This window comes from Onychostoma macrolepis, chromosome 10 (genome assembly GCF_012432095.1).
Source record: "Onychostoma macrolepis isolate SWU-2019 chromosome 10, ASM1243209v1, whole genome shotgun sequence".
Taxonomy (NCBI): Eukaryota; Metazoa; Chordata; class Actinopteri; order Cypriniformes; family Cyprinidae; genus Onychostoma; species Onychostoma macrolepis.
In genome coordinates this window covers 13,879,213-13,992,232 of record NC_081164.1, presented here as the reverse complement: position 1 = coordinate 13,992,232, position 113,020 = coordinate 13,879,213, and the positions used below count along the sequence as shown (strand labels likewise).

The 113,020-nt window shown below is 37.3% G+C and overlaps 3 protein-coding genes and 2 long non-coding RNA genes across 8 annotated transcripts; 2 read left to right on the top strand and 3 right to left on the bottom strand.

The window, feature by feature from the left end:
* Positions 1-505: 505 nt before the first annotated feature.
* Positions 506-3,300, bottom strand: ponzr2 (plac8 onzin related protein 2). The gene is made up of 4 exons (XM_058789562.1): positions 3,259-3,300; positions 2,059-2,172; positions 1,587-1,741; positions 506-1,198 (listed from the first exon to the last, which is right to left on the bottom strand). Exons 2-4 carry the CDS (start codon positions 2,162-2,164, stop codon positions 1,076-1,078), a joined length of 384 nt encoding a protein of 127 aa, XP_058645545.1. The 5' UTR covers positions 2,165-2,172; positions 3,259-3,300; the 3' UTR covers positions 506-1,075.
* Positions 3,301-9,516: 6,216 nt separating this feature from the next.
* cldn7b (claudin 7b) lies at positions 9,517-14,300 on the bottom strand. Its single transcript, XM_058790178.1, has 4 exons — positions 13,855-14,300; positions 11,542-11,706; positions 11,178-11,262; positions 9,517-11,036 (listed from the first exon to the last, which is right to left on the bottom strand). Exons 1-4 carry the CDS (start codon positions 14,075-14,077, stop codon positions 10,880-10,882), a joined length of 630 nt encoding a protein of 209 aa, XP_058646161.1. The 5' UTR covers positions 14,078-14,300; the 3' UTR covers positions 9,517-10,879.
* Positions 14,301-25,401: 11,101 nt separating this feature from the next.
* On the bottom strand, positions 25,402-79,540 carry fgf11b (fibroblast growth factor 11b). 4 transcript variants are annotated; one of them, XR_009273200.1, is made up of 6 exons: positions 79,048-79,540; positions 51,315-51,425; positions 47,857-47,960; positions 32,021-32,219; positions 25,575-30,436; positions 25,402-25,478 (listed from the first exon to the last, which is right to left on the bottom strand). XR_009273200.1 is itself a non-coding variant. In XM_058790048.1 (5 exons), the coding sequence occupies exons 1-5, from the start codon at positions 79,238-79,240 to the stop codon at positions 30,303-30,305; spliced, it is 741 nt and encodes a 246-aa protein (XP_058646031.1). In that variant the 5' UTR covers positions 79,241-79,540; the 3' UTR covers positions 25,567-30,302. The 4 variants fall into 4 exon arrangements, 2 of the variants coding, with proteins under 2 accessions (XP_058646031.1, XP_058646032.1); XM_058790048.1 differs by lacking the exon at positions 25,402-25,478 and having other exon boundaries at positions 25,567-30,436; XM_058790049.1 differs by lacking the exons at positions 25,402-25,478; positions 79,048-79,540 and adding an exon at positions 62,966-63,059 and having other exon boundaries at positions 25,567-30,436.
* LOC131548609 (uncharacterized) lies at positions 52,050-54,403 on the top strand. The gene is made up of 5 exons (XR_009273202.1): positions 52,050-52,269; positions 52,363-52,462; positions 53,713-53,800; positions 53,896-54,015; positions 54,142-54,403. It is a non-coding gene; the product is annotated as an uncharacterized LOC131548609 (long non-coding RNA).
* Positions 62,898-112,600, top strand: LOC131548610 (uncharacterized). Its single transcript, XR_009273203.1, has 7 exons — positions 62,898-63,086; positions 64,419-64,503; positions 64,652-64,849; positions 90,754-90,828; positions 91,350-91,455; positions 111,674-111,733; positions 111,836-112,600. It is a non-coding gene; the product is annotated as an uncharacterized LOC131548610 (long non-coding RNA).
* Positions 112,601-113,020: the final 420 nt, after the last annotated feature.

Genomic DNA, 113,020 nt, shown 5'->3' with positions numbered 1-113,020 from the left:
AAGAATTTTCTCTGGATTGTGACCTCGATGTTTTTTTGTAGGTATGTGGTTTTGCAAGTATGCTGTCAACTTGACACTGGTTTCCCCGCTCCCCCTTTTTGCATTTGTAGAAAATGTCCAGCAGGGGGACACAAAACCCACAAAACATATTATAGTTGCTAAATGTGACAAAGTTAACACTAACATAAACCTCAGAAGACAATTAAAAAAAAAAAAAAAAAAAAACTCATGAATAACGAAATGCAAAATTAAAACAAAAACATGCTAATAACTTCTAAAATGCTAATATCCTGCATTATTTGTCACAAACATCTATAATAATAAAAAAATGATATCCACTAGACTAGGCCAATTAATAACAATGTAATGAGAATCATTACAATTTACTGCATTCACAAAATCACAAGAAAATAAATAGACTACAAGAATTCTACTATGGGCCTACATGTCTATGCAAATATGCAAAGTGCAAGCACACCCTTCCAGAGACAGCAACAGGAAAGTGTCAAAGGAAATGATCAATAATTTATTACGCAGCACAAGTAAAATATATGAACGATTTTCAGTCTTAAAATAGAGGCAATCATGAAAAAGCAAACATGCTGGTAAGCAATAGACATTTCTTGCTTCTTAAAGTAGAAAAAAAAAAAGTTTTCTGTTTTGTAAGAGTACTCATTTCAGTGTTGTTTTAAGCGTCATAGGACAAAAACAGAAAGTGGTATGTTTTTACCATTTATGTTGAATACATTCACAAAAAAAAAAAACAAAACAACAACTACTAACATCTAGATACTGCATGTCAAACACTAATTTCACTGATCACTTGTCTCTAATCGGCATCAATATGACATTAAAAGATACACAATACAGACGTTATAGAAAAAGAACTTAAATGTCTTTGCGTTTCATCACAAATTACACCATGGATTTACAGAAAATCATAAGCATCTAATATAAAAAGGATTCAGTTCAATGAGATATATTCAGTTAATGAGATAATAAATATGTATCTGCCTTTCAGCGTGTTAGGATTTTCCTTCTCATTTACACACCACCGTAGCTGCTTCAAAACACTTTACAAATTCCTGGCACCAACAAGAGTGATTTGTAGATCTCGTGCTCTCATTTCCCGTGACATCTGACACCAAACACAAGCTCTGCAGAATGTGGCCACCAAGCAGTCATTACACATGTCACCCTGCAAAATCAACACAAAAATATATTGGCTGTACGATTTACATCGGCCTGGTCATTTTGTAGTCACATTTAAGACATGCATGACATTGCTACGATTAAAACAACGTGAATTTAAACTGTTCCACATTACCCAAAAGCCATGGAAAAACATGACGATACTCATATCTTAGTTTGAAATTTGTCTACAAAGTTTACAAGTCTAAATAAAGACAAGTTAGAATAGGTTTATCAAAATCACTGCTTGAGGGAATAGGGCTAAACATTTTTTGTGTGACTTCACTTTTGGCTTAAATCTAGTTACGCTACTGAAATACAGTACATGTGAACAAAACTAGCTCCGGTCACTCCTAAAAGTGAAGTAAATTCTATTTTTGATTGAGGATTCTTACCTTAATGCCATAACGCTGACGCATCGAGACCCTTATGGACATGGTTATTGGTGGGACGATACCACATAAATCCAGCAGGGGGAGACATAAACACTCACCATATGTCTTTGCTTTTACGCACGTGAAACACCAGAAACACCAGTAAGCAAAGCAGCCTGTTCACAGAGAGGGACATAATATGCTTTACAGGGCTTTATGACAATATACACAGTTAAATGCTACAGTAGGCCTAGTCTGGATGTTTAAGACCTAAAAGGTAAGTCAAAGCATAGGCTGCAAGTTCAAACCCAGGATGCTTCAGGGGAACTGTCTCTAGTTCTGATCAATGACTGCACGGAGTAGAAAATACCACTATATATAAAATATATTTTGTGTTCCACAGAAGTAAGTCATACAGGTTTAGAATGACATGAGAGTGAGTAAAGGATGACATTTTTCTTTTACCTCACTTGTACATCCAAACTTTACTTACATTCAGGAACGTCATCGCAACAGTCACAGATACCTGACCCCCACTGATCAGAATCTCTGGAGACCATAACAGGCTGTGGCTGCGTGACTACCATTGATTTCGACATGTTGACACCTACGTGCAACAGATAATATGATTTTCAGCATCACACTGCAACGGTTTCTTATATTTATACACTACCATATTGTGAAGAGTGGGGCGGGGCGGGGCCGGGCCGGTGGAGTTTAATGATAATGAGCGACACCTGCGAGGATGTCGACGGGTCTCGAGTCCCACGGAGGACGAGAGAGGACCAGGCTTGGACTTTATTTTGTGTTTTGTGTGCGGCAGTCGTCTGTGAGGGTCTGACGCTTTACTTTTGTGTTTGTTTATTTTATTATTAAAGTCTTTAAATGTTCGCCGGTTCCCGCCTCCTTCTTCCCGTATCTACGAATTATTTACTACTGCTTAATATTTTTGTTGAAACTGTTCCTTTTTTCCGAAGGTTTAAAATAGACATATTTGGTGACATTATAAATGCCTTTACTATCAGTTACTATCAAAAAAAAAAAGTTCTTACACCAATGCTTGGAAGGTAGTGTAACACAATTTCCACAAAAATATTAATGAGCTTTGTTTTGTTTTGTTTTTTGTTTTTTTTTTCAACATTGAAAATAATAAGAACTGAAGGCTGGAGTAGAGTTCTGGGTGCTGAAAATTAAGCTATGCATCACAGGGAAAAAAAATATGTTTAAAATCCTATATTAAAATGGAAAATGCATTATTCTGATGTTATTCTAAATTGTAATAATATTTCACAATATTGCCGTTTTTACTGTATTTTTAATCAAATAAATGCAGCCTTGTTGAGCATAAGAGACTTCTTTCAAAAACATAAAAAAAATCTAAATTATTCCAAAGTTTTGCAGCATATAAAAGAAATGTAAATAAAAAATAATAATATATATAAAATATTATATTATTAATTTAGTACTTATGTATTTGATTATTTAAGTTTTTTTAAAGGTGTTTTCTTCATATAAAAGATTACATGCAGCTTAAAGTGATTGAAGCATTATATGGCACTCAGAACTCACAAGTGTCACTGTAGAACCTATTAAGTCCTAATACAAAAGATTAAATAATAATCTTAAACGTACAGATAATCATAATAAAAATATATTCTGATCCTGCATATCTGTGTAGGAAATCTTCACTCACCTCTGTGTTGACTGGTCCAATGTAATGAAAAGTATCTGCTGTTTCTAAATCTGTGATCACAATCTTACCTTTATACTGAGTGCAAGAGCATGTCAATTGAAAAAAAAGATCATCACATTGGCTCTAAAGGAAACCTCCTTAACCAGTTAGACCCGTTCACGGCAGCATCTTTTAAGCATTACACTTAAAAAAGCACACAAAACAGGGCGGAGAACAAGACTGCATTTCGCCATGCATATAAAGAATCCAGAAATGTATGAAAATATAGGTATTCATGAAACTGTTGACATGAATGCCTATACTCTCAGAAAAAAAGATACAAAAGCTGTCACTGGGGCGGTACCTTTTCAAAAGTATATTAGTACCTCATTGTTAGTACCTTATTATTAGTACCTAAAAGATACATATTCGTTCCTAAAGCGTACATATTAGTAAAGAAACACTATCCCCACTGACAGCTTTTTTTAACCAGAGCAATCATTTGAATCCGCATAATAAAAACAACCTCAGAGAACAAGTCAGAAATATATTCAGAATGTTTAAAAATATTTTGAAATGGTTATGATGTTAAATTCAAAAGCTGCAATTGGGAGAAAATAGCCAAGCTACATCTTTAACAGAAAAAAATAAAATAAAATCAGAAGACTTCCTCACTGAGATTCATATTCAGAGTTTTTGTCAGATGAAAGCTGTGTTAGATTTTTTTTTTAGAAGGGCTTCTGAACGTTCTCTGCTGAGGTAAAGGAATCCTGATAGCAGTGGCATCCATTAAACACTTCCCATAAGTGCCTCTCACTCATGAAAAATGCAATATATTGAGAACGGACCTGGTAACATGCTGAAACTCATATCTTGACATCATGCAGAAATATTAAAATAACAATGAGAGTCATGGCATAACTTTGACAGAGGCTTTTGTTTTCAGTGTTTTAAAAGTTGACAGAGTTATGCGGAAATATCTGAAGCACTTTGCAGGTTGTGTAAGTTCACATACATTTGCCAAGGTAATCAACTAATCTTCCATTCCAACTTTCTTCCTTATCAGTTTGGTTTCTATCCTCTTCTCTTTCTGTTGTCTTTTTCATTCTGATTCATATGACGCAGCATCTTTAGTTGTTTTACTTTGTGCACTGAAAGCATGACTTAAAGATGCACAGGATGAGCTGTGTCCCCTTCAGTAATCTCAGAGACAGATTGTGATTGAAGATGAGCAGAGTTACAACTTTCTCTACGGATTTATTAGTTTGGTTCCAGGATTAAAGTCGGTAAATTGTAAGCTGGAGTACATCTGGGCAGTATACAAGAGTCATGTAGGATTGGGATACCCTGAGTCACGAAATCCTCTTCCTGTCTCTGTTGAAAGGTTTGAAATAGACAACATCCCTAGTCTGAAAGTCCTATTTGAATTCATATTCAAATTTGCAAGCAGTCATGAAGTATCCTAATGTGTTTTTCCTCACACAATTAACACAAAACAACAAGTAGGTCTTTCAAACTATATAGTTCCAAATAGAATCAGATGTCCCCATAGTAGCCTACTTGGGGACATGTTGTATTGTAAATATAGTGTGTGTGTGTGTGTGTGTGTGTAGTATATGTATAATACAGTACGTACTGTGTGTGTACTTATTAGCATAATTACAGAAAATTATGCATAATACAAGCAACTAACCAAACCATGGAGTAAGTACTTGTTGTCAATTAATATTACTCACTGTTTGCTATTTGTGTAATTAAACAGTGACAAGGACATCTTAAAATTTAACCATACATAAATATACATAGGCTACTATATTCCTACATTCACATGATAGACAAATAGAAAGAAAGAAAGATGGATGGATAGATAGATAGATAGATAGATAGATAGATAGATAGATAGATAGATAGATAGATAGATAGATATAGAATATATAGAGATAATATACATAGATGAGACCCAACATGATCTTTATAACATTTATTTATTTATGCATTTATTTTGCTGTTTCATTTTAATACAAGTATCTACAGTAGAGTTAAAGATAGGCTACCTAATTTAAAATCTGACATTTGATTCTTAAAAGGATTCTTATCCATTCCAGACTAGTGGCATTATTCAATAAAAATCCCGCAGACATTTCTTTTGGAATCTTGATTAGGGATTACATGGATTTAGCAGGGCAGTAAATATTCTCTCGTGGTCGTGTTTAGTCGCAAAAACATCAAAAAGTCATTGAAGGAGCGTGAGTGAATGACTAATGTGATACACAGCAAGAGGAGCTTTACGCCATCCGGTCCACCGCATCCTTTGACTGGAAGACACACAGAACACGAAGACGGTCATTACCGACGGATCAAGAGCAGTTAAATTCTGCAGTTTTCTGGCTGAAAAACGAAGTGGAATGAAGCACGAGCCCACTGCAGAGACAACGACAAACTGCTAACACTGAGCAAACTGATCCACCGGCCAACATATACACCGAAAATAACTGTTATATCCTCGCTACGTCCGTTTCGTCGTCCGCTACACTTCTGGATGCTGTACTGCTGCGGTGGAAGGGAGAGGAGGGAGAAGGGGGAGCAGGAGCACACGGGCGCGGAGGAGGCGTTGATGAGCTGCGGGGAAGCGGACACCGTTACCGCTGGAAACCGGGAAGAAACTCCAGCCGCAGAGATGTTTGACACAACGGATATGCCCGCGCTCCTTCCGCCCTCGGGGCAACTTCAACCGAGTCCTCGTGACTCGGTGTGTCAGATGCAGCATTTGAGGGATGAGTTCAACAGAGACTGCTTGAGCCCCGAATCCCCTCAACAGAGGTTAGGCCAGAGGGCCCCCAAACTCGGGCAAATTGGACGGTCAAAGAGAGGTCAGTAATATCTTTCTCATTTTGTATGGTAAATAACTGATTTAAAACCCTTATGTTTGTAGAAATATCAGCCGTTTTGACCTGTTTTAACTGTGTCCAAGACAACATTTAAGGGCCCCAATGGACTAATTTTGCTCTGGGATTTCTGACAAAGCGTTTATTAACACAGACTGCAAGTATCTGCTAAACATAAACATGGACAAAACATACTCAGTAATGTTTTTCTGTTTCACTGTTTCATTTATTTGGATAATTTAATAATTTTTCATCACCTTTTTTTTTTTCTTTCTTTCTTTTTTTTTTTTGCTAAGTAAATTTATAAATGTACATATAAATTAATAAATATTAAGTAAATTTATATATATAATTTTAAACTTTGTATAAGGTAAAGAAACTCTCTATGCCTTAAATCAAACTGGGATATAGAAGCATTTAAAAGGTAACTGGGTTCATAACAGGATTGACAGTTTTATTGCTCATTTAATTGCCTTGTGCTCAAGGTTATGATATTACAAGGTGATTATCGGAAAGACAATTTAATGCTGGTATATCTACAAACATATCGATTTAATAATCAGCTCATACACAATCATACAGGGTTGACAGTTTCATATTTCACTTGTGCCATAAAGGCCATGTAACCAAGATGTTTATTAAGCAGATCATTCTTGATATTTCTACAAATACCCAGTTTTCAAAAATAATTTCTACACATTGTAGATGATTCAAGAATATCCCCTTAATGTTGAAAATGTAAGATGAAAAGGAGACACTTATAGTTTGTAACATTTTATGTTACACTTATGCAATTATAATTTATGGAATTACATATTTAATAGAATATTTACATATTAAGTAAATTTACACCTTGTTCATTAATTTAGTTCTATACTGAGTTAATTAAACTGTGCGCAGTGTAACTGAACACTAAAGCATGACCCAAATTTCTGTCTCTATTTAAAGTAAGATATGTGAACTTTATTTTATAGTGGTCATAGAGGATGAAGATCTGGACGACGTTATGAACAATAACAACGGACCTCTACCTGTCCCTCTCAGCAATGAGCCGTCCTGAGCCTCTGCAGGTTCTTAATATTCTGGACCAGCTATTCGTGAAATGCGCCCTTCGGCCACGGGACAGTCGGGACACTTTCAGCAGGAGTATAGTCAGACACCTCTCCCAGTATCAGATTCACACGAGATCCGCATGCGTTTCAGCTGTAGTTTACTAGTCGCATGGCAGCAGCTGTCAGCCTACAACAGACCTCACAGGTGATTTGCTGTGTAGTAGCTTCTTAGACCAGAGCTCTGTGTGTGACACTCGTGCCTCCCAGAGGGAGAAATGTGCATATGTAGGCTGATTAACATATTTCTGACCAAAGGCAAAGACCAGCCACTGTAGATCACTCTGTCCAGGCTTGTGCTGTTATAAATATGCTGTCTTTCAATTTATTTAAACATGTGGTAAGAACAATAGCACAATGTTTTACTTTGTTGTCTCTCAAAACTCTGGAAATGTATGCTGCTTCTTAGAGCCATTGTTGTAACCTATTGTCCAAGACAATATTCAATATTCAAATGTCAACTAAAAAGATATTTCCTCTGGTATTTCTGACTTCTTTTATTAACAGAAAGTAGAAGTATCTATAGGTTAAAGCAATGATCAATTTCTTGATTGCAGTGGTTTCAGAACTAAACTTCTTTGATCACTTTTATTTCATAATTTAATTACTTTTTGTAAATCTTAAGTCATTTTGCGCTCCGAAGCTGTGTATTACTTTTCTAAAGGCTTTGCATCTCTTGCTGGTTTACATGATTGTATGCCTTATGAAACATTGCACGTTGCATTAGTCATCACTGTGAAAAGCTATGCACTTGCTTGATCATTGCTATGATACATTACTTTTGATGAAGTATGTACCAAGCTTATATTCAGTTGGCTGAATGATTCTCTGGCACGTATGAAGAATTTATATTGTTTTATGTGTTGCTTGCATTTTGTAGCTATATAAGCACTGGAAAAAAAGGGCCATGCAAAAAAGAATAAATTTGTAAATAAGTTTGACATAATAAATGACAAATGTAAAGCTAAGCTGTGTTGCTCTGGTGTGGGTCAAACTGTCAAACTGTTCCATCTTTGTCCACTAGATGGCTACAAAACCTAAGAAATTAATAGTTCTTCTATATGGCTCTAGCAATTGTTACTAATTTATTGCATTTGCAACCATTTATTGGCATTAGTCTACAGTAGACAGCCTCAAAATCTACAAGTTTAATGTCTTGAAAAAGCCTGGATTAGAAGGTGGGTTGTTTAAGGAATTTCCATAAAACTTGTTCTATAGGTTCACCTCGCCCAATCCAAATTGTACTTGGCGCGACAATTATCAAAACATCTGCTATCTAACATACTTTTTGGTATATTGTGATGTATAGATCTTGACACGTTTATGTTTTGTAAATGTTTCATTCGCTAATGATTCTACTCAAATGCTCAAGCAGTATATTGCTACTATGGTAATTTCCTCAGGTGAACGCGATTTGTGTTGGCAAGGGTTTACCAGCCCTGCTAAAAAAAAAAAAAAAAAACAATAGAAGTCCAATAGAAACCATCACAGAAATTCCAATGGTTTCCATTAAAATACCATTATGAACCATTAGCTTTTTCCAGTAAAACCATTACAAAATTCCTTTTTGTAGTGCGTTTTGGGCATTTTTCCAATAGGATTTAACATCCCACCAATAGAATCCATCACATACCAGTAGACACCATTATAGTTTACAACAATTCCCATTATAACCATTAAATCCATTACATTTTCTATTGTGTTTTGGGCAGGGAGGCGTCTCTGTAATTAATATACTATACTAAATTCATTTTGGGACTTATATACGGTATATGCCTATTTACATGTATAAAGAAGAAGACTACCAGCCTTTTATAACGACTTTAGTCTGAAATGAATTAGCAGCACCCACCACTGAGTTTCACCGACAAGATACACATTAGCAGGAAATAATCTCTGAGTGGCAGTAGAGAGCAACAGCTACCACAGGTTGAACATTGTGGAAAAGTACCTTACATTCTGTCTCAAATATTATGTTATTTATTATAACCAATGATAGCATATTTGCGAAATACAAATGGCTGTAATTGTTACCCATGCATATGCTATTACTCTAATTCACCGAGTGTACTTGGCGACCTATTTTCCTTTCACTCATATTCTCCCATTACAGGATTATTTACATTAAGACACGTTTGCAGTGTTAGCCAGAATACGCAAATTAGGCTGAAACAGAAGTCAGAGGACCATGTGACTCACAAGGCCAAGGTATTTGCAAATCACTAATATGGGTATCCTGCCACAGATTTCATTTGGCACATATAAAGAACATGACAATGGCCAAGTCTTGTTTTAAAAAATTTATTTACATAAAATGTTTTATATTGCAAACTGAACAGTCAAACATGTTTCAAAAAGTTAAATATTTGCATAAGCTGGTTACAAATATATAATACAAATATCCTAAATAGACTTGAGGGCAACCCACCTCAAGTGGTCCAAGCACAAAGACCAAAGAAAAACAAAAACAAAAAAACAATAGCCGTAGAGGACCAGTTTTTGCATGTCACATGCTCATGTTGTTGTGGATAGAAAGAGACAATTCACACAAGTCTTGGATTGTAACCAGCTGTGATAAAACTGAGCAAATATCTACAGCTTTTCTCCTGACCAATCAATGGTGTGTATAAAACAAGAAAGGCGATTTTGTAACATTAGCTTAATATCAGGAAGGACACTGAGGAGCTGAAGCACAAAAGCAACTGAAAAGTTTCACTTTTCATAAATAAGAGCGGTTTCTTTGATTTTAAAATTAAAAAAATAAAATTAAAAAAAAATTGACTTGACTGAGAAGTTTAGTACTTTAGTTTCTTTATCTTTAGCCTCACCCAAACCAAGTCAAGCTTTCGTTTATCCACCTAGTTTCTGTCTAGCTCTAGAAGCATGCCAGCAATTTCAGTCTAATTCCATCAACATACCACTTGATTCCATTATAGTTCTCTTTTGAGTAGCTCGATACTTTACTACTTCCTTTCAAAAACTGTCTTTCAATAGCAAACTTCCCTCAGATGATTTGTATAAGGTGAAGTATTGTTTGAAAAGAGAAGGTCTGGTATGTCAGTCACTGGCCTGAAATTATACAGTAAAGTGAACCAAAAATTTGCATGCTGGCCTTTGCTCTTAAAAAAAAAAAAAAAACAAGATAAAGTTTAAGATGATCTTTTCATGCACCTCAGTGTCTGGCACAATTCACAAAGCAAGCAAGGCAGATGAGGTCAGGACATGGCTTTACAATAGAGATGCAATAAAGATGATGCCTTAATGAGTGACGATTTTACCCTGAGCATGCCTCTCTCTTTCATGTCCACTAAACATGGCAGTCTTATGAAACGAGGAACACACTGGGGAAGAACCCCCTCTTTCCAAACTCACATCAGTAACCAGGCTTAAAATAGGAAAAAATAAACTTGGTGCTTATCAATAGAAAGAAAACAGAAGTGACCCCTTTTTCTGAGGTGGGCTGCTGTATCAGAGCATGAGTAAAATTTTCCCAAGGACACTGATCTTAACAGTTTGTTCCACTCTAAGTCAAACACAAAACAAGAAATTAAAATCTAAACAGATCTGAGATCAGCTGACTACGGAAACTTCTACAAATGCTCTGTGATTCATTATGATCTTCTCCAGCTTGTGAACTGCCGCCATGGCTCAAACGTACTCCTTGCTGCTGCTGGGGGGTCTGGAGGACTTGGGGTACTTGGGAGATGATTTTCCCTTTGGGCAGGAGGCAGCCAACATGCCTCCACCCATTATGTCCAGGAATGCACCTGCCCAGGCGATGAAAATGGCTGCACCAAACTCATACCTATAGAAATAGAATATTATGATATGAGCTCTGCCTTCCCTTCTTGGTAACAAGAGGATGAGAAACTATAAAATAAGACAAAGCACATGGATAAATGCCTAAACATAATTTGCTTGTGGTTTGTAACCACATTGAACTTACTTCGTGTTGACTGGTGTGAAAGGGTTGTAGAAGTCCCGGACGATTTGATTCGTAAACCAGCCACAGGCAACAATGCTACAGAGGGCTGAGGAATGGAAGAGAAGAGATAAATGAGTTACTTATTGTCAAAAACATGTTTGGGATTTTTGTTTTTTTTCCTTCCATTTCTGTCCACAAAGAGGGAGTGAACATTTTAGTCAACTGACAGATTCTGGAGCAATAACCAGTTAATAATAATTCCTTTAACCTTGGCATTTAAAACCTTGTCTAATTTTTTTTGTGCTACAAGCACAATTTTTTGTGTGCTGAAAAAGTACTGCATTACAAAACTAGCATTAATATGACGCTATTAAAGTGAACATACCTCCAACAACGAGGACTATGCCGCCTGTCATGGCAATGCGGGACTTTTTGACCTTGTCATCACCACCACAGTTAGTGCACTTCATGCCCATGCTGGCCACACCCAGTCCTGCTACTGTGAGAAGGATCCCGACGATCATCAGGGCACGAGTTGCCTGGAGAGAACCTGAAAGAGGGGGAGGGTAGAGAATGAGTGAGATACAAAGAGAAAAGGTAAATAATTTGGTCTCAATGCAGTACATTTGTGACAGTGACATTCAGAATGCCCATGCAAATTAAAATTATTAATAATAAAAATATTCTATATAAATACTTTAAATATGTTCTTTACTAGGCTACAGGTAAGCTCATTCCCTTCATTGTTTATCATGGTTAAACTCAGTTCAGCACATGAAACGAGTAAGTGCTTTAATAGTGAATCAGAAAGAATATAGGCAGACTAAAGGGTTTTGAAATGGCCTCATTCTCTACAGGCTTTTGTTTTTTTCATCTGACTCACAAAAAAGCCCTTCCCCCAGCTACACCTGCAGTCAGGTGCAACAGAGACCGGTTCCAACCGGAAGCCTCCTTTGAGAGCACGGTAAGATTGTACACATATGCGGGTAGCGATTTGCCCTTTAGCTTTAGAGAAGGAACAGGTTTAACCAGTCATTTGGGAACTTGGGTGTCACTGCAATGATCTACTTTCTTTTGCTTTGTGGGCATAGTTTGGCTTTCCAAAGTATTACAGCACTTCGCTTTTAGTATCAAGATTAATGAAAAAATTCTTATTAAAAAGAAATCACTTTATTAGGTGTGCATCACCTGAAATGAGCATTAAAATCTTACTGGACATACAAAATGGCTGCCTAGAGACATTACATCACCTTGGTTGTGTTTTTTTTTTTTCCCTCACTTTGCTTGTTTCCCATTAGATCTCATGGTTTATCCCTAACAGCAATACTACAGCAAGATATTAAAAATATCAAACTTTTGTGTACATCATAAAAACTCACTGATAAGAGTCTGTTTTACACAAGCTAAATCAAATTACTGATATGGTAATTGACTTTAGTGTGTATAAACATACAGCCATAAACACTGAAGTGAGCCTTTTCCGTCGATCTCAGGTGTTAAGAGTAAAGATGGGATGAAATAAGGTGAATAAACATCACATAAAGAGCAAAGGCCTCTACTATTATTCTAAAAAGGGCACTATTTGAGTTTAAAAAGCTTCATTGTCTGTATTTAGGTGCTTTCACAAAGGAGTCCTGTTTTTGTTGTGTTTTAATAAGCTGTTGGGAAAATACACAAGTCATTCAAAGACAATGCCCGACTTCCCCACCCGATACAGGAGCACAGTTTCCGCGAGGGGAGGAAAGGTGGGAGTCACGCCCGTATAATCATTACTTTGAGTAAAAGCGTAACCCAACTGTATCACCCAACACTAAACTAGCATTGTCGCAGTCGGAAAGTTCACTCAAATGTTAAAACGGTTTACATTTTGTGCTTATTATCATGAATAATCTCCTATTTTGGAAACTCTGGCTTGAAAAATGTCCACAAACTTTGTTTACACGTTCATAAAGGACGGCTGCCCTTTTTACCACCTTTAAGCTTCCTTGACCCAAAACAAAAATCATTATCTAACATCCAGCTCTGCAGGAATGTGAGAGATAGGCTACTATTCACACAAATGTTATGTAATCACAGCCAGTTAGCGTGCATTTATTATTTATTATTTATTTATTTATTTTACACCAAACAATACAAAAATAATTTTGAGGGAACTCGTGGAACAACCGGCGCATGTCCTTATTATTGTAACACTAGAGGAGTTGCCGCGAAATGGCTCTAGGGCGTGGTAACGTCCTCGCTTTCATGTAGCCAAGGATAAGACAAGCATCACAACAGTCTGAAATATGATTTGCACCTTATATTTTACAATTAAAAATTAAAATTAATTGTTTTAAGATGATTTTCATGTTATCAACAAACGGTTTAAAAGTTTATTTCATAATTCATAACTAACATAGCTATGACAGGACACAAATAAATTATATCAGTAGCTTGGCACCATTCGAAGCCAAAATACTCGTATAATTATCATCAGAGTGTGAAGAAGTGATCATATGCCAGTACGTACACTAGTGCGCGCATGCGCGCTTACAGGTGCAACAGCTTTCGTGAGTTTAAAACCACAACTAATACAAACAAACAGTCTACAGCAAATTAAAGTAGGCTACCTTTTAAGAACATCTAGCAGTGTTGTTATTAATATAGGCTAAAGTTACCCGTTGTTAAAAAAAAAAAAGGCGGTTTGTAGGCTACTTACTATCGAGTTGTAGGATGGAGTCGTACACCTTGCACTGCATTTGTCCGGTGCTCTGGAAAGCGCACGACATCCAAAGGCCTTGATACATCGCTATCGCTGTGATGATATTATCTCCAACGTAGGCAGACATCTTCCATTGGGGTAAGATTGTGCCAACAATGAGCCCAATCAACCCCAGAAGCGATAGAGTAAATCCCAGGAGCTGAAGTCCTTTATTTGCCATCTTCTCACAATGAACTTAAAAGATAAACTATATCTGAAAGTAGTAGTTCAGCAAATAGTTATAGGCTTAATGCTTCTCCAAATGAGCTTGGTTTTCGTAATCCTCCGACGTTAAATTAACAAAAAAAATGTATTTTTAAAAGAAAACGGTAGGAAAAATCCGCTAAGAGCCGTCGCCCTGACTCAGACACCTGTTGAGTGAAGCTGCACCTTGAATATAAAATGAGCTGCTGATTTGAGCTTTTAGAGTGTCGTCCTCTTTATGGGCGGAGACTTCCTGAGTTTCGTCTTCAGTTTGTTGTTGTGAGGTCTTGGGGTTTCGTGATGACATCTTATCATAGTATGAGTAACGTCACTGGTAATCAAAAATCACAGCTTTGTCATACTTTCATTTACAATCTGTATCGCATCTATAGATATCTTATGTCTCGGAACTTAATGTCAAGGTGTCTCGGTCTTTAGAAATGGATACTATACTGCCTAAACACTTCTCCAAATAATATATAGGTTACATTTTGCAGTCACATGTGGGCCTTTTCATGAAAAGCCTGCTTTATTCATCATGTAGCCTACGTGTAAACAAGCTATAACAAGAAAAAAAAAAAGTGTGTTAAAATACCACAATGTGTTACTAGTGGTATTTTATAGCCTACACAACCAGTATTTATTTATTTATGTATTTATTTATTTATTTATTTATTTATGTGGGCGTGTGGGGTCATTAATAATAATAATAATAATAATAATAGGCTATGTGTGTGTATGTGTCTTGACAAAGTTCTTATTTGATATATACTGAATGATGATGCAGCATTATTTCACCTATATTTTGACATTTTATTTTCACAAAAGTTATTTGAAAAACATAACACTTGTGTTTAATATGCTTTCCAAGTATATAAAATCACTTTTGTTAACTTAATTTGGGAGTTGGCGGATATCTACATATTGCGATTTATATTTATATATGTGACCCTGGACCACAAAACCAGTCATAAGACCAGTCATAAGTAGCACAGGTAGTTGTAGCAATAGCCAACAATACATTGTATGGGTCAAAATTATCGATTTTTCTTTTATGCCAAAAATCATTAGGATATTAGTCTAATTAAGCAACGCTCATGTTCCAGGAAGATATTTCGTAAATTTCCTACCATAAATATATCAAAACTTAATTTTTAAATAGTAATATACATTGCCAAGAACTAGGGGTGTGCGATTTTGAAAAAAAAAAAAGAAGATATCTCAATAATTTTTGGGATTTTTTCGATAACGATAATCAAACGATATTTTGCCGAGTGTGTTATTGTGCTGATATCTGACTACACTGATAAAAATGATTTTGTGCTGAAGTAAATACTACAGAAAAACAAATGTAGTTTCTACATTTAATAATTTAGTTCAGGCAAGAATTTAAATAAAAGAGTAAATTCAATATTACTCAATTTAAGCTTGTAGAATTTAAAGTTTGAACTTATAAGTATATTTTACTTGGAATTGTTTGTTATTTTTACAAATATTGTTTAATTAAATATCAAGGTCATGATCGTTGTTCCCATCATGCACTTGGGCATGAATAATTAAAGGTAATTTTTTTTATATGTGTTTTCGAGATGTATTTAGGCTGTTTTGTGGTTGCTTTTCTTGTTAGGTTAAGTAACTTGCTGTTTTGTGGCATCTGGAGTTCATTTTTTACTCAAAATGACCCATTCATACTCAAACATTATTCACTGATTGTCACCGTCATTGTGTATGATGCACCAAGTATTCAGGTGTTCATTCAGTTAATTACTGTACTGAGTCAACATATTACCTTAAAATGAATAACGAGCAGACTACTTGCTTACATATGTGCTTGGAACTTAACCACATGATTTATAGGCATTTTTTTTCAGTGCTGTGTTATTTGAGTAAAGTTTACAAACTGTGACTGAGTGAAATGTATTTGGTTATTGTAGGGTAAACTTAAAATAATTAAGTAGTTATTTACTTTTTTACTCATCAAACTCTACCTGGCCACGTTAAATTTACTTATTTCCTTTACTAATTTTAGATAACTTAGTTAAGTAGATTTTACTTAATTCTGTATTTAAATTTTACTTAAAAAATATTCATGCAAAAACTTGTAAAATAAAAATTAAGTAAATTTAACTTCTTATTTTTTTCAGTGTACTGTGGACAGCTCCATTTTTTGATATCCTTCATATTCTTTGTGGTCAGTTCACATCAGTGATAAAAAAATAATCTTTTCATGTAAGTTTAAATTGATTTTTTACCTTTTATGGGCAATTTTACCTTTAATAAAGCCATTTTTTTCTAAATGTGTGCATCTTTTGAGTCAAATTGTTACAATTAATCAGTCAATTAGAATAATAAGACATTTAGGCTATTACCAAACAAATGAAACCATGTATCAACAAAATTAATCTTTGCAGAAGTTGTATCTGAAGTAGCATTTAGATGTATTTGCACACTGTTTAATGCAGCTCAGAGGGACATGGAGTGCTTTAACCTGCAGTTACAATTGTATAATGTTTTGATATTTTAAAGACAAAACATTGAATACTGATATTTGAAATTATTTTAAAATGAAAAGATACTTTGAATGTGAAATTAAAATCGCCAGTAGGTGGCACTGGCAGCAAGTCATGTTAATAAGTGAGTCATCGCAACTGAACCGAATCATTTATTTTAAACGGTTGATTCATTCAGGAACGAAACAACATCTGATCGTCATGTTGCTCAGAGACGCAAAACAGTGCTGTAGCTGTTTAGAATTATTATTATTATTTTGTTGTTGGCGAAATGGAGCAAAAACAGGCAATATGGTGTCTAAAACGTAAGTCTCTTAATATTAACTTATTGTTTATTGAACTGTTGTATGAAATCAATATCACATTTGTAATCATGCTTATTTTGAAGAAAAATCAGCACTATTCGTGTGATTTTAACTATAAGAATAAATATATATATATACACATAGCTTGAATTTTGTGATCATTCATCATGCAGTGAGAGAACACACTCTGAATGCGCACGCGCTCTTGTCTAGACTTCATCACTAATGTAAGCATGCGCTCAGGTGTTTTGTTTGGTTTTTGCAAAATACCCGATAATGTCAAATTACATATCGTTAAAACAACAATTACGATATTATCGCAGATATCGCACACCCCTGCCAAAAACTTCATTTGGACAACTTTAAAGGCGATTTTCTCAATATTTAGATTTTTTTGCACCATCACATTCCAGATTTTCAAGTGGTTATACTACCCAAATTCCGGAAATGTTGGGACGTTTTTTAAATTTGAATAAAATGGAAACTAAAAGAATTTCAAATCACCTGAGCCAATACTTTATTCACAATAGAACATAGATAACATAACAAATGATTAAACTCAGAAATTTTACAATTTTATGCACAAAATGGGCTCATTCCAAATTTGATGCCTGCTACAGTTCTCAAAATAGTTGGGACGGGGGTATGTTTACCATGGTGTAGCATCTCCTCTTCTTTTCAAAACAGTTTGAAGATGTCTGGGCATCAAGGTTATGAGTTTCTGGAGTTTTGGTGTTGGAATTTGATCCCATTCTTGCCTGATATAAGTTTCCAGCTGCTGAAGAGTTTGTGGTTGTCTTTGATGTATTTTTCGTTTAATAATGTGCCAAATTCTATTCTATTCTACTACGAAACTATGCTCTTGTAATAGCTGCAGTATGTGGTTTTGCATTGTCCTGCTGAAATACAAAAGGCCTTCCCTGAAATAGATGTCGTCTGGGGGGAGCATATGTTGCTCTAATAACTTTATACACCTTTCAGCATTCATAGTGCCTTCCAAAACATGCAAGCTGCCCATACCGTATGCACTTATGCACCCCCATACCATCAGAGATGCTGTTTTCTGAACTGAATGCTGATGACACGCTGGAAGATCTCCCTCCTCTTTAGCCCGGAGGACATAGTGTCCGTGATTTCCAACAAGAATGTCAAAATTTGGACTTGTCTGACCATAGAACACTTTTCCACTTTGAAACAGTCCATTTTAAATGAGCCTTGGCCCACAGGACACGACGGCGCTTCTGGACCATGTTCACATATGGCTTCCTTTTTGCATGATAGAGCTTTAGTTGGCATCTGCAGATGGCACGGTGGATTGTGTTTACCAACAGAGGTTTCTGGAAGTATTCCTGGGCCCATTTAGTAATGTCAATGACAGAATCATGCCGATGAGTGATGCAGTGTCGTCTGAGGGCCCGAAGACCACGCGCATCCAACAAAGATCTTAGGCCTTGTCCCTTAAGCACAGAGATTTCTCCAGTTTCTCTGAATCTTTTGATGATGTTATGCATTGTAGATGATGAGATTGGCAAAGCCTTTGCAATCTGACGTTGAGGAACGTTGTTTTTAAAGTATTCCACAATCTTTTTACGCACTCTTTCACAGATTGGAGAGCCTCTGCCCATCTTTACTTCTGTTACAGACCTGATGTCAATTAACTTAATTAGCTGCTAGATGTTTAAACATTTATGTTCTCTATGTTCTATTGTGAATAAACTATTGACTCATGTGATTTGAAAGTCTTTTAGTTTTCATTTTATTCAAATTTAAAAAACGTCCCAACATTTCCGGACTTCTGGTTGTATCTCGGCCAAATATTGTCCTGTCCTAACAAACCATACATCAATGGAAAGCTTATTTATTTGGCTTTCACATGATGTATAAATCTGAATTGACTCTTATGACTGGTTTTGTGGTCCAGGGTCACATATTCAGAATTATAACTACATGTTCACAATATGCAATTATATATTCAGGCTTATAACTATATATTCTGGTTCACTTCTATATATTCAGACTTATAACTATATTCTGATTTACATTTATATATTCAGATTTATAAAATATATTCTGATTTACTTCTGACAAAGACCTTGTTATGTATTAAACATAATTTTTCATGACAAAGATTTGGCAGGTCTGAACGAATAGACTCACTCACTTAGCCCACATGTAACCAAAGCTATTGATAGTAGTGTTAAATTGTGTTTAAGAAGTGTTAAAAGTGCTGACACAACTTAACATTGCCACCCTTTCTCAAATAAAACAACATGGTGAATTATATCCCTATACATACTGTATTAGTAATGTGTAAACGAAAGTGCACAGAAAAATCTATACACATCTCACAAGAAAAAAAAAAAAAAGAATAATATTTTGCTGACATATTTTTGTATTTGGGTTTCAGTGTATTGAGTCACAAAAGCAACTGAGTCATACTTATGAAGGATGACATAGTTACAACCCCCATCTTAAGAGAAGTGCCTGACAGTAAAAAACTCATGACAATCTTTGGCCAGCTATTAGATTGAGGAACTATTTTTAGACTTCAATTGAGATGAGCGACTGATTACTATTAACCACAGAAAGTAAGTCAGGAAACTCACAGGCCACATGTCAGACCTTTTACAGGAAATGCACCTCACGTTCATGGTGTGTTAATATTTCATTTGAGTGAATTTTTGGCGGCCACCCTGAAAGTTCCTGTATACCAGTTTAAAAACATGCAGCCAACCCAACACAACACACTTTTCAGCTTTTTCAACTGTTTCATATTCAAAGTATTTCTGTGTTGTTCTGACATGCCTTCGCTGTTTTTGAAACTAATAGTAAATATAAATGCATCTGTATTTCTTAGCAACAGCTCTGTAGTTCCATTGCACTACATAGTTTCCAGGGAAGTGATTCCACTCAAGGACAATTTTTTCATTGCTGTTTGTCAAGCCACATTATCACATACATCCAGAGAAAGAGAAAAGGAGTGTCTTTAGGAATCCTACAAGTTATGACGTCACAGGTTTCAGTCAGAAAAATTTCCTGATATGATTCATACACAAATGAAACAAGTATGTACACGTTTGTACAAATTGATCTACACTTCCTAGTATATGAGTATGTGAAACTGTTCACTAAAGCATTATTTGCCACCGTTCTCACAGGGGGGAGGGTTGTAACGTACCAGTACTGGTCAGACAGGTTCTACCGTAAACCACAGAACACCAGCCCTGAGCATTTCCTGGAATCTAATCTAAACACATTCATACATACAAAGAAATCTCTACTTTATATTTCCCTCCACATGCATAATCCCATATACACATCCACGTATCGCATCTCCTCTCATACTATCTTATGCTCCAGTGAGACATTTCACACACTCCACCGGTCACTGTCTCAGAGAGCATGAGAAACTCGGATGTTTATTTCTGATGTCGTGTGCAAATGCAAACTTCCTATAAATATCTTCGCCATGGCAGTACAAGAATCATCTTTTGTTTCTCGCTGTGCTTTTTCCTGAGCAGAGACTTGAATGTCACCTCTGTGTTTGGGTGGTGGGGGAGAGGGTTCAGGGAGGAGGTCTTATTAGACCCACCCCTATAATTGTTCAGAGTCCCAAGTCAAGTAATTCAAACTGTCAACTGATAGTGACTCATAGCTGGGAGGAAATGGGACGAGTATCAGTTGAGAGTCTAGTAATTCTAACAACTACTGTTTTGTTTACATGGTAATGTTATCATGTATTGCTATATATAGCTGAATTTGCTCTGGGGTGTTTACATACATATATATCTTGTAGCATGTAGCATTATTATCACTTAACCACAGTTCCTATGGAGATGGGTTTCGTGGAAACTCGCTCTCTCTCGCTCTCTGTCTGCTCATAGTTTCTACTTACTACCGCCCCCTATCGGAAAAATCCCACTAGTGTTCAGTTCGGCCACTAGGGGGAGTCTTGGCCTTTCAGTGTAGCTCAGTCCAGAGAGCTCTGACATTTGTTTTGTTCCTTCCTTTATCGGTGTAATAAATGCTGAACATCACCAACATGTCTCAGCAGACTCTCTCTGTTTCTCTCTTTGTTCTTCCTTCTTGGGGTCTGATAAAAAATAATGTCTATTTACATCCTAATGAGAATAACAAGAAGGTGAGATGGGGAGAATGAGGGAATAAAGGAGCGAAGAGAATGTGTGGGAATGAGATAAAAGTCAAATCAATGGTGATGTTACTAGGGCCTCACAGGGAAGGATAATGGAGGACATTAGGATAAATACTGAGTGTGTGTTTTTGTAAGAGGCAACAGTCCATAAGTCTGAGACCACTAATGAAAATGCTACTATTTACATAATTTAATAGATTTTTTTTTCATTACAAATTAAATTTTGACCATAACAGTATAAATTTAATTTGGTTTGTCTCTCTTTTGCGTTATTTGACAGCAAAGCTATTACATTTAGAATGATCATACACTGTAAAAAAAAAAAAAAGTTTTTCTGAAGTTCTAAGAGTTTTATGTTTTTTTTTTGTTTGTTTGTTTGTTTGTTTTTTTGAAGATTATTGGAGTATACACTCTAAAAATGCTGGGTTAAATACAACTCAGCGCTGGATAAAATATTGAAAAACCCAACTACTGGGATGTTTTGTTCTGTTACCCAGAAGATTTTTTCATTTTTTAGAGTACATGAAAATAAGTCTTTCTACTTAAAAATTTAATGTTTAATTCAGCATGTTACTTGCCATTTATTTGTAATTATTTGTGAGAAAATTAGTTTTTACACTGTAAAAAATTAAATAAATTACTGGTAATTTTCTATCAGAACATTATTCATTCATTTTACAGTCATTTCCATTAACCTTACAACACAACCCAGTGCAGTGCAAAATTCAAAATGCAGAACACCTGTAAAAAATCAATACGGAAAATTCCTTCATACTTTGTGCCATATTTTTATGATTTTTCCCCCCCAAGTGTACATCAATTTGGTGTAGTAGGCTATTTACACCAATTCAGTGTATTTCCCTTTCTGTTTATTAAGTTACCTAATCATAGCCCAGTAGATTTATATTTATATTTTTAAATCTCCATTTTACCATAAATTACTTACTATGCTTTTTTTTTTTCACAGAAAGATGCTTGTTACTCAGTATAATAATTTTACACCAATCAGAAAATCTTAGTATATTAAGTTTTATTTAGTGTATTTATGCTTTTTAACTGAATTTCATATATTTTTATGGAGTTGAAGTTGAAATTTCTGTGATCATGTCTCATAAGATAACAAAATTAAGTATCAACCTAATGTTGTGTGTTATATTAAAAGAAATATATAAAAGTAACACACCACACTCTTTATAAAATAAAGTTTCAAAAAGGCAATAGAATGGGTACCCCAAAAATCATTCGGTGAACATTTGTGTGTGTGTGTGTGTGTAGAACCTTTTTCCACATGTATAAAATGTGCTATAGAAAGGTTCTATGTCACAGGTTCTTTATGGAACCACCAATGCTAATAAAGAACCTTTATTTGTGTAGGTATTTAAGGTAATCAGTACACGTAGTATCATAAGCAAGGCTGCTGACTCAGGTTTCATTTGTGTTGCGGATGGCAGCGTCTCCTAAATCCACTAGAGAGCAGTATAAAACAGGTCTTGAACTGTTGCAATCTTATACGCCAAAGACCTTGACGATCAGTTTAAGTGGTACAATCTGGGGAGAGTCTGGAGATGTGTTCAGGAGGCCTTGGGCAGAGCTGAAGGCCTTAGGGAAGAGTTCAAATAGTGTGAATGATGTCAGGTTTGAATGCTCACATCATACAGAGCAAGAAGCTTTAAGTTGCCATGTTGGATCAAAATCATCATCTGAGAGATCAGAGAGGCTTGTTAGGGAACACAGTTGTGTCTGTGAGCGTGTATTTGCTTGCCAGTGTGCATGTGTGCAAGTAGAGACTTGTTTCTGTATCCATTATACCAGCAGTCTGTGTGTGTGTGTGTGTAGGGTTAGATCAGGAAGGGAAGCCCCGGTCTAAACGCTGAGCCCAGATGGCAAATGTAATGAGGAGCAGCATGCAGAGGTGCGTTCTCTGACCCTGCCACCCTCGCCTTCCTCTTCCCTTCCTCCCCAGGGATACGTCCATGAATAATGCATGGATCAATTATTACTTCTAAATTCTTGCTGTATTTCCTCCAGAGCACTGTGAACACAGGCAAGATTGCAGCAGGGTGCCCAGCAATCTGCTTTTATGTGGTCACTTGGAAGACTTAACATTAGAATTTAACCATGGGAAAAAAAAAAAAAATTCTACTGAGCATTTATCACCCTTGACAGATTTGTGCACTACTGTTGTGGTTTACCTTTATCGAGAGTTGCAGAGGTTTGCCGCAGGTGAGGGTCTGATACAACCATGACTCATAGCTTCTCTGATGCTTTCAAATTCAGCCTGGGGACTCAAAACCAAGCTCTGGTGCACTTTTGTCAGTTGGTGTGTAAAATTCAGTCAAATCAAACGTGTTTGTGACGTAAAATAGTGTAGGCTACTGCTGCCAGAAGGCTATAAGAAGCATATGAATCATTATTTTGATTTGGACTTCTTTTGCTGTGATTATGATTGAAATTTTCGGTCCCACTTTATATTAGGTGGCCTTAACTACTGTGTTGTATTTAAATTAATCATTTGATACAATGCACTTATTGTGTACATACATGTTTTTACATTGTACTTATATTTTTAAAAATACCTGTATGTAGTTACATCTGTAATTAATTTCTGTAATTACATTTATAATTACTCTGTTGACCCATCCCTTACACCTTAACCCACCCTTAAACCTACCCATACCACCAAACCTGTCCCTAACCTTACCCATATCCCACCTCAATAGCAGCAAGTGTTTTGCAATACAATATGACCACATTAAGTACATTGTACTTATTTTTTGATGTAAGTACATAGTAGTTAATGTAACCTAATATAAAGTGTGACCAAATTTTCTTGTCAAAAAGGTTTCACTAAATTTTCTTGTTCGTTTTTCTTTGTTGTGATGCAGCAAACGCCATTTCTAAGCATGTTATGTATATTTCTGCATTATGAATAAGCGAATTTGCTCGTTTTTCATTGTTCAGGGACTCGTTACAACCGTAACAACTCTATGTATGTTAGTGGTAGACTAACAAACTTCTAAATCAGTGAGCGTCATTCACTAAATATTTTGAACAATTTGTGTATTTATGAGCTCAAAAACAGGCACATTTAGCCTACTGGAAGATTCAAAACAGGTCCTTACGCAAATAGTTTTGTACTTAACTTTACCCTGTTTCTTGTAGTATCGCTGAGCGCGTGCTCATAGATAGTAATTTGCATAATACGCGCCCAAACTATGCCCATAAAAGGGCTTTCTGAGCTACCTCACCTGTCCCTCCCGCTTGCTCACACTCTCTTTCGCGCGAGTTTCGAAGAGTACACATTCTCAAAACTGGTTTCCTGTTGGCCTAGGCTAGCTTACATCGTTTTGTCACGTCATTTTTATTGTTATTCATTTAGAGAAACATTTAATAATGTTGTTATATATTTAGCCTATAATGTTAGAATTAAAAATGTTAGAACTTGATGAATGTTTAAAACATGCCAATTAAATGGTTTAGAAAAGCTGACATCATGACAAAAACTTTCATGTACAAATTGTGAAAATTACCCTGTGACCACGAGAACACAAAAAAAGTAAAAACTTCTAAAGTGTAGGCCTATTCTAAAACTTCCAACAGTATTTTAGTCTCTTCCTTCATCCTGCAGAGAAATGATCACAGCGCAACCATCTTTTTTGATTTATCCCATACTTTTGATGTGTTCACTCTTTCCCTGTTTAACCCACATGCTGTCATTATCTCCAATAAGCAATCTGCCTTCGAAATATTTCCGAATAGTCTCGCAGCAGGAGTCCTGATCTAGAATTAGTTTCTAGGATTACTTTTAGTTAAACAGCAGAGGGATCTGAATTATGTTTTGCCCTCCCACGCTGAAATTCAGACCCTGTTCTGCATGTAATTTTCTCATATTAATCCATCAACTGCCAGCTAATCCTCAAATATACAGAAGAAGCTTGTTTTAAGAGTTTGTTGGGTCTGTAAAGGCATTCAAGACAATTATCTCGGCTTGCTTGAAGGGTCTGGAAGATGATCTATGATTTTATAACGAGTCTGCATGCGAGAGTGAGAGTGGGCTGTGGTTTATATTCCACCCTGCGGTATTAATTCTGTTCCTCATCTGATTAGCAAGACTTCCTGTAATGCAGTGACATAATGCAGATGTTCGTAGGTGGCCAGTGAGAGGATTAGTCAAGGTCTGGTGACATAAAAGGGTGAAGTTTAATAAATACTGCGCAGAGTGAATGTTTCGTGTGTGTCAATGTGTTGTCCGTGTGCAGTGTGCCAATGCTAAGTGAAGGGAGCAGAGGTTGTCTGTCACCTGTCACCTGATTGCTCACCTGTCAGTACCTGCAGCTGCAGCGCCATCTGTTTCCTACATGCTTCTGATATTATGCATGGTAATTTTCTAAAACCAGGAGCAGCGAACGCCTAAAAACACACATTATACACAACACAGTCCATCACGCATCTTACAATAATACAAATATAACTGTTTATTCAATAATATGTAGTAATAAGACACACCCCCTTCCTCCTCCTAACCCAGAGATGTATAATTGCTCTAGAAACGTACACAGGATGGCAAGTTGGAGGCCAGGAGAGGGTGCTAAGGATATCCTGTGCTCTGTAACGGGGAGTCCTTTCCTAGTATTTCCGAAGTGGGATGCATGCAGTAGAGTCCTAGTACTCTCCCAGGTGTGTCGGCTTTCAGAGCAGCACGTCCGCCATGCTGGTTAGGGGCGCAGGGGATGGCCAAATGACCCAGGCTGTTAGTCTATGGTCAGCCTTTGCCAAGTCTCCACGCAGGCCTCCATGCTGATTCGTAGGGCAGGTGTGTGTAGCTCCGCCTCCAGTGGCTGTCAGCCAATCAGTCTGTTCCTGTATTCACTGTAAGATCAGGGGCGGGGCTTAGGCAGGAAGCCGTGTTCCGTTTGGCAGTTACTGCCACACTCAGGCAAGCCCTGGCTAGTGGAAGACTTTGCTTTTTCGGAAGACGAGAGGACAGGGAAGATAAGGACTGGCTTGTTTACTTTTTCATTTCATTTGGAAGACCTGATCAGAAAAAGGTGTGTTGGCTTTTAGGTTTCAGTTTGAGTATTTTTTTTTTTTTTTTGCTTAAAACTCGCAAATCATATATTTAAGTATGGGCGAGGAGGTCTCAAAAGTCCAATTAGTCCATTAACAGCACAGCTTTATGAAAGAAAAATTTACAAAAACATATAAAAAAACAAGTTCGCGCAAGGGAAAATATAGCAGTAAAAGAAAACAATCAAACAAATACAAGGTTTCAGGTTCATACATATTTTCCAGTAAATATAAAAGCAAATTTCAAGGAAGTACCCATCAGTTCTTCAAAATTACTTTTTTTTTTTTTTTTTACTGTGGGTAAAATGGCCTTCGGTTGCAATTAATATCACAATTTAATAAAAACAAATACAAAAAGGAACTCAAATCTGTACATGTCCACAGTCCTTATGGCTCACAGCAGTTTTGGCAAGACCAAGCAGTCCATCTCCCCAAAAGCACCCATTTACAGTACTGTCATCGTTTTTTGATTGCATTTAATATTACTTTTTTAATCATTCTTTGATTTATATACACATATTGTTCACTTTTACTCCTCTGAGATAGATAGTATGAAATCTATTTTTCATCACAAAAATACAGCATGAAAATTTCATAAGTGTTCCCTTGATCGTCTCACTCTTTTTGCATGCTTGAATTGAGGGCAAATGAAACAGAGGGTGGACTCAATGTGTCCTTGAGAACTTGCCCTGATTTAAAAGAGAGAGCGAGAGTCAAGAGAGATCTGATAGCCTACCATAATACTAGCAACTTCACAGCAAAACCAGATCTGGACAGAAGCAAGAGAGCGGGAGCGAGCGAGCAAGGCCCATTTGACAATACCAAAATTGGGTTTGCGATCTGAACGTCACTTTATCTCCATGTTGTCTCCTCCTCCACCGCTTTCTCACCGACCGGATAAAGTCCCACAAAAAAAACAAAAAAAACTCTCAGTTCATCGTCTGCTAATGTCCTCGGGTTCCTCGGTTGAACAGGGAAATTATTGCTCACAGTGCTGGGCTATTGCTCTCCAGTTTGGCTTTTATTGAGTCAATCGATCGTTACTTCACTCTATCTCTCTCTCTCTCTCACTCGCACACATACACACACACAGAGCTGGAGGGAAGGTTAATAGCCACTGGACACACAGGAGAGGGTTTGGGGAGATTGCTCAGGAAATGGAGCGTGACTTTGGAGCACACATGAGGGGGCGTATGTGCGCCTCATTCGTCCTTGTGTTCTTAACGTCTCCGTCGGGCCAGGTATACACCGCACGTATGCATTCCCCTCCCCCCATCCTCAGAGGGAATCTGTTCCTCGCCTTCCGCTCAATCAGCAATTCACATGTCTAATTCACAGAACAGGATCTCGCTCTCATCATTAGCACCAAAGCACACGTCCTTCCTCCAAGAATCCAACTTAATGATCTTCTGGTTTTGCTCCTCATAATCTAATGCCTCTAAAGCCATCTTCCTCTCCACCAGCTAACTTCAATCACCGAGCTGCCCTCAGGATTTTCACAGACTCTCGCAGCCAGTGAATCGTCTTCATTTCAAATCTCGTCTCGCATAACCAAACTTTCTCCAGACTTTCTCATGCTACACATTAGAGGAATGTTCCAGGCTCAATACAAGTTAAGTGCAATGAACAGCACTTGTGGCATTATGTTCATTAACACAAAAATTAATTTTCTCTTGTCCCCCCTTTTCTCTAGAGAAAAAAAAATGAGAAGAAGCAAAAATCTGGGTTACAGTGAGGCACTTACAATGAAAGCGAAGAGGGCAAATTCATAAATCCCAAAATATTCTTTCTTTAATAAAACAGCCACAAGATATAAAAATTTGCATGTTAACATGATTTTAGTGTAAAAAAAAATATGCTTACTAACCTTCGGTATAAAAGTGTATTCAATTTTACTTTGGCAACTTGTCATGACAACGAAACAGTTAAAACCATAAAAATGATTAAAAAAGGTCATTTAAACAGCTTTACTGCTATATTAATTCACAAGTTTAAACAGAACAATAAATGTAAATGTTTTATCAAATTAAAAGCTTCAAATATCTGCTTGAAAATCGAACAGTTTTCCCTATTCATATCCATTTCAAGTGAATCACCATAACCAAGATTTTTTGCCTTTTTCCTAAAGAAAATGAGTAAAAGTTCAAATGCATTTTTGGTGTAATCAGCATTATGCCACATCTTCAGTTCAACTGAACTGGAATATTCCTTTAATATTCAACTTGCTAATAACTTTCATTGAGACACATACACGTACCATGCTTCAACATGCTAAAAACTTTCTGCAACATGCGCAAACCCTCACTAACTTCCACTATACATTCTTCCGTCTTCCTGTTGCATTTTCCGAAATATTTTAAGTCCTTTGATTTAATATTGTTAGTCAAAGATTGATTCATTTTATGTATTTATTTTAATTTTTTTGCTGTTCAGGTGTTTAGGGCACAGCTCAAGGACATGAAGACCATGCGAATACAAATAAGAGTCAACAAATGACCTTTCTCAGACAGACAGAATAACAGCAAAACCAAAGTTGTGAAATCACACCTACAGCCACTCAGGCCGTACCTTCTACAGCCCCAGAAGCTGCTATTGGCCCACAAATGCATGATGTCAGCATCAAAAAGGACGTTGCTTCCCTTCTTTAGGACAAAAGGGCACCGTTTGGAAGCTGGTTGACCAATGCTTTACTCAGACACACGCATTGCAAACAACTTTCGGAGTGTGGTGTGTGTAGACTGATAAGATGCCTGTGGAATTACAAAGAGATTCTGGATGTCACAGCACATCCTCTTGGTTATGTGTCAATTATGAAATCTGGAGAGGGTCATCAGTCAACATCTCCAGGCAGATTAAAATGCCCAGACTCGACCGAACCATTAAAATGATCAACTGTGGTGTGCGAGCCAATGCGTTTACACGTGTGCCCAGACTGCCACACACACACACACAAATAAATAATGGAAGCAGATGTTCATTTCACATCGTTCTGTCTCTTTCACACTCTAATACTCACGTCTAAATGCACACAAACACTGCGTCATTGATCAGCTCGCCACAATTTAAATTTGCATATTAAAATCTCTCATCCGAGCTGCTTGAACGAGCCGAACGTTCCCAGGAAAAGGAGTAAATAATTCAAGCAATCATGGCTGGACTCCATGTAATCCCCTGTAAGAATTCCATCAAAGAGCTATCAAACAACTGCCCTGAATAATCTTCACTCGTTTGCCAATGATACGGATGGCGCTTCATGCTCCCTGGCCATTAAACATAAATAGAGTCGTCACAAGAGAATTTAGTTGTATTTTTTTTTTTTTTTTTTTGGATCTTACAGCCTGCAGGTGTAGCCATAGTTAAACCAAAAACGGATGTGTTTGAGTTGTGGATTCAATCTAAAGTCATCATCATCATCATCATCATCGGGTTGTTTTTGAGAATATCAGACAGTGGAAAGAAGTGGAACTACAGAGTTATGTTTAATTTCAAAAGCTGCCCAATCACATATTCTGCACGACGCCATTGGCTTCCCTGGCAGCGGCCCAGCAGAAATCAATCTACACCTGCTGACCAATAGAACTGGATCCTCCTTGAATGGTCCAATAAAAACTAATTTTACTGTACACCTATAGTTCTGACTGGCACAGAGCAGCCTTTGGCAAAGTGGTGGCAGGAAAAAAAATGAACCAGCCAGGGTCTCATCTGCTGGAATCATTATGATGATATTGGATAATAACCTCTCTCTCTCGCTCTCGTTCTCACACCAAAACTCTTTGTTCAAACAAAAAGAAACCGTAGGGAAAGAAAAGTCAATTGAATTCTTCAGTTAGGATGGATATTGTTTGCATTTTCGTCTGACACTGTGAGAGAACTCAAGTAGGGCATTTGGGGGCACAGAAACATGTTCTTGCAGAGGATTATGGGATCATACGGGGGGGTCAGGTGTCATGCCGGGTCAGTGGAAGTATATGTGAGCTGGTTCGACGGAGAGAGGCAGGGATTCTCTGCTCATTGCAGAGAGCCAGGGGCTGCTGTCTGATCTCGCCGCGTTCAAAAACCCATAGCTAACAGCCGCTCACACAGCTCTTCTTGCCCTCGTTGCATGAAGGAAAATGGAGTTCTCAGTGTCAATGTAGTTCCTCACCCTCCCTGCGTGTGCCCCCTGTGCTATGAAGCATCAGCTCTGGGGGCCTCTTTCCTGCCGTTCTGGTGAGACGGGGAGTCTGAAGTCTTTACGGTTTTGCGTGGAGGACTCTGCTCCGCTACAAGCTCATGCAGTGAAGGTTCCTTGTACATGGCCACTGAGGGAACAAGAAGAACAATGACACACTGATGTTATTTAAAGCAACAACAGAGGAACTGAAGTTATAGTCTCTTGAATAGTGCAATGTAAATCTGCTATTGAAAAAACACTAATTTGAATATTGGGAGGGCCATTAGCTGGTACAAACTAGTTATTATCTAGTTTAGGCTGGTCAAAGCTGGATATTAGCTCATCTATGACATCTGGTACAAGCTGGATATTGACTGGTTTAAGCTGGTGCAAGTAGGTTGTTAGCTGATCTAAAATGGTCATCAGCTGGTACAAGTTGGTTATTAGGTGGTCGAAGCTGGTCACTATCTGGTCTGAGGTAGCGCAAGCTGGTTATTGTCTGGTTTTTAACCAGTGCAAGCTGGCTATTACCTGGTGCAAAATGGTTATTAGGTGGTCTAGGCTGGTTATTATCTGGTCTGAGGTAGCACAAGCTGGTTATTATCTGGTTTAATTTAGTGCAAGCTGGCTTTAGCTGGTGAAAACTGGTTGTTAGTTGATCTAAGATGGTCATTAGCTAGTCCAAGCAGGTTATCATCTGGCTTGAGATAGTCAAAGCTGGATATTGGCTGGTCTATGCTAGAGCAAGCTGGTTATTTGCTGGTTTAAATTGGCATATGCTAGTTGTTAGCTGATTTAAGATGGTTATTAGCTGGGGCAGGCTGGTTATTAGGTGGTCTAAACTTGTTATTAACTTGCCTAATCTAGAGCAGACTGGTTATTATGTGGTCTAAGCTAGTGCAAGCAAGTTATTCTCTGGTCCAAGCAGGTTATTAACTGCTCTAAACTGGTTATTGGCTGCTTAAATTTGGTGCAAGCAGGTTATTAGCTGATCTAAAATGGTCATCAGCTGGTACAAGCTGGTTAATAGGTGGTCGAAGCATGTCATTATCTGGTCTGAGTTAGTGCAAGCTGGTTATTATCTGGTTTAAACTAGTGCAAGCTGGCTATTAATTGGTGCAGAATGGTTATTAGGTGGTCTAGGCTGGTTATTATCTGGTCTAAGTCTAAGATAGGGCAAGCTGGCTACTAGCTGATCTAAACTAGGGCAGCTGGTTATTAGCTGGTCATTAGCTTGTCTAGGCTGGTTATTATCTGGTCTAAGATTGGTTGGTTACTAGCAGGTCTATGCTGGTGCAAGTTGGTTATAAGTTGGTCAAAACAGGTTATTAACTGCTCTAACCAAGATAGTGCTCTGTCCAAGACAGTGCAAGATGGCTAGTTTAAGTTTGTCATTATTATCTAAGCTAGATATTAGCTAGTCTATGCTAGTGCAAGCTGAATATTATTTATTAGTTAGTACAAGCTGATTATTAGCTAGTCTTTGTTGGTTATTAGCTGGTTGGCCAGCCACCATGATCCAAAAACCATCTTGACCACCTGGTTTGCTAATAGACCATCCAAACTGGTCTACTAGCTTATCACCTGTTTGGACCAGCTACTGACAAGCTTTAACCAGCTAGAAACTGAAACATAGTTACCCCTGTAAGGTAGATTTTCCATCTGGGAATGTCAGTCTCTGCTCATCTATATTCTGCATCTGACTATGTCTCAAGTTTAAACCTGATCTGACCTTCAATGACTTTAGGTAGGAAGTGTGCGGCCGCTTTGGTCTTCTTCACACGGTTGCCCTTCATCACTTGGCCATCCCGGTTGATGCCGATGTACCACGAGCGTCCAGACTGGCTTTGGCGGTACAGCATGGAGGAATACGTCACATAGTAGTTCTCAAACACGCTCTCTTTGAATTTGCACTCTGGGTTGAAATTCTCCTGCCAAAGAATGAAAACCACAAATATGCTAATAAGCACAGACATCTGTAATGCATGCACATACATGTATGTGAAAACGAAAGATGACAAAGTTAGCATGTTTCAAACAACATCACTCCGTACTTTTGATTGGTTGGTCTGTATCTGAAGAGACTAAGCGGAAATCCCATCATGGTGCTTCTTTGAAAGCAATGTTCTCCGGAGAGCAGGAGGTAGATTATTCTACTCATAAACTGCTTTCATTTGCATGACTGATGAACTTAACACTGTCCCCAAAGGTACTCTGAGAGTAGAGAAGCAGCGAGCTCCACTCAACATACATACCGGCATGCAAATGAAAACACGCACACTTGAAAGCAGAAGCCACAAATCGATAGATACTCAAAATGTCAAGGCCTAAGATGAGGAAAAACACATTCTTTCAACCTAAAACTTTAATTTAGCCCGTTCTAAACATAACCTCGCCGTTCCCATTCATCTCCCTTTCGCTTAGAGTCCTTCCCACCAATCCAAGCCACTAAAGCCAGGTGACTGTAACCAGGAGCGACATGTATACATCTCTCTTAGTCTTCGTCAGGGTCCTTGCCCTGTCAGAGAGCAGACCCAATCAGCAGGACTGATTTACTGAGGGTAGCCAAGCAGAAACAGCTGACTGAAGCCTTTCGGCAAGCCACCGGAGATTGAGAGATTCGGACTGAGTGAGGGAAGGAGAAACGGAGAAGATGCTGGGGTCTGGAGGGGGATGAAAGGGTTACGGGAGTTTTTCTTCCCCGATATTAAGCAGCTCAGCTCGACTTGAGTAAAAACCAGCGAATATGTCCAAATTTCTGCCTGTCTGCTTTTAGTCTATGCAACGCTCAGGATTTTTTCTTAGATTTGTCTTCATCAGCTCTCTCGTTCTTTTTCTTTCACTTATTTTATCCAACCCACCTTCCCTTCCTCTTGGCCTATGCATCAAACTAAGCAGCTTTTGCCTCACGTATTTGATGTCCTCAAAATCTCACAGACGGAGGAGATCAATAGATGATCAGCCTCATGGAATACTAATAACAATCTAATCACGTGAATCCAGTTACCACGGCCACCAGGAAGGACAATGTCACCTCCAAACTCACATTTTCAAGATCAGTCTGCCAATATATAACCCCAAAGTTGACTTTTGACCTATTTTACAGCATACACATTATAGCTTGTGGTGGTACCGTCTTAAAACATTAAGAACTTGACCTCTATCCTCTGACTCCAGGAGTTGACATGAGGACAACCTAAATTAGGATTTTTAACCATTTTGATGCCAAGGACCACTAAATATGTTAGGAAAAAATATTAAGTGTGATATTACAAAGACTACAAAATAATTGTTTCCAAAACTGAAATATTTACATTTACATTTAGTCATTTAGCAGACGCTTTTATCCAAAGCGACTTACAAATGAGGACATTAGAAGCAATTAAAACCAACAAAAGAGCAACAACATGCAAGTGCTATTGCAAGTCTTGGTTAGCCAAGCACAGTACACATAAAAAAGTTTTGTTCTTTTTTTTTTTTTTTTTTTTAAGAAAACGAGTAGATAGAATATAGAAAAAAGAAACCTAGTGTTTTTTTTTTGTTTTTTTTTTTAATGAAACAAGTAGATAGAATAGAAAAAAGAAAGCTAGTGTTAGCTTTAAAAGAAAAGCTAGCAGTTACAGAAAAAATATGCAATTGATGGAGGGTCAAATGTGAATTTTTTTTAAATAAAAAGAAGACAGATAGATAAAATAAAATTAGAATAGAGAGCGCTAGAGTTAGAGGGTCAAATAAAGATGGAAGAGATGAGTTTTTAGCCGTTTCTTGAAGATGGGTAAGGATTCAGCTGCTCGGATTGAGTTGGACAGGTCATTCCACCAGATGGGAACAGTTAATGAAAAAGTCAGTGAAAGTGATTTTGTATTAAAATATATTTTAATTACAATTTAATAATTTATTAAATAATTTATTTAAATAATTAAATAATTTATTATTTCATTTATATTTTTATTGATATTTATTTTTCAAGTAAATTGACATTATTAATATTGTCTAAAATATCTACTATTTATTAAGCGTCTGTGAGTGTAACACTTTAAAATATTATTATTATTATTATTATATATAAATAATAAATAGAAATGTATACAAATAATGTAGAATTAATTTAAATGAAGTTTTAGATTGCCTCTAAATGTGAACAATATTAAATTAAAATGTATGAGAAAAATATTAAGGGTGATATTATAAAGACTACAAAATAATTGTTTCCAAAAGTTGAAATATATTTAGATTATATTTACATTATTATTTATATTTATTTCTTTTTCAAGTAACTTGTCATTATTAATAATATTCTCTAAAATAGCTACTTTTTATTAATCATATCTGAGATTAATACTTTAAAGTATTTTATAAATAATAAATATAAATGTATACAAATAATGTAGAAATAATTTAAACAAAGTAAATTTCAACAATTTCTATGTTTTCAATAAGAAAAAAAAGAGCAATATTGTAATATTATCATATTTGGTGAAAGTAAAAAAAGCAACAACAACAACAAAACAACAACAAAAATCAGTAATTTCCTTAAAGGGTTACTCGTAAACAGCGTATGCTGTTCTGTGTCAGCCGCACCACACAGATACGTGTTTTCATTCAAATCAAAGCGTAAATAAGCGTTGAAAACGTATCCATGTGGTGCGGCTGAAACAGAGCAGCATACGCTGTTTACGTTCAGTGGATACTCTCCAAAATGGCAATACGGTGGAGACGAATTGTTGAATAAAGTCGTTATTTTTGTTTTCTTTGCGTACAAAAAGTATTCTCGTAGCTTCGTAAAACTACAGTTGAACCCCTGATGTCACATGGATTCGTGTTAATTCCGTTGCTGTCAATGGGAGGGTCAGACAGCTCTCAGAATGCATCAAAAATATCATAATTTATGTTCCGAAGATGAACAGAGGTCTTACAGGTTTGGAACGACATGAGGGTGAGTAATTAATGACAGAATTTTCATTTTGGGGTGTGGTCCTGGACCCCAGTTTGAAAACCCCTGACCTAGATGGCCAGCTCCTATCTGTGCTTGGGAGAGTTAGCATTGAGTAGCCGTGATTACAGGCTTAAATAAAAAGCTAATCCTTTCGCTCTGACTCGTGAAGGAGTTAGACAGCCTCCTTCAGCTCGCGTGTCTTGGTGGAATGGGTTGGAATGACATGTGAGGAAAGAGGTAATATCCGGCCTGCGTGCAGAGAATCCCGATGACGACGCCAACATCTTTATCATGCAGAGCAGCACTCTGACCTTCCCCTCACCACCACCCCCTCTCCTCCTCCTCGCTGCCTCCCTCCATTTCTCTCCTTTCACATGCAAGTGTCTGATTGCATCTATTCACCTGGTCATAAAGTAACGCCCATTTATAAGCCTCTGTCTAAAAAAGGATAACTAGCCCTGCTAACTCTTTAAATGTCCTCCATTTCAAAATCACTTCGTTCAATGCATAAACACAGACAACTGACCTTTAGAGGCTGCATGAAATCAAACCTGACCCTATTTAGTTTTATTTTATTTTATTTTTTTACAACTAATCTTAGATGGTAAAGAGGTGTATTAAAATCAAGCCCCACCCTCAATTTATTTATTTATTTTTTTAAATGTAGTATTCTGCTTCACTTGGAAACACATTACAATTTAAGACTATGACTTCCAGTTCATGCAGACTTTAATTTTGTCAGGATTTTAACTTTTTCTAAATGTAAACAGTCATATGGTGTGACAATTTATTCTAAAATGTTATTATAAAATATTCTAAAAATATGAAATGGCCATCATCATCCTGAAGACTTTCTAAACTATTTTTTTAATTAGTATGTATGCATTTTATTTATTTTATTTTTTTTTATTTTTTTACATTTCAACACTATCAATATTTATTAGAATCTGCCATTTGCAACTTCTGACAAACCAAACTTTAAAAATCAAAATTCTTCTGATAGTAACAGATTTGTCAGACATATTTAATGTAGATATTTTTGCCCTAAATATATTTAAATAGTTAAAAAACATTAATATGAAATGTATTTAATATTATAAATTATTATGAATGTCACACTAAATGCTTTAGCACCACACCATAAAATAATAATAGAACCAAAAGCATCCAATATTTGTTAAATGCCATATTATTTTACCTAGGAAAACATTTTGTAAATGTTATCCTGAATATACACATACACAAACACATGATATATATGTGTGTGTGCATGCATATTACCAAAAAAAAAAAAAAAACATGGTTTGTAAATTAATTTTATAATTATAGTTCATTAAAATTTCACCTTAAAAGTAAAAAAAAAAAATATATATATATATATATATATATATATATATAAATTCTGAATGTATAAATATTGTTTTCTGAATTAAACCTGCATGCTATATGCTATAGTATACATACCTATACTATGGTGTGACTATTTAATCATATAGAGTGAAATGCAAACTATTCTGTTTAATTTAACGTCACACCATTCAGTTTCATGTAATTAGGTCTGTCTAAGGCAATGGCAACAATATGTTTGAATGGATATATACACACACACACACACACATAATTACTGTACAATACGTTATCACTTCTTAAAACAATATATATTTAGCTACACCATAACTGGCTTCCGTACAACAGAGACTTGGAAATGTACTGTATGATGTTGCTTGAATTTTTTTAAAGCTTAGAATCATTTTATTATGATTTCTTTCCTCATTTTTATCCAAGTGTGAACTACACATACTAGCTAATGTGAAGACTCAACAAAACATATACCCACACACTCAGCAGCCACCACAGGATCTGAGCTATGACGTCCCCATCCAAGATGTTCTGCAAGCTTCTTCTCACAGACTTTGGTTCAGAGAGCATGAAATTGACAGACGGAGGGTGTTGGATCCGACTGCTGTGCTGTTTCTATCTCTCATCGAAGTGGAGTTAATGACCTTGTTACTGCCACATGGCAAACGCAAAAACACTTGACGTGAGGGCAGATTACAGTGCCCGCTCAAGTGCTGCAAAAAGCAGTATTAAGGCTGTCACACCTATAATGCCCACCACAATAACTTCAACAGATGAAAAATTTAACAGTCTCGTTAAACTGCCAACGACAAGAAAAGCATCCATCCTGTCAGTAAGAGAGTATATAACACGAGGCTTCAGTCTTGCAACACAGCTGTTTTGAAATTTTCTTGAAATTTTGAGACCAACGTGACCTCTATGTCCATTACGTTCTCAGCAGGAAGTTCTGGAAACGAAACACAATGCTGGAGACACGGTTGAATAATTGATATCAATTATGCTATTTCAAAGACACATGTATTATTCAGTGAAACTGTATTAGTCCCAAATCCATGACTACAGCTATAGGCGTTATACTGAGACAGGAAGAAGACAAGAAATATGCCCTTCATCACAAGAACATGGGAAACACACAAAACAAGCATATTAGCCACAAAGGAACACTGGAATAGAAAAGTTACGACTCAAGCTGTAAACGAGTGCTGTACTTCCTGTGGAGGAGGCCTATGGCACTGGCAGAGAACGGAAAATGAAAGAGAGGAACTGGATAGCTAGCAGCTGAGGAATTAAATGCATGCTGGGAAAAATGTTATATTTGCAAAATATTTACTTATAGAGTCTTATTTACTCAAAATACATTTTTAATGGCTGTCAATAGAGAGCTGCAGTGATTATGTATTTTTGAAGGCCAACTCACCCTGGTTCCTTTAACAAAAATCCAATAGTATCTTTCCATTGGTTTTTGGCTGCCCGATGGAAAAATCCTATTGGGTTTTTGTTGAGAGAGCTATTGGGGAAGTATTGAACTATTTGTTTTTTGTCGAGGGAACCATGGTGATGCTAACTGTAACCCAAAAAAGTTTATGAATTTTACAAATTTTGTTTATCATGATAATCTTCACAAATTAACACAACTTTTATGAATTCTGAAGCTTAGGATATAAACAAACTACTATATCACAACTTTAAGGTCACCATCACTAAGCTTCTAACAACTCTTTCTCTCTTAATTTAAAAAGTCTTTCTTTTCCTTGAAAGTTTGACTTCAATTAGTTGATTATAAACACAGTGAGGCTGTGATATTAGTGAGTAGATGAGTTTTCCTGCTATGGTATGATGTTTAATGTTACCAACAACCTCCGTAGTCCCAGTTAGCCACTTGTTAGCCACCGTCTTTTTCACAAGTAGCTTTAAAAAAAAAGACAAGAAAATCACATGGAGGTATGTTGCAGAATAAAATGTGAAAATATTAGTGCTGTCAAACGATTAATCACATCCAAAATGAAAGTTTTTGTTTACATAATATATGTGTGTGTGCTGTGTATATTTATTATGCATATATAAATACACACACATACAGTATATATTTTGAAAATATTTACATGTCTATAATTATATAATTTATATTATATACAACCTGAATTCTGGAAATGTAGGGACGTTTTTTAAATTTGAATAAAATGAAAACTAACTAACTAAAATTTGTTTAAATATATTTAATATATAAACATAACATATTTTTCTGAAATATATACATGCATGTGTGTGTATTTATATATACATAATAAATATATACAGTACACACATATATTAAGTAAACAAAAACTTATTTTGGATGTGATTAATCGCGATTAATCATTTGACAGCACTAGAAAATATTTTGAGCTTGTATTAATAACAGATCGTATTTTAGGCATTGAACCAAAAACCCATTTGACAAAAACCCTTTGACTTCGGGATGATGGTACCAGAAGTGCTAAAATGCTAACTTTTTTCCTTGCTTTGGCCTACAAAAATATGTCATCCCTGCAATACTCCATAGATAAAGATAGTGTAGTAATGGTATCCACCAGCAGGGACTAACTGAACCATGCTAACAAGGCTAAACCCTTACTCTTTGGTTTCCACTGATGCTGTCTGACCGAAAGTGGCCCCGATGGTGCCATAATCTCTGTCTGTATATGTCATTTTGGGCCAGCCTCGCCCATGATCATATCTAAACATAAAGCTCCTTAATGGGGCTTAAGTTTCATGAGTGAAATCTCGTGTGTGTGTGTGTGTGTGTGTGTTTGTTTGCGGCCCAGTATGTTTATGCCTCAGTTAATCCTTGTGCTTGAGTGCATACGTTTAATGTGTACACGTGTATACGTACATCTGTGGGAAGACGCATTCAATGTAAGTTTGTATGTTCAGCAGATATTCAGTGGCATACAACATTACATAAGTCTATAAAGCATGCAGGGCTGCATTAGGAAACATCAATGGATGGATGAACAAATGCAGGCGAGGTCATAATCCATTTACGCTCTGCCTATGGTGACGTTTACAGATGGTCGTGCAGCTGGTGAGAGTGGGCGGGGCTATTCCAGATCGCTGATGGCATTTATCTTTGTTTTGAGTGACGAATGGAGGGTCCCTGTCAATAAGATTCATGTTATGGGATGTTAGATGGCATCTCCTGTTTTAATGAATGATCTGGAACAGGGCTGACAGCAGGGAAGTATTACTAATAAGCATGTGGCAGAGTAATGGGATCTCATTTTTATTTGTTGTAAAGTATGAATCTAACACATGTACATTTACAATATCAAGGTGCTGACAGCATCTAAACTGTCAACTTTAGAAATGTACAAATGTTTGCCAATCTTTTGAAGTTCAAAGATTGATCAAGTTGGTTGTTTGAATTGTATTTACAATAAATGAGATTAATTATTTAACACCATCATATTGATTTGTTAACCAATTTACCTAATTTGACTTGATGTTTTTCAATCTGCTGTGTGTGTGAAGATTGATTAGAACTGTTGTGAAACCACTGACACATATGAATCTGTAACGAGTGAAACACATATAGAATAGCATATTATTCTTACATTTTCTTGAAGTTTTTAGAGAAACTCAGTCCCTTTTTGAGCACTGCACTCATTATCTTCTGTCTTCCGTTTGTATTTCTACAGCATGACGGTAAGGTTGTATGCATTTATGAATGAACTGCTCGTTTTTCAAATCTTTCCGGTCTGCTGATATTTGCTGTGACATCCATTCGCTACGAACTTAACAATGCACGATAACTTTCATTAACGCTACAATAAGTAAATCCACTTCATCAGCTACTCTTCCAACGGCGGTGCTGTAGTGCTACCGCAAAAACGGAAGTTCAAAGACGGCTGTGTGCTTGTTTCTCTGAAGCATAAGGTCTATATGTGCATTTTCTGCATGCGTAGATTGCTGGGATGAACTAGATTTTCCAAAATGTGCGGTATAAAATCAGAGAACACAGCATGAGAAGTTGTATCCCAATGTGCAGTGCACTCAACTTGACCTTCCATTTCCAGTGTGAGGAATATACTGTTGGTTAAATCAACTGTTAGTAATTCATTATTTGATCAGACTGGCAAGAAGTACACTATACATTTTTTATAATTTTTACAGAAAAAACTATTAACAATACAAAAATATCCATTTTAATACAGACATGCAATGTAGTGTAGCCTACTACAGTTTGAAATAACTGTCAGAATAATGCCTATTATTTAATTTTTAAGGATGCATTAAATTGATCGAAGGTGACAGTAAAGACACTAATGTTGCAAAATGTTTGATAATAATTGATAATAATAAGAAATGTCTCTTGAGCACCAAATCAGCTTATCAGAATGATTTCTGAAGGATCATGTGGCACTGAAGACTAGAGTATTGAGGATGAAAATTCAAAATTCAGCTAAACTTCATTCATTTTATGTATTTACATGTATATATTTATATTCATATAATTTATATCATATATAAATATATTTAATATATAAACATAGCATATTTTTCTTAAATATATACATGCATGTGTATTTATATATTTATAATAAATATACACAGTACATACACATATATTATGTAAACAAAAACTTTTATTTTGGATGCGATTAATCGCGATTAATCGCTTGCAGCACTAATATATATATAAGTTATCTAAGTTTTTGTTTACATAATATGTATGTACTGTGTATATTTATTATAAATATATAAATACACACATGCATATATTTAAGAAAAATATGCTATGTTTATATATTAAATATACATGTGAATATTTTCAAAATATATACTGTATGTATGTGTATTTATATATAAATTATAAATAAACACAGTACACATACATATATTATGTAAACAAAAAAATGTTTATTTTGGATGTGATTAATAGCGATTAATAGTTTGACAGCACTAATATATATATATATATATATATATATATATATATATATATATATATAATTTGTCTTTCTACTGAGCAATTTGCACTTTTTGGCCTCCAAATAAAGTATTTTTGTAAGAAATCTTCTAGCCTTATGTGTGTGAGCTCCTCTCCTTGTTGAACTTCACTAAATTTAAACTACATGATATTTTACATATTAGCGTCTATCAACATGTTTAAAAATATGTAGGAATGCTAATAAGATTACTTTGGGCAAAGACAGAGAGGCCACAGAGTAACAAGATTCTCTATTGAAGAGTACTAGGGTTCATAAGGGGGCTTATGGGAAATGGAGGCAGCTTAAAATGCCGCAGAGGGTTTATGGGGATGAACAGCTACAATCTGCAGTTCATTACCTGCAAGGGGAAAAGAGAAGATTACTGAATCACTTACACTTCTGTTTCTCTCGCACTCTCTCTCCCCGTCCCTCGTCGGCTTGTGAGGGAATGCTGGGAATGAGGTGTGTTTGGAAGCAATTGCATGTTCTAGTTTGGATTCATATCAGTAAGTCTCTGGCTTTTCATTTGCCTTTAGAAACTACATGTGTCTCTTTGAGTCTGCAGTGCGATGGGTATGATTGCATCTCGGTGATGGGAGCATTTTGAATCTCAATACCATCTGTGGAGGAGAGAGACTATAGAAACCATTTATCAAACCTGAGATAAAGGCACCACAACACACATTATACACATCTTGTCTGAGGTCACACAATCACACACACCCACACATGCACCTATTGTGCTCAGAAAATGCCATTATACCGCAAGTTATCTGGTGGAAAGTTTGTTTGGTGCGAGGAGTTTTAAATCGAAGCCTGTGTCGCCTGAATAATGGCTGATCATGGCAACAGGCCCACAACTATTTCTGTCAAGAACCTTACAACTGTGTCAGCGCCTCCCACTCCCCATATCTTTCTCGTGCTCTCTTTCTCACCCTCTCTTGTTCAGCCCAGGAGGGTTTTTCCAGAGCATACTGTCTATAAAATGGGTCAGGACGGGACCGGGTTCTATTTTTAGCTAGAAACCATTTTCTTAACTTCACAACAGGTATCTCACAGATCTCGATGCCCACACAACTCCCTCTACTGTAGACCAATAGCGTGGAGGTTCCCTCAGCAGTCCGTTCCCCATCTCTCTCCAAGGCTACCACACCAATGCATGCGCACACACACACACACACACACACACACACACACACACAGCTAGTGCCTGGATAATTAAACACGCAGAACAATGAAGGCTCCAGAAAAGCTTTTAGTTTAGTGCTGATCTCTGTATGGTTGAAACTTGGAAATGGAATAGTTTAGCCAGAAATGTAAATTCTGTCATCATTCGCTCATCCTCATGTTGTTCCAAACCATGAGACTTTCTTTTTTTTTTGTGGAAAACAAAAGGATATGTTTCCGAACTGCTCTTTTCCACGCAATGAAAATGGGTGGTTTTATACTGTAAAAAAAAAAAGCTCGACAGTTACCATTTATATAAGTCGAGAAAAGAGAAGCTCAAACATTAAATATCTCCTTTTGTGTCTAGTAGAAGAAAGAAAATCTAATATGTGAAATGATGATGACAGAATTGACCCTTCACATTTTCATAAATCTTTCAGGCTATTTTGTGAACCATTTGACCAATTAACAGAAAATAATCAAAGAACGATTTGTTTGCAAGCAGGTTTTGCTCAACACAAGAGAAACATTTAGCTCCTGAAATATTTTGGATTATGAATTTTAAGACTCCATTAAATTACTTTTCCAGACATTTTTAATTTTTCTTTTCTCCTGAGTTATAATGTTTCTGTTTCATTAAACAGAGCGAATTACACAAATAAATTAAAGTTCGATCTATCAAATTATGTGACTTACATTTAGTGGATGCAAATAACAATCATAGACAATTTTCATCAGATTTTGAAGATAAGGGCTTCCAAATGTAATTTTTTTTCTGAAAAGAGAATTAATAAATGATAAATAAGGTTAACATTACATTACCTTTAAACATATGTTCCTCACAGGCGACATCCAGCATTAAATACTAAATACAAAAAAGGAGAGTACTTTAAGATAGCTATGAAAAGTCTAACTCTTAACATTTTGTTTTATAGATGTGCCATATTCAAAAAGCATATTGTCATAATTGCAAATTTTGTGGATTTTTGGTTTAACCTTTTAAATCATGCATCTGAATTGCCCCTTTCAGATCCTTAATGGTCATTATAGGCTTTGCACCAAACGCTGCATGAGGACATGAGGAATGTCTGCCCAAGGGGATGTATGAAATCTATTATATGGCAGAAGAGCACAATCCCTGAGGCAGCTCATCTAATTTACGTGGGCTTATTACAATGAGATACTTACAGAGCTTGACAATATAGTGGCATATTATGAATGACCTTCTCTTTAACTGCAGTGAGGAGAGGAGGGGAGGGGACAGGAGCATGCGGAGGAGAAAAATGCCCCAGGGAGTGAGGTGTTTCCCCATTGGCTGTGTCCTCCGAGTCTCACATATTTGTCTGTTCAGTTACACACGCTTTCTCTAAGCCGATGGTTATCATACACACACTTGCACTTGCATATATAAACCCTATGCTTAAACAATCTTATGCACTGACTGATGATATAACAAAATAATATCCCTGATTTCCTGCATCCAGATGCCAGTTAAGCAGCATTGTAAACATAGATATCATTTCCAAATTAATCTGCTTATGTAACCCCTCTGACATTGATTAAAATAAACCATCCCGTTGCACACAGTTTACCCAGAATTCAATGTAATGTTCTTTGATATGACTGGAAGCAAAAAATAATGTTTGTTTGAGTGCCAAAGACTGGAATAGGGCACAGAGAGGGCAAATTCAGATGGTTACGGTAGCAAGAAAAGGACAAAGCTGTTAAGGACGAGTCCGAATGAAAGGGAATGGTGAAAATGACAGGAACAGGACAGGACAGGACAGGACAGGACAGGACGGACAGACCAGACCTAAGACAGGCAAGGAGGGACAGTTTTAGGATAGCAGACACAGGACAGGATGTCCCAAAGCTTGCAGCGCATCGGTAAGCGACGCAGGCTCTGAATTAAAGTCAGTTGCCTTTGAACCAAATGCTGCTCTTCACTTCTTAGAAGAAAATCCCCTCATTTCTCAGTTCACAGAGAGGCAGGAGACAAAAGCTCTCTCATCCCCCATTCTAATCGGCAGCTCTGGGATGCACGCTCACACACACATATACACAGCTTAACAAACACACACTCAATATCTCTCTCTGCGAGCTGTCTCATCACGCTCTCTTTTCTCTTTATCCTGCTCTAGCCGTGACACAGTCTAAATATCTGCTCCACCTTGCCTGCTAATGCTGCTGCTTTCCACTCTACTCCACATCAAGCACAATTTGTGTAATTGGTCACACTGTATGGGCTAATCCTTTGTTATTGTTTTTATTTGGCAAAGCTTGACCTTTGGGAACATTAACGGCACATATCCAATATGGCTATAGGGTCTCTAGTACATTTACCAAGGATATGAAATGTCTCCACAACCACAAGAGTTATTAAAAATAATAATAATAATGTGTAACTTTTTTGGATTTTCTAATTAGGTAAAAACTATTTGTAATATTTTGTGGCAAAATACACTACTATTCAAAAGTTCTGTGTCATATATAAATATATATAATAATTTTTTGTTTGTTTGTTTTTCAGTGAGGATGCATTAAATTGATCAGAAGTGACATTATCATTATATAATTTTACAAAAGACTTCTACTTTAAAATAAATTCTCTTCTTTTGGATTTTCTATTAACCAATGAATCCCGAAAAAAGTATAACAGTTTTCACAATATCAGAATTGATAATAGGAAATGTTTCTTGAGCATCAAATCACATATTACAATGATTTTTGAAGGTAAATGTGATCCTAAATACTGAAATAATGGATGTTGAAAATTAAGCTTTGCATCACAGGAATACATTACATTTTATGATTTATTAAAATAGAAAACATTATTTTAAATTGTAATAATACTTCATATTATTACTGTTTTTACTGTATTTTGATCAAATACATGCAGCCTTGGTGAGCATGAGACTTCTTTCAAACATATTTATTAAAATCTCAAACTTTTCAACAGTTGTGTACAGAACTGCATACTGAACCATTTTATTTTGGCATTGTGACATTAGAGCTCTTAAATCTAGAAAAAAGCAACAAGATCACAAAATTTTATGCGAATGGAAAGAACCTAAACAATTCTGTCGCCTTCCATAGCAGAGTTTAGCTGGTTTACCTTGATTACCTGGTTTTTGTGTGTTTAATTAAACCCTGCAGGAAGGTGGCCCTCCGTAAACAGGATTGGATACTTCGATATACAGTGGAGCAAAAAAGTATTTAGTCAGCCACCAATTGTGCAAGTTCTCCCACTTAAAAATATGAGAGAGGCCTGTAATTTTCATCATAGGTATACCTCAACTATGAGAGACAAAATCTGAAAAAAAAAAAAATCCAGAAAATCACATTGTAGGATTTTTAAAGAATTAATTGGTAAATTCCTCGGTAAAATAAGTATTTGGTCACCTACAAACAAGCAAGATTTCTAGCTCTCACAGACCTGTAACTTCTTCTTTAAGAGGCTCCTCTGTCCTCCACTCGTTACCTGTATTAATGGCATCGGTTTGAACTCGTTATCAGTATAAAAGACACCTGTCCACAACCTCAAACAGTCCAACTCCAAACTCCACCATGGCCAAGACCAAAGAGCTGTCAAAGGACACCAGAAACAAAATTGTAGACCTGCACCAGGCTGGGAAGACTGAATCTGCAATAGGTAAGCAGCTTGGTGTGAAGAAATCAACTGTGGGAGCAATTATTAGAAAATGGAAGACATACAAGACCACTGATAATCTCCCTCGATCTGGGGCTCCACGCAAGATCTCACCCCGTGGGGTCAAAATGATCACAAGAACTGTGAGCAAAAATCCCAGAACCACACGGGGGGACCTAGTGAATGACCTGCAGAGAGCTGGGACCAAATTAACAAAGGCTACCATCAGTAACACACTGTGCCACCAGGGACTCAAATCTTGCAGTGCCAGACGTGTCCCCCTGCTTAAGCCAGTACATGTTCGGGCCCGTCTGAAGTTTGCTAGAGAGCATTGGGAGAATGTCATATGGTCAGATGAAACCAAAATAGAACTTTTTGGTAAAAACTCAACTTGTCGTGCTTGGAGGAGAAAGAATGCTGAGTTGCATCCAAAGAACACCATACCTACTGTGAAGCATGGGGGTGGAAACATCATGCTTTGGGGCTGTTTTTCGGCAAAGGGACCAGGACGACTGATCTGTGTAAACGAAAGAATGAATGGGGCCATGTATCGTGAGATTTTGAGTGTAAACCTCCTTCCATCTGCAAGGGCATTGAAGATGAAACGTGGCTGGGTCTTTCAGCATGACAATGATCCCAAACACACCGCCCGAACGAAGGAGTGGCTTCGTGAAGCATTTCAAGGTCCTGGAGTGGCCTAGCCAGTCTCCAGATCTCAACCCCATCGAAAATCTTGAAAGTCTGTGTTGCCCAGCGACAGCCCCAAAACATTACTGCTCTAGAGGAGATCTGCATGGAGGAATGGGCCAAAATACCAGCAACAGTGTGTGAAAACCTTGTGAAGACTTACAGAAAACGTTTGACCTCAGTCATTGCCAACAAAGGGTATATAACAAAGTATTGAGATGAAATTTTGTTATTGACCAAATACTTATTTTCCACCATAATTTGCAAATAAATTCTTTAAGAATCCTACAATGTGATTTTCTGGATTTTTTTTCCTCATTTTGTCTCTCATAGTTGAGGTATACCTATGATGAAAATTACAGGCCTCTCTCATCTTTTTAAGTGGGAGAACTTGCACAATTGGTGGCTGACTAAATACTTTTTTGCCCCACTGTAGCTAGAGAAGTTCAGCACCATGGAGAGCAACATGGCAATTCAGCACCATGGACAGCATCCAAGAGCTTCAACGCTAGGTCCAAAATGGGCAATTTTGTGCTGTAAACAAAGCCTGCGGTTTTCAGAACCTATGACAGAGTCTGCATCATCCTAATTACACCATCCTCTTTCACGCCAGTCTGTTTGACCAAACTCTTTTTTATAAGGAGAGTAATTAAACACTCATGCATAATTATTTATCCCTCAAAAAGCAGCACGTCGTCAATTATCTGTGAATCATTATTGTGGAGACACATGGAGGACACCGGCATAATGATTCTAATTATGATAATCATCAATCCTTAAAAGAGCATTCAGTCACTTACGGAGGTGTAGAGGTACCCCTCGCTGTTCATGCCCAGGTAGAAGCCAGTCTTCGCTCCCTGAATTGCCACTATCCGCAGACCCACAGGAATCAAGTTGAACTGTGCTGTGGGATGAAATCAGAGAAATTCATGCTCAGAGAAATAGATGATTAAACACTCAACGTGTGTCAGGTGTCAGGGAGAATGGAATATGCAGGTAGAAACAGTGTTTGATTGCTCTAGATGTCAATCAAACTGTCTTTTCCTTTCTAAGTGGGCGGTTCTTGGGTAGAATAAGCTGCAATGACAACCAGACTTTTTGCCTTGAGTCACAAGTCTGGCTTTGCGAGACTAGGGACAACGTGACATAGGATGAAACAGGATAACAGAGATGAAGATGCGAGTGACACAGAAGAGCGGATGTAAAACTGACAGGGATGGAAAAGATAATGGCATGAGGTGGGGGAAGGTATACAGGAGGGACTATCTGTCCTACGTCTGTTGTCCTTGATAGAAAGATGGATTGTGTTTGATATGGATCATTCAAGGAACATCACACAGTTAATGCTTCTGAGAGATAGCAGAAGATAAACCATGCAAAATAAAAGGCAATGAGAGGGAGAGAGATATCTCCGCACAGGCTGGGTACACTGGGTAAATATTTCTGCAATTAGTCTTCAGTGAGATTTCCCTCTGGAGTTTGACAGTTATATGGCAGTATCTAATTGGTGTCGGACAGTATCGTAACAATTTAGCACCATCAAATTCACCTCATTGGGTGTGAAGTGTTTAGGATTCACATCAGACTGCCCTGTCACAACGTTCATGGGACGCCGCAGTCGTATGGTTATTTAATATGTGCAACAGTCATTTCAGTAGACAAGCATGACATGTAAGCTAGTCCCTGACAACCCAGGCAGGAATGTGCTACACTTGTGCACCCTGACAACTGCCATCCCAATAAAATACTTCTCAATCTGTTTCTCGTACACTCAAAAAAACTCACACAGAGCTACAAAAAGCACAAGAACTCATGACGCATCACGTGTCTGCTCTCGTTGGCATGTTTTTCTCTCTCCTTCACTGTCTCTTCCCCTTCATGAACAGCATGTTATGGTGACTCAACATAAAATCCAACATAGTACCATTGAGGCCTCAGGCTGAACCTGTACAGAATTGACTTCCAGAAATGCAATCTTTGGTTGACTCCAGAATACTCTACACTGTTAAAAATATATATTTTAATGTTTTTATTTATTTATTTTTTGTTTGCTTAAGGTACATTCACTCTGAACTTGAGTTTGTGAAGTTGTGATGCTGTCAGTTGCTAACAGGTGTTCTACACTGAACTACAGGAAAAATGACCTGACTTCCACTGTCCCATTGGTGGCCACTGTGGCGCGTAATTCCTCATTTACATACAGTAAAACTCTGCTCAACTTTGATGCATCACCAGTGGTTGCTCGTAAGCCACAAAATGGCAACTCTAATTAAAAATGAATGAATTCTGAGCAACCATTTAATCATCTTTCCAAACCTGTAACACCGCTGTTCATCTTCGAAACACAAATTGAGATATTTCTGATAAAATCTGAGAGCTTTCTGACCCTCCATAGACTGTAACGCAACTACTAACTGCTATGCCCAGAAATGCACACGTCATTGTACTCTCGAAAACCGGCATTGCAGAGAAGAAATTGTTGAATAGTTATTTTTGTTCTCTTTGTGCACAAAAATTATTCTCATAACTTCATAAAATTCAGGTTGAACCACTGATGTCAGATGGAGTATTTTTAAAAACATCCTTACTACCTTATGGGACCTTTAACATTGTAGTTGTGTTGCTGTCTATGCAGGGTCAGAAAGCCTTCGGATTTCATCAAAAATATCTTAATTTGTGTTCCGAAGATGAACAAAGGTTTGGAACGAAATGAGGGTGACAGAATGACAGAATCTTCATTTTTGGGGAACTAACCCCATAAATGCATTTACACTGCAATTACAGAAAGCATAAGCATATCAGTTGCATAAATAATACTACAATTGTATTTTAATTTTTTTTTAATATTCAATATTATAAAAATAAATGATTTAATATTGAAATATGAAATAATAAAAAAATTAAATAATGTTTTTAAAGATAAAGCTGCAAGTAGGTGATGGCAAGTCCACTTCCAGAATAAACATTTCCTGATAATTTATCCAAGATGTTCATGTCTTTCTTTCTTCAGTTGTAAAGAATTATTATTATTATTTTTTTATTTTTTTATTTTTTTGAAGAAAACATTCTATTTATCTCCATCTAGTGAACTTCATCTCATTTTCTCCTCCAACTTTAAAATCATCCGACATCATTGTTTTACCTTTTTTTGTAAAGGGCATTTCGCTTTTTTTGCATATTCGCTTTGTAAACACTGTTGCCTACGTCACGCGTGACCTTTCCAATATCGCCTTATAAAGACGCACATCGCAAAGCTAATGCTAGCCAAGCATTTGTGGTTAAAAATTGTGTGTATATATATATATATATATATATATATTCGTTAGAGAAGACCCTTATTCCTCAGCAGGGATTGTGTAGAGCCCTTTGAAGCTGCACTGAAACTGAATTTTGGACCTTGAAATCGTTGGCCACCATTGAAGTTCACTAGATGGAGATAAATCCTAAAATGTTTTCCTAAAAAAAAAAACCTTTGCGACTAAAGAAAGAAAGACATGACCATCTTGGATGACATGGGGGTGAGTAAATTATCAGGAAATTGTTATTCTGAAATTGGACTTATCCTTTAAGTAATGGGACATTGTTACTGAATCATTCACTTAAACGATTTATACAAAAATGCAGATTCATTCAGTAACGAAACTCACAGACATCTTGTTTTTGCGATGTGAATAACATACTTTATAATGTCAGCTCAGACAGTGTTAAAACAACAATTACGAAATTATCGTAGATGATACATCGCACACCCTTATTAACAATGTACAACAACCTGCAAGAGTGAATAAGTGAATTACTTCTAGACATCTAAATAAAAAAAAAACAACATTGCCAAGAAAATGTGAACATCCTCTTCTAATTATCTGCTTTGGCTAGGCCCCTTAATTCTAGTCCAGACAAATATTAATGCTATGGCATGTGATCTTCAATCATATTGTTAAGTGTGAATCCCCATAGTGGCACCAGTGACCATGGGCTAAGTGTTATACACCTGGCCTTAGGCCTGACATACCGGACATATGCCAACACTGGGCTCTCAAATTAATTACAACAGACAGACAGACAGAACATGTACGTGAGGAGACTCTAAGACTTAAGAAATGAACGACATGAACAACAGAACTTCATTTTGTCTGTCTAGCGGTCACAGGGATGGACACAAGCAGACACACCTCAATAGTTTCTACAACTGACCCAACCAGAGGTCACACTGTGCCTGTCAGCCGTGAATAACGGGTGAGAAAGGACACACGCTTACAGAAGCAGCTGTTCTCGTCCCTTGTGCCGTCCATGGTGCCATCCGGCAGCATCTGCAGGTAGTAGCCGTGCTGGCTGTACAGACGGGTGACGATGCCTTTTAGCTGTGGCTCTACAGAGAGAAAACACAATCACAGGCACACAGTGTTAGTCCAGGGAGAAAACATCACAACTTGACCTATACAGGCACAACTTCATTAAAGCTTACGCAGAGTCTATTCATTATCAGCAGCTACTTATGTTGCCCAGGTCATGCTGCCATGTTTTGGACATTTTTAGTATTAGGGAATTCAGTTCAAACTTCCTTATGTAAACATATATTAAAACACAGAACAAAACTATTTATTTCCATCAAATACACTAATGAGTCAGTAAGATGAAAATGAAAATGAATGCTTTTGTTTAGCAAAAGACACATTACATTTTAGAACTTTTTAGAACTTTCTATTCTAATTAAACGCCCCTTTCTGCTGATTGGTCAGCCAAAGATCAACAGTGCCGTCATCAATAGACAGTAAAATCAGCAGTGTAAAATTTGCAGTGTTAAAAGTTATTAATTCCCAAAGAGTTGAATTAACAATCTACAGTGTTAAACAGTGGTGTTCAGTGTTGTCACACGGTGTAATATTTATGTAATTTCACTTTTACACTGAAAGTGTAAAAAACAAAAACCGCCGAATTGATCTGACTCCGCCCCTCAAGCGCCGACGCCATTTTATCTTCAGGCGACCGAGACGGTTAGTTGGATTGCTTTTCTCTTTATAAAATTACACGGGATAAATACTTTTTGTTGATAATTTTACTCAAAATATGATTGGTGGTGAACACATTTAGAAATTACTAACTGCGAGTTTTTTTGTCAGGTTTACAGTGTTAAGTTCGTGAGGTGTACAGATGCAACGTGACGTAAGCCTGAGTGAAAGTTTCTAATGCGTCCTCTTTTTTCTTGAAATAAGGTGATTTTACCTGTAAAATAATTTTTGGAATGTGTTTACAATTTATGTTATATATATACACTTTTAGCTTCTTTCATTTTGGTTCGTTGACAGATCCTCTCTCCTTCATTCCCGCCGAGGCCTGGTTTTACTGCGAGTCTGAAGCAGACACATTTGGGCGGTTTTCTACTCATTTGATGAATTCTCTCCTCTGGTAAATTTATATTTGTTTTTGAAAGCATTGAGTGCTTTGAAACGGTAATAGTGGGACTGTTAAACATTTACGCGCTAACAATTTCGTTTTTGTGACGCATAACACCGTGTTGAAGTGTCGCGTCAAGTCTTTCTGCAGCTGTGTAACGCGGAACATTTACCAGTCATTTAATTGACGTTATCTAATGCAAAACTGTGAAATTAGAGCGCGTTTAAAAACTTAGTTCGCAAAGTACGTTAAACTGTAAATCCATCAGTCTTTCCTTCAGTGCCCATGCAGAGCATGCTTGAAACCAGTCTATATCAATTCATATGGCATGCTATTTTGGGTAAATAATGTCCTAACTATTTCCAGATGTACAAAGTTGAGTTTTAATTTAGAAAGATATGTCTGAATCTATCTGTATTTTCTTTTCACATTATAAATAATAAATTAATAGTAAGAAATTCTAAACGTGTTAATTTATTCTAATGTAGTACACCATGTTCATTTTAAGATGCCTTATTACTCATGTTACGCATTAAAATTATATAAATATGTTTAATAATCAGATCAAATAAATACTTAAATTGTTCCAGGAATGCCTCCATGTAAATATTGCACAAACCTGCAAGACTTTTTCATTTTCAAAACACAAACGAAGATATTTTAAATGAAACCTGAGAGATTTCTGTCCTTCCATCGACAGTCTACACAACTACCACTTTGATGCTTCAAGAAGCTTATAAAGAGATCATAAAAGTAATCCAAATGAATCGAGTGGTTTAGTCACAATTTTCTGAAGAGACTCGATCACTTTATACAATGAACAGATTGAATTAAAAAAAAAAATCCACATTTAAACATTGATAAGGGATCATAAACAGAAAATTTGGACTAAACCACGTGATACATATGGATTAGATCTCTTTATGAAGTTTATGAATTATCAAAGTGGTAGTTGTGTGGACCGTCAATCAAGGGACAGAAATCTTATATTCTATTAAAATATCTTCAGTTGTGTTTCAAAGATAACGGAAGTCTTGGTTGAGTAAACGATCATTTTCATTTTTGAACTAACCCTGTAATTAAAGAATGTAGCCATATGCATCTTGTGTTTGTTCACTTGTGCATCACCCAAGATGCATGCTAATGCCAGGTGTGAACAGAGCCACTGTGTGACTACACAATCAGTTTAGCAGAATGGTTCCTGAGAGAGATATTGTCATTATTTTTATTTATATATATATTTTTTATTTTTTTTCCCCAAGAAGCCAACTTCCTGGCTTTTCCCAAGACCTTCAAGGACACAATTGACCTTGGGATCAGCTGTAAAAGAGGATGAAACCGATGTTTAAGGTTAGACTATATTTCAGAATAAGATCTATATTCATTTATTATCTATATTCTGTGTTCATGCATTTTTTGCTGAAGTTGTCATATCTGTTATTTAGAATGGGACAGCGATATTGCATCAATTTGTCTCCTACTTCATTTGATTCCACCATCGCCACAAGGCTGCAAGGGACCTGGAGAAATGTCCTCCTATCAAGCTGAAAAACATCTTCAAAAAGGTACATTTCTGTCACTACCTATTGTCTGCCTCAAAATATTGCCAGATGTGTTTTATATGAAATACTAATAAAAGTAAAATCAATTGGAGAGCTGACCTTAATTGTTATTTTGTCTTTGATCTGCAGGCACTAATAAGAAGAATACCTTGTAGAGACCACACAGCCATACCTGCTCGCTGATGGGACAACGAGCATTCATGGATGCTACACAACTGTCGACAAGTATCTTGCTGCAGTCTTGTTCAAATCTACCTGTCATACTTGTAAATTTGATTTTATGTGTTTTATTAACTATTTTATGTTTCCGTGCAACACTTAATGAATGTGACTGACTAATTAACCTCTACACATCTGGTATATGCTTTAAAGTTGCCACTTTGCCCATTTGTTAAATAAACGTTGGAATTTGTACATCTGTCTGAAGACTCTTGATTTTATGTCTAATCTTGTACATTAACACCATACAATAGCATTTTTATTTTTGCACTGAAAAGAATACTTTATTAATAACACTTACAACAACACCAGGGGTGTTAAATACCCCAGAGTGTAAAATTTGAACAACAATTGCAAGTGTAACAATTTATACTTGGAGTGTAATTTTTCTACACTGTAAGGTGCTATATTAACACTAAAAATTCAACACTATGAATGGTGTACTTTTAACACTAGACAGATTGGGACCATATATGATCTTTAGTAGTGTTAAAATTGACACTTTAAGTGTTAAACTGACACTGCGTTTTTTTACTGTGTACTTCTGCAGTTCCGCGCTGCAGAATAGTAGTCCTCCGCTGCTGCAGGTGTACGGATTTATAACCGTTTTATTGCAACTACATTTCCTCTTTTTCTCATCAAACAAGTAGACTAATGAATAGCTCGACACAACTCGTGCCGAGGCAGTCTCTAGACAAGGCTTTTTTCTGTGTAGACCAGCAGTTCTTAAAGTGATCCGCGAAATAATTTGCTATAGCCTACCATATTTTTCAGACTGTAAAGTCACTTTTTTTTTTTTTATCATGATACATACAGTGATTTTTTTCCAAAGTGACTTATATGATGCATTTAAGGCCAAATAATCTAAATGTAAACTTCAAGTATCACTGTGGATTGGTTCCTGTGGTGGCGTGCGACAGAAAGATGTTCAGGGAGACCAAGACGCGCCAAAAGTGTTGCATGCTGTTTTCTTTGAAAAATAAAGGCATGACATTTTGTAGTTATTTTGAATGTACTCAAAAAAATAATAATTATAGAGTATTTAGTTATTTCCCCTGTTGAGGAAAAAAAAAATACAAGTAAACATAAATTAATACTCAATATTAATTAAATAAACTGCTTTAAAATGACTTCTGCATATTTCCTGTGCACTGCAATACTGGTCTGTGCTTGACTGTAGTCCCGTGTGTCTGCTTATTGATTTAACCCATCGCAGTGTATTGGAACTGTGTGAACTAGGGCAACTCACCTGTTCTAAAGGCTATAGCTACCTTCTTTTTTCGAAACAAACACACACACACACACACACAAACAAACAATATCCCGCACGCACTTGCCCATTTAATGGCAGAGAATGCTCTCTTTTTTTTCTTTTCTTTTTGAAGCGGATGCAAATCTGTCGTAAAATAACTTGTGGTGTATATTCCAAGCGTTCTGAGGGTATATCATATGGGTTTGGTGAGAAACAACCAAAATGGCAAGTTTTTACTTATCTTAAAATCTCACATTCCTATGTGCGAGTGGGCAGCAGCTCGCGCCGCGCACGAGCGCATATTTTGAGATACAAATTCTAATCAATTTTAATCAAATACAAGACTACATTATAAAACTCAGGAGAGTATGTATTTTAATATCTCTGTTCTCCGGTTGTCAGTCATAATGACAGTTTCTTGCGTGAACGTTATAGGCCTATTATACCCAACTGTATTCTTTCCTTTTCGTATTAGTGTTTAAAATATTTATTTTGAAATTAATTAAGTAATTATTTACTTAATTAAACAAACAAACAAACAAACAATTAAGCAGGGTAGGGTATAACAGCTGTCATATCATACCCAGCCATGCCCAGCTGATGCAAAGAATAGAATTTATATCTACACAGAAGCAAACCCAGTCTATAGACAACCAAGAACGAATACGTTTGTTGGGAAGATTTGAGGTCGTTACCATTAAAGAGAAGTGATGAGAGTTCACATGATCCATCTGGCATGTAAACAAAAGTTTTGTATAGATTTATAAATAGATTTATAAAACTTTTTGGAATGGCATTTATAACGTGCTTAAATTGTTTACGTTCAGTAGCTATTTAGAACACAAGTCACTGAAGGATAACAAACTCCTCATTCAATAAATGAAGAACTAGCCTAACCAAACACCCCTTTCAAGCCAACCAAGAGTACATAGATATATAACCTAAATAGCCTGTTGTTCTATATTGGGGTTCTGTGTGGAATGAAGGTGTGATTATATAATCTTTTCCAATACAGCAAAACCTGTTGGTGTCTTTGTTTTTGTTTTGTTTTTTCTATCTTTTCTTATCTGTGCTTCTCATCTCTGCACAGTGCAGTTGTTTAAAAGTAATTGCAAAACGACTAGGAAAAGTTAGCTATGAGAAAATTTGCTTGCAGTTGCAGCTGCCATTTTGATTTATATTTTGTCATCGAATGCAATGAAATTCAAACATTTTTCCCTCAAACAAAGGAACACGTAAGCATATTGATAGCTAAAAGGTCAATTTAATTCGAGTGAATTATAACAAGAATATGTCTGAATTGCATAAATTAATTACATCTTTCATCTATGATGATTAATTCAGTTGCTCTCGACTGGTTTGTTTCATGACATCAAGTGTATCATAAAAAAAATGAAATATTGAATCAAATCGTTATTTACTAATATTATCATAAGCTACATAAGCCCAACAAAGAATTAATATGACAGCTAACTAAATGTCTCTCAGTAGCAAAAACCAGCCATGTTTATTCTCCATGCAAGCAAAGTTAATACATTTCGGTATGTTTGCAATTTTTTTCTTCTTTCAGAGATAAAGGGTTGTGTCAAACAACCTGCCTATGTTGGCCTAATTTGACTAGCTTCTACCAGGTGGCAGATTAGTTTCTGCCAAAATACAACAGAATTTGTTTGGATGCTCAATTTTGATGTCAACAACAAAAAATAACTCTTTTAAAAGTCTATTTATTTTGCAATTCTAATTAAACCCTTACAGAGTAAGGGTTTTTTGCATGTTTCCCTGCTGTCCACAATGCCATAAGCCCAGACTTGTGACCCATTTTTTGGGCCATGACCCACCAGTTGAGAACAAGTGAACTAATTTAGCATCGCTATCCAGAGCACAGCTGTTTCTTCTGCACATGAAGATGCCTCAAAGACCTAAAGGTTCAGATCAGAATAGACCACCTTTCTCAGGCCTCACATATATTCCAGATAATGCATTAGTCATGAGCATTTAATATGCACAACTCACTTGACATTTAAACTTGTTCATGTAAAACTGCTTGAAGACAGTGTTTGCTCTCTTTTTCCCTGTGACTGCTATACTTTGAATGCTTCACTGTCCATCTCAAAGCATTGTATTGACGTTCACCTCATCTTTATTTTTAGAGGAGCTTTGGTCACTACAGGACTTTGGCAAATAAAATGTGTTTGCTACTCTATAAAAGATTTACTCGCATTGCACGTTTATTTATGAGACTAGAGGAGAAGAACAAAAGCTGAATGTTTTATTAGCACAGTCCCTCCGGCCTACTTTGTGTTCATTTTAGAAACAAGTGAAAGGGAAGCTAAACAGAAAGTTGCTTGTAAACAGACTAGTAGCTATGGTAAATAGTGACCGTGCTATGAACAGTTTCTTAGGACCAGCTGATTCGTCCCCCACAATGAAATTCAAATGAAAGAAATCTCTCAAGGAAAAGGGTAATTTAAAAACGATTATCTGGAGGGGTAGGCTGGCTTGTTATGAGTTTTCATTGCAAAGGATATTAGTTAAAGGTTTGTATTGTATAAATGTCAAGCCGGTGGGTTAAAAAGACAGCCAGTCTCAAATTTGCATGCTTCATCATGTCAAACTCAAAATGAACTGAGAACTGCTTTGTAATTAATGCTTAATCAGGCGATCCAATCACAACTGGATAAGAAGATCCTTTCTCACCTATACAGTGAGTGTGTGTTCTTGAGTGTGTGTGGCCTTTTATTTCTCTTTGCTGTCACGTCACCTTTAGCGGTGCAGAGGACTGTGGTGGAATCTGCTGAACTTTTCCCCAAGCCCCTTAAAAGCTTGTATTGATTTCACCCACGCAAATCCTGATAAAAATTCCACTGACACAAAGAGGTTGCAAAGCTCAGGTTTGTGTGTCTGATTGTGTATGTGTTAGTTTTGCTGCTGCGGTTTTATCTCTGGTCTGAGATCAGCAAGAAGCATTAGTAGGAATAGGAAATTATTCTGCTTTCAGGTACACATGGAATGCTCCTCCTTCCGAATTTAAGAGTCAGGTGTGTTGGGTGTTTTTCAACTATAGGCACTTTGGATCCTGTGCAGTACAAAATAAAACACACTTTTAACATTTTCACTGTTTTATCTGTCCACTAAAATGTCCAACAGTCTTTGCACATACAGAAAATAGGACAGAAATTCTTCTATCATGCATGTCATAAACATTTCCACCAGTGTCATTTTTAGCATTTATTATGTACTGTATTCCACAGTATTTTATTTTTTCACTTAATCCATTTGATTGTAAATAATGCACTATAAAAATATGATATTTACCTTAATTTTACTTCACAAATCATGTCTCAAATTTAATCTCAAGCTGCTCTTCTGAGACTGTTGTCTCACTGATAAAACACTAAATTTGGAGAAAAAAAAATCATTTGTTATAATGGACTTGATGGCAAAAACTGAGATTGTAATCAAAAATAAAATACATTTCACAAATTAAATATTATAATCATTACTCTCTTTTCTATTTTAGATTAGTTTCTTTCTCTTTTTTGTTTTAAAATGTAATTCATAATTTTTTCTGATGGATTTTTATATTTTAAGATTAAAACTCTGGGTCAAATGTAAAACTACACAATCTATACAAAAAAAAAAAACATTTGAAAAGAATCAAAAATATATGTTTCCTGGACAGTTTTAATGTGACTTTTATAAAATAAAAATAAATAAAAATCTGTTAAATGTCTGTGCTGAGTTTGAGCTAGCAGACCTATTCCAATACACCCCAAGACCCCCAAAGGGTGAGTCATTAGCTTTACATTAGCTGACTATAAGCTCTGTTATATATAACAAATATTACTAAAATACTGCAATAGAATAACTTTGCAATACTATTCACAACAAAATATTGCAGAGCTGCTTTCCATCCTCTTTCATCTGGACATCACAACCTCGCAATTCTGAGTTCCCCATTCATTTGCCTGGTCATTTACATGACACAAAATTTATGATTACAATATTTCTTATTAATTTCCCTTGGTCTCTACTCTTCCTCCACCATCTCTCCTTCACATACCCATATGGTGTAATAATATAATGCATTATCCAACCAAAAGGGGAAGCAAGTGATTATTGGCCAAGCGAGGTGGGGGAAGGGATGCATATGTTATAATTTCATTAGAGAAGATGGCTCTATATGTATTGGACAGGCATAAAGTATACACTAACAGCCTCATTTGATAGACAGCTGAAGCATGACAGGGCTAATCAGAATCTCAGCTGCCCTCCACTGGAACGGCGACACTGATGATTCACTTTGGAGTATCAACATAAAGCAAAGGGTTGCGAACACCATCCCACGCTACTGTTAAACAGCGGAAACCGCGGCTATCACGGCTCTTCAACACCACATCCAAAATCCAGCATGACACAGCAAAGCGACAGAACACACACATACACACACCAACATGGTGTTTAGCAGCATTTAATGCAGCATGACATTTTGTACTAATTTAGTCCTGCGTAGGAACACAAGTAACTAGTGGGTTGCTCTTGGTATATATTGATACTAGAGTGTTTGGATTTGCGTGGTTAGTCACCATGCCATGTTCCTGCTGCTTGATAGTATATAGTCACATGGCATTTACGGCTTATATGATTGGCTAAACAGATATTAGAGCTCTATATTTATATGCATTTTGAAATTTTAATAAAAAGAAAATGGGAAGGAATTAAACTAACGACAAAGGGAGAAAAAGAAGAGAAAGAGATTTGAAAGGTGCTATTCTGGGAACTGGCTTACAAAGAACTGTATGAGAAAGAGATCCCCCTCTGTGTAAAAATCTTAGAAAAACAGAAAAGAAAGCGAGTGGCCGCTCTGATTTCCCCCCTGGGTGCTGTTTATCCGGTGGAGGTGAGGTGTGTGTGGGGAGTGGTAGTGTGCAGTGTCCAGTTCCAGGCTGTTACAGATGGTAATTTTGTCAGAAATCACTGAGCTGCTGCCAACTCCAGGCTGGAGATACAGCAAGCGACGGCTGGTGTGCTGTGCCGAATCCTGCCTGTGAGGACCAGCCACCAGCTTTTATTCTCTCTCTCTCATTCAGACTCACATGCACTGGATAAAATACTGTTTGCCAGGATTTAGCAAAGCGACTGGAAGCTGCTACTAGAGAAATAAATGCTTGAATTCTGTTTATGTTGGATTTATTTTATCTGTCATTATTTGTCTTTTAGCTTCTCATCTCTGCACAGTTATCTTGCAGTTCCAAACCCATATGATTTTCTTTCTTTCGTTGAACAGAAATGAGAAAGTTTGAAGAACTGTGGTTGCAATGACAATGACAATGACAGCGTGTTGATGCTTTCAAGGATGTAAAAGTACCACAAAAAATCATAACAGGGAGCCATTGCAAAGTCTTCTGAAGCTATATGATTTGTTCATGAATCAATTAATAAAGTATCAGTGTATAAAAGGCTTCAATTTTGGTCTGTTCCTCACAAAACTATTTATTGAATGCATTGTAAGACTTCAGAAAACTTGATATTATAGCACACAAGTCACATGGGCCTCTTTTATGATATTTTAATGGTGTCCTTTCTGAAGCTTGAAATGCTCAGCCCCAATTCATTTTGTTTAACTTAACTGTAAAGAAAGGAACAATGACACAATTTTGCAAAACATGGTAGAAAAATCCAGACTGGTTTAGATTTGGAACAATATTAAGGCAAGTGAATGATGACCATTTTATTTTTAAGTGAACTATCCTTTTGACAGCACGTTTGTGTTCCAAATGCCAGCCATTTTTTTTTCAATTGGGTATAGTGTACATTATACAAAGTTACATAATGTTATGTTAATCTACTGCATACATGTTCCCTATCAGGCTTTTATCTTTATCTCTTTATCCCTCCCTGGAATATATGTTACACACATTGCAACTTTTGGTAACACTTTATTTTAAGGTGTCCATAATACAGTGTAATTACCTAGTTAAGTACTTAGTAGTAGTTGTTGTACTTACATGAAACAAAATGTACTTACCATGTAACTAAGTTATGGAACAGCCTGTACTTACAGTTTGTAATTATGTAGATGTAATAGGCAGCTACTGTTACACATATGTAACAGGTCGAGTCTGTTACACAGCTACTTATGTAACCAAAAGATTATTACATATGTGTTGCAGACTTTATACAACGTAATTATAAATGTAAGTACACAGACATAAGCTACTTAAAATAAAGTGTATCAAGACTGTACTTAAGTGTACTTCATGTTTATCTATACCAGGGATCCTCAAATCTGGCCCACAAGATCCACTTTCCTGCAGAGTTTAGCTCTAACCCTAATCAAACACACCTTTCTAATTACATTAAAATTACAGAATATTACACATGTATAAGCTACTTAAAATAAAGTGTATCAATATTGTAGCCTGTACAAGTAGCTGTGTAACAGACTCGACCTGTTACATATGTGTAACAGCTGCCTATTACATCTATATAATTACAAACTGTAACAGGCTGTTCCATAACTTAGTTACATGGTAAGTACATTTTATTTCATGTAAGTACAACACCTACTACTAAGTATTTAATTAGGTAATTACTCTGTATTATGACACCTTAAAATAAAGTGTTACCCAACTTACACTTCAGTTTAGCTATTTCTTCACTACGCATTATGGAGCAATCCCACTTGAATGACAGTTGTTCCCGTCTGCCATTTTATTACTTTCAGACAAACCATTGCTATTTTTAATGCAATTTCATGTATGTCCAATGTGTATGTCCAATAAAACAGTATTTTTAATAGAATTATCCAAAATATGGTAAAACGTTGTTGCTTGGGCACTAACAGTTACATATTGAATGCATAGACAAACTGGAAGTTCTCTTTTGCACGTTTTAAAATAATTATTGAGAATGCATGTTCTTAACTATGTAGTCTTATTTCCAAATGAAGCAATGTAGAATCAACAAGTAGGCCTACACTTCGTTTGCTCCAGTGCAAATCAGTATTACTAACATTTAATTTCATTAACATCATTCAAATATTGATTCAGGTCATTAAATGGGCAAAGATTTAACAAAGGGCTAAAAAGTAAACAAAACGTTTTTTTGTTGTTCGCTTAAGTGTTTGATGCCACACTTTTCAGAGTGAATAAGTGAATAAGTTCGAAATCAGAATTTAATGTATAAAGAAGCACAACAACGGTAAGAAATCTGTCAGTCATGAGTGTGACCAGAAAGAAACATACACGCAAACATACAATGCGAACAGTATTGAACAGTTCATTAGCAAATGACTCTTACGAGCCAATTCCTTTAGCGAATCATACAAAGAGGCCTCACTTGTGGTTCAGACGAACCGTCCTTTCTGAACCAGTCAAAGCGGTTACTGAATCAAAAAACTTACTGAATCAATACTTGACTCGCTGAACTGCTATACAAGAATCATCACTTTAATATGTAAACGAAGTTTCGTATACTTACAATTTTGTTTTTCTGAAGTTCCGTAATAGTATGTTTTACTATAGCTGAATTAACGACGCAATAACATTGGTTACATTTTCGAGCATCAAACTCCTTAACCACGCTTCCACGTACGCCCTACGTAAGTAAACGTCAGTTCGATGTTGTGCGTGAGTTTTCTGTGAAGAGTGCATGGTGTTTTTAATATAAGGAATTAGGATGTTTCTATTTAAAGAAATATACCTATTATCACATATAACAGCATTCTGTGTAAAATACATCTATCTATTTGCACTAGTCTCTAATAGAATTGTCAGTTTCTTGAAAGACGCCAGCCTGAAAAATGGGCGGTATGTTACCTCAGTAAAAAGAGCGGGTGAGGTGTTCAGTTTGTCACCGTGGAATATAATATTTATAACGTTCTAACAAACGTCCCCGGTTTTGCAAAATCCTTCGTTATTACTTGTCAAAGAACAAAACTTGCTTTGCATTCAAATGAAAACTTCTAGAACATTTAGGTGTTACCTCAGAATAAAATAATTATTTTCCAGAGAGTTTTTTCTTACATTTCTCTTCAACTCTTACATTTTATTTGAATAATTGTTTCTGCTTGAAATGTATGATACAAATTGCTTAACAAGCAGCCACAGATGTCCATGAAATTAAAGGCTACTCTTGATTTTTAGAAACGACTTCTGCAGCTCACATACAGCTCAGTTGCTTTGATAACTGACTTTTTGCAGTAAAATTTAAAACCTCCAAAATGTATTTCTTCCAAGATATATGTATTTAGTAGTATTGTAAAACTGGCATCAAAGCTTTGTACATTTTAAAACTCATTTGCATGAGGGGCTGACAAACTGATTGGGGCCTAAGACTTCTGGGCAGATTCACAAATACAAGCAGGTTGGTTTTGTTATACACTCGAGATGAACTACAAAATATCCGTAAGAGCATTATAGCCTAATGCAGTAGTCCTTAAAGTTGATTTTGATCTGGCTAATATATCTTACTTTTTGCAGTCTCAGTAATGTTTGGTTTGCCACCTGACAGGAGTGAACTGCCTAAAATAAGTGACAAAACTGAGCATGGATATCTGAAGCATTGCAAGCTTTTGTCTTTTTTAAAGCCACGTTTCCTGGACTTGATTTAGCAAGCCTGATTCAACTCATCTGCTCATGATTAGAACTGATGACTTTATCTAAGATTACTTCAATAGGTTATGTATAATGTATTGATTCAGTACTTTATCATATATGCAGTATTAACCAGAACATCTTGATGCATTTTGGAGGTTGCCAGGAAGCTCTTGAAAAACTTTCTAGAGAATGCAAGATACCAAGGATATGAGTTGCATATATATTGATTGGCTCATTAGGTCTGCCCAAGGAGAAAGTGACTGGTAAACCTTTTCTTGCTTTATTTAAATAATATTTTTCTTTGACACTTATTTTCATGTATTTTCTCTGTTTAGGTTGAGGCTGTTATCTTGCTGCTGTTCCTCCAATTACAAAAGGTCAAAAGCGTTTCTCCTCAGGCATTTGTTGAGGTCTCTGAAGGTATTTTTTAATTGTACCATTTTTTTCCCAAATGGAGATGTAGATTGATGGAGTCTTTCATTTTGCAAAGAATGTGTATTTAGACAATGTTGCTATACAGGTTTATACAAACATTCAGACCTTTGAGTCTAGTGTTAAATCTTTCCAGCCTTTCCTGCTCTGCATTAGGGAACACAAATAGAGTATCCAGTACCCATCATCGTGGACAAGAAGGCAATGAAAAGCAATATGCGAGTGTTTTCGACAGTGATGAACTCTTCAAAGCTCACTTCGTATTCAGCACATCATACAGTGAAGCACTTTGCAGTTGCACCACAGCAGACATCAGGAACAAATTTACTGAGAGGTACGTTTCTGATGGTTATTGATTTAACAGGTCAGGAATGATCATTAAATGTTAGCAGGTTTAAAACTTCAGCATTTTCACCATGTCCTCTGTGCAAACAAGTTTTGGATTTGTACTGTCCATCACTGCTAATTAAATTGTTTTTTGTTTTGTTTTGTTTTTTTCTTTCTTTCTTTTTGAGGTTACCATTCTGGCTGTGTGAATTATGAGAAATTTTGCTTCTAACTCAAAATACTGCTTGGGTTATAGTTCCTTCTTACAGTTTTAAATATACACTGAGCCAGAGGAATAAATAGAAAGCTTTACACTATTCAGGGCTCTACGCTTACTCTTCTTTTAAGGAGCACTTGTGCTCCTAATCTAAAAAATTTAGAAGCACTGTGAAAAATTCAGGAGCACCTTCTAATCAATAACAAAAATTAGCCTTCCCATTACAAGGTAATATTTGACTCCTTAAAGTTATTTACAGGGACATTTCTTTGTGTATTTTTTGTAATGGCATTTTTTTCTCATTTTATGAAAAGTATGTCATATTATGTCAAATTCAAAAATCTATATTTATAAGCTTTACCAAAATTTCTAATTAAAAAAAATAGAATAAGAACAGGTAGAATAAGAATAAGTTACCAATCAAAAGAAATGAATATTAACAAAATTAGTTTCCACTACAAAGGTGGCACAGAAGAATACAAAAGTGGCATGTAGGTAAATTTACAGACATTTACAGAGGCTCAGAGGTGGCATGGATGTTTTAAATTCATAATGTTGTGAGATTAATGTTTTAAATGTAAAAATTTTGAAACTGAAATGACACTTTAAAAATAAAACTGCCAGCAGGTGGTGGCAAGTCACTGATTTTATCACTGAATCATTCATTCAACTGATTCGTTTGAAGAACGGCTGATTCATTCAGGAACGAAGCAAGTGACTGGCTGTTTCTCAATATGCGTTTTTGTCTGTACTTGTGTTCTTGTGGACTTGTGAAACGTCATCAGTAGTCGCCCAAGTACTGTTCTAATTCAAAGTTCACATTTAGCCAAGTACAGTTCAAATCCCCGGATGTGTTCTTGCTCCGCCCCTTTTATCAAGGATGCATCCAGAGGTGACTTGTGCGAAATTGAGGCAGCCAGGTATACCAGAATGCATTTTGCACCAATCAGCGAGCGTTAATTTTCTAAATATTACTGTTATCGTGTCATGAAATGCCGTTCTAAGAGTATTTCAGGCGAGAATGTAGTTATTTAAAACTCAAATCTGCGGTTTATTTATAAAAAGAGCACCTATTTGAAAATTAGTTTCGCCGATTTCGGAGACGTGAGCTCCACGCGATCACTGGGCGCTCAGTGCTCATGTATCCACCGAGAGCAGCCTCACTGTGGCTAGTCCTGACACTTGCCGCTGGCTCTGATGTCTCTGTAGTGGTTAAACATGAGGCAAAATTCGTTTTGGGTATATCTAACAGGCAATCTTTGGTCTCATGAATCTATTATTTCTTCCAGGTCATATCGTTTTGGCTGAGCACAAAGTTATGTTTCATAAATTATTTATTTATTAATCGTAATACAGTGCTGACTTTGTTAATGTTACGTACATCTGACTGAATTGTTTGCTTTTGTCTTTATTTCCTATTACATCAGTCTCTTATACTCTATACTTATACTTTTATAATGACTATTATTACTATTAAAACTGACATTTAACAAAAAAGGCAGAGTTGTGCTTGTCATATTTCATTTTATTATGCATACAGTGAAGATAATCAGAGCATATGTGCACATATTACCTAAACCACATATTAATGTTTTATATTTTTAAAATGAAAACAAAAAGATGGTTGTGTTTTATATTTTGAAGAAAACGAAAAGGCGGTGGTGTTTGATATCATTTCGTTTTATTGTAATGCGTGTACGCGTTGCATGAACCACTTTTTTGTAGCTATTAATATATTAAATGAAACAGAAAATAGACAACGCTGTTTGATATAATATTTTGTTTCACTGTAATGTATATAAGTTCCCTGAACTACGTTTTTGCGGCTATTAATATGTTTACATGAAAACAAAAAGAGGCAGTGGTGTTTGATATTGTATTTCATCGCATTGTATTATTGCATTGTGTTAGAGTGCACCACTATTCCCACTGGAGATCAAATTTAGCTTTATGTGGAGTTGTTTTTTAAAGGGCACCTATTATGCCCCTTTTTACAAGATGTAATATTGGCCTTGGGTGTCCCCAGAATATGTCTGTGAAGTTTCAGCCCAAAATACCCCACAGATCATTTATTATAACAGCTGGAAAATGTCATTTTTGGGGTGTGTCTAAAAAAGCTATTTTAGAGTGTATGGCTTTAAATGCAAATGAGCTGCATATTCCCGCCCTGTCTCCAGAAGAGGGCGCTGTGTATACGTTTCTCTGCATTGCATATCTACAGCAATAAACAGCCTGGTAGAAGCAACGTAACTGAGAGCGAGAGAACCGGTGTTCAGCGGTACATATGGGAAGTCAAATGCACTGAAAGTGGGATGAAACAGCGCGATGTTACAGAGCTCGCGCCACGCTGACCTGTCATCGGCGCGGATCTATGGCCCGAGCTGCACGACTCTGCCGAACTAATCTCACTCTACTAATGGCGCGAACTAATCTCACAACCACGGCGCTGATCAGTTCAAAATACTCAATGTATGCATACAAATACGGTTAAAACGCTAAGCACTATAATGACATGGCATTCACAAATGAGTCTGGAGTGTTTTTAGGTAGATTTTGAGGCGCATTACCTTGAAAAATTAAGTAATCCACAGCGTCCTCAGCAGCTCAGATGTTCAGTCTTACATCCAAACACAGAACACGGGGATTGCTTTTGAGACATTGTTTACGTTACAGCTACTAGAGCACAGGAAAATGCAGGACAGCATTACCGCTGAGGTAGCAATGCAGGGCTGTCATTCAGCCCTGTGGCCCCTCCCTCCGAAATGTGACATCACACTGCGTGAGAATCAAAACAGCAGGCCTAGTGAGACTAACTTGGCTTAAAGTGCCCCTATTATGGATTTTTGAAAATTACCTTTCATGCAGTGTGTAACACAGCTCTAAGTGAATGAAAACATCCTCTCAAGTTTTAAATCTAAAAGTACACCTTGTATAAAGTTATTGTCTTTCAAAAGAAAGAGTCGACTACGACTCATGAAAACGAGTCGTTTTTAAAACGAATCTTTAGCTGTTTCAAGGTGATGTCAACATGAAACATTAGCATATTTATGTGCATTAGCACTGTGAGGGTAAATCCGTTGGGGTACAGTTAGGGTATGTCGAAAAACTTCCAACTCATTTTCTCCTCCAACTTCAAAATCATCCTACATCGCTGCAGAAGCACCAACAGTGTCTACAAAGTGAACGTGCAAGGAGGGTCAAACACCCTTTACAAAAAAAAAAAAAAGGTAAAACAACGATGTAGTACGATTTTGAAGTTGGATGAGAAAAGTGTTGGGAGTTTTTAGACATACCCTGTCTTGAACCGCTGTACACAGACAAAGTACGCGTGCGCCTTGCAGAGCTAGACAAGACGAGAATTTGTGGTTAAAATGTGTATAAACTTTTTTTTTTTTTAAGAAAATTACAGATGGTTTCGCTAGATAAGTTGTGACTGATAAATTCTTTGCGACTGAAGAAAGGGAGACATGAACATCTTGGATGACGTGGGGGTGAGTAAATTATCAGGAAATTTTTATTCTGAAAGTAGAGTTATTCTTTTAAAAAAACTGTTGCTGTCATGTACTCTGTACTGTAGCATGCAAAATACATATTTAGTTGTGTGTGTTGTGTTCGCTCTGCACAGCTTGTTGGTCTCCGTCTAACCGGCTAACAGCAATATCTGCTCGCCTGCAATTATCTAGAAATATGTCGATGAATAGTTAATGTTTGTCGTTGTTATTATTTGGAGTTCTGATAAAGAATAGAGCAATAGGTTGGTGTACAAACTGCAGTGCTTTATCAATGCGTTTCTGACTACCGCTAACGCATATACCGTGGCTGTTTGGGTGTTTACCACCGAGCTGTGGGCTAAGTGGCGATGGGCGTTCCGTTATTGACATGCGCTACACGCAGTAGACCAATCACAACAGACTGGGTCATCAGACCAATCACCGCAGATTAGCGTCACACAAATGAGGAGTTTGGAAAAATGAATAGTTGAAGGAACCGTTTGGGAGTTGTGAGCAAAAAAGGAAAAAATAAATGCATATTTTACCTTGCATGCATGTCAACCTGTTGTTGGGGACTCCCAAAACCAAAATATGAACCTTTCATAACCCATAATAGGGGCACTTTAAAGGGGATTAAAAAAATGAGGAGTGGGTGGATTCTTATTATTGTAGGGTGGTTGTGTTCACACATTTATGTCCAAACACCATGTAAAAGTGGTTTTCTAGTGTGTGATTACCAAATGAGACTTGACTTTTCTAATCATTTGCCAGATTTACAGTCTCTATCTGATTTTTAATCATCATTGTGTAGCTTTAAAGTATTAAATCTTTGGGCAATTTTCATTTTTGGGTGAACTATACTTTTGAGAAAAACTTTAGAGACCAATGCTTTGAATTTCAAAAATCATTACAGCGCAAGTTTAGATATTATTAATAGACATTGCACCACTTTACCATCAAATTTATATATATATAAAAATTGCACTCTTCGTAAAAAATCCCTGATTTATTGAGTCAGAAACAGTAACCGTGAGGAACAGAGCATGGTGAAAGAACAGTCTGCTTTATCAGTCTGCTTTTTATACTCTGTGAACGTGGGAAGATAAAAGAAAGGATAAATAAATGTAGAATTGATAGAACAGGGAAGTCATTTGCGAGGTGGGACATCCTTTTTTTTGCTTAGGTATAACATGTACTACTGAATCATGCACAGGAATGAGTATTAAGAAAGTCAAATTTGATTGTTTTATTTCTTTAAGCAGGTTATGTCCACTTTGTGTTGCAGATGTCACATTATCAATATTGTTTGTGTAATTTTTTTGACCCACAAAAGTTAGTTCTCTTTCTTTCTGTCTCTGCACCCAGCTTACAGTGATACCCTTTTCACCCCTAGCTCTGTCTAATTTAATCTCACGCATCGATGACTTTTAATTAATATGATTGGCTGAGGGATTCTCGTACTTTTACATAGTATTTTTCTGGCTTTCTGAGGGTGACAATTGCTATGGAAATAAACGGCAAACATACAACATGTAAACCAACAATCCCCACTAAACCAGCAATCCTCTCTCTCTGTACAACCAACCCCACTGGGAGCAGATTTACGCAATGTTGGTATTATTAGTCAAGCATTGATATTCCCTACACTAGCTAGAGTGATGCAAACACAGTAATGCTAATCATGTTCCTGCTGGTGCTTTCCGTCTTTGTCTCTTGCTTATCTTTTGCCCACTTGCGATATCACCACACACACTGTAATGTGGGACTCTTGTACGGAGCGGGATGTCCTCTTCAGCCAGAATCTATTGAGAGCTCTGGCTGTTTATTTAAAATATGGCATTGCCCAGTGCAGCTCCTAAAAGTCAGACAGAAAATGCAATAACCAAGACGAAGCCTCCATGTGTTCGTTCAATTATGTGTGCGTGGTTTGATCGGTCACAGTGTAGCAGAGCCAAAAGTCGCACCCTATTTTCCTGCTGGTGTTCACAGGATCGATAGAGGTTAACTGTCAAGTAACCTTTCGTGTATGTGCAAGGAGCGTGTATTTGTGAGTGTTTTTTGTGTGTATGTGTATGGGAGGCTCTGGACAGAGTGTCTGGTACAGTGCAGTGTGCTGCTTTATAGCTGTGAGATGCCGGCTTACCCCGTAATGATAAGAGAGTGCAGAGTAATTACAGGCGCTGCTTCAGCGAGCAGCCAAGGGCATCTGTGACTCCCCTCCCTGACTAAGGCCAAACTACCAGGGCTTCCCTCAACCTTTATTAGGACTCCCCACCAGTCCCCTCTATCTCTGCTGTCTCTCATTCTCTGCAGTTCTCAGCAGTTTTTCCCCTCTTATCTCGCTCACATTTCTCATTCTTCTTTTCCCTCTCTCTATTTCTTCCTCCTTCATCAGATCTGCCCTCTTGGTCTGTCCTCTTTCTTATCTTACCCCATTTCTTATTCTTTCAGCCTCTCTATTGCAGGGGTTTTCAATGTCTTAAACCGTGGGCCTCCCCATAAACACGCCATCATATACTTGGAAAGTAATCACAGCAGACCAAATTTACCTGTTCAGTTTATCTGTAATAAAATGCATTACACAAGTTCATCTCATCCTAAAAAAAAAGTCTATGGAAATTTATATTTAAATGTGAGCCCATAGGCATCTCTAATTGTTTTTGTTTTTTTTAATGCTTGTATGCAGTGCAGTTTTCTGTTTGTGTCTTTAATTCAGTTGGCTAAATTCAATTTTGGTTTGCTTTATTATTTTAAGTGCACAGAACCAACAATGTTTTTGCATGTTTTGCCTTTCCAAAAATACACAAAATTGTTGGATGTTCCTTTTCACTTTCTGCACAGAAATGAAAGATTTATTAGTTTTTCCTATTTTGAATGGGGATAAAGATGTATAGTTTACTAACCTGAGTCATATTTGCCTATTATAAGTTATTTTCAGCACTAAAACAGTTTTTTTAGTTTTTTAGTTTTTAATATAACTGAAACACAGTACCAAATTTCGATTTATACTATAAGTTTTAATTTAGCCAAAAACTGAAAATAAAATTTTGGTTATTAAATTTGGGAAAGTGAACTCGGTATGCTATTCAGTTGTGTTCTTGTGTAAAGTTGTTCTTCAACGAGCTGCCTTAGCTGGACATATTTTACATATTGCTGCTCTAGCATCATTTTGGTCATGGTGAGGTGCGTCCAGTCTTACGTTGCAGCTTATGGCACAAAATATACACTGATGTGGTCAAAACGTATCATTGGAGAAATGCTAATTAAATGTCACTGTTTGGGTCATTCATTTCGGCCCTCCAAAACTATTTCAGGCAAAACTAACAATTTTTATATTATTATTATTTTTGGTGCACGACTAATTTTAAGAATGCAATTTTAAATCCCTATACTTAACCATAAACATTAGCTACCCCTCAAATCAAAGGGAAATATGAATTCCCGAACATTAAAAATCTGATCGGTTGATCGTAATGTTGTTCCAGAACCAGAATGATTGTTGATCTATGAACTAATTTTATTTTGTTAAATCACCGTGAGAATGTGTCCTTATCTCCACCATCTCTTTTCTTTCTTTAGTTCTTATCCTTTGCTCTCTACTGCAATAGCTCTTTTAATTTTGGTAGATTCATAATTGTCGACTAGCAAGTTTTGAAATACTGTAGCGCAGGCTGCTGAATGCACAAAACTTGAATGAAAGGTGGTTTTACATGCTGGTTTGGTTCCGGTACTTGCATTGGTGGACGTGTTATATAAATATAACATTAATAAATGTGTGACTATAAAGCAATCTGACTCTCTGGGATGACAGCCCAACAGTAATGGAGCCTTGCCTGCTCATGACGTCAACACCAGCACTTAAGTGCTAAGAAATTACTGAGGTAAATGTCTACCTTTTCTGTCTGCTGCTCCTTATCCTCTGCCCCTTCTGAAACACACACACACACACACACACACACACACATATACACTTCTTTTGTGTGTCTGCCTCTTGTTAGAGGTCAAACTCAATCTGTCCTTGTCAGGTTTAATCAAAGTATCCACAAATTCAATTTCAGCTGCTGTGTGAGAGAGGCTATTAAGGCATTCTTTGTCATTCGCAATGTCATTAGGCAGTGAGACGAGAGGGCATGGGGGTGTTTCCGATTCTGATGCATTTACTCATCGTTTTAGGGTAGATAAAGCCCAAGTGCTCTCTGTCAGTACCTAAAGGTGCCAGAATTCCTTTACTCTCTGAGAAATGATTTGTGAAACATAAACAGTAATATTAAGACTCAGATTCTCATTCTACATTTATCTGTGCATCAAAATGTCACACTGGTCAAAAATCATTCTTAAACTGTATTTCTTGTTTTCCAGAAGAAACATACTTGAAATAAGATTAATTTAAAGCACCATTCCATTAATGTGGCTTGAATTAATTTAATTTTCTGTTTTACTGGTTTCAAGCACATAAATGTATAAAATTACTAAGTTACAAATGTTACATTTAAGCTTTAAAACATTGCCAAAGGGGTAAGAAAAAAATGGATACATTTTTCTGGAAAGACTTTTCGATTATCTTACACAATTTAGTTTCTCGGTAAATTTATAATGATTTAAAGATGTTTAGTTATTTTTACTGAAATACAAGAGATAAATATTTCTAAGTAACTCCACAATTAGACTAAGTTAAGGTATAATTTGTAGTACTGTTTTTAATATGCTAAGATATCATAAATGCACTACTTTTTTCTGTCATTCAAACAAATGACACCTTAAGATTGCAAAGACTTGGAAAAATCTTTTGGAGGAAAAAACATAGCTTATATTTTGTTCGTATGCGGATAATGTTGCTAATGTTTTCTTCTTAAAAATGTTACTTATACACTTTTGCGTTGCCTGACTTTTAAAAAAAAGAAAATTCCCAGAAAGCTCCTTTTTGGTGACAGCAGGCTGTGCTATAACCAAAAAGCTCCATAAATATAAAGCATTCGTTATTCTTTTCTTACAAAGCTCTGCTTCACCTGCTAATTTTAGATTTTTCCCTCATATACAAAATTCAGCATTGCAAAGATACATTTCCCCCCTCTATTTCATGCAAATTTATGAGCATCATTTCCTTTTTTAGTGATTTTCTTTTTTTTTATCAATAATGTTTGATGAATATGATACATGAATTTTTGCTCCAGCGTGAATTCACTCATACTAATCACAGGCTAGTGGCATTTATCTCAGCTGCCTTTTCTCTGATCTCTTTCAGGCAAATTTAGTCCTAATCTGATCTCTTCCAAACTGCTGGAACTTTTCTACAATCCTCTTCTACAAGTCCAGCCTTCCAACCCAGAGGCAGCACTGAAATAACCCTTCAAAACAAAAGCATGATTCCCTTCAGCTTTAATTATCTTTTCATCTGGAATTAAATTCTTGATAGATTATGAAACCCTTCTCAATCTTTGGTTGTGTAACGGCATAAGCTGATGTTTGTATGTTTGGCGTCCTCATTATCAACAAAAGAGTCTGGGGAACTCGTTTGGCTGCTGTTGCAGCCGCAAAACTAATCGGATATTCATTTCATACAGATGGTAGTGAGCAGTGATTGCTGCAGCTGAGATTTGTCAGAATTGGGGCTCTCAGGATAGCCAAAGAGGAAGACGTTTTGGAGTGTTAGTGTCACTGTAGATGTTACACTCCAAGAAAAGTCCATAAAAATAGGGCACAAGGTACTGTGTTAATTATCCATATTGTTTAGTCATTGGTGGTTACCCGTATTTTGAATAATTTTGTTTTGTTTTGTTTTGTTATTAAGGGTTATAGGAAATGTTTTTGAACTTACCAGTACTTTTCCATTTGTTCCTAATTTTTTTTTTTCATATAGTACATATGTATTTTAAAACTAAGTCTAAAATGTGAATTACTAGACGTGACCCATCTGCAACCTGTCAAATACAGAATACACTAATTATTAAATTAAGAGCTTGTGAAGGGGAAACTCCAACCTCTCAGTTCATTTTGGAGGGCCGCTAGTGGAGGATAGAGCAGATTAATGCTGTTAGCTCTAAGAAAGCCTCAGTTAATATTAACGCCAATAAAACGTGCACAGCAGGGGCCATTAGTCACATGTGGGTTCTCTTTCCTGCCACATTATTACACTCTTTCGGATGGTCAATCACAAATCGTCCCACCGGCCCTGATGTGGAGATCAATAGTGTTAACCATCCAGTAACATGATGCCTTGGTGTCTTTCATTTCTGTCATATTTACTTCTGTAGTATCTCTCAATATCTTTATTCGCTTCTGCCTCTAGGATTATCCAGAGGGACCACATCTTTGGTTCATTTGTTGACTAACAAAATCATTAATGAACTACATCGTAATTCATTAATTACTTGAGCAAGTGCAGTGTTGTGAGCTCAGAGAGAGAATAAACTAAATTATTTGACTATCTATCTAGCTACAGAATACAATTAAACCTTGAATTATGCTAATATATTATAAAACAAACATGAAAAATTAAAAAGGAAGTCGTGGCCTAATGGTTGGAGAGTCGGACTTGTAATCCAAAAGTTGCAAGTTTGAGTCTCGGGCTGGCAGGAATTGTAGGTGGGAGGAGTGAATGTACAGTGCTTTCTTCACCCTCAATACCACGACTGAGGTGCCCTTGAGCAAGGCACCAAACCCACAACCGCTCCCCGGGCGCCGCAGCATAAATGGCTGCCCACTGCTCTGGGTGTGTGTGTTCACTGCTGTGTGTGTGCACTTTGGATGGGTTAAATGCAGAGCATGAATTCTGAGTATGGGTCACCATACTTGGCTATATGTCACGTCACTTTTACTTTTTCACTTTTAAAATTGTTTTCTGCGGTAATCAATAACATGTTCATAGAACTTGAGCATAGCATAAGGACTTGAACCTTGAATGTTCTTTTAAAATGAGACAGCGTTTTCATAAGAACATAAGAAAATGAACAAAAACTTAATGCAGTGAAGGTATAGGTTGCCAATTTTAATTTAATATACTCTCTGCCAGAACTTGCTTAATCATCAGTGATTTTCTCTCTTCCTCTGAATTCCCTCTGCATGTCCTTCTGTCTTTTGCAGTGACTCACTTTTTGTCTTTCCACCTATCTCTCCTCCATTTTCTCCTTTCCTTCCTTTTCCATCTCTCCTTTACTTCCTTCCTCTCTGCATTACTATCTCTTCCCCTCTCCGTCTTTCACTCACTCTTTCTTTCTGACCCCTGGCACTCTCAGTACTCAGATGAGAGGCTACCTAACACTGTGCAGTGTGATCAGGTGTTGTTGAGTAAGCGAGATAGACAGCCCATCTTCAGCGGTCAGCTTAATGCTGTCCTCCTCCAGTACCACGTCCTCATGCCCTGAGCGACTCCTTTAGTCCAAACACAGAGCAGAGCTACTGCATTCCCCTTGCTACACATCTGCAGACCTCCTATCTCTTTTTCTTTCTAATTTAATTTTCATTTTGAAGGTTGTATGCAGGACGGGAAATTAACTTTTCTTTCAGCTACAAGAGCATGTTCACCATTCATCCCCCCAAGGTTCAAACGAGGCACTCGGTGTTTAGTGCAAATCACTAAATCTTGACAGCTGTAATCTCCATGTTAGTGGATTTTTTAAAAGAAAACATACATAAGCCGATTGCTCCCTAAACATTTCCTGAGCTGGTCTAAGATCCAATCAAAATGTACACATAAACAAGTATACTACGTAGAGCCAGCTCCCCACCCCCCCCACCCCCCACAGGCCAGTTTGAGCCATCTTAAATGTTTCCCACCACAGAGCTGGTTCACCCACAACTGTGAAGAACTCACTTGGCTGGTGACAGTTGTTAATTTCCTACCCTAATGGAGTGCACTAGAACTCTAAGGCTACATTTATCCAGCAGCAAAAAATGGTTATCTGCCAGTTGCCAGTTTTAGTGTGATTAAATATGGTTAAGTTCACACACAATTTGTTTATTAATGGCAGAGGTCATGTGTGGCTCTGGAGATATTAATGTCATATGAAGGTTCAACTTCAGATGCTGTTTTCACCGTTATCTTCTTAAAAATAAAACATTCAAAGCCAAAGTCAGATAATTAGGATCTGACCGGTGAAGTTGTGCCTTAGTTGCATTAATTTATTATATGAAGTCATGATAATTGTGATAAGAGTTTGTAGTGTTAGAAAGATGCTATCTTTAATATTTACTTTAGACACTGATTTCAGGTGTTTCTTACAGCTATTGGCTTGACTTTGATTATTCATTCATATAGACAGTATTCAATCCACTCCTGTAAGCTGTTGTATATTGAAAAGGAAAATTTGAGAGTATCCTGTGTGAGGGGTTTTCTCGCTCCTTTGCTGATAATAATCGGTTCTCTCCCGCTCAGTCTCTTTCCTCCTCTATAAGAAGATTTGTTGTTGAATAAAGACAAACTCTCCAGAAGCCAAGTGCTCCATAAAACTGTAAAGGTGTAAAACAGCCTCTGCTATTAAGAGAACGGTGTGTGTGTGTGTGTGTGTGTGGGGGCAATTTCACCTTGCGTGAAATTGGGCACTGGGCAAACGGAGAGGGTGATCATTGATTAATCAGTATACATTAATGAGCTGCATCGATCGAGAGACCAGTAGACTCAGCGCCGACCTCAGAGGGTGTGAGACCACGACGCCATCTTAGAGCTAGAGCAGCAAGGGAACCCATCCTAAACCAGAGACAGGTGTGCGTGAGACAGATGTGTGAAGGGTGTTGCAGGTGCAGCAGGGGCTTGAAATTGTTATGATGGATGTACATGGATCATTGACCTGACAATGCACCAGTGATCCCATGGTCCCACACTGCTGTGGCTAGGTCATGCCCACTAATTTGTCAATTTTTGGCCGCTTCAGTTCACCCATAGTGCTATGGATTGAATTTTGAAGCACAACTCGCATGTCACAGATTGAGGTATTCAAAAGGACTTCCCTGCTGGAAAGTACTAGCAAGGTTTAACAGGCCATATTAACCATCCAAACTTTGACCCCTGGTAGATAAGCACTAAATCAGCAACTAGAATAAACTTGTCTAGATGAGTATGAGGATTCAAGTCAATGCAGCAGGAATAGATGTAAGAGTTAGAAATATCAGAAAAATATCACCTATGCTAGCAATGCAATATTATCTAGTTTCCTGAGCCAGTTTTTGTGTGTTTGCCTGTGCAAAAATATATTTGCATTTCAGTATGTATATAAATCACATTATGCTAACGGTACTGGAGCGTAATGTGATAATGTGTTCAGTTGATATCAAAGGAATGTAAATATTACAGAATGTGGTCCCAGGAGCAGGACAGGCTATCAGCGTTACCTCAGTATCATAAAAATCCATGCACACACTCTCCCTTTCACATTCATTTCTGTTTATACCCATATTTTTTCTGATGATTGCAGTGTGGCGTGTTTCATGTTCATTGGTGAGACAGGCGGATAAAGAGGCAGATTAATATCCCTGACTATAATCATTTTCGTTTACGTACAAAACACCCACTCTCTCCCTTTCACTCTCAAAGACTCACACACTCACTCACTGCCTTATCTCTTTATCCCGTCTTTCACTCGGTTTGTTTTTACATTGACAGTTCTTTTATTCAGTATCTAGTTATTCAACCTTAGGCAATGGCGTCAATTGCACAATGTCACAAGCGTTTGGTCCCCAAGATATTACAAAACTCACAACCAATGGTAGAGACACCAAACAGAGATGTTTTTGTTTCAATAAAACTGCTAGTCAGAGTTGTGGACACTGGTGTTTTGCATTTTTGCCCTGTAGGTTGGCATAACAATCGCAGAGCTTCTGTCTCAGTATCAGTGCTGTAATCAGAGAGCATGCTGTTTTTTTCTGTTTGGCCAGTGGCAAGGTTACCGGAACTAAAACATGGCTGGACTCCAACTTCCAATTTCATGGCACCACTGAGTAACAATCTTTTATGAAACACAGTTGGAATTAAGTATTAATATGCAGACATGCTTGCCCATGTGTGAACATAGAAGAGATGATGTGTCTCAGGGTAGTAATTAGCATCCTAAGGGCAGGTCTTAATGCAACCCAGAATAGCCTATGCATGTGGGACACTTTGAAAGACTGTAAATCACACCTTATAAAGGGCTTGCCTCTTCCGGCTCTGTTCATGTCATAAAATAGCAGCCAAACCTTTCCTCCCTTACAAAAGTCTGAATAAATCCCTTAACACTGCAACTTAATGAGCTTAGTGGTTCTCTCCTTTATGTGACCTATGGAGCATTGCTTCACAGAGACAACTGTATTTCAGACCAGACTGTATTTCAGCTTCGTATCCTTACATTTGTACCACAGGCAGTTTGACTGTGAAGTGTCAACGCAGAAGCCAAGAAGAATGACATCAGTTTGAAACTTTAGCTCAAACTTTTTTCATTCTGCTATTTTGCAAGAATGCAGTTTTTCCTTAGTTGGTGGATAACCAGTTAACAGTGGTTAAAATAGAAAAGTTATAAATGAACCTACCTGGTCTTTTGTCTGTTCTTCCTCTTCGGCCGCCACATAACCGTACTTTTGATATGAGAACAAGAATTTGTTTCTGACAAAGAGACTTGTTGCTCTTGGGGCACGGCTTGCGTTTGTTGGCTATTGGCCGGTTGGCTTGGTCGTCCTTGACTGCCCGTTTTTGTCTGATGAGAGAACTGGCAAGAGCTGCCATCTTCCCCCCCCTCTCACCTTTGGGAGGGGGGTCTCTGTTTGCTTAAGAGACCCTCTCTGGATGCACTTGTCTTTTTGCAGCACAAAGAGATAAAAGTCAAGGGTCAAACCTTGTGCGGCGAGCCAAGAATTCAGGTAGGTTCCTCACGTGTCTGTGTGTTTCCCTCCAGTAAGGGAAGAGGTTAAGTTCTGGTCCACTCACAACCTGTCCATGGTTTGTCCTTCATTATGTTTGTTTCGCTAAATACATATTGGCACCACAACAAATCCGTAAAAAACGTAAATCGACGCGGTCACATTTCCACAAAAAGATACAGAAAGAGGCTGACAAAGTCATCGTTGCGACATTGCCGACATATTTGCCCCCCCCTCCTCTCTTCTCCCTTCCCCTCCCCTTGTGTCTTGTTCCTGAAGACAAAAACACTGACAAAGCTAAAGTTTAGCACACAGAAACGAAGAGCTTTCTCACCCATACATGGTTGGTCCTCGTGGAAAGTTCTTCACTCACTGGCAGCAGAATTATTCGACTCAAATCAGGAAGAGATCCTGTCAGAAACGGGCAGATGGTCAGCCTGCAGTCCCTATGGCTAACTTTAGTTGTGCTGGGGGAAAAAAAAATAATAATAATCTGGAGCGGTAATCCAGTGCTCCCACGTCCAGAGGCACTTCTGCTTCAGCTGCTGGGACGGACAAAGCCCTGAGTTGCAGGAAAGGAGCCGGCAAAAGAAGAATGGACTCCGAGAAATTTCCCTTCTGCCTCTTCTGGCACGCGCTATCTCTCCCCACAGCCCTACATTTCCCCCCCCCCACCCCAAAGCCAGCGAGCGTGTGTGTATGTGGGTGTGTGCGCAAATCCAGCGGCTACCACCAGTAAAGGTGACATTCATGAGAGAACAAGTGAGGGAGGGAGAGCGAGCGCAATCGAGTGAGGGAAAGAGAGCGAGTGAGTGTAAAAGACTGTTGGAGAAGAGCAAGAATGATGAATGAGAACAATGGAGAAGAGAAAACAGAAAGATGAAGGGAGAGAAAAAGAGGAGGGTGAGAGAGAGTTAACGCTACTGTTCTTCCTTCACTCTGCCGTGTCTGTCCTTGATGGGTAGAGTGGAGGAGAGCGAGAGCGAGAGAGCGCTTTAGGTGCCAATGGTGACAGTTTTCAGTCACCTCAGGAAGAACATCGCAGTCGTGCGTTCCGAGTCAGTTATCACTGCCAAATTCACACACTCGCACACACAGTTATCCCCCTCACCCATCTCTCTCCCTCTGATACACACATCCTCTTGTACACAATCACTTTTAGGGGATTAGGATTGTACCACTTTTATTGGTTTAGCGTTCAGTTTTTTTCAGTCCGTGTGCTGGGAATTTTTGACGTTTGCTGAAGGTGTAAAACTAAGGCAAACAGAAAGACTTTCTCTGTCTTTTATATCGCTTATCCTGTTTTTTCTTCATTTACTTGATTGCTCTTCATCTCAAAGCTCTTTTCCTCCGTCAGTGCCCCCCTCTCATTCTTCTTTCTGACATCATTGCAGTTTCGCTTTATCTCTTGTATTTTCCAGTCTCTTGGCACTCTGCAAATACAGCATGTGAAATGAGTGGGACCTGAGGGGTGGTTTGCTTAAAGAGACAGACAGGCAGTGAGAGTGTGTGTCAGATGAGCGGCTGTCTCTCATTAATAGTGACACAGACAGGTAGAGACAAATATCGTCTCTGATCTACTGTGCCCTCATCCACAAACAAATATACTATGATGCCTATTATGGGTGGGCGATATACTGGTAGACTCAATTATCTGGTTGAAATTTGTTAACCGGATGGGATTTTGGATTATCGTCTCTATCACGGTTACACACTCACGTGATGTTGCTGTGCTGCGTGGTCACGAAAACGTATCATTTGCATGCGTTTTTAAGCATTGCGATTTTAAAAACAAATGATTTCAGGCCGTTGAAACACAATCAACAGCGAAAAAGAACTCATTTCGCTATATGCGCTCAATGGGCCTCATTCATGAAACATGAGAACGAATTTTTGTGTAAATTTAATCGAATTTGAATTCATGAAAATGTTCGTATTTTCAAAACGTTAGTCGGTATGAAAGAAATTTACACCTGCTCCCTACCACGTGTAAATAGTGAGTAAAATGGTCTGTGTTCTTTTTTGGCAAACTGATGACACTGAATTTTGATGCGCTGCCATTATAATATTTTACAAGTTCGTTTGATCAGTTTTATTTATTTCATTTTTTATTTTTTTTGTAGCTGAGAGTTGATAAACTGTTTAGCTCCGGTTTAGCTTTGGGTAGAATGCAGTGCTTGTCACTGTCACTTTTTACCCAGCTGTCCAATCAATGGAGATGGGGCAGGACAAATACCACACCGACCAATCATCCTACTTGAACAATAACTGAATAACAATAGAGAAGTTATGCTGCATTCACGCCATATCGTAATTACTGTAATTTCGAGATGACAACACGTGACGTTCTACTCGGAGCTGTTCACGTCCTTGGACTGGGAATTGTGCTTTTCTATGGCAACACTATCAACGCCTAAACAGAGCCTTCGGTGGTCAGGTGGTACAGCGGTCACGTGATACAAGTCATATGCTGTGTTCACGCCATGTCGTAATTACTGTAATTCCGAGATGACAACACGTGATGTTCAACTCGGTACTGTTCAAGTCCTCGGACTGGGGATTATCCGTTTCTATAGCGACAGTTAGGGCTGTCGCGATAACCGCAATATCGCAATACCGCGCTATTGACGAGCATAACCGCAGAGGAATGCAACAACCACAGCAACCGCGATATTTCAGTGTTTTCTTTTTCGTAAAGTTACGCCCTTCTTGTTTTACACTTCGTGCATGTGTACTGAATATTAGTAATGATAACAATGTGTACCATGCTGATTTGCACAGAGGCTCAGTAAATTTGCACTTAACAAGCCTAAACAGACAGCGAATGAGAGAGAGATCGACTGATCGCGTGCGATTACCTGCGTCTGTCCTTCAGGCTGTCATGTATATTTGTGAAAACAGGTTGTCGTGTCCAAGGAAAGCGAAATCTGTCTTAGCATCGACGCTCTGCTGGTCAGCTGAGCCTTTAAAAGTGGCGCTCAAAGTTAAAATGATTTAAACAGCGTGTTTCATTTACAAATCTCTGAATGAATCAGCATTTTTGAATGTGTAGTTGAATGAAGACTATCTCAAAGACAGTCTCTTGCCGCCACCTTGAGGCGTAACAATGAAACTGCACTGACTGACAGCCGTCTAGAACATGCCGGTGAAATATCAACAGAAAAAGTATCTTGTCAGTCAGAATCGAGGATCAGAACTAACTGTATGTATATAGGCTAACAATATACTAATGATCTTATTGTCAGGTTTATGTCTTGTTATGTGTAATGTTATTGGCAGCTGTAAAACACACTACATTTGTAAATATTGCAGAACACAGAAACCGTGTCAGGCAAAAAATAATTACAAACTGTATGTTTGTTTGTTTGTTTGTTATTATTAATGACGGCGATAAATATTGCTAACCTAAACAAACAACAACAAAATAATAACAGTATGAACACTTACATAATGTTATAATATTTTTATATTATAGTACATTATAGTATCTATTTTCCCCTTTTTTAGAGCAGTATAGCTTTCTTTGAAAGCGCCTCCATTTTTCACTGGTTCAGCGTGAGGTGCAGCGGTCACGTGGTACAAGCCGTAGCTCTCAGAAAACTCCCAGTTCACAAGTTGTAATTACGACTTCTATGAGAACGTGAACGCTTTTTACAAGTTGGAATCTCGTAATTACGGGAATTCCGATATGGCGTGAACGCACCTTTAATATTACTGGTAACTGCATTTTTATATTCAATAATATTCTTCAAAATGAGATACTAGTAATACGTTACTGCCGTGGATATTCCTTATCATAGCAACCAAAGCATCTCAGCTGGAAAAACGCTGTGCCAACAAAGTGTTCTCAAGCGCCGCCAGCTGGCCGTTTTCAGAAGAGCACCTGACATTTTATTGAATATTTATTGTTAGCCATATGGCCTATTAGTCTTTTTTGCATTTATGCAATATACTGGAGCCAAACCTGAGACAGTAGACCAGAATGTTCCACTGTGTTCCTGAACACCCAATTTGCGTAGCTGTAATTCATAGGCAGGGATTATGCTAATTGTGTACGAGCGTGCACGAGCGCCCTATTTACAAATTTTTGGAATTCATTAACATACGCATAACATAACTGTCAAATCAGACATTTACGAAGTGCTTGTGAATTCGGAGGAGAGTTTTTGGGAAGGTCCGTTTTACATGTAAATTACTCAGAATTTACTCCTATATTTACGAATGTTTCATGAATGAGGCCCGATGTCTGAGAGACTTTCTGAGTACTGTCAGAGAGGTGTGTGCATGTAAAAATGGTGCTCATCATGAAGCGCGAGAGTATTGAGTTATTTTTGCCACTTTATAGGCCTTGAACTATATACGCACTTTAATGTGTCAAAAAAAGCCCATCTTTTCAAGTATTCTCGCAAACACAGTAATTTAGGTATTAAGTGAAAGCAAACAGCTGAGAAAAAAAAAAAACACGTGTAACAGTATATTGAATCCGGGCAGCAATTAAAGTATTCTAATTACTGCTGTCTGTCGTTCATGTTAATCATTCATGTTAATTAGTTTCTTATTCTTTATTTATTTATATATATATATATATATATACAACCCGAATTCCGGAAATGTTGGGACGTTTTTTAAATTTTTTATAAAATGAAAACTAAAATACTTTCAAATCACATGAGCCAATGTTTTAATGTTTAAAACAAATGTTTAAATGGAGAAATTTTGCAGTTTTATCCACTAAATGAGCTCATTTCAAATTTGATGCCCACTACAGGTCTCAGAAAAGTTGGCAGGGGAGCAACAAAGGGCTGAAAATGCAAGTAATTTTGAAAAGATTCAGCTGGGAGAACATCTAGCAACTAATTAAGTTAACTGACATTAGGTCTGTAACATAATTAGCTATAAAAGGGATGTCTTAGAGAGGCAGAGTCTCTCAGAAGTAAAGATGGGCAGAGGCTCTCCAATCTGTGAAAGAGTGCGTAAAAAGATTGTGGAATACTTTAAAAACAACGTTCCTCAACATCAAATTGCAAAGGCTTGGCAAATCTCATCATCTACAGTGCATAACATCATCAAAAGATTCAGAGAAACTGGATAAATCTCTGTGTGTAAGGGACAAGGCCAAAGACCTTTGTTGGATGCCCGTGGTCTTCGGGCCCTCAGAAGACACTGCATCACTCATCGGCATGATTCTGTCATTGACATTACTAGATGGGCCCAGGAATACTTCCAGAAACCTCTGTCGGTAAACACAATTGCCAAAACACAATTGCCATCTGCAGATGCCAACTAAAGCCCTATCATGCAAAAAGGAAGCCATATGTGAACATGGTCCAGAAGCGCCGTCGTGTCCTGTGGGCCAAGGCTCATTTAAAATGGACTGTTTCAAAGTGGAAAAGTGTTCTATGGTCAGACAAGTCCAAATTTGACATTCTTGTTGGAAATCACAGATGCCATGTCCTCCGGGCTAAAGAGGAGGGAGATCTTCCAGCGTGTCATCAGCGTTCAGTTCAAAAGCCAGCATCTCTGATGGAGTGGGGGTGCATAAGTGCATACGGTATGGGCAGCTTGCATGTTCTGGAAGGCACTATGAATGCTGAAAGGTATATAAGAGTTTTAGAGCAACATATGCTCCCCTCCAGACAACGTCTATTTCAGGGAAGGCCTTTTGTATTTCAGCAGGACAATGAAAAACGACATACTGCAGCTATTGCAACAGCATGGCTTCGTAGTAGAAGAGTGCGGGTGCTGAATTGGCCTGCCTGCAGTCCAGAGCTTTCACCTATAGAGAAAATTTGGCGCATCGTTAAACGAAAAATACGTCAAAGACGACCACAAACTCTTCAACAGCTGGAAACCTATATCAGGCAAGAATGGGACCAAATTCCAACACCAAAACTCCAGAAACTCATAACCTCAATGCCCAGACGTCTTCAAACTGTTTTGAAAAGAAGAGGAGATGCTACACCATGGTAAACTCATTTTGTGCATAAAATAAAAAAAAATTCTCAGTTCAAATATTTATGTTATCTATGTTCTATTGTGAATAAAATATTAGCATATGTGATTTTAAAGTCTTTTAGTTTTCATTTTATTCAAATTTAAAAAACGTCCCAACATTTCCGGAATTCGGGTTGTGTATATATATAGTATTATTATTATTATTATTATTTATTATTATTTATTTTATTTATTTATTTATTTTTTGATATTGAGAATTATAAAATTTCTATGGTATAAAATTGTGTACCATAAAGACCTTGTTTAAAGCAAAAATAACTATATTGTGATATATTGTTACTGTGAAATAAAATTACTCATATTGTGATATAAGATTTTGTTTGTATCGCCCGCCTCTAATGCCTATATGCACATTCAAGTAGTACAAATTCATTAAACAGTTTCACCACTTTACTATGTGATATTTTCGCAATCTCTCTTATTCATTAACCATTTATAATTAGTCCAACCAGGTGTAAAATATTTTACATAAATATGTCCTGTCTGTGGGTGGTAAAAAAGGCAGACTTTTATTTTGGAGACGTTTGTTTAAATGTTCTGTTGAAAATGGCAGCATCAAATGATAAAGAAGAATAATAACATGTATGCATATATTGTATGCAAGTGAGCGGTCAAGCACAATGTAATAGTTTTATGTTTTAAAGTGCTTATTTAGGTGTATTGTTTACTTTGGTGGAGTGATGTGGTACAGTCCTTGCAAGTATGTCAGATTGAAGTAGTTTGCTGCTTCCTCTGATGGTGGCAGGGCTGGATTATCCATAGACGGGATTGGGCGAGTGCCCTGGGGCACCAGCCAATAGGGGGGCACCAAGTGATTACGATAATGACAAGACCTTTAAAATATTTTTTCATGTTTTGTAAATATATTATTTTGCTGGAAGAGATACAGATGCATAGAAAATGAACAGTTAATGATACAATATACAGAGAGAATATCAAATATATGCACGCATATAAAGAATTGCGATTGGGTCAGGTCCCAGTGTATTTGCCCCCTCCCCCCAGTCAGAGTCGAGCATATTTATTCACAAATGGATAGGCAGCATCGACTTGGCGGTTGTCAACGTAAATTAAAAAAAAAGAAGAGAAAATATCATGACACATAGCCAGGGCTATACAGGGCGACTGAAAAGTAGCTACTGTGTGTGACTATCAAAACATATTTAGGAGCACCTGTGCGACTAACCCGATCAGCATAGGCTATTTGTGTTTGCGCTGAGAGGAGCTTCAAAGATTTCTACTTGCGTGTTTGTGCAGCGGTGAGTGGGCCTAATGTATCGCAGACATATGTTGATTCCTTGAATGCAATGTTAATCAGAATCCACTCACTGCTCAAAACACTTTTGTTCATTGCTGAGTTATGCACGCTCACAAATGCTCTCGTTATAACAAACAAAGTGTAGATGGTGTAAATAAGAGATTTGTTGTGCAGTGTAGAGAGCTTCATTGATTATAATGGAGTTTTGTGAGATTGCTGAAGTGAGTAACAGCTTTTAAAGATTATTAAAGGTGTTTGTAAATGTGATATTAAATTAATACAACAGCTCAATAAACAATAAGTTATATAAAGTGATGTACATTGTATGACTTTTAACAATATTGCCTGATTTTGCTCTATTTAGTCAAGGAACATAGTTTCAAACAGTCACAGCCGAGCCGCTGCGCATCTCCATTCAAACATAGCGGTGTTTCATTTATGAATGAACCTGCGTTTTTAAATGAGTCTAGTGAGTCAGTGATTCAATTACCCACTCATAAAGTGAGTCACTTGCTTCGTTCCTGAATGAATCAGCTGTTCAAACGAATCAGTGATTTACCGCCACCTGTTCAAATGTGGTCACCCTAGGGCACTACACTGTGTTAATCCGGGCCTGGATGGTGGACATGGGTAATGCACTGCTATTACTCATGCATGCACATGTGTAAATGTACGGTGGCGTTTTGGAGTAGGATCTGCTTTTTTGGTCCTGGATTGACCATTTTGGGTTAGGATGTAACCACCTGTTCAAGACTGCGAGGACCACATGTGGAAGTTTAAGAATCTGCATGTTAAAACCCATCTTAATAATCTAGCAACACGTTTGTTTTCAGTCATACCTGGTAGGCACAAAGATGCACTTATACTCTCCCAAAAATGAGTTTACGCACAAAAACATGCAAACGCATCAATATGAACTCTCTTGAGATGTTTCCTGAGGGACTACCCCTGACCATGATCTCAGAGTCAAATTGCTTTGTGATTAGCATTGATTGTATGGATATGCAGTGCTAAGAAGTTTAAAACATGCCTGGTGTAATTGAATCTGTCTTGGCTGTTTACCTTGAAGCAATAGCAAGATGCTTCCACAACATAAAAATGTGCAGCTCTTCAGCGCAGCCTCAATAAATCAAGTATTCAAGAGGCCAGTCAATCAATCAAATTTTATTTGGCATCCTCACAGAAATCTGCTGTGGAAGCACCTAGAAAGTACCAGCTTGATTTACCTATGGTTCAGAAATGACGTTGCCTCAACAGACAAGGTCACAATCCGTCAACTGCTGATTGTCAGATGACAACCAAAGTTCCTGGCCCTTAAGAAGAGGGCATAAAATGGTGATAATTTAATTAATGTTTTTCAAAAAAAAGCTTTGTAACCACATCTCTGGCTCATAAACTCTCTAAACGAGGCAGTGCAATCTTAGAAAGAGAGCACAGAGGAAACATCAACTATTTTAAATTCCTGCTTTCACCAAGTATTGGCCTCATGCCAGTTGTCAATTTGATTTCTCAGTAGATACACAAGGATAGCAGCCAAGTCAGATCATTTTACTTAAAATTTCATGTTTTATGGAACTTTCTAGAGTTGTATTCATTTGTGGTACACAGATCATTCACATGACATTTATGTTCCTGAGGATACTGAATAAATGCTTGAGAAAGCAGTCCCTTGTAAAGTATGTGCTTATTTGATCACACATTTTTGATTAGGGGACCATTTTGTTAGAATATATTGTACTGTTGAAAGATTGTCAGAAAGACGTTTTTTGGGGGGGGTTGAGTTTTCTTTTTTTTTTTTTTCAGCTACTGTTCCTATTCACTTTTATTATAGGACAAGCCAGAATATTCGTTCCCTTTTTTGTGTGTTTTCTGCTTTAGAGGAGAACATTCTACAATTTTTGGTTAGTCTATTCCCAGCCAGTGAATCTTTTTAGGTTTATTTTGCAGATTTAGGAGTAGTTTCTATCGTGGCGGAGCGTGTGTTTAACCTTCCCCTTCTTTCCCAAGCAATTACTTTCCACAAAGGTCTCCCTGACCTCCCTGACAAACACGGACAACCCTCCTCTCCTGTTTCCCCATGTGTCTGCATGGCTCAGCCCGACCTAGCTGGCCCAGTTCTGTCTTTATGTCTCTCCCAGTACCTTATCTCTACTTCTGTCTGTCTCATCTCTTCTCTTTTTCTGTCTCCACTCTATTCATCATTGCCCAAACAGATGACGGGAGGTATTCTTCCGTAATCCCCTCTTCCATTATGTAAGCATGCAAAACATCTCTTGTACTTTTTTGCCAGTTTGAGAAATATTTATAATTTGCTTGACCTCTGGGTCAGGATCTCATTAGAAAAGAGGGGTGCAAGATTCTTTTCATTTTCATTCACCATTACTGTTTACCCAGACAAGCTTGTAATTAGGCTTGAGTCCTAAATGTGCTTCACTGACTTTAATATCAATGAAATTTGTGTGGATGTGTGAGCGACTCATTCGAAAATTTTCATGCGTGTCCATGTGTGATTTGTAAATCATTCTTTCTTTCTTTCCATAACCACCTTGATGGTGGTTTAAGTCTCAGTTGAGCATATGTGAACAGCAATTTGAAATTCATCCATCACATTTGATAGTACTCTTTCAAAATGACTTGACTGTGGGGAGCAAATGTTTTTCGAATGGGTGGAGGTCTGTCATGACTACATCTCTCACTCCTTGCCCCCCAGACCTCTAATTCAAGACTCATGATGAATTTGTGGTCATTCAGTCACTGAAGGTGATGAATGACTGAAACGCTGTTGCATGCTGATTAACTTCACAATCATGCTGCACTAGCACTCTTTCAAAAATGTTCCTCAAAGATATGTAGTACTTTTACTGTAGTTTAAGTTAGCAATAAGCTAGCAAACAACAATGAATCAATCCTCAGTGGACAAAATTATTTGAGTTTGGAGCAAATCAGGCCAATCTTCACTCTGCAATCTTCAACCACACTTTCCACCGACGAACCCATTTTGTACCGGCCCCAAGAACTGCTAACTGCGGCCCTGGCTGAACTTAATCCATGTCCAGAACTCTGGAGTTATGTTTTAATGGTTACTGTTATCTTGTATTTATGCCGCTATCATTATGTTATTGGTTGAATGTAACTTCTAGCACCTAAACTGTGACCTCAGGTTTAAGTAAATGTAGCAACGTGGCGTCGTGCAACAGAAACACTGGAAAGATGACTACGCCACCCTAGGACTTGCACCCAGGGAAATAGTATACGTAGGTGCTACTCAAGGAAACTGTTAAAGCTAGATTTATTATGGTCTCTTTGTAACTGTGGGTATTTAATTGGTAAACTGTTGACGCGACCCATTCTTTAGAATGTTTTAGAATTAATGACCTTTGTGCAAAATAAATGTGTTATTTTGGTAAGTCACGTCTCTTGCTCATTTAGTAGAGTCGAACCTGTGTTTCCTTGAGTAGCACCTGAGGGTGCGTATAGTATTTCCCTGGGTGCAAGTCCTAGGGTGGTGTAGTCATCTCTCCAGTGTTTCTGTTGCACAACGCCACGTTGCTACATAAATGTCTGGTATTCTAAGTAGAAAAAATGATATTAGATGCTTTAAATCTGAAGTCTCTGGCATAAGAGGGCTCAAATAACATTGGGCAAGGAGGGCGAGGGTAATTTTAGTGAGATTGTTACGCTCTGGGTTTACCAGCATCTTCACATCCTAATCCTCCATTCACATATTTGGACTCTCTCTATTTAAATTTCTTGTGAGGAATTGAAAAGAATGAAGTGAAAAAAAGTAAATATAAAAGATAAATTTGACTCTTAATCTTATAGAGGGGGAAATAGCTCAGCCCTTTGCCTTCTTTAGCGTGTATGATGTCTCTGTTATCTGGGTGAATCTTGAGAGAGAAGTCTTTTATCCCCTCCAAACAGCCTCAGCAAAATACTGATGGAGATGGAAGAGAGAAAGAACCAGTTAAATCCCGTGGGTGGAGATGTGTGTGTGTGTGTTTTGAATGTCACTGTTTGTGTGTGTGAGAGCAAAATGGGGAGAAGGTGGTGTGATAACACAGTGCTGTGTTGTAACTCAGCATTTCTGTGATGTTTTGGTATCTAAGGTACCCAAATGCAGCACATCTGAGGCAGACAAACAGATCAAGAGATACCAGACAAAAAAGAAAGCAAGAAACAAAGTAAGACTGTGCGACAGAAATGTTGGATGAGTTATTCTGTGCACTTTAAAGTAGGTCTGTCTCTCAAACTAGAAACTAACCAGCTCATAGGTGACTTTCAGACAGTAAGAGGTGGCCTGAAGTCATCATGAAACAACAATGAATCAATCCTCAATGGACAAAATTATTTGAGTTTGGAGCAAATCAGGTCTCTTAGACTATATGGCTTGTGACATACAGGTTTGGCTCAACAATGCTTAGAATATGTGAAAATTAATATTAAACTTCAATCAAATAAAAGTCTTTCTTTCTGTGTTTTTGTGTTGGCATAGTTACTGTTTTGTCTTTGGCTGATTAGTTTATTCTGACTTGTTTCTAGTTTTGACAGGCAGCACAGAAACTTCAATTACTGTATTTTCCCTGTGCATCTGAAATAAAATGTTCTAATCGTTTACTGTGTAATTAGTCCTTATTTATTTAAATAACATCTGGCCCATACATCAAAGCCAACTTCTGATGTTTCTACTCTCTTATCTTCACAGAGTAAATTGCAGTTCTCAAGGAAATAAAAGTCTTTGGCGTCATCAATAAACATACAGAGCAGTCGGCTAGGTTTGAAGGAGAGATGAGTCACTCAACTCCAGAAAGGTCTGTCCATGCATGAATAACTGTATATAGTTATAAAAACATATCTTTTGTTGTGCCTGGCCAGTGGCCCCCAGGTTATTAAAGTCTACAATGCTTGGCTTAAAGTGTATGCATGCAGGCTTCATAGTGTTTTAGAGATTTTCAGTCATCACAGAACAATTTACAATTGTAACAACAAGTGAAAGTTTTGCAGCATCTCCCTCATCCGCTGTCCCATAATTCATCATCAGTTTCAAAGTGTCTTTGAAAAATATCTGGAATTTGTCATCAGAGAGCATCAGATGACAAAACAGACACTTGCTATATTGGGCATTATGACACAGCTGTTACTTTATGATACATTTATTGCTCATCTGTAGAAATGGTTCAATCAGACACGCAATAAATCAGTTTCTTCCTCAGCAGAAAGAGCTGAGCTTAAGGTTTCACTTGAAGTCTTTCTTCTATTCTAACTCTTCGGTTTGCTCAGAGTCTGCTATGATGAATACAGTGTTGTTTAAATTGTAATATAAAGGCTTAAAATGAAAAATAGTGTTAATTTCTGTGACTGCTAAAGTGCTAATTCACCCAAAAATGAAAATTACCCTATGATTTACTCACCCTCAAGTAGGGCTGGGTGATAAATCAATAACGATAATTATCGCAATATAATTTTCCTCGATAAAACAATATGAAGAGTTCGATAAATATTCAATATAATGTTTATGCGCCAGAAGCAGAACGAAATAGCGCTACTCATTTGAACCACACCACATGGACTGTTTATCCATGGGCTCAAAGTTCAAACGGCAGCAGCGCTATAGGATGGTTTAAGGGTTAATAATTCGTGGACTAATTTTCATTTTTGGGTGAACTATCCCTTTAACAATGCATAGGTAGATCTTTCTTCGTGATACAATCGTGAAATTGTGCTAGATATCTTCTAAATGAAAAAACAAAACAAAAACAAAGGAAACCGTTCGGGTGCTTTACATATCATCCAGACAGTCTCTTTCTGTTTGGTGGTTCTTGGCCAGAGTACGTTGCAAGGTGAATCTATTTGCTTAATTGATTCTAGCGAACAAAAACATTCAGTCTTTGTAGTGTCTGTCACTTGTCAATCTCTACAGTTTGTTTTTACATTGTCCCATCAGCCTTCATTTATTTTAGTGATTTCTTATCACTTTAATCAACCATTAAGAGTGAATGGCATTGATGGGTACATATTTGGTGACCAGGATCTCCTTGTATTTCTATAGCTGGTAATGCATTTCGCTAGCAATGTCAAGGTCACGGTTTCGATTCAGGGAACACTCATATTGATAAAATGTATATCTTGAATGCACTCTAAGTCACTTTGGCTAAAAACGTCTGCCAAATGCTTGAATGTAAATTAAGGTGAATGGAGACAGGCATTTATAGAAATGTGTTCTTTAGTTCCCCCCCTCCCCCTAGAACATAAGCTAGGAATAAAAAAGGCGACAGAACATCTTTGTTTAAAAGCATTAACAACACGCACACTGAAGCATGACACAAGCTGGATTGAAGAGTGTGAAAGTGGCGGGAAAGCCAGACTATTGCAATTCTGGTCAGCATTACTGAAGGAGATTAATCTTCACAATAGCGCTCAGATCGTTTCGTGGGAGTGCGGATGTAATTTGTCGCGATTGTGCTGGGCCTTAGCTGTAATGTGGGTTTAGACGAGAAGTTCACATCTGTCTAATCGAGTACAAGCATGACTAAATGCCACTTGTAAACACCGCCATGGTGCTCAGCTATTAATAGATGTAGGATGTTCTCAAACAGTCTAAAACTATCCAACATTTGCTGAATGTCAACCACCCCCAATTTATGCTTTATTTTTGGTTTAATTAAAACATTTGGAGGGCATTATGTAAAGGCATTAGCCTGGCACGATGCAAAGCCATTTTTAAGTGAGATTTTTCCGAAGCAAATGATGTCGTAGTGATACAAGGGCTATACAAACGATAGAAAGACAGTTGGAATGAAAATGGCAAAGGACAAAGCATAGCGAGAGACAGTGTGAGGGAAAATTATTGTGACGGCACTGTGCTTGTGCAGTTATTTTTAAGGCTGATTCCAGCGAAAAATCAGAAATTAAACTCTTTATTGTTACGCTCTCATCATTATGTTTGACTAATGATTCATCTTTGAAGTTCTGTTGCTGGAAAGTGAAAGATTTGGAAATCTTAATGGGTTTGTAAAACCATCTGCATTTGTGTGTGTATCTTTTATCACTTTTAAATACTCGTGTGTTTGTGTTCTTTTTTATTTTAGTATTACTAAATTATTTTCCATGGGAGCAGACATAATGTCTCTTGTTATGAAGTTTCATTAATTTCTCATGGTAGATGGTGACTTTCTTTCTGCTGGAGTGTCTTTTAGCCTCAAGGTTAGCTGATAAGTAGTTGGTTCCTTGGACGCTGAATTCTTTGTTTTGTGTGTGCTATAAAAGCGGGTGTTTTGAGCTTATTTTGAGTATTATGTGCTCTGGAGCATCTCTGAAAACACTTGAGGGTGGCTTTTAGATTTCTTGTAATAAAGATGCTTTGCATCATCACACTTTGTTTGAAAATTTGACTTAAATACAGCGGAAATACAATTTTTTTTTTTTGCTTTTTTTTTCACGACAAGAGATGAAACGTTAAAAGCAGCGCTGTAATGAGGAAAGGACTTGTATGCCCAGTGTTGTGTAAATTCACAGGAAGCTCAGGCCTGAATCCCCAGAGTGAGGTTAGACAACCTGATACTCATTTATTCTCTCCGGCATTCATTTATGTGCTCTCTTTCTTTGATTCTGCAGTCTCTCTCTCCATCTCGGTGTGTGTGTGTCTCTCTCTCTCTCCTGCCAGCTTTTTTTTACTCTGACTCAGGCATGAATAATTCAAAATGACTGGGCAAATTCACCTGGCGTCTCAATTATCACTTATGTTTTTCCTCTGGAGTCTTTTCTCCTTATCCACTTCTCTTGCTTTCTCTACCGCTGCTTCTTCTGGGGTGATTCAGTCATCATTGTTTCCTGACCCCCTCATATCGTTCCAAGCTACCTCAGTGATCTGTGAGTCAGTACATGATGAGCAGTGCTTCACTTTCTCGTCTATTTAAGCTCTGACAGCTTCAGCGTCTGGTCTCTTCTCCCCAGTCGTCCCACGCATCTCTGGACGCCCACACCAGCACTCTGCAGACACTCTGAAACTCAAGGGTGGAAAATAAACAGGTATAAACTACAGACATACCTGTTCAGAACACTGAAACACTGCTTGATGTCTGAGAACAATGAAGGAATAGTTCACATTAAAAATGAAAATGATTTTGTGACCATTTACTCTCTCATGTCGTTCCAAACCTGTATAAGTTTCTTTCTTATGCTGAACGCAAAAGAAGATATTTTGAAGGATTTTGAAGAACCAAAGAGTTGTTGGTCCCCATTGACTTCCATAGTTGGGAAAGAAATACTATGGAAGTCAATGGGGACCATCAATCAAAATATAATTTTTTTGTGTTCAGAAAGAAACTCGTACAGGTTTGGAGCAACATGAGGGTAAGTAAATGATGACAAAATGTTCATTTTGAAGGTGAACTATCCTTTTAATGCTTTTAAATAATTTATTTTAAGGTTCTTGAGGTTAAACAACAGGAAAAAAGTCAATTACTTGTAATTAGCATTTGTGCAGAGTAAGAGTTTTGCAATAGAACGGTTGCTACAGTGACTGTGAAAATGTCACATTCAGTATTTATCAGTGCTGGGGAAGCTTCTTTGAAAATGCGGTTTTCGAAGCTGATACTAATAATTTAAAAACCATTACAAGCTGCTAATGCAACACAGCTAACTGCACTGCAGCTATTTAAGGAAGCAATATCATTTTGAAAATATAACTTTCAGATTATGTAAATTACCTTCAGAGGAGTTTTATCTGACACAAAAACGATGAGAATCTCAGTGTACTCAAAATGATGACACAGTTGCAAAAGCTGTATTTAATTGCAAAAACAATGCATATTGTAAATATGCCAAGAATTGTGATACTTTTTTTTATTTGTTTGTTTGTTTCTTTTTAGGGGAAATTCTTTTGCAACACATTCTTTTAATTTGCGATTAAATTTTTAATCAGTTTCTCTTTGTCCTTCTCTTTTTATTGTTCACGTCTGTGTGGCATTGTTTTGATGAAGAGATACTGCAGGCACAAGATGAACCAAATGCAAGATGTCAAAATTGGAAATCCACATGGTGATGGATAACATCATTTAACTAAATAGTTTCCTGCAAATATCGGTAGTTGGCAGCATCACTCTTATTTACATTCCAACACTGTACTGTAAAATATTATTTTTCGAATTTGTAAATAAAACAGAATATTGGAGTACTGTACTTTTGATAAGAAAAATATTTCAGTCTTTCTACTTAAAAATGTTAATGATTTAATTCATTCTAATCTTAATTAATCTATTTTTTCAATACTCAAGGCTACATTTGTGATCATAGCATGGCAGAAAAATAAAAAAAAACAAGTTTAAAGGGTTCAAATTATACGCAATGCCTGGCATTCACGTCTAACAGATGCCGCTCAGCATCAAATGGGTACAACATCCTATAATGCCTCATTCGGCTTCAGTGGAGTTCTGTTTCTCTTGGTGCCTGGATTATGAAGCTCTCAAGTGTTGTAATAATTCACCTTTGATCCGGGGTCCAGAGGTGAAATTAATTCCAGACAGACTAGTGGGAGTAATCTGTGTGTGTTGATCTGAGCTCTTTGCAGAAAGCCCTGCATTTCATAAACAATATCCCTTCCATCTCCTTGTTAATGGGACTATTACATAACCTGCCCTAAACGTAATGTGAATAGAGTGTCCAAGTGAGTCACAAAACAGGAACACTGAGTATCCTGCGAGGTCGCCATGACAGTACAGAGCCGGTGCGGAAACAGCTGCCAAGACCCTGGAATTTAATACTGCCGTTTACTCTGCAAGCGTAAAGGCTATTAAATGATCGAGTTTGAGATATTAATCTTATGTTGCACAACATTTGACAGCTGCCTCATCTTTTTGTCTTGCAAGCTCAGATTTCCATTTTAGAAGTCAATTTCATCAAAGACTTACTTGCGACTTATGTGGAAATCGGGGGTTTTACATGATAAGGTCCAACGATTAAGTTCAAAGATTGGTACACAACCAATTACTGGAATTGTAGAGAAAGAAACATGGCAATTTCTGTCAAAAGATCACTCAGGATTGCAGAACAAATGCAGAACGTCCATTTTTGACTGGAGTTTCTCTCTAAGGCAAGATGTTTTCCTTAATTGTGCTCCGTTTGCCCTTCACGTGTTGTGCCTGATATCTGATCACCTCTCAGATCCATTAGTGAACACCCAGCCCCCTCTGTCACACTCTATTAAAGAAAAAACACACCAGGAAAGCCATTGCCGGATAGAAGTACCAGCAGGGCCTGTGAATATAGATTCTAATACGAGATATTCAGATTCGATTGAAAAAATGCAAATAAGTCCCCAGATGCTTAGAGCTCCACAAGAGTGCGTGGGTGAGAGATAGCTGCCACGTTGCAGTAACCGAGAGAGAGAAAGATTTTCTCAAGGGCTTTTACAGGATGATTCTCCATCCTCCCCCTGTCTCAGTCACTTCCTGTTACCTGTGTATGAAGCCCTTACAGACATGATGAGGTGATTCAGGCTGTCAACCCCCCCACACACTCTCCTGTCTCATCTGCTCACCACCAGCCAAAGTGTGTATAAATCATTACATCACTTCACATCTGAAGCCAGACATGGACATGCGCTGAGGACACAATTCTGTTTGTGTCCCCAGAGCACCCATCCGTTTGGCCGATGTGTGTATGAGACATGTCAGACTTTAATATTTTTGTATACTGAATACTTGACGCCTTTGCGCTAGTTCCAGTTTAGATCCACCCTTTGCGGAGATTTCAGGTGACACCAACAATAGCAAAGACGTCAGATAACTTCAAAAATGTCAAATATTATCTTTATATTGTAATACTATCCCTGTATTGTCATCATTACGAGCACAAGTTGTAATTTCTGCCCAACACATTCATTGTCATTCATAATTTGTAGCTGTATATTACTTATATTGATACACTGATCTCTGGCTGATAACATAATACTTCTTAATTGTGACATTGAAACAAACATTTTCTGTAAGCTACTTTAAAACATATAAATGTGTTGTGAAAAGAATTATACAAATTCAAACGGAAAATTCAGTCATTTCATTTTTGAAAATATGAAGATTTCATCCATGAAACTACTTGCATTCTAATTGGTTCATTCAATTCAGTGTTCCCAGCCAATCAAGTAATCATTACAGTTTATTTATATAACCAGGACATATTCAATGAATACTATATCTGCACGCTATGCATGTCCTCATCTAAGCCCACCACCTCCCCAGCACCACAGGTCTAGATCTGCTTCCTCTCTCTAGCAGAAGCATGTTTACTTTTAATGTTTTGATCCAAGCATTTAGCAGAAGCAAGTCTGCTTGCTCTGCAGCAGCGTTACATTAAATATGTTACAGTCTATGCTGAGAGTTGTCGTGATTGAAATGACTCATTGACTTCTATGGAATACAAAGTTTATTTTCGTCAGAATGTCCAAAATTTTCTTTTGTACAATGAAAGTGAAAGGTGAGCACAACCTAAGTTGCTTAAACATCCTAAATTTCAGTCTTTTCAATACACAAAGACATTGTATGGCTTCAGAAGAACTGGAATATAGTGTATGAGTGATGTTATGATGCTTTATGTTCTCTGCACCCACCCAACTTTCCACTTTAATTGTAGGTACAATAGGAGAAGACTATAAACATTTTTCAAAACTTCTCTTTTTGTGCTCCACGGAAGGAAAAGGCCATAGTTTTGGAACTACATGAGGGTGAGTAAATCATAGTAGATTTTGCTGGAATATACATTTAACAAACATTTGTACAATGTTTGTATATTCCCTTGGGTATGAATAATGAAGTTCCATGGCATTTTTGGAAACTGTAATACTTTAAAGGGCTCTTTTGGTTTAAGAAGTGACATTCTGTCAGTCAAAACAAGAAAATATTTTCATATTTTATTTTGGTACTTCCTCATACAACAGCTTTTGCAGTTGTTGGGAAAATATTTTCCGCTTCCTTCCACACAATCTCACACAGCATACTTTAAAGCCTATATATAAGCTCTGCTGCCCACATTTATCTGTACCCAGTGGCACAGCTGTGTGAGTTCTCACACCAGTGCGGCAAATGTTCCCTCCAAGGGGAACACATCATGCCAAACTCAATGTCTCGGAGCCATAGAGTAGGGACCACTGAACGGGAGTGATGGGAAATAGATTTTATGTCTTCTGCCTCTGCCAGAATGGTGAATTCTTCGTCTCATGCTGTAAAGCACTAAGGGGAAGTAGAAAAAGAGAGAAGAGATGGTTGAGGAACAAGTGCCATCTTAAAGAGAGGAAGTGGAAGAATGGAAAAAAGAAAGCGACAGGAATATCCTGACAAATCATAATCCAGTTTTCATCCAACGTTGCCCAAGCAATTTCACTTCAAAGCTTTAGAGGGCTGGCCAATTACTGCATATCCCTGAGTTTCCTTTGGATGTGAGAGAAATATATAATTTAAGAAATTTTAATTAACATCTCTCATCTGCTTATGAAGGCAAGGAGGAGAATAAATGGCAGTCACTTCTGCCCGGCTTTAAGACACAGCATCTCATACGCACAAGTGCTCCTTCATTTTTTAGGCCAATTACAGAGGGGCTGATGTCTCTGAATTCAAGCCAAACCCTTTCAGAAAAAACGAGTATAAGGCTGAAGGAAAAGAAACAGGCAGAGTCCTAAATGAAGGATGTGGTGAAACAGAGAAAACCAGAAGGAAGGAAAGAGCAGGGAGTGTTGTAACATCATTGGTTTGTCCAATTATGAATGAACTATGGGTTGAAATGCTAACATACTGAATTAAAATGATCTGAGGGTTGGGGTGGGGATGGATGATGACAATTATTTTAAACAAGTAAATAAAAAAAATTAAATGTCTTGTCTTACAAAAAAAGAAATGCAATGGCATTGATTTACACAGTTTAGAGGTGACTTTAGTTTGTAGCATGCAAATATGGGAATTTTATATGAAAGTTTGGGACTTGTATTACAAAAAAAAAGCAAGCAGTTATAGACATTGAAACAAACTGTCACAACACTCCCTGGTCTCCCTACCCCACTCGATTATGGCATTTATTTTCTCGGTAAATCCCCATCACCCTTATTCCCTCCAATATGTACAGTAGCTGCAACATCCTTCATGTGTTGCCCCAGAATCTATTAATACTTTTACTCTGTTAATGAAGATAAATGCACAAGACTAACAATGTTCCATAGAGAGAGGGAGAGAGGCAGTGTGATACTTGCAAAAAAAGAGAGGAAAGAAAGAAAGGGGCAAATTAGGGTGGATAGAAAACAAGGACAGAGTGAAAGATGGATGGATTACATTAGAAGCAGAAGGGGGAACACTGGCTGGCTCAGTGAAAAACACCTTGATAAACAGGCTGTGAACACCCCCACCCCCCAGCAAGGTGTCCTCCTAACGATTCCTATCCTGCACCTGCTGAGAGAACCTGAGTCATACTTACACACCACTGCAGATGGTGCGCGGAGAGAAAACCGCACAGCATAGGGTTTTGCCTTGCTGTAAAACACCCACTACATCTATTCAATCAAAACTTGACATTTTATTGTAACATTTTTATTTATTTATTTAATTTCTGTCAGATCGGTGTAACAGACCAAAGCCTGAATGAAGACTGTATGGGTAAAATTTGTGAAGAAAAAGGTCTGTTGAAGAACTGGTACTTTTATTTAGAGCATTAGGCTGGGCGTCTGGCCGTCATTTACTGGGTCACAATAAACATGCACCTGTTTTTGCTGCACTAAAGATGATAAAATAAGTTTGAAGGTGCATATTTCATAAAAAAAAAAAAAAAAAGATCTGAACAAGCTACAGTGGAATTTGTTATTGACTTAAAGAATAATTATCAATTTGCCATTTAGAAAACAATAGCTATGGTCCTCTGGAGTGCATCAAAATAGTTTTTACATAGACTGCGGAAAATGTGAGCCTACGCTGTTGTGGGAGGTAATTTTGGTCACACTTTATATTAGGTGGCCTTAACTACTATGTACTTGCATCAAAAAATAAGTACAATGTACTTATTGTGGTCATATTGTATTTCAAAACACTTTTGCTGCTATTGAGGTGGATAAGGGTTAGGGACAGGTTTGGTGGTGTGGGTAGGTTTAAGGGTGGGTTAAGGTGTAAGGGATGGCTCAACAGTGTAATTATAAATGTAATTACAGAAATTAATTACAGATGTAACTACATATAGGTATTTTTAAAAATATAAGTACAATGTAAAAACATGTATGTACACAATAAGTGCCTTGTACCAAATTATTAATTTAAATGTAAGTACATAGTAGTTAAGGCCACCTAATATAAAGTGGGACCGTAATTTTCTCCATACAATGAAAGTCAAAAGGGTCCAGTCTTGTTTTGGACCCCACTGACTTTCACTGTATGAACAAAACAGTTGAAACATTCATCAAAATTTTGTGAAGACTGATCCTTTGAAGACTGATTCATCTGAAAGTCTCTCTTCAACAAGCTGCATGATTTGAGATATTCATAGGAGTTCTATCATGACAACTCTCAGAAGATTATAGCATGGAAATGGATATGACAGTGATAATGTATTTGGTCTTTGGCGGAATAGATCTGCTATGCTGCTGAATTGCTGCTGCTGTTGGTTATTGCTGTTGTCGTAGATTGTTGTTGCTGCTGCAAAGCAAGTACAGGAACTTGCTACTGCCAATGCATACAGCGATACGGGCTGTGAGTATTTAAGACATACTGCTGCTGCACAAATAGCATATAAAATAACCTGTAGCAGATCTATACAGGTGGAGCAGGTGAAGGTGGAGGGTTTCAGAGGAACTCTGAAAGTGTGCTGCAAAATGCTGTCGTTAATGCTAACCAGCCAATTAAATGTAAGGCAGTAAGCTCATTGGCTGCGTATGCAACATGAACCAATCAGTTTGTGTCAAGTAGTTCAACACTGTGCATATCATCAGTTTGTGTTAACGACCCATCAGTCTCCGCTAAGGCTGTCAAAATTGCTGAAAAACTACATTCAAATTTTGTTCTTAAACATTATTAATATTTGAATTATATTTGAATTTAAAAGACGTAATTTCAGTTAAGGGGGAAAAAAAAAGTGAGATGAACATAATCATAACGGGTTGTTATCAATTATATTCATCTTCAGGAATTAACTGTAGCATTAATAGTACAATAAAAGGATTTGTTCGTCCGCAGTACGGACAGTTTTAATCGTCTATTGACTCTAAGGAAAATTATTTCTCTGGCCACGAAAAATAATTTCCTTACTGATACATTGCTCACAGAGCATGTAGCAAAACCAGAACGTTAAAGTGACCTCATTCTGTGAGCAGCAGACACAGACAACCAAGCATGAATACATATGGATGTTTACTAAACTACACTAAAGGGGAACATGCAACATCTAACTATACACAAACTTACACACATTAAACATAGATGCCAACGCAAGGAAGGCATGGAGAGAGGCAGAGAGAGAGAGAGAGAGAGCGCTCACGCGCAAGAGAGTAGAGTGTAATGGCAGTATTTACACATCAGCTAACCACAACCTGTTAAGAACCATCAGAGAATCACATCACCTTAATTAAAAGGGGTTGAAGCCTAGAAGCGCATCTAAATAGTTAACAAGCGGTTACTTGCATTGGTTTTGTTGGTGCTGAGTAAAGTGTCCTGGTGCATGTATAATGCGTAGATTCCTGATGAAAACTTCGTCATTCCAGCCATGGGTTGATTGGTCCGAAGTGAATCGACAAAGTTACTGAACTTAAAACTGCCAGAAGATACCCCGGAAGGGTAGTCGCGAGATTTCCAAGGTGATATGTGTGTCTCCTGGGAACCGAAAGTAAAGAGAAGAACCCCTTTTGGGTGTGGGAGAAGTTTTTTTTCCTGTAACACCCATTTTGGTTAGTTTGACCAATAACAAGGTGCATAGTTTCAGCAGGAAAATGTTTCTTTGTCCCACTTAACACCTCATTTGCATGTTTTATGACTGGTCTGAAGAATCGGTGTTGTTTTGCCCACAGTACAGTAAAAATAGTATGATGCATTTCACGATCACATAGTGTACATCATTGTTTGAGGAATAAAGAGCAGATAATTTTGATACCAAGAAAAAAACATCTAGAAGACATTAAACCAGAGATACATTCATACACCTGAATATGAGCGTTTAGAGCTTAACTAATACAAATAACGAGTGGTAACTAGGCTAATATAATAAGGAAACATACAAACAACACATGCATATACCAGATACATTTGTAACTGATTAATTATAGTCTAAATAAAGAAAATGTCTCTATGTGTGTGTGTTATGTGTATTGTAATTGTGGAGGGAGTCCACTGGTCAGCCAGGCCGTTGGTGCCTGGTACCGAGGGTTATTTAGTTCTCTTTGGAATGCGTTTGAAGTCCGATGGAGAGAACAGAGAGTTGATCTGTTTAGCATCTTCTAGATAGCGGGGGACAACCATTGGCAATTTAGCAGCCATATAAAGGTAGAATGTGGGGCCAGGTCTGTGAATTATATGCAAATGTCAAAAGGCTAAAAGGATCTCTTAAAACATAAAGTCCCAACGACCATCAATGATCATAAGCAGATGCTACACTCCTGAGGTCACAAGTGGGCGCATCGAGCAAAATATTACTAATGCACGTTTATTCAAAGCAATAAAATAACACGGCTATCTTTGGGGAAAAAAATGCATAATGTTTAAAATAATGTTTATAAACCAAATATAATTAAGTTGCTTAAAGGGTTAGTTCGCCCATTTAAGACATGAAGTTGTATGCAATCCTTACCAGCACTATAGTGCATACACACTGACCCACCCTTTAGTCACCTCCCTGGTCAGAGTTCTGGCCGCTGGAAGTTTTTCAAGATAGTACTCCCGGTTAGTTTCCGGGGCCTCAAAACTGTGCGTTTTTACGTGAAAAAAGTATTTGCGTTTCAAAGCTTGAATAATTTACATCACAAAAAACACGCCTGACAAAATTCATATCTCAGTTTTAATCGGCACTATTTTCTTTCCATTTCTATCAATCCGGCGCTGCTGTCAGCGTCAACAGTGCGCGTTCAGATCAGCTGTTGATAGCGCGACTCGCTGACAACATGTCTGACTACGAAACTTCTGATGACGAAACCAATTTTAGCACAATGTCAGACGAAACAGATGATGATGAAAGTAATTTTCAGCTTGTTTACCGTACAGTTTAGACATTGGATCATAAAGTTAGTAAATAGAGCTTACCTGTGGTACTGGTACAGCAAAACTCTTTAAAATCATTTTTTTTCTTTTTCCTCCTTGGTTGGGGATGTAATCGTCTTCGCTGAAGTGAGCACTGCACACACGGAAATCCTTGATTCTCGATATTTTAGCTCCCGCAGAGTAGCCGATGGCAACCAGCCAAAGCGGTCTCGTAGCTATATCCGAAACTGGAAAACGATGGAATCTGAACGGTGATCCCGGCACATTCTTGTGGTCACAGCCTGGGAATTTACAAGTTCGCACCATTGTTCATTTTCTACTTTTTATGTCGTTGTCATTCGATTGTGTAAACACTATGGAACAGCTGATCTGAGCGTGCGCACTGTTGGCGTTGACAGCAGCGGATTGATAGAAATGGAAAGAAAATAGTGCCGATTAAAACTGAGGTATGAATTTTGTCAGGCGTGTTTTTGTGATGTAAATTAATCAAGCTTTGAAACGCATAAATAATTTTTCGTAAAACGCACAGTTTTGAGGCCCCGGAAAATAACCGGGAGTACTATCTTGAAAACTTCCAGCGGCCAGAACTCTGACCAGGGAGGTGACTAAAGGGTGGGTCAGTGTGTATGCACTATAGTGCTGGTAAGGATTGCATACAACTTCATGTCTTAAATGGGCGAACTAACCCTTTAAACAATTAGAAACAAAACAGCATCATGTATGTATGTATGTATGTATGTATAGTTTAATACAAAGGACCGAAAACCAATCACAAAGTACTTTTTTCATTTAAAACATGAGATACAGTGGGATGGGCAAAAACTCCATAAAGTCTCGAGAAATGTTTTTTAAAAGTTGAACTTACATTAATTTTACATGGCTTTCTAAACATCTTACTCTCTTGTGCAAGACGCGAGTGCAACAGTGATAAATGTCCCTATAGAAAACACGATAAATATGCATTCTGTGTGGACGGCTTAGTTTCAGTTTTGCCGTAAAAAAGATCTTCTCTGCTTTGATGTTCTCTTTTTCTACAATATTTTGAATGAACAACACAGCTCATCATTGCATCTTGTGTGCCGCTGATAAGGCTGCCTGACGTTTTTTGCATTCGAATGTGGATTTTTATTTTAAATTCGTCAAATATTCTAAATTTGAATTTTTATTTGACAACCCTAGTTTGCGCCATCTAGAGTTTCATAACAGAACTTGGAATTTATGCACCAAAGTTTAATACTACAAAACCCCTAACCCTAAGTATGAGCAGTAGTCGTAGTACTTTTCTTTTGGCAAGAATCAATAAATATTTTTCCCAAAAACAGCGCTTTATATAGAGTGTGACAGAGAAACTTATCTTGCATTACATCTGTACATCTTGAGAGAAACTCACATATATCAAGTGAGCGTCTGAGGGACTATCTGTTTTGACTGTTTATTCCATCCTGTCTCTGAGGATTGATGGCCATTCTGAATCCTCTTTGGGAATTTTTATCACTCTGCACCAAATATGTGGAGGCCATTTTAAGCATAAAGCATGGTGTGATTGTAAAGAGAGAGAGCTGGAAGCAATTCCCCACACTGAAGACTAGGAGCACCAAAGACGGCGCAGTGACACTGAGTAAAGGTTTTAAAGTTAATTCTAGTTGAGCTGAATTTATGTAACTTTTAAAGCAGGGAAATCTAAAGTTGTAATGAAATCATTATTGTAACATGGTAATTTGTTAGTAGTGTTATGTGTAATTACATTTCATAACTGAAATGACGAAACCAGACTTATGTTGAGGCAGAATTAGAGACTAGACTGACTCTCTAGTGGTGTTATGGGACTATGGTGACACTTAATGTTTTGACAGCATGGTAACTGAAACATTGGCTGGTTACATAACCAGGACAGGCTGGTGGATCTAGGATGTCATTGGGGACTACTCCCATCACATTCCAGGAAACCCTGTGTATTTAATCTGCTTATCCTCGGCAGATTGGTGCCATGTGCTTCTGTGTGTATGTGTGTATTTGTGTGTGAGTGCATCGTGTTTGTCCTAGCCATTCCTCCAACTTGTCAACATCTTTCCTCTATCCTGTCAGTTCTCTCATCTTTTTAATGTTAAATCTCACTCAGCTCTAGCTATATTAATCCACTCATGGATCATCACTAAATAAAACACTTGGCCCACACCTATTTTCCTAGCATCTTTAAATATTTCCAGTGTACTCTGTGTACAGATCATTTAGATCTTAAAGAGATCTAACACACAAAAATGAAAATTGTCGCCATTTACTCAACCATATGTCATTCCAAAACATGACTTACTTACTTCTGTGGATCACAAAAGAAGATATTTTGAAGAATGTTGGCAACTGAACAGTTTTGCAAAACAAGCATAACAATATTTAGATCAAATTGGAAAATACAGTCACATTTAGATCAGGATATAGTCAGATTTTACTTATGCATGTGTCATGTAAGTATGTAAAACCAATGTTCTGGTTTCTAGAAATGTACATAACAATGTTCATTATTATCTGTGCGTGTTCATATGCAAGTCATTACAAGTCAGTGTTATAGAAGTCAAGATGCACTGTCAGAAAAATGTGCAAAAATAGTACCTTCAGAGGTACAACAGCTTTGCTGATAACTCTGTTCATTCTTTACCTCTAAAATGTGCATATTAGTATCTTGGAGTACTAACCTATGAACCTTTGAAAGGTACAAAGATACAAATGTCCGTTTGAGCCTATAAGTCTGTATTTTGCATTTCATTCTGTTTTTATGTGCTGATGTCAAGGACAAGGAGTTGATTAATGTGTATAAAAAAAAAAAAAACACTACTAAAAATTAACTAATAAATGGCAAGCAAGAAAGGCCTTTCCAGTGTTTCCATAAGAGAATAGTAGTACAAAAGTTTATTTTTGGAATATGCTGAATACATGTATTCAGGGATATTCCAATAGCTGTGGAAAATGTAAACCTCTTTTTTGGAATAGAGGCTTACTCAGAATATGGTTAATCACAAAATGATGTGCATGTAAACATGGTCAATGAGAGAAGCAAGAGAGGGAGTGTTAGGGGAGATGGAAGAATGGAATACAGGAGGTGCCGAATGGTGTGTATCTGGCCCTGAGGTGGAGTGAGCAGGGCCTGGTTTGTGCTGATTGTGTGAAATAGCAACCCACATCCACACATATTAGAAAGAGTGAGCGAGAGAGAGGATGGGATGGAAAAGCCAGGCCAGACCAGATCAAAGCTTCCAGAGCCAGCAGGACCAGAGCGCAGACAGACAGTCTCAGCCATGTCCTTAAGGAGAGCAACTCCATCCTCAATCTCTCTCACACGCTCTCTTGCTCTCCACTTCCTTACTCTCCCTTCTCGCAGCCTCACTCTTGATAGTTTTACTCAAAGCGTGACTATCTCCCACAAACAGAGCTTCCAATGGATTAGGACAGAGAGGGAGACAGAGTAAGAGAGAAAGTAAACGAGGGGTAGATGTGCAGGGCCTAGGAAATGCAGCATGCTACTGCTGCCCTCTGGTGACTCTTGTTACAGCATCACAGCTGAGTGGCACCTGCATAAATCACCGAGATGGACGATTCGACGCGTCTTTCATTTGATTTCGATGATTCTTTTTTAATGATTCATCAGCGGCTCTGTAATCATTGGGACTCTTGGGGCCGACAGATTCTCTGATGGGTTCCGAATTGGTTGATTTGGCAGGTGTGACAGGCATCTGGTGTGTTATCTAAGGAGATGGCACTGATGTGCGGTAATTAGAGAGCCTGTGATTTCTCGTGCGAGTTCCATCAGCGTTTGTATTCCCTCACTTTATGCTGCTGCCACTGAGGTGGGAGAGAATGACAAGCCTCAGGGACACTCATCAGGAAATGAGGGAAAACGACACTGCTTGCTGGAATGTGTGTAAATCTGGAAGTGTGTGTTACCAACTGTCATAACAAAGTTGCACCTGAACGTAAAGGAGATTTGCTCAAAGGAGTTTTCTCTAATCAAAACGAATGTGATAATTAATTGCCGAATGAAAATGTTGTGAAACTGCAGACTGTTCCACATTCAGTCTCTCCTGACCAGAGCCTGAGGCTCCTAATTAAAACCTTGTTATTAAAAGAAGACATTCTGTCTCCTGCCAGCCCATTAGAAAGACCCTGCTGTCTGTCCAAACTCAGATTAAGGTCACATGCACTCCCTCGTTTCACAACAAATGAACTCTGTTTTCACAAATCTGACTAGGGTTCCCAGTAGAGCCTCATAAATTAAGATACAGCTGTTGTAGTGTGTCAGTAACTTGTCAGTAACTAGAAAAAATATTGTTTCAAGGATAGACTGCAGAATCATCATTTCCCTGTAATATTTCCAGTGTGCTCCGCATGTGGATTGTTTAAATCTTGTTTAATTGTTTAATCGTTTTAAAGTTCGACCCTTTTAATGTGTGTCACATACTGAGACATATAGTTAAGCCATTGACTCTCCTCCATATCAACTTAAGAGGGATTCGCACTGACTGCATTTGTATACTCAAGAATATCACATTTATCATCAAACTGTGGTCATGTTCTGATTGTGTACAGTATGTGTCATATAAACGCATTAAATCAATTGACATAACCAGACTAAGTTAGACTTTAGTTTCTGATCATCTGAATAAGACAGCTTTCTGTATTAATCTGAACTATGATCTTGTTAACATTTTTTTTTGTCTTTCAGAATATCTATTATAAAAGAATTTTCATTTTTGTTAATCAAACTGTGGTCATGTTTTGATTATGTGTCAGGTAAACTCATTAAACCAATTGGCATAACCGGACTAAGCTAAGATTTTGGTTTCAAGAAATCTGAATAATTATTCAATTATTATTGCATTAATCAGAACTTTACAGAAAATCTATTATAAGACAATGTTAAAAAATATTTTGATTTTAGTTGTGAATAATAGAGCTGTGATCTTTTTCAAAGAGGAGTTTCAGTTTGTTTAAATTTTTATGGAAGCCTATTTCCACCACTGAATAAAAAATAAAAGGTAATTGCAACTTTTTATCTCACAATTCTGACTTTTTTCTTGCAATTGCGAGGTTGCATCTCACAATTCAGACTTTTTTTTCTCAGAATTGTGAGATACAAACTTTAAAATTCCGGTTTTTCTTTTCTTTTTTTTTCTTCTCAAAATTACATAATATAAACTAGCCAGAACTGTGAGAAATAAAGTCAGAATTGTGGGATATAAACTCACAATTGCGAGTTATAAAGTCCAGTTCTGAGGGGGCTGATATTTTCTCAGAATTACGAGTATACTGTATATCTTACAATTCTGACTTAAAAATTCACAGTTATGTGTTATAAAGTCAGAATTTACTTTTTTTTTCTCAGAATTGCGAGTATATCTCTCCCACAACTGTGAGTTTATATCACACAATTCTGAGGAGGAAAAAAGTCAGAATTGCGAGTTTGTATCAAACCCGGAAACAGGCTTCCATAAATTTTGTAATTGTAATAAATTTTGGTATGTATTCGTACCAAACCATCTCGGTTCGGTGCACGAGGCCTTATAACGAATACAATTCAATTCACCCTCAATCCAGAAGAGGGTGCCCGCAGTAATGTAATGCTGTTTGATAACCGCCAGCAGAAAAACAGCGAATGCCATGAGTTGCGCACTTGAAAACAAAGCCCACAGTGACTATGTACTGATTCTGAATGCGTCTCTCACACAAAGGAGTATACTTTAAAGGCTTGCGCACTCAACTGTTTGCGAAATGGATCTTTGAGCTTGTGTATCCTACCTCATTCGGCACAAATCCAAATATTCCATAATATTTCCACATTTGCAATGTAACGTATCTGAATGCTAAACTATTATTTATTATGTAAATGATAGGCTTTGTACTTCAGTTGCATTCCAATGGTGACACAGAGGCGGGCGCGCTGATGTTTGGTTCACTGTATTTTATTTTGAGAAAGTACCAACTGTGTTGTCAATTTAGCAATGCTGGAACTGATGTGTGTGTGTGTGTGTGTGTGTGTGTGTGTGTGTGCGCGCGCTCCGGCGCGATCACTTCATTTGTTTCCTTATACCAGCAGAATCAACTTTAAACACTTATTTTCTTATTAATAATGCATCACTGTGTATAAAGTTCTGCTTTTATTTGTGTACACACACAATGAAAACAAAACGTGCTTTTGTAAAATAAGGAAAACAAGCTTTCTGCCATTTGAGTTTCCTTTCTGTGAACAAATTAAGCGTGTCACAAAAATTAACTGAAAAACTTATTCTACTTAAACTATTCCTTGTATGTATATATGTACTGCAGATTTGATATATATATAATAATATTTAGTATTTCCACATCTAGGTGGAAAAATTTTTTAATTTGTACTACTGTCTGTTCAAAATAAATGAAAAGAACCCGAGCATAGTAGATTTGTTTTTTGTTTTTTTCCTGTTGTACCGTGACATCTGTGTACCGTTCCACCCCTATTTATGTGGCATTGCATTGTATTTTTGTAATTTCATTGTTTATGGCATTGAAAGACTTTTCATGTTCAGTTTGTGTGATCAAGGCATCGTCGGGGATGTCTAAAGGGACATGAATATCTTCTTATTCAGAATCAGAGCTACGATACCATTAAAAGGACCATCTAGTTAAGTGAATGAAGAAAGAGAAGAGAAAATGTAAGCCCTACAGGGTTTCTCAGCTTAAATTTAAATCCTTTAACGAGATTTCTCTTATCTGGTTACTGTCTTGGTTATGGGAAGTGTTTGATCGTGTGTGTGTGTGTGTGTGTGTGTGTGTGTGTGTGTGTGTGTGTCTACGCATTAGGATTCATAATGCATTAATGTGTTGATTCTGGGATGAGTGTGCAGTGTACATGATTAATTTTTATGATGGGGAAACAAGATTTAGAGTTTCATTTATTTTCATACTGTTACGTGTGTTACCTATAATTATACTTCAACTCATTGCAAATTCTTTTGTTTTGTGGTTTGTCTTAAAACATGAAGGTTTGGCATTTATAGAATTTGTATGTTTTTAAACTGATACAGTGTTTCATGTCCACACCATGTTTTTTTTTGTTTGTTTGTTTGTTTTTTGCGAATGCACGACCTGTTTATTCTGTTATGGGTCCTTCGGTATCTTTCTACAACTGTTCCAATTCCATCCAGATTTAGCAGAGAATCCACAGACCTGGGCCTTCACAATCTCTGAAAAATCCTCTTTCATATTTATTATGGAAATTAAACTGCAAAGTGATAGAGGAGAGAGTGAGTGTGGAATGTGAGAGAAGGAAAGAAAAGACAGAATGGGAAATGAGGTGAATGTCCCCACTGAGTGAATCTCCCTTTTCTCCCCTTTGAGAAGAAAGCCCCACCATTCGCAGGAAAAGATCCTAAGAGGCTTACAACTGTCATTCAAGTGATATTGAGAGAAAAAGGGAATTAGACACAGAGAGAGGGATGAGGAGGTTGAAGACTGTGGAAAAAAGGGGAAGAGAATGTGCGTGGGAGGGAAAGATCTGAAAAGTGGAGCACTCTAACTGCACGACAGCACCACCCTCTGGACAAATGCTGGGGAGGTTAAAGGAATAGTTCAGCTAAAACTAAATTATTTCATTGTTTACTCACATTCATGATGTTTCAACTCTATTTGATTAACAAATGTGGGAAATCACAAAAGAAGATACTTAGCAGAATGTTCATGCTGCTCTTTTTCATACAGTGAAAGTATGGCTTTAGAAGACATCAAATAAAGTGCATAAATCGTCTAGTTACAGTATATTTGTGATGCTTTTAATGAAGATTTTTTTCTTCTTTTGTAGAGCTTCACAGTCCCATCAACGTTCACGTTATGGAAAATCGCAGGGTGGAACAACATGATGGTGAGTAGCGATGATAGTAACTTTATTTTTCAGTGTACTGTTCATTTAGATTTATACAGCGCTTGTTTGTTGTTTGACTCACTCTCCTCTAATAACCCTTAGCTTTGGAGAACAAACACAAACCCCCACCGAGATCTCTATGGTGTGATGTGGAGCAAGACCTTCAGTTGGCTAAAAAAAAAAATCAATTTAGCACATACATTAAATGTAATGAGCAAGAGAGAGCAGATAAACAACTTTCTCATTCATTACAAATGATCGCATTTTTTAAATGCTGGGTAGTATTTTTTGCCATCATTTTGCCCCTCTTAAGTCTGTTTGAACTTCTTTTTTCCTTGGGTATGAGGTTATAAACTCTTTGAACGTAGAAGATGACATGCTTTGATGCTTTTCTCTTTTCTGTCACCCTGTCAGATGACACCTTCAAACTCATGAAGAGCTCTGGGTTCATAATCAGAGTTCTCGAGATTTTTAGACTGTGTGTGCATATACGACAAGCAGTCACTGATTGAGAGATAGAGCGTGAAGAAATAGAGGATCTATATCTTTATTTGTATTTTATGTAAACAAGCAGTGGGCCTGTCTATGGTGGTTTAAGCAGCTAATGGATGCTTGTGTGGGTGTAGAATTGATTCTAAATGGTAAAATCATTTGGTATGACAATGGTATCTGTTTTGTGATAATGATGAGTAGTAATCAAAACTAAATCAATTAAACTATGTTTTCCCCTCTGGCCATAAGATTATTTAAAGATGAGATAAACTGGCAAAACAAGAAGAGGGGAGTTTTGTATCATCCTATTTTGCATTAATGACCATAATGGCAACATTTATTTTGCTTATTACATGGCTTCATGCTGAATAAATAGATACATGGACATTACTAAGAAAAGTAGTCCTAGTAACAAGACAAACACTTGTCTTGCTTTGTGTATATATATACAGTATATATATATATATATATATATATATATATACATATAAAGCAATTGTACTTTATGGACGAGATTGATAATACTCTCTTTCAAGTTTTCTGTCCTCTCTTTTATTTGTGTATCTTGCCGGTTGGTTGTTTTTCAGATGTTTTAACTGAGACTCCTGAGCTTCTAACATCTATCAAAGGTTTTAAGGTGCCTTTTAATAAATGAATAGGCTATTCCTTTTTTTAGTCGGTAGTTATAGCAATTGCTTTGAGTCACAAGATGGCGCCAATGAGCTATTCTGCTGTTTCACATGCGGTAATGTTTAGGTGAAATGAAAGATGTGAAAATAGTTTATCCATTCCATA

Bases quoted from the DNA above. Each gene is read 5' to 3' on its own strand.
- ponzr2 (XM_058789562.1), bottom strand. From the start codon at position 2,164: ATGTCGAAATCAATGGTAGTCACGCAGCCACAGCCTGTTATGGTCTCC. The intron at 1,742-2,058 runs GTAAGTAAAGTT...CTCTGTGAACAG, and splicing joins TTGCGATGACGTTCCTGAAT to GCTGCTTTGCTTACTGGTGT. The intron at 1,199-1,586 runs GTAAGAATCCTC...TTGATTTTGCAG, and splicing joins GTCAGCGTTATGGCATTAAG to GGTGACATGTGTAATGACTG.
- cldn7b (XM_058790178.1), bottom strand. From the start codon at position 14,077: ATGGCAAATAAAGGACTTCAGCTCCTGGGATTTACTCTATCGCTTCTG. The intron at 11,263-11,541 runs GTATGTTCACTT...TCCATTCCTCAG, and splicing joins CATAGTCCTCGTTGTTGGAG to CCCTCTGTAGCATTGTTGCC. The intron at 11,037-11,177 runs GTAAGTTCAATG...CTATTTCTATAG, and splicing joins TTCACACCAGTCAACACGAA to GTATGAGTTTGGTGCAGCCA.
- fgf11b (XM_058790048.1), bottom strand. From the start codon at position 79,240: ATGGCAGCTCTTGCCAGTTCTCTCATCAGACAAAAACGGGCAGTCAAG. The intron at 51,426-79,047 runs GTAGGTTCATTT...TTCTCTCTGTAG, and splicing joins AAGAACAGACAAAAGACCAG to AGCCACAGCTAAAAGGCATC. The intron at 32,220-47,856 runs GTAAGTGACTGA...ATTCTTTGGCAG, and splicing joins AGGGGTACCTCTACACCTCC to GAGAATTTCAACCCAGAGTG.